This window comes from Mesoplodon bidens, assembly GCF_964165515.1.
Source record: "Mesoplodon bidens genome assembly, chromosome: 8".
Lineage (NCBI taxonomy): Eukaryota > Metazoa > Chordata > Mammalia > Artiodactyla > Ziphiidae > Mesoplodon > Mesoplodon bidens.
In genome coordinates, this window is record NC_138165.1 from 32077294 (window position 1) to 32221472 (window position 144179).

The 144179-nt window shown below is 35.7% G+C and overlaps 1 protein-coding gene across 1 annotated transcript; it reads left to right on the plus strand.

Moving 5' to 3' along the window:
* Positions 1 to 39631: 39631 nt before the first annotated feature.
* SCN7A (sodium voltage-gated channel alpha subunit 7) lies at positions 39632 to 95670 on the plus strand. The gene is made up of 24 exons (XM_081242227.1): positions 39632 to 39865; positions 42888 to 43000; positions 43498 to 43587; positions 43971 to 44099; positions 45504 to 45595; positions 51529 to 51735; positions 53932 to 54001; positions 56647 to 56788; positions 60358 to 60564; positions 66545 to 66641; positions 67728 to 67966; positions 69001 to 69174; positions 71195 to 71551; positions 74881 to 75318; positions 77838 to 77943; positions 79493 to 79647; positions 81980 to 82153; positions 85384 to 85491; positions 87554 to 87832; positions 88600 to 88653; positions 89413 to 89554; positions 91091 to 91188; positions 91508 to 91778; positions 94455 to 95670. Exons 1-24 carry the CDS (start codon positions 39641 to 39643, stop codon positions 95507 to 95509), a joined length of 5022 nt encoding a protein of 1673 aa, XP_081098353.1. The 5' UTR covers positions 39632 to 39640; the 3' UTR covers positions 95510 to 95670.
* The last annotated feature ends 48509 nt before the right edge of the window (positions 95671 to 144179 follow it).

A 144179-nucleotide genomic window follows, 5' to 3' on the forward strand; every position in this document is an offset into this window, starting at 1 on the left:
GTAATAAAGTTTATATATAAAAATGATATATGCTTGGATTTATATCATTAGTTCTCAGGAGCTATTGTTTTTTTTTCCTCTGATAATCTTAAACAATGGAATAAAAAATTGGTACTTTATAGATTAAGCACATAACATGTTTTTACATCTACATTGCCTCTCTCCCTTCTCTCACTATCAATCTTTTACTCCTCCAGGGGTAATCCAGTTTCGAAAAACTAAGATACTATATTGAAGCCACTTAAAGCATCTCTGAAAACAAAACAAAACTGAATGACGTTAACTTTATAATGTTCCAAGAATTAACTTTAATTGTCTCTGTCCTCAGCAATAGCAAAATAATTGACCCTTTGAGGTGAATCAATACTAGTCCTTTTGCTCCTTTGCCAACCTTGAAATAAAAATAATAATAATAAGTTATGGGTATACTGTAGGGGTATTACATTCCTATTGCTGTTGTAGCAAATTATCACAAACATAGTGGCTTAAAACAACACAAGTTCATTACCTTATAGTATGGAAGGTCAGAAACCTTAAAATCCAGGTGTCATAGGGGCTACATGTTTTCTGGAGGCTATAGAGAGGAATCTGTTTCCTTGCCTTTTCCAGCCTCTAGAGCCCTCCTGCACTCTTTGGCTCATGGCCCCTCATTCCATCTTCAAAACTCTCTCTGACTCTGATATCCCTGCCGCCCTCTTATTAGGACCCTTGTGATTACACTGGACCCACTCAGGTAATCCAGGATAGTCTCCCTAATCAGAGGATCCTTAACTTAATCACATTTTCAAAGTCTCTTTTGCCAGGTAAGTTAACATTGATATTCTGAGTATTGGGATATGGACATCTTTGGCAGGAGAGGAGGAAGGTAGTGTTCTATCTACTTCAGTAGCATTTACAAACCTGAGTCTAAATTTAATGTGGTCTAGGGAAGAGAAAGAAAGTAATACAGATGAAAAAAGAAAAAGACCTCTTTGGAAACAGTTTAAGTTCCTTCCTTATCACTAAAACTATAATACAATGAAAGAGGTTAATATAATCCCTATGGGATATTAAATAGGAAATAAGTTCTGTTAAGGCAGAAGCTGGTCTTTTTTTGGAGAGTAATTTTTAAAATTTGGACCATAATGTATTTAAACAATTTATAGATGTGAATTGCCTTCCCTCCCCCATTATCTGCCTTATCTGTCCTTCTGCAGATATGTAAATGGAAGTCAGAGAAAAAATAGAAAAAGAACTTCACATTCAAGAAATTTTATAAAAAGTATCTATCTGACCAGCTTCATGATTATATTCTAGTCCAACTCCTACCATTTCCTATGTAAATTATTATAAGTGTCTAGTTACTGGTGTTTCTTCAAGGCTGTTTCCTACAATCTATCCTACAGATTATTCTTCTTAACACAAGCTGCTTGTACATCATTTTGTTGCTTCAACACCTTAAGTCATACCACTTGACAGACTGATTCATTGGTTAATCATTCTTTCATTCATTAGTTCATTCTACTGATATTTTATTGGCCATTTTCTAGAGTTTATGCTAGACACTGGATGGGGGTGTGTGTGTGTGACAAGCACAAAACAATGTAAATGCGTGAGTTTTTACAGCCTTTTCCAAGCTCACCACCACTGAGAATTATTTTGTTACTTGAGGGAGACAGTAGCCTACTGCTTACTGATAGACAGTGGTCTCAGATTTTCTAAGTTCAGACAGGGCTCAACCATTTATCATTCCTCTGATCTTGATAGATTACTAACTCCTTTGTGCCTCATATCTTTCCTCAATAAAATGAGAATTGTTTTAGCGTTTACATAATGGGGTTTTTGAACCAATCCATGTAAAGTACTGAAATCAGCACCTGACACATAAAGAAGCCCTTAGTAGATGTTAACCATTAATATTTCCCAGTCCTCACTTATTTCTTTAAGGATTTCCTACTAACCAGAGATCCCCATACTTATCCTAATAGTGAGTAAAAGGAAAAGCTGGAGAAGAAGAGAGGCTAGTGGGATTTGCTTTGGCTAAACCACAGGATTTTTCTTGGGAGAGAAAACAGGAAAGAGAAAAGAAACAGAGATGACTAGGAGGTATAAGAAATATTGAAAGTGAAAAAAAATGGGGAAATGATTTTTAAGAACATGCCTTAGTAAGATACTGAGACTTGAGAATTTCTAAGATAATATAGTAGAGACTAAAATTGCTTTTATTTAAGGTTGCCAGATCATTTTTTCATTCATTTTCATTCAGCAAATTATTAATGAGCCAACACTATGTGTCATATCCTGTGCTAGATGGTCATGATAGTCATGAAGAGAAAAACCAAACTAGGTTTCTGTCTGCATTTAGTTTTTGTAGAAGCAGGATGACAAACATTGAATAATCAGACATGCAGATGTTAAATTATTAATGTTGTAATTGCTACAATTGTAAAAGTAGAGGAGTTTAATATACTCAGGATTGTCAATGAAGCTTTCCCTGGAATCTGAAGGATGAGTAAGTGAAGTAGTATAGCCTTTTCTAGGAACTAAAGGAAGAAGTGCAGCTGAGGTACATTCAGTTAGGTGGTGCTTGGAGTGAAAGGAGACTGAATGGGTAGAAAGATGTCAGACCATGTGGGGTTCTGAGGATCTTAATAATGATTTTGATCTTGTCTTTAGGAGAAATGGATTGATATAATCACTTTTACATTGTGAGAGGGTTTTTCTTCAGAGACTGCTTGGAATAGAAGAGGATATGTGAATGGACCAGTAGGTGGCTATTGCATTAGTACTGGTGAGAGCTGATAGTGGCTAGGAACAGCGTAGTGATGTCATAAATGTGGAGAGTATATGGATTTAAAAGCTGTTTAAAAGTGTATCAACAGGTTTCACTAATAATGATGGAGTGGGTGGAGGATCAGTAAGAAAGCACCACGGATGACTCCTAATTTCTGGCTTGAGAAACTAGCTGGACAGACAGCAGCTGTTTCCTGGGAAGACTGGAGGGGACTAGAAACTGTGTAAGATTTATTTTTGACTCATTGAAAACTCTCTCCTCAAAATGAAAACAGAGTTTATCTAGAATTAAAATCATCACCCTACATCACCCTAGGGTTTTCCTGGTGGTGCAGTTGTTGAGAGTCCACCTGCCGATGCAGGGGACACGGGTTCATGCCCCAGTCTGGGAAGATCCCACATGCCATGGAGCAGCTAGGCCCGTGAGCCATGGCCGATGGGCCTGCGTGTACAGAGCCTGTGCTCCACAACAGGAGAGGCCACAACAGTGAGAGGCCCGCATACCACAAAAAAAATAAATAAATAAATAAAATTAAAAAATAAATAAGAGGGAAAATAGAAATATTAAAAATGCATTTGATTAATTCATAATAAGTCAAGAAAGAAGAAAAAGGAAATAAGCAAAAGGGAAAAATGGAAAAGAGTAAGCTGATAGATCTAGATCCAAATATACCAGTGATACCATTTGAAGATGTGGGCTTCCCTGGTGGTGCAGTGGTTGAGAATCCGCCTGCCAATGCAGGGGACGCGGGTTCGTGCCCCGGTCTGGGAGGACCCCACATGCCGTGGAGCGGCTGGGCCCGTGAGCCATGGCCGCTGAGCCTGCGTGTCCAGAGCCTGTGCTCCGCAAGGGAGAGGCCACAGCGGTGAGAGGCCCGTGTATGGCAAAAAAAAAAAAAGAATTGGAGAATCCATCTAAAGAAGCTAGAAAATAACAGCAAATCAAACCAAAATACAAGAGAAGAAAATAAATAATAAAGATAAGATGCACAAGCAATGAAATAGAAAAATTAACGATAGAGGACTCAACAGAACTAAATTTAGTTCTTTAAAAACACTAAGAAAAAAATGTTTTAAATAACAAAACTGATCAAGAAAAAATGAAATTACCAAATCAAGAATTTTAAAAATGGAACATCATTACATATTCTAGTATACAAAGATAAGAGAGAGTATAATGGACAACTCTATTCCAGTAAGTTAAACATTTAGATGAAGTAAACAAATTTCTTAAAAATGTAATTTTCCAAATTTGTCTTGGGTAGAAATGGAAAATGTGAATAATTTTATACTTATTTAAAAATTTGAATACGGCATAAAAGCCATGGTTTCACATGTGAACTTTTCTAGACGTATACATAAACTCTTTCAGAAAATAGAAAAGTGATTGCTGGTATAAGGTCAGCATAACCATGGATCCAATATCTGACAAGGATTTTATAAGAAGGACAAATTGTATACTAATGTCTCTCATGATCATAGATGCAAAAACCCTAAACAAAATATTAGCGTATCAAATCCAATAATAAGTAAAAATGATAATATACCATGATCATACTGATATATCTTCAAGAATGGAAAGCTGGTGGGACATTAGTAAAACATTTTATTCTAGACTCCCTTTTCCAAGCCAGGGCTCCTTCTCAGCTGAATTCTGAATGATTTGCCTCTTTTGCTTCTTGATTTTTCCAATTTCCTTTTTTTATATTATCATATTTCCTTTCCCTTGCCTTTCAGAAGTCTTCTTAATCTTAAAGTCTGTAACTGTGCCTACCAACCACAATTCCAAATCTCCTTTAACAATACTCAGGCAGCCTTGAGTAAACAGTTTCGGGCATACAACTCTCCCTGTTGGAGCAATTTCTGAGTTCCCTAACTCAGCCTGTTCTAGTGAAGTATATTTCTGTATGGCTTCCTATGTTCCCTCCAACTGGAGCTGAACAAACTCATAAACCTTTTGAAACTTGCATTAGGATGGAAATTATGTTATAAACACTGCCCAGCCAGCTACATTGTCTTCAATAGGGTTACACAGAAAACAGAATCTGAAGTAAAAGTTTATGTGCCTGCTTTTTTATTGGTGATTGCAACACCACAGGAGCTGAGGTCTGAGGGACCACAGTCACCCTAAAGCAACTATACTCTGATAAATTTTTTTTTTAAAAAGCATAAGCAAATAGCTTTTGCTTCAGGTTCTGAGTTTTTAAAGGGGGAGAACAGATATACATGAGTGAGGCAGCCACAGCTTTGTAACAAGGATAAGTTTTTGCTTTGGCTTGCTGGATGTTTTCATAGAAGCAGTATGGAGCTGCTGCATCTCAAATAGTCCAAACCAGGAGGACATTGAGAGAGAATTTATTCTGGTTCCCTCTGACCCCTTATCTCTCACTGGTCAAAGTTTTCCCCATGGGGGATTAATTTGCCTTCACTTCTAGGTGTCTCACCTGACTGTCTCAGCTCCCATCAGGAAGCCAAATTCCTCCACCTGTTGCATGGAACTTTTTTTGAGTCGGAGGTAGTGGGATGATTAAGCCTCACAAAATTTAGCATTAGATTGTTCTGCTATAGTTGGGACAAGATCCACCTAAAGTCAGTGGATTTACAGTAGCTGGGACCAAAGAATTGGTCTAGGAACTGTAGGTGAGCTTGAGATCTGTGGTGACAGTAAGCAGTGCCCCATATATGCATATAGCCTGACTCTGCCTGTTAAACTCCAGAAGTACATTCCATGCTTCCAGTGTTGCCTTTCTAATGAACAAAATTATTTGCTGATGTATAATTTGATGCTCAAGAACACTGTTAGATAGACTCTGTTTTTTTGCCTATTCCATACTACTACATTTTTAAAATCTGGAACATACCTCCTAGCAGAGCACCTTCAAGTTAATATCCCTAAGTAATTTATCATTCAAAAAATAAATCACATATTGAAATTCAGAATATATTAGTAAGACCAATGCTAACAGCAAGATTTATCAAAACCAGAAATTCTACCCCAACACATTTTGTTTCATATTTTATAGCACTTCTTAGAGTACACTGGCTAGTTGTGTTAACCTATCTTGAGTGCCCTATGCACTTCTCAGACACTGTAAAACTTGGTGTGGTGACTAAAACTGGATAAAGTTTATATGATTATAAATAATAGTCTCTGTAAAATGAAATACCTTTAAAAAAGAGTGGAAGCAGAGAATCGGTAGTTAGAAGTAAGGAATAAAAATGACCAATATGCTAGTTGGTTTTCATGTTGTTTAACACTTCTCTTTTACAGACAAGTTACAATGGAACTGGAAATTATGTTATTACATAAGACATGGCTACTTCTGTTCCTTTTAGCATCTCCATTAACTGTGTTTAGAAAATGGATTAGAATTTAACTTGTCACTGATGGCTCTTAGTAAAGCTGGGAAAGAGTTGCTTTACGCTTTCCATGCAGCAGTCCCAGTGGGCCTGTGAAGAGTATTATGTTTTTCCAACTCTTGGCATAATATTCTAAGAAGATGCCAATGCTTAGCCAAAACAGTTACATTAGAAAAATTGAATGTTTGAAAGAAGCCAGTGCCACTTTTCTTGGGTAAACAGAGCATCCCTAGAAGGGAGCTTGCCTGGTGCTGGGCAGTGATGTGTGTGGGCAGCTGATGGTGAGTGAAGGGTACTGAGTAAAGAAGCTGGCTCCTCCAACTTGTACAAACCAAATACCTGATGCTCACATATACAAAATAACTCCATTGCTATATTCATGATCCCTGCCAAACTAGTATATCCCAGTACTTTAGTATATCTACACTTGTAATCTGGGCTGCAGTTAAAATGTTGATCCCTAGACCTCACTCCATATCTATTAAATTTGCAATAATTTCTTTAAGCTATTTTTTTTCATGTAAACCAAAGTTTGGAGACTATGAATTGGCTTAGAATATAGAGGTTAAGAGGTTATCCCCTAGGGGTTAAGAACATGGACCCTGGATTAAGTCTACCTGGACTCATTATGTATGTTGAGATGATAATCTTACTTCCTTTATGAGCCTTTAGCTCAGCATATAATGTGTGCTGAATGATGCCGGCTGTAACGACAATTGTCAAAGCATAGCTCCATACTGTCAATGCCTTTGCTCCTTGTGTGCTACCTTTTAATAAATTTGTTTCCACTTTACTAATACCCTGAATGACCATTTTAAATGGCTTTCAAACCTGCAGAGTTGGGAGTGTTTTTAATTGAAAAAAAATTAGTATTCTGCATTTTTTTGGAGTCAAGGGCCTATTTATTACGGTCTAGTTACATCTCTACACATGGGAAAGCATAGAATTACTTAAATAGTAACATCATTGTTCAGCTCTGTTAAATGTCAGAGGAACATAGACTGAGTTGCTCCCAAATAACTGGGACTCAGTAAGCAATTCAGGATTCTTTGAAGCTTCAAAACAAGTGAAGAATAACTTAGGTGGAAGGAAACTGGGTGAGGAATGAGGAGCCCCACTAAAAAGAGAATCTGAGCTATTTTCAAGCAAACAAATTATTGGAGAGTACAATATACTACATTATTCACATACTCCATTATGCCTCTGACTTCAATAAATAATTGACCCTCCATAAAATGAATACCTACCATAAGTTTCAGTCTGAGCTGAAGAATGTATTGTATATAATGTTCTCAATCAAATTTTCAACTCTAAATGATTTTAACTGATTTAAAGTAAAATGAAACCGTGGTGTTTTAGATGCAATTGTGAGTTCTCAGATAATCACAATATTCTTAGTCTCAAGGTCCCCAAAACTCCAAGAATTGCCTAAGCAGTAATATATTTCTTACTTATCTTCACACTCTAAATGCATTTTGTTTTCCTTCCCTGCTCTTGGACTATTGAAAATCATTACCATTGCAGCAAAACTAATTTTTGTGCCATTACAAATACTGACATTTATTCTTAATGACTACAAGGGTGGAAGCCAAAAAGCAATTGCAATAGATTATACACAGAAAGTTCTTTTAGTCACAATTATGGTATTTGTGTAAATTTTAAAATCCGTAATTGTGGATGTCTCAAAAGACAAATTCTCAGTTATCATTAAAATACAAATAATTTCCTAAAACAAATGTTTTTCTAAAACAAGATCTGGAACTTGCAACTAATTCTGGCCCTCAAAATGTTGTTCTTTTTTCCTAGATCCCAATGTAAATGGTCACCTTTTAGCAACTACCCTCCCCCAAAATGTAGCAAAAATTTCCTTGCATTCTGAGTCCTTGAAACAAATTATCTTATTAAAATAAAGTTTGATTTCATATAAACTCCCTATGGTCTACCTAGAATTTAAAATGTGGTTCTCTTCTGAAGCACTTTGGTGCTATTATGTTTTACTGAATTGATTGTAAAATCTTCTAATGGCCTTCCTGCCAGCTTACTTGTTTCTCTCTCTGCTTTCCTTACCTTTCCCTTTGCCTGGGTTATGGGAGACTCAGGTATTTAATCAGGAAGAGAATGGGTTCTGAGTTTGTTTTTGTTTTCTCTTTATAAATCAATTCCTATTTCTAAACAAACTTAGCCTGTAGAAAGATAAGCTCCTTGCTCTTATACCTCATGGCCAAATTTCTTATAGAAATGGACAAATTGACTACTATGGGGTTATTGGAATTGCAACATTGGTCAAAGCTTAGCCACCACTTCTGATGGGAAGTGTTTTTGATACTTGCCATCTAGATTTGGAATAATTTTTCTTGATCCTCCATAGTACCTTGTATTTTTTCTTTTAATGCAGTTGTATCACATTGTACTGTAAATCCTAACTATTTATCTGTAGTCTCTATTAGGCTACAATTTTCATAAGGGAAAGAAGGGTCTGCCTTGCACTTAGCACAAAATCTGGCACAAAATTTACCAATATTTGTGTATAAAATTAATAATGAAAAATCCCTGTCTGCTTGACTTTAAGTCAATTGAGAAGGAAATTAAGAAGGAAACTAAGAAGGAAACAGAAGGGAAAGTCCTGAGTGGTGGGCAGGACATTTAACATCATTATTTACACTGTTATCTTAAATGTACCTTGTGAAATACATCTTAACTTCTACAATGAGAGATTTGAACTAGAGATCATTGTCAGCTCTGAATGTCTAATAATAATTTTTCTGTTCCTTACAGTTAATTTGAACAGGAGGGGCAAAGGCAAGCTAAATGAATGTGCAGCCTTGCAAATGTGCATGGATGTATTATTAATGAGAGGAAGGGAGGAGGAAAGGAGCAGAGGAAGCAAGGAGAAGAGAGAGCAGACACACTCTGAAATTTTGATTTGGGGAAGGAATTATTTCATATATAGCAATTGAATCAGCTCAGACATGCCAGGTATAATTGTTAATCTCACAAAAATCACAGCTGAAATGAAAATAGATCTGAACCAATACCCTACCTCTGATAAGAAAAAGCTTGAATAAAACAATGGGAAAGTTGGGCAGGAGGTAGACTGTGTAGCATATAAGGCTTAATTTGACCACCAGGGGGCAATAGGGTATTTTCTTATTTAAAATATAATGTATCTAAAGGAAAAACTTAATTTAAAATTGTTTTTCAATAAGTCACTTTTATTCAATGCCCACTGTGTGCAGACCCTTGAAAAATATGTTGAGGAAATTCCTTAAGAAATAATGTACACAGTTCATAGGCATTTAAATTGGAATAATTATTAAATCCGTCGTCAGTTCTATGTTACCTCATTTAAGTCAGTGACTCCTAATTCAGTTTAAACCAATATGAATGCCTCTTATAACAGCAATCCATAATTTCTTTTTTTTTAATTGAGATATCATTGACATATAACATTATGTTAGTTCCAGGTATACAACAATGATTCAATATATGTATATATTGTGAAATGCTCAGCACAATAAATCTAGTTAACATCCATCACCACACACAGTCACAATTTTTTTTTCTTCATGACAACTTTCAGGATCTACTCTCTTAGCAACTAAACTATAATTCCTTAAGCGACATTCTACTTTCTTTGTGCAAATGCTCTCTGAATAAATGCCAATAACTAACCGAGGGCTAATTCTCTTCTCCAGTATTCAAACTACTTCTGCTTCAGATCATAAAAAGGAAAATCTTTGGGGTTTATGTTTACAGGAAATCATGATTTTTTTCATGTGGAGGAGCACAATCAAAATTTAGACCTGGAAGTATAAAGAATCATTGAAACCAGCTGTTCTGACCCCATTTTTTTCAAATAAAGCAACTGAGAAGAAAAATGTCTTCTCCAAGATCACACTATTTTCTAGTGCTGCACTGCCCGGTGTGGTAGCCACTAGCCACACATCATTTTTTTAATTTAAATCAATTTTAAGAGAATAAAAATTTGTAAAACCATTCCTCAATTCCACTAGCCATATTTCAAATGCTCAGTAGCTCCATATAGCTGATGACTATTGTATTAGGCAGATATGGAACATTTCTATCACTGCAGAGAATTCTTTTGGAGAGCCCTGGATTACAGAAAGAGCTGGAATAAAACCAGGTCTCTTGAGATGATGGGCCAGAGAAATTGAATTAGAAAAGTGTGGGGTGAGCAAACACAAAGAAAACTATAGTTTCAAGAAGGAAATAATACAACAGAGGTGTTAGACAAATGGAAACTGAAAAGGGTCCATTAATTCTGACATTTAGCAAATCATTTTTCACAGTTGTATACAGTGCCTGCTCACTTCCCAGAATCCTAACATAACATGATTTTCCAGAGAGGGAAGGCAATTGTAACAAAATGAACTTACTGAATTATAAGACATGATAATACATAATTTCAGTTAATCGGCATTGAAACGTACAATTTTAATTTTTGTAGTGTAAACTTTGCAAAATGGTTGTGAAAATATACACTGAAAGAAAGGTAAACTAATAGAGCAACTTATGGAGACAGCCACCACAGCCTGTGTGTCCTTTGCACAATACTTTATTCCTATAAGATACTCTAATAGTGACTCTGACAAGAGTATTTCAGTGGGAAATTCCAGAGTAGAATGAAAAAACGAATGGGGAGGAAGTGAGACATCACGTAGGAGCTGTTCTTTTAAGGTGGTAGAGAAAAGAAAGAAAGAACGGTAGCCTACGGAAGACCAGGAGTTTGTTGCCCTGCACTGTCTACTTTAAGATTAACAAATGACCTTCAGACTGGTTCACAAATCTTAAGAAACTAAATGCAAAACTTTCTAGGTTTGTGCATATGTACTTTTTTCTGTAAATGGAGTGTGTAGCATATCTACAGTTTAGTCTAATGAGAGAATTTGAGGATAAAGAAAAAGCAGAAAACTGAGCAAAGTTCCTGAGGAAAGAGGTAACAATAGGAATCAGGAAGAGAGGGGGAAAAGTAGATCTTAAGGAAGAGTAAAAAAGCCTCAATTTGGTCATCTTAGGGAAGAAAGGCTGTATATGCAGAGACAGTCTTAAATAATCATATTGAGAAGTCCTGCAAAACTGTTTACAGAGCTTTAAATTTCTTCTTGGTTTCACCTAGGGGTTCTCCAAATATTTTTGCCTCTACATAGAGAAATGTTTCTGTTAAACAATATATTACATTTCATGGCAAATGTCTAAAATCACTAATTGTAAACTAATTTATCAACAAATACTAATTAAGCCCTTAATATAAGCCGATTACACTCAGTACTATGTTTTAATTTCTTACACATGTTTACTTGTACCAAGGCCAGAACTATGCAAAGAAAGACCACATGCAGTATGACTTTAATAATTTATACATTTAGTACACTTGGGAATCTTACCTTTCTTTCCTACTCATCTTGCATAATTTATTTTCTGCCTTTATCTAGCGTGCCCAAAATCCTCATTATACTTTACATTAAATAGCCACAGTTCCTAGGAAGCCTGTCTACTTACAGTGTGGTACTATTCCCTTTAACCTCTCTATATTTATTCTATTCTAAAGTAGGTGTCTGGAAATTGCGTTCTTGTTCTTATTGTTCTGATTGTTCCTTAATAATCTGTAATAAAAAATCTAATAACAATAAAACATAACATTTATTAAGTAGTAACTATAAGTCAATGAGCTTTATATACATTGTATCGTTTAATCACCCCAATGACTTTAGACGTTGGTACATTATTATTTTGTTTTACAGATAACATATACAACAGTTCTTGAATCTCCAGAGCTCATACTGAGACACCGTGGTAAGAACAATACATTCACTGACCCCTTGGGTGTTACATTCTGAGAAGAAGATGTAAATTAAACAAGTAGTGACATAATTAATAACTAAATTAGAATAAGTAATATGAAACCCCATAGCTTGGGTGATTAACTTGATCTGGTAGAAGGCAGCAGAGAGTTTCCTAAGGATTTTTAAAATGAGGGATAAACCGTTGAAGGGAAAATAAAGCAAGAGGCAAAATGGCTTGACAAACATTGGAGAAGAATCTGACTCAGAAAGAAGAATGAAACAATAGTTAATTCTTTCAGTTTTCTATAACATGGTTGAAAGAAAAAAACCTGATTTATTTGCCATTCATGAACATTTGATTTAGATGATTAGCTATTTACCTTAGCTGATGTTTGTTATGCATTAGAAGAGATGGTGTTGGCAAGATATGAACCCTCCTGTACTGTTGGTTCATTCAAGATTTGCTCCCTCCATCACCTGTAATACTGGGGCATGGGGAGGTAGGGGTCCTGAAGGACAATTACATTCTGTTTCTGGAAGGGATACAGCTACTTCTGGAAGAGAGTTGTCTGCAGAGGGGATGTTGACTCAAAGTGAAACACACAACTTAAGAGTTGTGAGTTTAAGTTTTATTCAGGGATCTTAGGGAGGACGATAGCCCAGGAGACAACTACTCAGTAGCTCTGAGGAAATTGTTCCCAAGAGGTAGAGGAGAAGCCAGTTTACATATGATTTTTGGCTAGGGAATACATGCAGTCAAGCACACATTTTGGTAAAAGACTACTGCTAGTCACAAAGAACAGATATCTCAAGTTAATGATTTTAGTGCTTTTCAATGTATGGGAAGATGCAAGATTCTGGGTTCATTAAAATTCTTCCTGAGGTATACATCTAACTATCTGTGGGACCTGTTTACCCAAAGCACAGAGTGCCTCATCCTGTTTTTCACCCTGAATTCCTCTCAGGGTATGTTGTTGGTCAGAGACTGCAGTGGCTAACAACTTAATCCTTGTAGAACCTGGTGGTGAACAACACATTTTGTTTTTCTTGGTTTACAGGGGTTTACAAGATGGAGCCTGCAGGTAGACTTCCTTGAATGTGAGAATGGAGTTTGGAAGGATGTGTAGGTGAATTTCTCAGGCTATGGCTATAAATGCAGTATTCACTTAAGAGAAGAGCCAATTGAATATTGGGTGACTATGTGGAAATTTCTCTCATTTCAGGTGATGTGAAAAGATAGGGATGCCAGCCATCTCTTTGCAGAGTCATCTCTTGAATAGTTGTTTTGTGAAATCTCTGGCTCCAAGTCTGTCTTTTCTTCAGATGGGATAAAGGGATAAAGCAGCAGTCACGGGGAGAGGTGGGACATTATTTATATCTTCATATTGGTGTGATGACTTCCTGGGAAATTATGTATTAAATTTATTTTCAATTAATTTTATGTTTTATTAAAGTAAAACAAACATGGATTAAAAAGTTAAATATTCCTAAAAGGCATGTATCAAAACTCTCTCATTTTCTTGACTTTAGGCAGGCAACCCTTTAAATCGTTTTAGCTGTTTCATCTATAATCTTCTTCCAAATTTACAAATAGTATCTGGATACTGCTTTTTTTTTGATTCATCAATTTTAGATACTATGTATCACATTTCTACTATGGGAAATTAGCATTTTCCCCCTCTTTCACCCCCTGCCCATGCAAACATCCTGCCAATGTTGCTATATGACACTGATTAAACCCACATTGTTTGCTTTGATAATAAGATTCTGCTAAGTCAAGGAGAGTACCATAATCATATTTCCTTATATATATGTGATTTTGTTTTTTCTCGGGTTAATATTTAAATAACTTTTAAATTTTCTTATTTTTTTAACTGTTGACTAAGTGTTCTAGTACTCTTCAAAATTTCTGTAAACTACCACATGTACCTCCACCTCCAGTCTGAACTGGTTCTCTTGGGGCCTGCAGTGTATCTCTCATTCTGGCACTTTGTTCTATTTTGAAACCCTGTTTATTAGATCCCAGGAACATTTTTGTACTGTCCTCTCCTTGGAAAAATCACATTTTTCAATAATTTCTTAAGTAAGAATACATAGATGGAAAAGTACATGGAAAATAAAGTTTTGAGAACTCCCATGTCTGAAAATTATTTATATCCTTCTCATATTTACTGATGGCTTAGCTGTGTCTAAAATACTAGATTGGAGTTCATTCTTCTCTAGACATTTGAAACTTACCACTCATTGCCTTCTGGATTCCAATGCAGCAACTGATAAATCCCATATAATTTATAGCCCAATTCTTTGTTGTGTTGTGGTTTTAATCTACAGATTTTATTAGAATTTCACTAGTTTTTCCACCAATGTCACATTTCTGATTCAGGATACAATCCAGAATTCCACATTATACATACTTGTCAAGCCTCCTTGGTCTCTATATTCTATGACAATCCCTTGGTCTTTCTTTGCCTTTAGTGACTTTGACAACTTTAATGAGTATGGACCAGTTATCTTGTAGATTATCCCTCTATTTGAGTTTTGTGTGTTCTCCTGACTAAATTGAATTTATGAATTTGGGGGCAAAATATTGCATGTCTTATTATTGGTGATGTTAATTTTGATCATTTCATTATGTTGGCCTCTGTCAGGATACTCCACTGTAAAGTTGCTAGTTTTTCTTTTGTAATTAATGCCTATTTTGTGACTAGATTCTTTGAGAATATGGGAATATCCTGTTTCTCATTATAATAATACTTTATTTCTTATACAGCACTTTGGGATTTATAAACAATTTTTTGAAAAGATAATACAGAGAGTCCTATATACCTTCCCTCAGCCCCACAAACACACACACACACACACACAGTTGCCCCTACTATTTACATCTTACATTAGTATGGCACATTTGTTATCATTAATGAACCAATGTTGATATAATTATTAACTAAAGTCCATAGTTAATTCAAATGTCTTTAGTTTTCAACTTAATGTCCTTTTTTTCTGTTCCAGGATCTCATCCAACTTACCATATTTACGTTTAGTTGTCATATCTTTAGGCTTCTTTTGGATGTGACAGTTCCTTAGACTTTTCCTTGTTTTGATGTCCTAAACAGTTTTGAGGAGTAGTGGTCAGGTAAATTGTAGGTTGTTCCTCTATTGGAATTTGTCTGATGTTTATCTCTTAGTCTGCAGGTATGAGATTTGGGAGGCAGATCACAGAGATAAAGTGCTATTTCCATCAAGTCATTTCAAGAGTGCCTACTATCAGCATGATTTATGACTGTTGATGTTGACCTTGATCACCTGGCTGAGGTAGGATTGTCAGGTTTCTACACTGTAAAGTTACTCTTTTTCCCCTTTTCCATACTGTACACTTTGTTAAATTTTTTTTTTTTTTTTGCTGTATGCAGGCCTCTCACTGCTGTGGCCTCTACCATTGCGGAGCACAGGCTCCGCACAGGCTGGCCGCCATGGCTCACGGGCCCAGCCACTCCGCGGCATGTGGGATCTTCCCGGACCGGGGCACGAATCCGCGTCCCCTGAATTGGCAGGCGGACTCTCAACCTCTGCGCCACCAGGGAAGCCCCATACTGTACACTTTGGAAGGAAGTATCTATGTGTAACCCATACTTAAGTGGTAAGGAATTATGCTCCCTCTCTTTCAATATGGAGATCTATATAAATTATTTAAAATTCTTCTGCATGGGAGATTTTTCTCTTCTCCCACATTTATTAATTTATTCAATCATTTATTTATATCACTATGGACTCATGGATATTTTATACTTTGGGTTATAATTCAACACTACTTTACTTATTTTGTTGCTCAGATTGTTCCAGCTTCAGTCATTATTAGCTTTCAGTTGGCTCTCATGTCCCTTTGTTTTGACATACCCCCATTACTGTGAAGTTTTTTGAGCTTTATTACTTTCTGGCACTGCAAGATGCTCCAGACTCATCTTATATTTTTCCTGCCCCAGACCTACAATCAACCATCTCTCAAAGGAACCCTGGTTGATTTTATTGGAGAATGATATTACACCCAAGATTTGGGCAAAAGGTATGTAACTCAATTTTTTTCTGTCTGGGAGCTTTAAAATCTTATCTTTATCTAAAAATTCTAGTATTTCATGGTGATTTTCTTTGTTGAGGAACTATTTCCACTTAAACTGATTGGCCCTTTCTGGGCCCATTCACTTGGGAGACTTGGGCCCTTCAATTCTGAGAAATTTTCTTGTATTATTTATTTGATGATTTACTCTCACTTGCTCTCTATTCTCTCTTTCTGGAAACTGAAGTTTAGACCTTTGGAATTTAGTCTCTTATTTTATCTTTAATATGCTGTTGTCTCTTTCTTTGTGTATACTTGGTCATTTCCACAATTTTATTATACAGACTCTTCCATTATCATCATCATCATCTATCATAGATTAAGATTCCAAGAGCTCTTTCATATATTGTTCCTTTAAAAGAGTACATCCTATCTTTGTTCCATGGATATATCACTCACTCTTGTTTCCCACGTTAATTATATTTTCTTTGAATTTTCTTCTGTGCCTTACTCTGTCTCTACCTTCACAAAGTTACTCTGTTCAAAAGACTTGTTTCAGTTCCTCTCTGCCATGATGAAATCATTCCTCAAATGTCCAGTGATTCTTGTTTAGTGATCACTAAGTAAATAACCAGATACACTATACATTTATACATGTGTTTGAGGGTTAGGGAAGTAAATCTTGTGGACTAGAAGACTTTATTCTAGGATGATCCAGTAATCAGTTAACTATTTTGTTGAAGACATGAATATACCAGTATCAATGGGTATGTCCTGGGATAGGTCAGATTTTCCAGGAGAAGATCCTAGAATCTCCCTTCTGAAATATAAAATCTGACTACCAGAATACTGGGTGTTGATTAAGGGAAATTACCTGGAGCAAAGGGGAGAGAGTCTCATCGTTTAGAATACAAACTTTTATTAAAGGTCTTCTTTTCAGTCTAGCACCTCTCTGTATTCTTCTCTGTGTTTAATATTCCAGATTTCAAGACTTTACAATCCAAATTTTCTAGAGAATGTACTTCCTACCATGAGTTGAGGAAGGGGCAGTTAGCAGGGTGGGCTAGATTTAGACCTCTGGTGGCCTACAGATTTTCAAACAACTTCCTGTTTTCAGCACACAACCTAGCCCAGTTGCAAGATAACCAGGTCTCCCTAATTCCTGAGATTTTCCTAGTTGCCTGCAGTGATGATTATCTTGACTTTCACCAGTATTACTCTTGATAGACAAGAAATCTAATGCATTTGAGGAAACAAATTAGAATTTAATACTGTAACTGTTCAAATGGTTGTTCTTCAATCTGAATTTCTTGCCTGATAATTCTAACTTAGATGGGGAGAAATGTTTATTGATAAATTTAGTTTTGCTTTTGTACGTTCTTAAATCTTTAGAGGTTACACATTTTTCTTCTAATTTGCTGTGTAGTGAGGGCATCCAGTCTAATTAAAATGTCAATTGCAGATGTGGACATGGCATGGCAGAAGTTGCTGATCATCCCCCAATATTTATTCTTACTTTTCTACATTAGTAGAAACCTCAACTTTTGGCTCACGGAATAGACATCAGAATAAACTCTACATTCCTCAGCCTTCCTTGCAGCCAGTTGTGTCTATGGGGTTAAGTTTTGGCCAACATGTTATGAACTCAAGAATGTGTAAAGTAAAACTTTTGGATTGTAACCTTTAGTGGAATGGTCATGAACTCCATTTTCTCTATTCCCTTTTACTGCTATCTGGAATACAAATGTGTTGGTGAGCCATCTTGAATCATGCAAACAATTGTATAATACAGTAGAGATGGCAGATCAACAAAATTGAAAGAGCCTGATTTGGTGATATTTTGTAGCCCTGAACTCCTTATGCCTAGGTTATTAGGTTTGAGAGAAATAAATTTCTACCATGCTTAAGCTACAATTTTTTTAGCTTTTTGTTACAGCAGTCAAATCCTATTTTTATATATGGCCTGCGTATATTCAACTGTTTCACATATGGGCACACAAATTATAATGGAACATTCAGATAAGTGACAACAAATTGTGATTTTTGTATTTTTCTCTGTTTTGTGTTTTATTATCTCACTTGAAAATATTCTGGATTTCTGCCAAGACTGGTTAGAAATTACTTGATAGATGAATGTTGGATTCAAAATTGCAAAATGGAATGCATTGTGATCAGGAACATTTTGCACACAAACTCCAGATGTGTCTATGATTTGTCTAATATGACTCTTGGTACCACAGAAAACTATTAAATAAATATAGGCACAAAAGAGTCCACCTTATACTATATGAATGTGTTTTCCAAATGAGAAGTTTGACATATGTTTCCTTGCTGATTTCCTATATTTAATTTGGCTTTTCTGATAGTCTTTGTTGACTATGCCTACCTTTGCAACATTTTGGGGAAGAGTCAAACTGGGACACTGTGTACATATGCATATATTCCAAGGAATCTGAGAAATTGGAACTGGTTTAGTAATTTATCAACTGATAATTAAAGCTCTAAAAGAATTTTTGTCCACTTTTTTATAGAGGACCCCAATTGACTCTTACCATCTATGGCCTGTTCCTTCAATTCTGAGAACCCTTAAGAATCAAGACATTTATTTGGTTCCTCTGCAACTGTTTAAACAACTTTTTACAGTTTTATTCACTGTCCAAATTCTTATAGTTCTGGAACTTGGGACAGAATTGAAGACTGTGGCAAGGTTTTCTTGGAACAGTTCTAGGTAATTCAAACATATAGTCAGAACCATAAGTAGAATACTATACAAATAAAAATAATGATAAGAAACTGATTTTGGCTTTGCAGCACTGTCTTTTTTTTTCTGGCTGCATTGGTCTTCGTTGCTGCTCATGGGCTTTCTCTAGTTGCGGTGAGTGGGGGCTTCTCTTCTTTGTGGTGCACAGGCTTCTCATTACGGTGGCTTCTCTTGTTTCAGAGCACGGGCTCTAGGCTCACAGGCTTCAGTAGTTGCAGCACGCGGGCTCAGTAGTTACAGCACGTGGGCTCTAGGGCGTGTGGGCTTCAGTAGTTTTGGTGTGCAGGCTCAGTAGTTGTGGCTCACGGGCTCTAGAGCACAGGCTCAGTAGCTGTGGAGCACAGGCTTAGTTGCTCCACGGTATGTGGGATCTTCCCGGACCAGGGAGCAAACCCATGTCCCCTGCATTGGCAGGTGGGTTCTTAACCACTGCGCCACCAGGGAAGTCCCTGCAGTACTGTTTTGATGTAGGTAGGTGAGGATGATAAAAACTGAAAAGAAAGTATTATTGATGGAATGTTTGTGTCCTCCTCCCCCCCAAAAAAAATTATATGTTGAAACCCTACTCCCCAATGTGATGGCATTAGGAGACAGGACCTTTGGGAAGTGATTAGGATTAGATGAGGTCATAAGGGTGGAGCCCTCATGAATGGGTTTAGTGACTTTATAAGAATCATAAGAGAGTTTTCTTCTTCTCTCAGTTCTTCACCATGGGAAGATACAATGATAAACCTGCAATCTGCAGTCCAGAAGAGGGCTCTCACCACAACCTGACTATGCTGTCACCTTCCAGCCACCAAAATTGTGAGAAATAATTTTCTGTTATTTATAAGCCACCAAGTTTCTGTTATTTATAAGCCACCAGTTAGCAGCCCTAACTGACTAAGACAAAAAGGATCATAGGCATTTGCTTGTGATATTATACATGACATGTGGAAAGTTAACTAGCATTTGCTAAAGAAAATATGGTCTTTTTAAAAAAATTTTTTTTCCTTGTGATGAGAACTCTTAGGATTTACTCTCTTTAAAATTTATTTATTTAGTTAGTTTCGGCTGTGTTCGGTCCTCGTTGCTGTGCGTGGGCTTTCTCTAGTTGCAGCGAGCAGGGGCTACTCTTTGCTGCGGTGCACGGGCTTCTCACTGCAGTGGCTTCTCGTTGCAGAGCATGGGCTCTAGGAGTTTATTAATTAATTAATTTATTTTTGCTGTGTTGGGTCTTCGTTTCTGTGCGAGGTCTTTCTCTAGTTGTGGTAAGCGGGGTCCACTCTTCATCGCAGTGCGCGGGCCTCACTATCCCGGCCTCTCTTGTTGCAGAGCACAGGCTCAGTAGTTTCTACTTTCCTCCCCAATAGATGATTTTTTTCCACTCTACCTCAGCTACTAATTCCCACACTCACATTTTGTATCTTGTCATAGCTAGCAATTGTTTGTTTTTCTCTGTAACGTTTATCTGACCTGCTAAACGTCAGTTGCTTTTTTTTTTTTTTTTCTGTCTTGTACCACCAGAATGCATGCTACATGACAAGGGAGACTTGTTTATCCCCTGTTATAAGGTGCTTAGAACAGAGGTTGTAATATAGTAGCTACCCAGTAAATTTGTTAAAGGAATGAACACCAAGCATGCCCCCAGTCTACTGTGTGCTTCTTGGAAGAATGTGGTGATTCACCATAGAAACAGATCATAGGGGGCTTCTCTGGTAGCACAGTAGTTAAGAGTCTGCTTGCCAATGCAGGGGACACAGGTTCGAGCCCTGGTCTGGGAAGATCCCACATGCTGCGGAGTAACTAAGCCCGTGCTCCACAGCTACTGAGCCTGTGCTCTAGAGCCTGTGAGCCACAACTACTGAGCCTGCATGCCACAGCTACTGAAGGCCGTGCGCCTAGAGCCCATGCTCTGCAACAAAGAGAAGCCACCGCAATGAGAAGCCCGCACACCACAACAAAGAGTAGCCCCCGCTCACCGCAACTAGACAAAGCCCGCGCACAGCAATGAAGACAACACAGCCAAAAATAAAAATAAATAAAATAAATTTATTAAAAAATAGATCAAGTGGATGTTTGACTACAAAATAACGATTATTAATTTTTAGGTATGATAATTGTATTGGGTTGTATTTTTTAGAAGTTCTTATCATTCAGAGACACATATGCCAATTTTTTTTGGATAAAATGATATGATATCTGGACTAGTTTTAAATTAACCCAAGGTGAGAGGGTGGGTATAGACAAACTAAAATTGGCTACTAGGCTGAGTGATGAGTACATAGGAGTTTATTAAAGTTTCTTTGTATTTTTGTATATATTTGAAAATTTTCATAACAAATGTTATGATTTAAACAAACAAACAAAATACATGTAACAAGACCTTTTCTGTGAATCATGGATGAAACATGCTGTTTCTGACATGGTTTGCACAGAACTAGTGTTAACTTAGTTCTACTTTATTCTTCTGTCCAATGCCTTGGAATGTAAAATTTGAGCCTCTTATAAATATACATGATTTCTTTTCCCTTTTCCTCATTTTTATTGTCCTTCTGACATGTGTTGTAGGGATCCTTTTTTTTTTAAAGGAAAAGTCACTATTTTTGAACAAGATCGGGTTATAAAATGAATGTTCTCTGATGTAACAAAATTTTCCAAACTCCCTTTGGGAAAGAAGGTCAAACACTTCCTTCTTTCACCCACAAACCACCCTGCCGTGCACTAGTTTTCCAAGATATGCATAACTGTTCCTCTGTCTTTGTGTCTCAAATTGCCAGAGTTGGACAGAAATCTCGAGTGAGAAGGTATAGTGGCTCCAATCCATTCTTTCCTAAACATCAGCACACACACACACACACACACCCCTACAGCACTGTCCAAATTTGAATGCTGCAGGCTAATAATTGCCTCGCACGGCCTCCATGGGGGCAACTAGGCAAGGAGGGAGAACAAGCTCCTAGACCTAAAGACCTGTTTGCTGCCTTCTCTTCCTCTCCCGCTCCTGTCCCTCCTGTTTACGACTCTTCCCCCACCCCCAGCTGCATCCCAGCTGCATCCCCGCTCTTCCTCTATTCTCCATTCCTTCCCGCTCCTGCAGTCCTCTCCCCGCTCCCCTCCTCACCCATCCCGCTCCTCTCGCCCCCTCCCTTCCCAGGCAGCTAGTAGAGGGGACACCGCAGCCGCCGCTGTCTCTGTCCACATCACCCCGCCCGGTCTGGAGGCCGAAGTCGAGCACCATCCTGGGGAGGAGGGCGGGGGACAGGGTGGCGTGGCTGGGAGAGGGGAGGGAGGAGTGAGAACTCAAAAACAGCTTCCAGGCGGCGGGCAGAGCTCCACTGCGCACCTGGGCGGGAGGGGTCTTTGGGTCAGCGGCTGGGCAGCCGCCCCAGAAACTCTTTCCAGCCGACATTTCGGTGGGGTCCGTTTACTGCTGAGCTGTCGTGGCCTGGGTGGCATCCGCTGGTGAGGGCCGACGCCAGCCTAGCAACACCTGCTGAGCAACCAGAGCTCAGGAGACCAGAGATCCTGGAGGAAAGAGAAGCCCAGGAGGAGAAAGGGGCTCCAAGGAAGCCCAGCTTCCCTTTAGGTGCTGGTGGAGACCCCGTCACACGGTAGCAAGTAAGTGCCTTTTTCTTGCTGAGTTCCCAGTCCCGGGATGGTGATAGTTGCCATCTGCTGCCAGCCTTTCCCACCCACCCTTCCTGCCTCACCCCATACACACCCTTAGGGTCCCCAGTAGGAGATTCTGGACTTGAATTAAGAGAGCTATTTCAGGAGCAGCAACTGTCTGTGAATGTTTGCTCTGCACTGTATGTATGTGTGGTCGGTTTTCTCATCCCACCAGGTAAGCTTCTGAAACCAAGATGCTCTGTTAGTGTAAAATTTCTAAAAACTCTATATGGCAGTGACTTTTAGGTTACATGACACAATGATATAACAGAAGGAATAAAAGCTTATGCAAGATGGAGTATACTTCTTCTAAGGAATCTTATCTTCTACGCCAAGTAACTTAGTGATTTCAAGATTGATGCTTTTCATGTAAGAATCCACAGATAAAATTAGCGGCACAGATGTGATGGGAGATGGTTTGCCAGTTAAACAGTTGGGCATTTTGGTATTGCTTGGATCAACAGGTTTTTGTTTTTGTTTTTCCATTGTTTAGTTCTGTAATATGCATAACTTCTGAAGGTTTTCTTTTAAAAGTGATGATGATGTGTTCATTGTGACTATGGTTATATGTTGCTTCCAATACTTAGGATATCGGTCTAAGAAGGACAAATGATGAACACATGTGGAATGACACACTGATGGGTTCCTTTCATTAATGGAAATGATGGAGTCAAGTTTGGATATTGGCCGGAAAAATCTCTTGAAATGAGGAGGAGTTTGGGTGGTGCTTTCTGTGGATATTTTTCTTCCTGGCTATTGGGTACTCTATAGCAAAATATAAGGAAGCTGGGTCCTATAATAAACAGAGTCCTGAGCACCATACCTGCTATAACCAGCCCTAATTAAAGTTTCTATAATCCAGTCTCTAGTTTTACAAGTAAAGAAGATAAGGCCCACGAGGGATAATTTGATGATGGTACCTGGCTAATCAATGATGAGCTGGAATTCCAATGAAGAAAATTTTGAATTTTATATGATAAAATGATTTCTGTTTTTGTGAAATTGAAGTTATTTAACTTTTGATTAAGCTTTATTTTTCTTATCTGTAAATGACATAAAAAACTTACAGATCCTGACAAGGACCAAATGACAGAGATTACGTGAAGGGTTTTGTAAAGGTAATACCATGTGTAACTATTGCTTATATAAGGAATTGTTCTGTATTTTTATCCACTTCACTCTCTAGCTCTCAGTTAAAGTCCAGTTCATTATAAGAATAAAAGAGGTTTTGACAGACCTCACTAGAATGCACTAGAGGAAGTGAAATTCAAATCCATGTCATGATCTACTGCCACCAGTACAGTTTAAAGTATTTTCTAACCTGTGAGCCTCCATCCTCACAAAATTGTGTACTTTGGCTAACAATTCATATTTAAACCTTTTGAATATTCTCAAAATATACTCTCTTTCTCTTTTTAGTTTAAAATTTTTTTTTAGGTATATGCTCTTACTTCCTTGAGATGAAACTATCAGAATATTGGATATTGCTGAATTTATTTGATCTACTAATTAACATAGGAGAAATCAAAGTTTAGGCATAAATATGCTACTCCTGACTGCTGGGATCTATTAAAATTCTGCACTGAGAGGAGAGGTACTGTGAGCTCCCTTTTTACCATCAACGTATATAAAACAATAAGAGAAGAACCTAAAATTGGATGTAGCCTCAGGAAAAGGAACAAACAGATTCCAAAGGACATGGATACACATGTTGCTGTGTGTCAGTCTCTACTGAAGAGAGGGCCAAAGAGCTAAGCACCTAGGAATTGGGCATTCTGTCTCACAGCCTCCTGTGGGAAAGGCTCTGGGAGGGTAGTTGATTTACACTCCCACTAATTTTGCACAGGTAGGATGAATATAGGTCTAAAGCACACTGAAAATGGAAACAACAGTATTTTGCTCAATCCCTCACTTAGGGAAGAAGTATCCCAATATGCCCCAGGCCTAGATCTCATTATGACAGTATCTGTAACAAAACTGGGGTATTCAGAGACTGACCCACAACCCTAAACCTACCACCATAGACTGTTTCTTGAAAGTTTATGGTAGAGGCATTAGCATAAGAGAGACAGTCTTGATACCTGGAAGTCTGGTCCCATTATTTCCACTAACCCATATCGCGACTGGTCCATTGTGAGAGGACATCTGTGAACTCTGCCCACCCTGACTAGCTATCAGCAATGCACAGTCACCCGCCATCATATGACACTAACTTGTACGGACAGATCTCATTTTTCCCTGAATTGGTCCCCTTCTCTCTATTAATGTGGGCTAACCAAGGCCATGCAAGCAAGGTCTCACCTCTGCAACACTGAAAAAGGGAAACTTTAAGGCTGAAGAGAAAGTTTTCATTGGAGAGCTTCTAGGGATGTTTCTTTAGCTGGTCTGTATCTCTTTGCCCTGCTGGGGTCATGATTTCCATGTGTTTGTTCATTATTGTTATTTATAAACCAGGCTTATTCTGGTTATGCTCTATGCTGATAGGGGAACCCCCGTGTCTGGCTAACAGATATCCCTGTTGTATACACAGCCTTTCTGACTGGATTGACTCAGCTTTTGCTGACTGAGGATAGCCAACTTTGTTGACAGTTTTGATTGTGGTGACAGCCAGGTGCCAGACTGACTGTATCGGCATCAAACAGGAGCTTGATGAAAATGTTGAAGCCCCACCCAAGGAAATTCTGATTTTTAAAGTCAGAGATTGGTCCAGGGCACTTGGTTTTAAACTGGAACGTAAGAGGATACTGATTTGAGGGCCATAGTCCCTGGTTGAATATACAGTGTTGAATGGAATATTCCTTCCCTTCTGCTTTAAATGCCAGAGTGAGGCTCCCCATCCACCAGCTTCTCATTCTCTGAGTTCTCCCAGTGGCTGCATGGTCTAAGAACCTAATTATAGGCTATAATTTTGGCACTGGTCCATATCCTGCCTCACCCTAATATGTTTAAAGGCTCCTCTCTAGTTGCTCTTACTCTCCAATTTGAGAAAAACTTGGTGTCTATATATTTAGTTCCACATTTGAAAAGCTAGAGTAGTTTTGGGGGTGGTACAAGTAGATCCTGGAAAAACAGACCAGCTGTTTCAGATGATCAGGAGCAGAGGTAAATAGCCAATTCTAAGAGGCGTCTAGGGTTCCAGTGAATATGCCAGTCCTGGAATTTTTTTAAATTTAACATTCCACAGATTCAGTGTCGTCTAAAGCCATAGGCCAGAAGGTCTCAGGATTGCTGATGAGTATAGAAGTTACATGCATAACAAGCTCCCTTTTGTATTATTCTAGCAGAGGCAAGAATACATTCCTCCCTCTTGAGCTCTTAAATGGCTTCTGGCCAGATTCCTCTGGTCAAGGGTCTGATTGACTAAGGTCACAAGAATAGTTAGTTCTGAAAAGATTCTGGCCTTTCCCCAACATGCTTATTTTGGTGGGCTGGACAGGCACAGCTTGGAAGTTATTATCATATCCATAGAAACAAGGGACCCTGCTTGTGAACCATGAGGTTGCCATAGAGAAGCTCAAGTGGGCATACTTAAAACCCAGGCAACTTTCCTTCATGTTCTAGAACCCTTCTCTGCCTACATTGCCAGTCATAATGGTTCACCCTAGTGAGACTTCGTCTCCCATAGACACTTACCATCCTGCATCCTGTCAAGGCATTCAAACATGCACTGACCTTTCCTTGGGCTCATTCTTCGAAATGAATGTGAAAAGAAATGAGGTGCTAAGACTTTGTCACATGACACTCTTGTCCAGATTTCTTCTCCTCAGTATAAGTCATCCTACTCTGAATGTGTGACCTGAACTCCTCCTCCCTAGAAATATGACACAAAGACCTCAGATCCTGATTATGTTAATGAACCATCACTAGAATTTGAGTTTACCAGATTTGGGGGGAATTCAGTTCTCAAAGGATAACTTTTTACTTGGGGAAAGATAGCACCTGTCCCTTTGGATTTTTGCTGGTACTTGTTTATTTCAAAGGCTGCATTCTGAGGTTTTGAATATAGAAGAATGCCTGGAATAAAAAAAATATTAAAGAATAAAATCAAAGTAAAATGGCAATGCATACTTATGTTTTTGAGAAAATTATTTATTTACAGTTTTCTTCTGCAGAATGACATATTCTAGGAACGTGTTGGCTGAAATTGTCATAGTGAGGGAGTTGAGTCCAGAATTAAGTGGATATATGGAAGCCAAAATTGGCTGACCTGGTTGCAGAACACAACTGCAGGCAGAATCCGGGTCCAGGGACAAAGGAGAAAAAGTCAATTAAGCCAGGTGAGATAAACTGTATACCAGAGAGAAGTAAAAGTGTAGGAGTCAGATAATCAAAGCTAAACAGGAAATAAGCAGTTGAAGTGAAAAAATAATCCAGAAGCAGAAAACCAGTTAGGTTGAAGTCGAGGGGAACAGACACTGCAAAATTCCAGGTGGATTGGCATTATTCTGGTCAATCTGTCCTTTATTCCCAAGGCTTCAGTATGTAAATTTTCCATTTTTGGATTTTAGTAATACAGATACATGGTAAATTATGTTCAAGTAGTATAGAAATACTAACCAGAAAGCAACAGAGTCCGCTGACACCTTTTCAGTCCCTCTGTCTAGATATAGCAGTTTACTTCCTTTCAGAGGGAAAACACCATGCATGTGCTAGCGTATAGCCACTGTGTGTATAATCCTCATAAAACATTTTATTCAAAGCCGCTCTTTGAATGCAGTGCAAGCTGTTTTCAACATTTTGTTTTTCACTAAACAATTTATTTGGAGAATCATTCCATATGAACACAGAACTCAAACTTTAGCAAAATATTCATAGGGCAGTTTAATTGCAGGGTGAAAGAGTTCATGCAACTTTATTTTAGGAAGTATTGCCAAGCAGTCCTTCAGAAAAAATGCACTTATTTACACTCTTTCCTGAACTATGAGAGAGGGCGCATTACTTCCATATCCTAGCCTGCCAAAGACTGCATCCATTGAGAAGAGTCTGAAGTATGTCTCTAGAGATTTACTGTTAAGATTATTGATTGTTTTAATCTTATTTATATCTTTCAAAATTTCGTGAGACATCTTTCCTTATGCTTCCTAAAAGAAAATGATAATATTTTTGTATCCTTCATAAGAGAAAAGCAATACATCTACTATCATTTGAGTTCTAAACCCTGGAGAAGAAAAAATTATAGAGAACTCTTGGTGAAAAGGCTTTGCATCAGAGAATTTAGCTGTGAGTCATTACAGAATTGGGAAAGATGAAATATAAGCCATAATATATCTATGTAGTGCAGTCAAGAGGCTCCAATGAACAAAAATATAATCTAAGTTGGTTACTTCACTAAAGCAGGTATGGTTCCTACATTCTCAACAATATAGATTCCAGTTAATCATCACATTAACTCTGTCTCTGTCAGTTATGCATGCAGTACCTTCTAGTCTCCAAATGTTTATCAGCCTTATTATTACTATCATTACTTTTTTTTTTTTTGCAATTATCTGAATGTAATTGGTACAAGAGGCTTGTTGCATTGTTCATGTCCGATAGAGAGCATAATTGTTTCAAAATAGCTTGGAAACTAAGGGAGAAGTCATTTTACCCTTTATTTCCCATTTCCTGTCAGAGTGACATTGACATTTGCTAAGTTATCCTTACTCTATGGATCTACTGTCCTAATTTTTGCTTCATTTTTCTTAATTTATATTATCTTGCTCTATGGCCTACACCTTTGTATACTATCCCAAATCTTTTGGTAAATGTATTAAGAGAATAACTAAATATTTATTATCTGTTATAATAAGTGAACATTTCATAATTCTCTTTGGCAAAGCTACTCTAGCATCTGTTTCTCACACCTAAGATCAACTCCAGCTTTTCAGAAAGCATATAGGTTGATTATTTAGATGCTGTAGTTTTAATTCCCTAAGGTGGGAAAAATGAAAGTGAGAAGGCTGTGACTGCTCTGGGCAGTCACCTCCTACATGTGCAGAATCTATCTGCACAGCTTGACTGCATTACTGGCAGGCTGTGCTCTGGGAATCAAACTGAGGGACAAGGGAAGGAATAAGGCGTGGGAGAAGGAGGGAGAGGAAAAACATCGACTTCCGGCATCCCCTTTCTTCCCTCACCTTCATTATCTCTAAGAAATACAGCTGCAGTTGCTGATAGAGAATGCTATCTATACACACAGCCTCTTCCCGGGAACTAAACTACAGAGAGGCTCAGCACTGGCCCACTGATTGAGTGGCTGTGTCATTCATCATCTAACTCAGAGGCTTTTGAAAAGGAAAGAGAATGCCGTTAATAATTAATTCTCAGCAACAGGCATAAACCCAAACTGTCCCCAGAATGCTGTGACTTATGGTCATGCTACTTAACTATGAGATTGAGTGGGTTGGAAACAAAAGGAAAGGGTGGAAGGAAAAAGCTAGATTCATTATCTTGAGGGAACTGGGAGCAATAGGATAAGGTGGATATCCCAGCTGCATTTTTCATTTCAAACTTTAGACCTGTTTTGCACCAGAATCTCTGTGGCAGAATGGCAACATCTGGTAAGGTCAAGGCACCCACGGAATAAGGAAAATTCTAGAGCTGAGGGAGATAAGGTGCTCAGAGAGGTGAAAAGCATGTGATCTTTTGGAGAAGTGATATTCTAAAGCGAGTATTTGCCTCAGCAATTCTGGTATAAGCTTCGTCTCTCATACTTAGGATATCAGATAAGAAAAACAACCAAAGAAAATGTAATGATGTCTCTGCTTGCTTTTTGAAGGTGGTTGAGTGAAACATGGCTATCAGCCAAAGGAATCTTTCTGTCTAGCAGGCTGCATTAGATTTATCCCAAGGGACCCCAGCCCAAGATACTCTGAAATTGTCTGTCTGGGTTGGGCTGCTGACTCCTAGATATTCAACATTAGCGCCAGGAGATTTCTAATATGCAGTCAAGAGCTGGTATAATTCAAATCAGGTGTACTGAGAGGGCTTTCTTTCCCTACAACTCTCAGTACCAGGATATTGATCAGGGGCCATATCCTCTTCCCTTCTCCCTCCTCTCAGAGGCCCCAGGATTCATAAACTGCAGATTTGACACTATCACATCTAGTCAGCCGCCCAAGGTCTAGTACAATGTTGAAGGTTTTGTGCCCATCTCAAGCTAACCCAGAGCCAGAGTAGGTGCCAATGGTTGGCCTTTTATGACAACTGGTTCAGAGCTCTTCCATCTGACTGAAGATTTAGGAAATGGTTTGTGGTTCTATGAGCTTAGCTCCACTGCTCAGAAGCTGGGCAACAGTGAAGGTCTGAGAAAATTCACAGTCTCTCTGCAGATTAAGAGGATGCTTAAGGAGGTCACCTCTTTGTGAATGGTCCCCGAGAGCTCCAAGATATAGTTCCAGTTCTGGATTTTTTAAACAGATGTTGAGATCAGGTCTTACATCTCAGGGAAACCAGTTGCATCAAGGACATTAGGACTGAAGATAACTTGTAGAATCTCGTTGGGTGACAGAGCCCCTTTGCATTCCTCTGGGAAGTGGCAAAGAGTACTTTTCTTTCACTTGTTAACCCCGAATGAGGCCACTGGCCAGATATTTTTGGCCAAAGATCTGACAGATTCTTGGGTTCACGAGAAATACAATTCTAGGAAGATCCTGGCTCCTTTAAAACTTGTTCATTTTTTTCGGAGTAACAGGGATAATTCAGAAGTCCTAGAGGCCAGTTTCACAAAGCAGTAGAAGTTTTGAGAACATCTAGAGAAACTGGGAACATTGAGATGTTTGGAATGTTGAGTTAGACCACTTTCCCAGACTCACCAGTAGGGAATCAACACATTTGTTGTCTTAGAAGATTCAAGTAGGACTATTTAAGGCAGAATCAGCTTTACCTTTTGTGTTCCTGGCAACCTGGCTTTCTACTGCCTTTATCACTGTCATAGCGGCATTTGTTAGTCAGGTGGGAGACCCTCATTGGGATCCTATCCCCAGTGATCTGCATCCCTTCCTAATATTTCAACTGCCACTAAGCTTCCTGTTCACTGTTCTTAGAAAATTTGCAATCAGATGCAGATAGACTTTGTTATCTGACACTGGTTATGATCTTCTAATCCTATTGTGTATGTTGACTGTGTCATTCTGAATCTTAATGTCCTGACTGCTCCCTCCCTCAAGAAGAGGAGGGAAAATTTGAGTAACACCGTAGAATCCAGGCCCACCAGTGTTGGAAATTATTTTAATTTCAGTCTCTGTTGCTCTTGAAACTTAATAATTTTCAGAGATGACCAAGACAACTTGGTTCTTATTTGTTTACAAGTCTGTCTCCCATTGTCCTTAAATCCAGTGACTATATTTTATTAATATTTCCAGCACTGATAGCTAGCACAGTGCTTGACACTTAATATATGCTCCACAAGTGATTGCTAAATAAATGAATGTCAAAAGCAAAAACCATGGTTAAACTTATTGCCCTATATTATATATCAAACTGCAATATTTATATACATTTAAAAATATATCTGAAATTAAAATGCTAAAATATAGAATTATAAATAAAAACAAGAGTATATGATTATAAATATATTTCTGAGAGACTCACTTATTTTATAACCACTTTCTGCAAGATAGCATATTCCAGTAATGTGTTCCAAGGGGTCTCAGATGGGTTAGGACATCTCAGGAAGGATAGAGTTGAGCAATCAGGAAATCTGAAGCCACCAGAAAGTCCAGAACTGGGACCCAAAGTAGGTCAATCCTAAGTTAAGCACACATAGTGAGGAGTGTTAGCCAAAACTGGCTAAACCCTGGGCAGAATACAATTGCAGAGAATGTAAAGACAAGAGCCAAAAATCAAAAGTCATTTAAGTCAGGAAAGAGTAAAACAATCTCAGGGGCAAGAAAAAGAGTTGGAATAAAAGTACATTCTGCCTATTAACCCGGGAGTCATCATTCATCAATCTCAACCCTTTAAGATATATCTCAGGACAAGAAAATAATGGTTGATTTTTTTTTTCATTGGAGGTCTTGGACTGCCACTCATGGCCTATTATTATGGTGTTTACACTTAGCAAGGTAGAGGCAGTTGTTAGAAGAAGAAGCAGATAGAAGCAAGAAACTTGAAAGCAGTAAAAATAAAATCTAAAAGTCTGATGATATCATGGACATTTTACAAATGTGACAATCATTAAAAGCTTCTCAAGGAGGGTATAGATCCCTTTGTGGAATGAACTTGCACTTTGGCTCAGAAGGTCTCTGGGTCCTGCAATGCCTGTCCAGGACTCCTGTGCCCATGAGAAAACTATGCCAGGCATTTTCTCAAAGCATCAGGCCTCTGCATGCTCTTCTCAGCAAGTTTCATGGCAATCACTGCAGTCCTTACCAAGTATCTCTGATATGACATTGTAAATTATAAGAAATCAATATACTGGGTACATGTAAAATTTTTTTTTTCTCGGAAATCAAGGTAGATGTGTGGGACAAAAATTGAGGCAATGCAAAGGTGGGTTTCACTGTAATTATTGCAGTAATGATTTTAATATTATTCAATTTCAATAAACTATCCTGTTTTGGGTAGTGGAAAAATAAATAAATAAAAGTCTGATGATAAATGAGATGCAAATAAATAAAGCAGAAGAAAATGTAAAAAGCAGAACTCTTTGAGTTTTAAAAATTATTTAAGTATATCACAGTATTGCAGCTGATTATTGTAATCAAATACTACTATTACTTTGATTTATCAGTAAGAAATTAAATTATATTTTGCATATTCCTGTTATAAATTCTGAGAAATAATTTTAATTAAAAAGATTGTTAAACAAAAAATATTATGCTTTAAAGGATTAAAAATAACAACTAGTACTTACTGAGTATGTAATACCTGGCAGGCACTGTTTTAGGTGCTTTATATTTATTAACTCATTCAGTGCTCATATTACCTTATGAAGTAAGTACTCTTATTATTCCCATTTTACAGTTGAGGAAAATGAGGCATGGAGAGGTTAAGTGCCTTGCTCAAGGTCACAGTTAGAAAGTTCTAAAGCCCAGATTTGAATCCAGACAAGAGCTCCAAAACCAAACTTTTTTTTCAAATATTTATTATAAAGTATTTCAAACATGTAGAAAAATTGACAGAACTGTACAATGGACACCCATACACTCAACACCTAGAATCTTCAATTGTAATTTTATAATATTTATTTTATCACATGTCTGTGCATTACTCAAACCATCAATTAATTCTTATTTTTTGATGCCTTTCAAAATAAGTTGCAAATACCATTAGGCCTCACCCATAAACACTTAATAGTTCATATAGTTAACTAGAATTCAGTATTTGTTTGTGGGCTTTTTAAAGGTAAAGCCAAGTAAAATCCACAAACCTTAAGGGTATCATTTTATCAGTTTTGACAAACATATATACCTGTGTGCTCCAAACCCTCAGGATGTTGAACATTACTGTCACCTGAGAAAGTTCCATCATTCCTCCAATCTCCCAGTCAGTTCCTACTTCACTCCTAGAAATTAATTTTGTCTGTTCTAGCATTTCATATTAAATGGATCATGTAGTTTGTAATCTTTAGTGTAAGGCTTCTTTCACTTGGCATAATGTTTTTGGACTCTCATTTTTATGTGCATCTGTAGTTCATTCATTTTTATCACAGGATTGTGTTCTGTTGTATAAATATACCACAGTTTTAATTTTTCTATCTAGTCTATGGATGGACAACTGGGCTGCTTCCAATTTTTGGTAATTATGCTTTATATTTTTTATACTCTCCTACATGTTTATCATTTCTCTTTCTCTTCATTCCTTCCTAGAGATCTAAATTTCCATCTGAAACATTTGAAAATATATTTTGCCTTCATTCTTGAAGGGTAATTTTGGTGTATGTGTAATCCCAGCCTTACATTTTTTTTACTTTCAACACTTTAAAGATCGTTACATTGTCTTCTGGTTTCTGTTCTTTTAAGACTAGAAGAATAGTGATTATTGTTACCATTGTTTCCTAATATAAAATATATAATATATTATATATATAATATATTATTTTTTAAAGTGCTTTTACTATTTTGACTATGATATCCCTTGTTAATATTTAACTGATATGATTTAAAACATTAATTAGTAGTGATATATAAAATAATTTGCTTTCTAAACTATTTTTTTCCATCAAAAAGGTTGTTTTAGGTAGATCCTTTTCAATAGGCTGTCATTGAAATCAGTCTATAAAGAGTTCCACACATTTTGCAAATGCACATAATCGTTTTTCTTCTTTTCAGCTATTTATATATCATATAACTATATAACCATATATAGTATGTATATATACACACACTCATATATACACATATATTTAGGTATATATATAAAACATATACACATATATACAGTTTAATTTTCTTTATTAAGCTCCAGGTCCAAATTTCCAATTAATCTCTGAATTTTTACTTTTGGATATTTCAGATGGACCTCAAATCCCCAAAATACAAAACATTATCTCTCCCTCCTATAATCTCTAAACTGGTACTTCTCCATATTCCATATTCTCTATATGATATGGTAGTAAGTCCTAAAATCCAGATGTTATAGACCTCACTGTCAGAACCTGTGATCTATGTACATAGTTAGAAATCAACTATTAGTTTTTTTTTAATTTATAAAGATATTAAGAATCACATCATTTTCTAGTTAACACTTGTTTCTATTTTAAAAATAATTCTATGTGCATATACTTTAAAATATATATTTTTTAGCAGCTGTACCTGAAATACATGTTAATTGCTTCTATTCTTAGCTATCAAAATACTACTCTGAACAGTGTTGTGCATATAAATTGGTTTGAAATGTACCTGTGAGGTAAGTTCCTGTTGCTCAAATTGCAAGGGTAAGGTATATACATTTTAATTTAGAGAACTAGTATCAGATTACCTTCTAAGAAATTTGTACGAATTTAACTCTACCAAAAAAGTTTATTAGAGTGCTTTATTTCCTCACATCCTAGGCAGGACTTTGCTTTATTAAACTAGGGCTTCCATTTTAAATTATTATAAACATGTTTACTTATGATTTCTTTTATAAGTTTCATTGTTTGGTGTTTTTATAAATTTTATTTTGATTTGAATCATTGAGCCATCTAACTTTTATTTGGATATAAGTGGATGGAGCCAAGGATAATGGGAACTGCCTAATTCTGATCCTTCATATATATACTACACAAGGAATACAGTCCAAAAAAAGAAAAACAAATAAAACCACACAAAACCCACACCATCAGCATAACTAGAAGGCAGAGAATGCCCAAACTTCAAAATGCCTGTAAAGGAAAAGTAAAACCAAGTTCATTTGCATTCTCTCTGTCATACTTCAAGTCTTTATAGAAAATTGAGTATCAATTTTATTTTAAATGACTGACAGAAAGAGAATGCTCCCCCTAATTGTGAAAATGCTGGGAAAAAAGCATTTCCACATACTTCCTTACATAAGCTATTTAATAACCTCTATTTTCCCATTCTGATTTGAAACTACAGTTTTTATGTAGATTCTATATTATACTAATGATTCAAATTATACTTAATGACAGTAACAAAATCAGTCTCAGGGGAATGAAATCACGTGATAGATTAAAACTCAACTCTCAATAATCTTAAATCTGGGCATCCACAGAAAAAATGGGGAAGGGGTAATGGGGGGGAGAACTAAGTCACAGCCAAGATCAAAGCCAATATCATATGGCAGAATCAGTTCACTTGACATTAATAATACCTCAGCTAAAACCACCAAAAATATAGCTCTAGGCACTGCTACTGACTCCATTGCTACTATTGCTCCCTAAACTGCTGAAAAGTTGAAGCTTCTGACTCTCTTGCAAATAGGGATTCTCCACTGACTCTCTTATTTTGTGTCATTAAATTCAAAGTAGAAATCTTGAGCTAATATATTTGATTGGCTCAGCCAAGGTCATGTGGTCACTTCCTAGATCCATAAGATCCTGGAAAAGTCATTATCTGGTCTTTTTCACTTGTATTGCAGGAGGTCTCCCACCATGATTCATACAGTAATAAATTCCCTAAATCTACGTACAGGGTCACCATGCTAGGCAGCACCTCCTCCTTCCAAATTAATGTCCACTATGCTTGCTCACCTTCTATTTTACAAAATTTTACAAAATGTTTGATTTTGACAACACTTACACAAAGAAAATTTCTAGACAGTCCTATCTGACATCAACCTGTTAGCTACTCAGTGAAGCAAGTTATCCTAGTAAGCCCATTGGCTTTTGGATATCTCTAAAGTAGCCATACATAGGAATCAATTGCTTACACTTGTCTTAAAATTTTACAGCTTGTAAGCACTTTTGTGGTATAGTTTAGAGGTACCCAAATTTAGATTTGGACACAACTGCACTAGCATCTATCTTCACTACTTATCTAGTTGTACAATGATAAAGTCATGAAACTCATCAATCTCTCTCTCCTCATTTGTAAAATGGTGATCACAAGGGTAATACATGAAAATATGAGGTAATAGAGTTAGAAACATCTAGTCGAGTGCCTTGAAATTGTACTCACTCAGCAAGTGTAACTATAATTATAATTGCCATATTTATTACAGTAAATATTGTCTCATACTCAAATGCTTAAAGTCTGTTTTAGGGAGAATTTTTTTTTTCTGAGAATGCACCTCTTAATAGCACTTCTGAATGCTTCAGAGAGGAAGACTGCAGAATTCTGTCTGGTGAGAGCCATGTGGCTGACAAGGTCTTGGTGCTCTGGCCAGGTGTCAGGCCTGAGCCTCGGAGGTGGGAGAGCCGAGTTCAGGACATTGGACCACCAGAGACCTCCCAACCCATGTAATATCAATCAGTGAGAGCTCTTCCAGAGATCTCTGTCTCAACGTTAAGACCCAGCTCCACTCAATGACCAGCAAGCTCCACTACTGGACACCCCATGCCAAACAACTAGCAAGACAGGGGCATAACCCCACCCATTAGCAGAGAGTCTGCCTAAAATCATAATAAGTTCACAAACACCCCCAAACACACGACTGGGCTCAGTCCTGCCCACCAGAAAGAAAAGATCCAGCCTCATCCACCAGAATGCAGGCACCAGTCCCCTCCACCAGGAAGCCTACACAAGCCACTGAACCAACCTTACTGACTGGGGGAAGACACCAAAAACAACAGGAACTACAAACCTGCAGCCTGAAAAAAGGAGACCCCAAACACAGTAAATTAATCAAAATAAGTTAAATAAGTTAACAGCAGATCTTTCAGCAGAAACTCTGCAAGCCAGAAGGGAGTGGCAGGACATGTTTAAAGTGATTAAAAGGACATGATTAAAGGGAAAGACCTACAACCAAGATTACTCTCCCAGCAAGGATCTCATTCAGATTTCATGGAGAAATTGAAACCTTTACAGACAAGCAAAAGCTAAAAGAATTCAGCACCACGAAACCAGTTTTACAACAAATGCTAAAGGAACTTCTCTAGGCAGGAAACACAAGAGAAGGAAAAGACCTACAATAACAAACCCCCCAAAATTAAGAAAATGGTAATAGGAACACACATATCTATAACTACCTTAAATGTAAATGTAAATGGATTAAATGCTCCAACCAAAAGACATAGACTGACTGAATGGTTACAGAAACAAGACCCATATATATGCTATCTACAAAAGGCCCACTGCAGACCTAGGGACACATACAGACTGAAAGTGAAGGGACGGAAAAAGATATTCCATGCAAATAGAAATCAAAAGAAAGCTGGAGTAGCAATTGTCATATCAGACAGAATAGATTTAAAATAAAGACTATTACAAGAGACCAAGAAGAACACTACATAATGATCAAGGGATCATTCCAAGAAGAAGATGTAACAATTGTAAATATTTATGCACCCAACATAGGAGCACCTCAATACACAAGGCAAATGCTAACAGCCATAAAAGGGGAAATCAACAGTAACACAAACATAGTAGGGGCTTTAACACCCCACTTTCATCAATGGACAGATCAACCAAAATGAAAATAAATAAGGAAACACAAGCTTTAAATGCCACATTAAACAAGATGGACTTAATTGATATTTATAGGACATTCCATCCAAAAACAACAGAATACACTTTCTTCTCAAGTGCTCATGGAACATTCTCCAGGATAGATCATATCTTGGATCACAAATCAAGCCTTGGTAAATTTAATAAAATTGAAATCGTATCAAGTATCTTTTCTGACCAGAATGCTATGAGACTAGATATAAATTACAGGAAAAAAACTCCAAAAAATACACATGGAGACTAAACAATATGCTACTAAATAACCGAGAGATCACTGAAGAAATCAAAGAGGAAATCAAAAAATACCTAGAAGAAATTACAATGAAAACACGACAGCCCCAAACCTATGGGATGCAGCAAAAGCAGCTCTAAGAGGGAAGTTTATAGCAAAACAATCCTACCTCAAGAAACAAGAAAAATCTCAAATAAACAACCTAACCTTACACCTAAAGCAATTGAAGAAAGAAGACCAAAAAATACCCCATAGTTAGCAGAAGGAAAGAAAACATAAATTGAGAGCAGAAATAAATGAAAAAGAAATGAAGAAAACAATAGCAAATATCAATACAACTTAAAGCTGGTTCTTTGAGAAGATAAACAAAATTGATAAACCATTAGCCAGACTCTAAGAAAAAAAGTGAAAACTCTCAAATCAACAGAATTAGAAATGAAAAAGGAGAAGTAACAAATGACACTGCAGAAATACAAAGGATCATGAGAGATTACTATAAGCAACTATATGCTAATAAAATGGGCAACCTGGAAGAAATGGACAAACACTGAGAAAAGCACAACCTTCTGAGACTGAACCAGGAAGAAATAGAAAATATAAGCAGACAAATCATAAGCACTGAAATTGAGACAGTGATTAAAAATCTTCCAACAAACCAAAGTCCAGGACCAGATGGATTCACAGGAGAATTCTATCAAACATTTAGAGAAGAGCTGACACCTATCCTTCTCAAACACTTCCAAAATATAGCAAGTACAAAATTTCTTATCCTTATTTGCAATAATAAAATTACAAAGGGGGTTAAGGAGAATGTATAAAGTATGTATAATGTATAATCAGTCAGTTGTCACTGAGCAGGATCATTTGAAGGGTAGGTTTTGACAGAAATTTGGCTGAGAAAAATCAGCAAAAGAACATAATTTTATATGAGAGGAAAGAACCAGGTTCATAAATGGAGAATTGATGCATGAAATTGTATTTAATGAAGACTAATTGAGTGACCCATAGGACGACTTGAAGTAGATAAAGACTAGAATTGAGAGAGACCTGTAAAGACTACTAGAACAATCCAGAGATAGAATTACAAAGATGACTATCTTGATGTAGGTATATGAACAGTCGATAATATTTAAATACCTAATGGAAAATAATTGTAAGAAAACTATTTTTTTCAGAGGAATTAATGACAAAGAAAAACATTTCATGAGTAATTTTCAAGGTAATAAGTTTATATGTGTGTTTTTGTTTTTACAATGGCTAGAAGGTAAGAGTGATTCTAGTCTTGGGGAAAAACAACAAACTTTGTTTTTACTTGTTAAATTGCTATTATTGGTGGATTGCCACATAGATGACTGAGGGAAGGGAGTATTTTGGGAAATGTACTTGGTAAATACCCATGTACAGTGGTTAAAACTCTGTGTTTGCCTATGTATTTACCAAAAAGGTGGATATAACTAGGGGAAAAGCAGAACTTTAAAGGATATCAAAGTTAAAATTTCGGAGGAAAAAATAAGTCAAAGGAATTAATCAGAGCTATAGGAAGAGATAAAGAAGAGGGGGGCCCCAGAGCCAATGAAAACTGAGTTTAGAGAAGGAAAGTCTAGTCAGTAGTTAAATACACCTGAGAGTGAAATAATTGGATTTGGCCTTCCAACAATCTCTAGCCACTTTAGAACTCTTTCATTACAAGGGAGAAACTGAAAGGCAGATTTCAGGAAAAGAAAGAGGATTCAGTGGATGAATAAATGAAATAGAATGAGTTATTCATGAAATTACAAATTAAGTCTAATATTAAGTGAAACAAAACCAAGTTTAATGACTCAGATTTCTCTAAAACTCAGGAATTTTCTTTGAATGCTTTTATTCAGTTTACTCTTCTCTTTTATTCCTATCCTAGACTTCTAAAATTTTTAAATTTTCTTTATATACACAAATCTTATCTAGAACTGAAGAAAATACTTTTCAGGTGCAAAATTGGAAATGGCTTCCCCAGGACCTAAGGGCCTTGTCCCCTTCACCAGAGAGTCTCTTGAAGTTATGGAACAGCATAGTGCTAAAAAACACAGTGAGGAACACAAAGAAGATTTAAAGCCAAACACCGACTTGGAAGTTGGAAAACAGCTGCCATTTGTTTATGGAAATCTTCCTAGAGCAATGGTGTCAGAGCCATTGGAAGATGTGGACCCATACTACAAGAATAAAATGGTAAGGATTAATTAAACTTATTATGACTATATTTTTATTCATTTTCCAGACATGTGAAAAATGTAATTGAGATAGGATGAAAGAAGATGGAAAAATAAGTGAAGAGGTAATTTTAAGTTATAGAAAACTGTATAAGAAATTTCACACATATTTGAGGTTTTTATCAAAACTGAATATTTGCCTGGTAGGTTAGTTTGCTTAGGGTTACTTTACTTTGTATGTAACAGGCTATACTGTTATGCCTTGATGTAAATGATTTATTTTATGTGAGCATAATGATTAGCTCCTTAAGATTACTGACTTTAAAATAACTATCATATAAAATTTCCATACTACGTACAGCAATTTCAACTGTTCAACTTGATGAGCTTACTTGGTAGTTAGGAAAATAAAGCCAATCTATATTTCATTCATAAATTTTATTCATTCATACAGTCACAGCCTATCTATCCAGAGAATGATTTGAGGAACTTACTAAATATTTGAACAATCCAAAAAGAAGCACAAAATGATAAAAATAAAAATAATTATGCTTAGAAAAGACAGAGATCTGTGTAGACTGACAAAGCTGGACGAGTCTCTACTAAGAAAATAGAATTTAAGTTATAGCTTGGAGAACACTTCACATTTTTACAAGGCAAGGGGAAGCTCTTCAATGAACAGTCAGTCAATAGCAGATACTAATTCTTGAATAGGGAAGAGACAGGCTGATGATAGAACTAGAACCCTGTAGCTGTGTTGCAAATTGTGGGAAATAAGATGAGATAACAGAGATGGCAACATGGCTTTAATGTGGTGGCCAAAGTACTGGTGTAATGAATGCAGTGTTTAAGTAAGATTAATCTAGAGATTCCTAAATTACTATTGCATGGAAGAGATAGGGTCAGAAAGATGAAATTAGAGAGAAAACAACTGAGGCCTGAAGTCAAGAGGTCTGGATTGTAGGAGTGTCTTGGAGAGAGAGGTAACACACCTGAGAAGAAATAGCAGGATTTGAAGACTGATTAATAATGCCAAGGTTTCCAGCTTGAAAGAATAGAAGTGCTTCTGACAAAAATGAAGTAACTATAAAGAAAGATCAAATTTGGGAGAGATGAGGATTAGTCCCGTTGTAGACAAATGTAATTTGATATTCTTGTAGAGTGTTCAGTGATTTTACCAAATGGGTGAAATGGAAATGAATCACTTTCTGGACAGAAGGCAAAGTGAGCATTTTGTATAATCACAACTCTTTTGAATACTTTGCATGGTGGAAGCGTGTTGACAATTTACAGTATAAATGTATATATTAACAAAAGACTCCAGTATCTCTGGTAGCCTCCATGGGCATTATGCATCATTAGCTATAGAACACCTGTAAAACCTTAAGAACATTTTAGTGAAAATGTAAGTCCTCATCTCAATTATCTCCGCTTTCACTTTTGCTCTGCTTAAGTCATTAACAGTTGATATAACAGTAACCTTAAAGGTAACTCTATTATAGCAGAGTTCTGAGTTCTTTGTAGTGTTTACAGACATGGCAGACAAATCTAGGTGTGTTACTGAAGACAAAATCAAAGATTTTGAAAAACAACCAAAAACAGTAAGGATACCTTAGTATAAAAAGTATTGTTATTAGTGATAACACAGAGATATTAAAATTTAAATTATATTTAGTTTACTCTGTTAAAGATGGCATACAAATAAATAATTCTCAAATGAAATGAACAATTTCAGCACTTAAACATTAACTAGAAAATTTTTCTATCTGGAACTACTCATTCCTTCACAAAGACATAAGCTGGTTGGCTACATCCTGTGTGAAGTTTGAAATTGTTTTGGAAAATACATGGAAAGCGCATTTTAAACAATCAGTTTTATTTTATTTGGCCCTTTTAATTTCCTTTTTGCTTTTAAAATGGAAAGAGGGACAATAACTACAATCAGGCCAAAATACACACAAATTATATGTTGGAAAAGTGTTCCATTGAGGAGAATCAGAGCACGGTTTGTTTTCCATTTAGAATAGGTATTCATAAAATATCAATGAATATATATTTGTATATATAGACAAATATAAATACCAATGTATAGTCACATATACACCTCTGTATAATTATATATTAAATATAATATATATTTTAGTATATTATAATATATTTTATCACATTGCATTATACACTATACATTACTGTTACATTACTGTTACATTATACTCTATATAATGTTTACTATGTATAATATAGTTATGCACACACCACAACAAATGAATTTTCCAAATGGGTATGTATATATAATAAAAGTGCACATATGTATGTGTGTATATACTTATATGTGTGTGTATATATATATACAGACATACACATATACATATACACTTTTACTGTGTATCCATATTTTACACACGTATACATATACACACATATACATAAGTCCTTTTTTAAATGTTTCTGATTTTTCCCTTTTTTGGTTTAATGCTTCTATATGCCAACATATGTTTTACATGATATAAACTTCTGTTTTAAATATGTTTATGTCATTGATAACTTACAAGTGGGGTTTTATACCGTAGGTAATTACTAATGATTAATGTAATGTTTGAGTGCATTCGGTCACTTTTACTACTATAATCCCACACCTTATTTGCTTCAAAATAAAATTAACTTATTTTACATTCACTGAATTTTAGTATGCTTAAATGCATACCCACGAGCCATCTGGATATAGATTGCTTCCTATTACATTAGTTCTGCAGGAAGACTTGAGGATTGGTATATGGCAAACAGTTTTCTTAGGTAGAACACTGGTAAAAAAAAGTGGTAGATAAGGCTAACTATAAGTAAAAATAGTTTTAAAAAAACTTTCCATTTGATTTAGTCTGTAAAAGGACATCAAAATGTAAGGAGTGTAACTGTTAGACTTCATGACTGAAATGATCATTGGCAATGTGCTTCATAATTGATGAGATCATAATTCTCAGTTCTAATTTCAGTTGATGTTCTTTTTTTTCATTTCACATGATGTTCTTTTTTTCCTCTTACAGACTTTCATAGTATTAAATAAAAAGAGAACAATATTCAGATTCAGTGCCACCTGGTGTACATTGTCTCCTTTCAATTCAGTTAGAAGAACAACCATTAAGATTTTGGTACATCCATATCCTTTTCTGTTGGTTTTAGACTGTACTAATATCAAATGCAACTATTCTATTCAGATGTTGCTGCAGTCTTTTTCTCTTTTTAATTAATATTCATTTTAGGTCATACTGAAATCTTGATTATAACTGCACTGTGTTCCATATTTGAAAGTACATTTAAAATATATTTTCTAGGGACTTCCCTGGTGGTCCAGCAGTTAAGACTCCGCACTTCCACTGCAGGGTCTCGAGTTCGATCCCTGGTCGAGGAACTAAGATCCCACATGCCTCGTGGCCAAAAATATATATATACATTTTTTTTTCTTTTCTAGTACACACAACAGTAGTAAATGTTAACAAATCTTAGTAATCCTCATTGTTTTCAATATGAGTAGTATATTTTTTTGACATTTAAGAAACTATGTGATCTCATATGTGTAAATACATATAAACAGATTATAGAAACATGTATTTCCAATATTGTTTTTATTAACATTATTCCTTGACGATAACTTACCTTTTTCCGACTGTTAATTTTAATTAGCATCCTGATTGACTGCATATTTATGTCCATGACTGATTTGCCAAAATGGGGGCCAGCATTAGAGTAAGTTATATAATTTTATTATGTATAATTGCATATATGATTATATTTTATATTTAACACATTGTGTTACAGTACATTATATATTACATATTATAATATTTTAATATATAATATTAATATTTTAATATATAATATACATTGTACGTAATATAATATTTATACACATTCCACAATTAATTGATAGTCAAATTTCATGGTTAATGCTGTAAGACATAGCCCACTCTAGAAGCCCTAACTAAAGCCCTATCCTATGGTTGTCTGGTTGAGTTGTTGGTTGGTTGCTTGGTTGCCAGATAATTATCCTCGACATATTACTTCAGAGATGATGATGTATTAGTCTCACTTTTAATATGAAAAGTTATTATATGAAAACTTTTCTGCAGGAATACTTTGCTTGGGATTTATACATTTGAAATACTTGTAAAACTCATTGCAAGAGGCATCTGGGCAGGATCTTTTTATTTCTTTGGTGATCCATGGAACTGGCTCGATTTCAGTGTAACTTTGTTTGAGTGAGTATTTCTTTTAAGTTGCAAACATCTTAATACCTTGCTAAGAAAATGCTTTTCATAAAGAAATATTGAGGATGATAAAGTTTTCTGCCTGCAAAAATTCTATGAGTAAAGAATAATTCATAAATCATAGCCATAATGAGATCTCTTAGGCAGCTCCAACTGAACTAGTCCTCAGAATATGCATTCAAAATTAAAGGAGTGGGATATTATCTCTGTAATCTACCCGAAGCAAAAACAATAGAGATTGAATTTTTGCATTTGAAGTGATTATTTTCAGTGAACAGAAAATCTCCTGGGAGTTTAAGAGAGGATCCTGGCGTGTTTGATTCTTCTCTAATCTACATTGCTTAAAAACAGTAAATACTCTAGTTATCAGAATAAGATATTTTATACGCACACATTTTTCTAAAATGATACATTAAGTTCTAATAATTTACATGTGTATTGATTTATTTAATCCTTCTACTTAGTATACTCATTTTATGGCTAAAGAAATTGTCACTGGCATCAAACTTCTGTTAAAAATAATTTAAAATAATACTCTATTTGTGGACTTGGGGTCAATTTTTTAAAAAAAGAAATAACCTTTATAAAGAACTTAATTAGTTTCTGCCATGTTGTAAGCAGTCAAAAAATAGTAGCTAATATCATTGAAATTATTATCACTGCTACTTCTACTATTACTATTATTATTTCTGCTCTTGCCATTGCTATTAGCTAACACTTAGGTAATACAGCTAACATTTAGCCCTTAGTATGTGCCAGGTGCTTTGCTATGAACTTTACATATATTAACTTATTTAATCCCCCCAAATCCTCAGAATTAGGAAGTATTATTATCCTTACTTTACGTTTGAGGAAACTAACGCAAGAAAGATTAAGTAATTTAAATAGTGGAGCCTGTATTTCTACATGGTCAGTCTGGCTACAGTGTCTGTGTCCTTAACCACTATACACATTTACTTCTGCTGTCATCACCATCACCATTGTCATCATCATCATCACCTCATCACCATCATTATCATCACCAGAAGTTTAAATACTTAAATTTTATTCCTTTAAAAAACTATGGATTTCCTTATTTTTAACTATCTCTTCACCAATTAGATTCAAAATATTTATGAACATAATATAGAGTATTTGATGGAATTATGACTACTCAGAGTGTCAAGCTTTTATAAACTCTCATAATTTGTTTGTAGATTAATATTTACTTGGATACCTTGCACTATAGCAGTCTTTCCCTTCCAATCAATAATAAAACTGCAAAATGCAATAATAAAAGCAAGTGAAACATTTGGATATATGGTTTTAAAAATAAGTTTCAAACAGTATAAAGAGCCAAAGATAAGTAATATAAACTCAATATGACTTCTAAATGACTCCAATTTAATCCCACAGGCATATATCAAGATATTCACCTCCAAACTTCATTTCAATATTTCGAATTACAAGAAATTTGAGAATTTTGAAAATTATTCCTTTAAACCAAGGTAAGAAAAAGCATTGAGTTCTTCATTTTGTTTTATGTACTTCCGTGTATTCATCTGAACACCCCTATTATTGCTTGAAGAAATGTTAAATTGAACAGTGTTTCAGCTTTGGAATAAATGAATTACCTGATTTTCAAATTTATTTCAGTCACTCCTGGAACGGCAAGAAAGAAATATCACATTTTTTACTTATTTGAAGTGGGTTCAATTCTTTTGATAATAAAATATAGAGCTCAATCAAAATATATTATTTTTCTATTTTTTTGTTTTTTACTTATTCTTTTGTCTTAAATATGAACTTATAAAATTGTCCTTAGACTTCTGAGAGAGATAGCAGTTTAGACAGATATCTAATCTGGCCTCTTCTTTTCCTCACTGTGTCTAAAAACCAGTTGAAATGAACAAAGCAATATAAAATAAAATAAATTCCCTTTTGCTGTCAGTGCTTGGATAGGATGCATTCCACATGCCACAAAGTTTAAGAAGGTTCTGCTAAATAAAGTAGAGCTGTGACCACATTGATGGAAGAAGCTGACAAATAATTTACACCTCCCATTCCTGAAAGAATCTTAAAGAAGTCTACCAATACCTTCTGATTTGTTGTTCTGAATGAATAAAAACAATCAGCTAGGAAAACTTGACCCAGAGTTTTTTTGGCTGCTATGAGTCAGAGGTATTATGAAATAGTTGAACGAATAAACCCACAGGCAAGTGTGATAATACCAAAAGTAAGATCTACAGGCAACTTTCATCCACTGGAACATCATGAAAAAGGCCAGATATATTGCATACTCTGTACTTGGAGAACAGGCTGGGCAAAACAGCAAAAAAAGATTGGAGAAATATGGTAATGGATGCCTAACCTTATGGATATACTGAACCATTAAATAGTACACATTAAACAGGTGAATTGTATGGTTTATAAATTATATCTCAATAAAGCTGTTTGATAAAAATGGTATGTGGCATGGCAGCTTCACCAAACACAGTGAAGAAACCAGCAGTGAGAACTGCCCTGGCAGGAATTTTCACAGTCCTAACTCTCTTCTACTCTCCGTAAATTACTAGAACATAAAATTGTATCACCTTCATCTTCATCTTAGAATCAGAGGTAAAGATTGTAGAATAATTCAGGTAAATCCAAGTTAATACAAGAAGAATACAGTAACTAGAATTGGGAGCACACAGGCTGATAGGACCTGCTGTTTGTTTCAAAGGAGAAAATAAGGCACATACCAGCAATATAGAGTATATGAAAATATTTTGCAATACAGAAGGAAAAACATACTATTCAAGAGAATGAAAATAATCCTTTTTTTTTTCTTTTAAAAATATGCTCTAAGGAATAGATGCAAGCAAAAGAAATAATCTCTTTTGTAGTTTTGTAGTCCCAATAGAAAAAAACTTAGACTCTCAAGTAGAAGATGAAAATGAAATCATAAAATAGACAAATAAAAATACATTTAAGACAAAAAAAGTAAAAATTATAATATCCTTGGTGACCTTTTGATGGTAATAGAAGTAGTAAAATATATAGCATTATCTGTATAATATTATGGTGTAGTAAATAAACCACTCATGTGAAGAAAAACTAGAGACCCAGTAGAACCAAAAATGGGATGGATTAATGAAGGAAGACAAAACCAAGTTCCATTATATGGATAATTGGTGACCCTAAATAAAAGAGAACAGATTAAATATGAAAGACAAATTATTCAAAAATACATTAGAAATTTTCAAGTCCCTTAACCTGAGAAAGACCTTAGTCACAAATGGAAAGGACTCATCTTATACTAGATTTTAAAAAAAGTAACAGATACACTTACACATATTATAAAATTTTGTAAATTTAAAGTATTAAAGAGAAAAAGCATTATAAAACCTACAAGCAAAAGAGCGAAGAAAACGAGCCTATGGAAAGGTTATGCACACCTCTTGATAATATTAAACATGAGTAGGCAGTGGAGTTTCAGAGCTGAGGGGAAATGTAGATGGGGAGGTTGTGACACCAGAATTCTATACCTGTCTGCCATTCATATGGGAAATCTACAGAATAATATCCTCAGCCATCCAAGAATTCTGAAATTTTACACGGATCGTTCCTGAGTATCTGCTGAAAATTGAAACTATGAAAATAAAATATTCAACAATGGGAAGATTTAGTACCAAAGGAATGGAATGAACTCTGAAATCGTTTCAACAGAGAATGAATTCCAAATTACGGTTGTTAGTGGGTTGCAAAACAGAACGCAAATATTATAAATCAGAAGTTATAACATGGACGTCTGTGGTTTATTCTTCAACTAGAGACGTATTTTACTTTTTTAAGAAAAATTTGAAATAGATTATAAAAATCTGATGATTTTAACATTAAATTCTAAATTAACTTGGATGAATCATCAGCATTCTTGCGTGGCAACTACCAACTGTAGTTGAGGAGCAGCTGCCTCTTTAAGTCAGGCATATTCATTCAAGTATCCTCCACTCCCTATTTGCATGAATTTATGTTTCCTGACAAGTCTTTGTAATGATTTGAATGTTACCTTTCCTATAAATCATGAAAGATAAGTTATACTGCAAAATACATAAAATTCAACAATTATAACTAGGTTAAAAGTCCTAAATTATATAAATAAACAAAAACTGAGAAGTAGGAATAGAGAAATGTGAGAAAGTAAATATGGTTATTTCCTTATCTTATATGGTGAGACTATAGTAGATACAGTTTTATTTTTGATGTAGAGAGTACATGCTTTTCCAAAATAAGAACTTAAGTTTGATCAGGTTCTCAAAATAGATATACTTTATCTAAAATACTAGAGGGAAAAAAGAAATTAAAGTTTATTTAGAAAGAATAGGACACATAGTAAATCATAAGGGGAATATAAAAATCAAAAAGAAAGTAATGATAAAGGCCAATCCAACAATAAAGCCAATTTATAGAAATGAATATAATTGGGTAAAAATAGTCTGTCAAGATGTAGAGACTTTAAAATTAAATTAAAAATAAGTTAAAGTCCACAAAAGATATACCTAAACTAAAACAAAATGAAAGTTTAAAAGTAAAAAAAAGGAAAAAGTTATACCAGGAAATCAATATCAAAGTTGGCATATGGCTCAGAACTTTGAATGGTAGATAACAATGAATTGCAGATAACAATGAAAATTACTAATAAATTTGATTCTGTAAAATTTGATGCTGACTTTTTTTACCTTTAATCAAAATGTCACCACTAAAATTAAAGCTCCACAAGAGGCTTGGCTTTATGTATATTATATATAATATATTTATAAATTATGTTAGTATTAATATTTTATATTCATATATTTATAAGTATATTTTAATTTATATATTTGTAAAAATATTTTATATAATATTACTATCATTAATAAAATATATTTGCATGAATTTATACACACATATATATTCTTAAAGATAATTTCAACAAAACAATATGAAAAAATTTTTTCAGTAAAAAATATACAGAGGACTCATGACAGTTATCAAACAAAAATACACAGTGCAGCTATACGTATTTTAAAAGTTTATTATGGTGATCATGGAAATTACATCAAAGTAAAATGATCCTATTTTTCTTCTAATACATTGGCAATGATATTTTTAAAAATGTCCTAGCTTTAGTGAAGGCCTGACTATATATTTATAGTCTCTGGTTTATGCATTGGTTCAACACCTCAACAATTTGAACGTATGAATCGATACTTAAATATGGTCATACATTTTGATACAGAAATTCCATTTCTAATGTAATACTTTAAAAAGACTTGCATATGGCAAAAAAAAATTAATAGTATTATTCGGGGTAGCAAAAGTAGCTATAAATATGTATTTCGGTATGATAGCAATTAAAAGTGTGTATCTACTCCAGATATCACATTTCTGTAACCACAAGAATAACTTTATTTCAACCCTATTCTATTACACTCACGAAATCTAATCATCTGAGGAGGTCATTTAAAAAACAGATTTTCAATTCTCACAATGATATATGAAATAGGTATCATTATACCCATTTAAAAAATAATAAAACAAGCATGGAAATGTTGGTAACTTGCTCAACGTCACAGAGCTAGTATATTCTCATCCATTGTTGAGCTGAGCAGTTATTAGGATCATAAATTTAAACAGACCAACAAATAAAAAAGGAGCAAGGGAAAAAGAGAAGGAAGGAAGGAGGGAACTAACGAAGGAAGGATGGAAAGAAGAAGGAAGCAAGGGAGGAAGGAGGGCTTATAGTAGTTTCATCTATGAAATTTAATTATGAGGTTTTTGTTGTATCTTCTTGTTTTCTATGTTTTCAAAATTGAGCATGTATTATTTAATAATTAGAAAAATGAATGTTCTTAAATAAATCTAGCTTTAAAGTTGAATTCTTGATTAGTAAGTATTCTGATATAAATTCAGACACATATAATTACAGTTATGTGTTATTCTCATTTCTAATCATTAAAAGTTTTTCATGTTTTACTTAATCAGCTCCAAAAATTGAGTTCCTAAAAAGTTCTTAAAAAGACAGCCACTATGGAGAACAGTATGGAGGTTCCTTAAAAAACCACAAATAGAACTACCATAGGACCCAGCAATCCCACTACTGGGCATATACCCTGAGAAAACCATAATTCAAAAAGAATCATGTACCAAAATATTCATTGCAGCTCAATTTACAATAGCCAGGAGAGGGAAGCAACCTAAGTGTCCATCAACAGATGAATGGATAAAGAAGATGTGGCACATATATACAATGGAATATTACTCAGCCATAAAAAGAAACGCAATTGAGTTATTTGTCGTGAGGTGGATGGACCTAGAGTCTGTCATACAGAGTGAAGTAAGTCAGAAAGAGAAAAACAAATACCGTATGCTAACCGTATATATGGAATCTAAGAAAAAAAAATCGTCATGAAGAACCTAGGGGCAAGATGGGAATAAAGACACAGACCTAGTAGAGAATGGACTTGAGAATATGGGGAGGGGGAAGGGTAAGGTGTGACAAAGTGAGAGAGTGGCATGGACATATATACACTACCAAACGTAAAATAGATAGCTAGTGGAAAGCAGCCGCATAGCACAGGGAGATCAGCTCGCTGGTTTGTGACCACCTAGAGGGGTGGGATAGGGATGGTGGGAGGGAGGGAGATGCAAGAGGGAAGAGGTATGGGGATATATGTATATGTATAACTGATCACTCCTTTATAAAGCAGAAACTAACACACCATTGTAAAGCAATTATACTCTAATAAAGATGTTTAAAAAAAGTTAATGAAAGAATGTATAGAATACTGCTATTTCAAACTATTTCTTGTTTCAACATTTGCAACCCATGTTAATTTTTAACTCTACGCCTTTACCTATGCTTATAAATAATGGTGATTAGTATGAAAAGCAATAGCCAAGAGAGAAGGCCTGTTCTTTATGTAGTAAAGTGAAACAAACAAATAACTAATTTAAAAATACTAAGTTATGTCTAAATTATTGACAGGAGGGCTTCCCTGGTGGCGCAGTGGTTGAGAGTCCGCCTGCCGATGCAGGGGACACGGGTTCGTGCCCCGGTCCGGGAAGATCCCACATGCCACGGAACAGCTAGGCCCGTGAGCCATGGCCACTGAGCCTGCGTGTCCAGAGCCTGTGCTCCGCAACGGGAGAGGCCACAACAGTGAGAGGCCCGCATACCGCCAAAAAATAAAATAAATAAATAAATTATTGACAGGTGTAATAAATTAGCAATAATACAGAAACCTCAAAGTTAAGGGTTTTATTCATTTTAGTCATTGGACCTAGATCATGGTGGATTAAATTATAAAACACAAAGCTATTGATTTTGATGGCATCTGCATTTGCCATGGGAGAAGTTTGCTAATCCTGCTTTACTAAGATATTTTATTTTATCGAAAACAAACCTTTCTCTTTTCAGGTCTGAAGTCTTTTGTAGGGATCCTGATCCATTGTTTGAAGAAACTCACTGGGGTCATTATCCTAACTCTCTTCTTTCTGAGCATATTTTCTCTAATTGGGATGGGGCTCTTCATGGGCAACCTGAAGCATAAATGTTTGCGATGGCCCCAAGAAAATGAAACTGAAACACTGCACAACAGAACTGGAAACCCATATTATATTCGAGGTAAGAATCCCTTGCATCTATATCAAAAAAATTCAAACTTTTCTTACTGGCAAAATATTCTTCACAGAAATATTGGACATTCAATTTCAGAACAAATTTAACTTCAGAACAACCTTCATATAAATGCCATAACTATGCTCAAGTACTAATCTGGATCAGTTTCTTTTATCAGGATAATAAAGTTCCAAGTCTTCAGACAGTTAAATCAGGGAAACCTACGTTTGGAATTGCTAAAACTTGCAAATTTTATCCTTTCATAAATAAATAAATATGACCAGTCTTAACTGCAATTTTATCAGAGTACAATCCTCATGATACTACCTTTCTTCGATAAAGTTGTTTAAAATTTAAATGTAAGTGTACACATTAGAAACTTTGGCGTGATCATATAAATCAAAAAATGACCTACAATATAGAAATTCTTACTATTGTTGTATTTCAATTGCTGCTGCTCACTTTAAATGCTTTGAGTTATACTCTGATGAATAATGAAAATATTTTAGGCTAACAGAAATAATGTCAAACAAGTATTGCTTAGCCCTTATACATAAGTAAATCACATGCCTGATCACATATCTTCACTATAATCCTGCAGAGAAGACATGAATAACCCCTGTTACCAACAGAGAAACAGAAGTAAAGGGAAATTCTGTGAATGTTCTAGCATACTATAACCACATGGTGGCAAAACTAGGATTCTAGCCAAGCTCCATCTGGCTTTAAAACCCATTCCCTTTTCACCAGGCCATACTCTCTTATTAGATTTTTCCCTCATATTAAAATCATCAGCTCCTTTCTGACAGTATTTAGAAAAAACCAAAAGCATATTGTTCAACTTATAAAAATAAAATATTGATAAACCTCAAGTAGTGCTTCTACCTTAATTTTATTTATACTTTGGATTTAATAAGTTCTAAAACAAATCTTAATAAATTTTACTCTTTGGTTTACCTCATAATATGATTATGATTCAAGTAATGCAAAATTATTAGTACATATGTGAAATGTTTCCTTATTATGTAGGTCTATTTCATGGTCTTAATTCTAGTGATAAGAACAATAGGAGATGGATGTTAAATCTTAGATTCCAATTGAAATCCCCTTTTAGCTTCTTTGATGTTGTAATAAAAATATGCTAATTACTAAAAAATAAACAAATTTTGCTACTTCACTGGTTATTGCTAAGAAAATAGAGTCCAAGTTCTTTTCTTTGTTAAAGTATGTATATTATAATGAAATCATTTTAAAGATTATCACTTTAATATTTGTCCAATTCTAGTCATTCCATTTTCTCAAATAGCATGTTAGGAATTGCTAGAAATATATTTGCAAAACACTATTTAACCTAATTTCCATGTCATAGTCCTTGTATTTAGAAGAACACTTGGAACTGCCTAGTTTTAATGTCAAATTTCATTTGGTTTTTGACTGTCACTCAAAAGTTTTGATTAATGGTTCCTAACTATGATTTTTAAATTCTTCTAAAATTATTTTAGGTGACAAATTAAAGTGACATTTTCTGAGATTGGTGTAATTCAATTTTGTATACACACACACACACACACACTCACCAGGACTGATCTCATGGGTTTGATTTTTGTGATTTGAATTCAGAACCTAAAAATCAATGCTACTAACCGTGTATGTTCCCATCCCTGGTAACTGATATCTATAAATACACAATTTAAATTTTAATTGATAGCAGATAAAAATACCTGGATGAATTCTATGGGCTATGACTCAGATTATCTCAGATTATGATTGAAACTAGGTGATATCAGGACAAATAATTAGGCGGCACTGGACACTCATTGTAGAAAAATAAGCTGCAAAGTGGGAAGAGAATGGAAATTAAACCCAGAGACAGAAAACTCTGGTCTTCTGTTCAGGAAGATCATCAGGAATAAACCCTGGAAGGAATAATCCTCAGTTTTCAAGTAAATTAGTCTTGGGAATTTTTCTTTCAGGGTCTGGTCATACCTGGCTGGAGTAGGTGGATTGCCAGAGGTCTTTTGGCCTGTACACTGGATGCTAGGACAGCCTCCTAGATTTTAAAAAAAGGAGGGGGAGGCAGGCTGTATGCTCCTTCCTTCTTACTGTACAGAAGGATGTTCATCTGTACAGATTTAATTGGGTTTCAGATATGCTGTTTACTCAAGATTAGATATGGAATATCATTTCTTTCCTATTTTTCAGAAACAGAAAACTTTTATTATTTGGAAGGAGAAAGATATGCTCTTCTTTGTGGCAACAGAACAGATGCTGGGTAAGTGGTATTAATGTTTTCTTCTATTGTAACCAAAAGTGAGGTCTGGCTGTTCAACGCTCAAAAGCCGGTAAAGAGGCCAGGTTGGTGGAAAGGAAAGTTTGCTTTATTTTGGGTGCTGGCAACCGGGAGCAGGGGGTGGAGTGGGGAGAGGGTGGAAGCCTGTATCCAAAGGCTGACTCTGACCCCACCGCCCTGACAATCAGGGGGCAAGAGCTTTTATAGATGGAGGGAGGGGGTTACAGGCAAGAACAGCGCAGTCAGCTCTGACAGACATCTTGATATTGGTCATCGGTGGTCTGACCAGCATCATCTTGATTGTTTTAAGTACGGTTAATCTTCAGTTCCAGGGTCCGTTTGTTCCCATTTCCTTGAGGCCAATTCTCAGAATTATGACAACTTATGTCATGACTACAGTCTGGTCTTCATGTAGTTAACTTCTTCCACCTGGTGGGGATTTCAGCATCTACAGACAGCTCACAGGATATGGCTCAGAATATTATCTGTAGCCCTTAAGAAGGAACTAAAGGTCCTTGACTATGTTTAGTGACAAAACTATTATTATTTGGTCTCCTTTGACTGTTTTTCTTTGTTTCTACTTTTTCTCACTTCTCTGATTAAACTTATTCTTTGGTTAAAGTTTTTCCACAGACAAAAGGCAGGCTGAGGACATGGGAGAGCAAGGACCATAGGGTCCTGCTCTGTTTCAGTATCCCTGATCAATAGTATTTATTTAATGATTATTGCTTTTATTAATGGTTCCCATTTGATTACATAATCTCATTTTACCATCAAAACCATGCTGAGAAGTGTACAATATGGAATACTATTAATCTGATTTTACAGAAAAAAGTATAATGGATAGACTAGCTAAATGATTTATTCAAGCTCAAGAAGTTAGTAAATGGAAGAGCTGGGACTTAAGTAAGAATCTGATTTTCTGTTTTCAGTGTGCCCCAGAGCTAATAGGAATTATCAAGAAAGACAATATAATCTGTTCTTCAGCCCAAAGACTTTGAAGAAAAAATAATTAAAGATGTGATGTTATTTCACTTATATTATGGCTTGTATGTCTTTAATGAATATAATTTACGTTAATAACAAGCTGATTGCTCTTAAAAACAGTACTTATAAATAATTCTTCAGTGAGATGACAAAACTCTCAAGTTTTATTGTCCTATAATTTCAGATGAAGAGATAAGAAGGTAGAAATAAAGTGCTTCTCAGCAGTACTATGACTCAATTCCTTCTGTTACTTCCCTAAGCCAGGATGACTTGGCACCCATTTGTAAACTCAGCTCTTTCTTAGAGGCTCTGGGCACAGATTGACAAAAAAGCACACGGGAGAGGGGAACATGAGTTATGTAGTTTAGTTGTATTAAGGTGATTTAGACATATTGTTGCTTACTCAACTCTTTTTGCCACCCTACTGCTGGGCTTCCTTTCTGTTTTCAAGTCCAGATTATGATTTCATCTCATCGTGTCTGCCCCATCCCACTCAAGCTACCCCTTTCAGTGGACATTCCAAATTAAATTTTACCTGAAATGCATGTTGGAGATATCTGGTCATGGATAGACAGAATCGCAATGATATAGTATGTCAAGGCCAGAAGAGAAAGTCATACAGAGTTTCACCTGCAGCCATCATACTTTGCTGCATGGTAAACTATCCCAAAAGTTGGTGCTTTAAGACAAGAACAAAAATTCATTTGTTCAGATTCTGTAGGTCAGCAATTTAACAAGCCTCAACACACAAGTACTTTTTAAACCTCTGTTTGCATCACAATTGTTAACCATTAACAAGTATGCAAAACAAGTCACATGGCCAAAGTTCCAATAATGTAGGAGGAACTACAGAAAGGTGTGGATGGAGGAAGCATGATTTATTGGGCCACTACTGTCATAATGGACCACAACACCCAAGCCCCAGTAGGTAAAAGTATGAAGACTCCATGAAAGGAAATGAAATAAATATTTAATCATCTTTCTACCAAACTGCCAGTTCTGCTTATAAATTATTGATAATAAATTTTTTCTCACTCTTAAATAATGGGATGTAAGGGTTTGAGGTGAGATCATTTAAAAATTAAACCCTAAACTACTACAGTTTTATTTTTATCAGTGTTATTTTCCATCAGTTATACTTTCACTTTGATACTGGGTAGTAAAGAAATCTTTAACAAAAGGCTTGGTAAAAAGCATTTGTGAGGGGCTTCCCTGGTGGTGCAGTGGTTGAGAGTCCGCTTGCCGATGCAGGGGACACGGGTTCGTGCCCCGGTCCAGGAAGATCCCACATGCCGTGGAGCAGCTGGGCCCGTGAGCCATGGCCGCTGAGCCTGCGCGTCCGGAGCCTGTGCTCCGCAACGGAAGAGGCCACAACAGTGAGAGGCCCGTGTACCGCAATAAAGAAAAAAAAAATTTGTGAGGCCCTGTTGTCTTTTAGTTTAATTATATGTTCACTTATATCAACTTAAAATCTAACTCATATGCAGCTTTTTCTACCGGGAATTGTTTGGGAGAAGACTACTCCCTGTGGAAGAGGGAGCCCTTTATTATTCATGGGCAGATGTTCTATATTTACGATTTGACCATAATCTGAAAGTCACCTAAGAGTAAGCAGTTTTTCTTTTCTGTGTCTTAATTAGTCAGTGTCCTGAAGGATATGTGTGTGTAAAAGCTGGTGTAAATCCTGATTATGGCTACACAAATTTTGACAGTTTTGGCTGGACCTTATTAGCCCTATTTCGGTTAATGATGCAGGATTACCCTGAAGCACTTTATCACCAGGTAAGAACACAGAGAATCTGCACTGCTTGGAAAAATGGTGCCATGTTCCTCCTTTCTGAAATAATGATCAAATATAATGCACTGTATTAAATTTTTATGTGAAGAAGAATTTGAGGACAGAAGAAAAGAGGATGAGAATTACCTAATGTCAAACTGTTTGTTAAAACTGAGCCCAAATCTGTGTTCTTATGTATGGTGTTGATATCGTATTTAATCTTTGAAACAATCCTACAAGGATATAAATATGTATATGCGCTTTTCTATGAAGACCCTAAGATGAGAGCATTTAGGTAATCTCCCCAAAGTTAAAGCACATGTATCTGCCAGAGATCACTATACTGCTCTGTGGTCTCAGACATTTGGCATTAACTAAGTAAAGAGCATTTCTAAGTACTCATTCTTTAGACAAAAAAAATTGAACCTATGAGATAACCATGTATTAAGAAATTATTTGTTGAATGCCCACAATGTACTCTTTCTCTTTAATTCTCTATTTCTTCTCATTCTCCTTTAATATTCAGTAAGGCTGCAGTTGTAATAGCAGAAAGCCTGCTGTTATGAGACTTGAAATCAAAATGCTGAGAGTTCTCCTTTATAACTGATGATTTGTGTGCCATAGTGTCTCAGAAGTATATAATACGTGCTCATTAAAATAGAGATTCAATTTTTCTTTTAAGAAAAGTTCCAGCACAGTGGAATATGCAGTGTCATTTCAGCAGCATAGTTAATATCAAAGGATATTAGATAAAATAAATAAGTTACTTTAAATTCCAAAAGTATTTACAGTTGAAGAAGAACACTCTTTTTAAACACACACACCATACTTTTTATGATTGAGTAAATTATGGTGTGTGTGTGTATGTGTGTTTACAGGCCATTAATAATGATAAGGATAATATAATATACTTTTGGCACAAAGATTCATAATATATTATTAAATGAAAATCAAGTAAACCAAACATGCTTGTAGTATAATTATATTTCTAGTAGAAGTACATAAAAATATTACAAGTGATTTTTTCTTTATGCAAACTATATTTTTCTAATTTTGTAAGAGTAGTTATATTGTTATTTCCCAAAATTTTGAAAAGCATCAATGCCTCCTCCACAACACTATAAACTTCTTATTTCTAAAATAATCTCATCATGTTATTCTCCTTCTAACAATCCTTCAGTGATTTCCAAATTTCTGTGGGATGAAGTTCAAAGTCCATATGCATTGTCCATAGTGCCCTTTAAAATCTAGTCTCTGCATTTGTTGCCAGAATCATTTCCTAACAATATCCCAATATATACTCTCTGCTTTATTTGAGTCAAAAAGACTTGCTGTTTCCTAAATGACCTTTTCCCATAATTTCTTGTTTCAGTGTGTACAAATTCAAGTTTCTTCCGTCTTCAGTCTCATGCCTCAGATTTATGCCTCCAAGCTATATTTCTTTTTTGAGCCTTTCCCCAACCTCTTCTTTTAGAGCTGGACATATTCTACATCAGAATTCCATGGTACCCTGTAATTGCCTCAGGTAGTGGTTATTTTAATTGCTTGTTCAGCATTTCCTCCCACTAGGAGATACACTACCTAAGAAGAAGTATTTTGTTTTATTTTAATTTTTGTATTCTCAGCATCTAACACATATAAATGCTTGATGAAATTTTAATAAACAAAAATATAAGTGAATATTCATGGGCTATGTTACTTTATATAATAGTGAATGTCTTGCCTTTTTTTACAGCTTTCAAAGTGTGATTAGCTAATTTTCTTGGTAACATTGGTCTAAAGGAAATCCTCTCATACAACTAGTGAAGTGAGAAATCAGTCTGGGATTGCCCTGGTGCTGGAGTCTTACAGGACCTTCATCATTATTGTACTCTAAATTTTTATTGACTAGTGTAGATAAGGTTTGCTTTGATTTGGACTGGATTTTTACTCTGAGCATTGCCCTACTGAACTAAACTGACTATGGCTAGGGAAATTTGGTAATTATTCCCAAAGAGTACAGCTCATGTTTTAGAGAATATCATTCTCCGTTCATTCAACAACTATTTATTTGACCCAAGTACTCTTTGATACAACATCAGTACGGAAATGAACAAAGCAGATTGTCAATCCTCATAGAATGGAGTTATGTTTAGCAATAGTTAACATTTACTGCATACTTGCCATGAGCTACGATCTTCTCATAAATTGTTTCATTTGATTTTCATAACAAATCTATGACAAAGGGATATAATTAACCCCCTATTTCCTGCTAAAATATAATAGAACTAGAATTTGTATACTTTTCCATTCTAATAAGATTGTATACTTTTATTCTCCATCAGCTTCATATAGGGGAAAGAGCAAAAGTTTTGAATTCAGGCATTCCCCCACAGCTTTGAGATCTTTGCCTATCTAATTTTCATCTCTTTTCTATGTGGTAAATACCACACGAATGTTTTGCCCAGAATTAATAAAATAATAACCATAAAGTATTTATTAATGTACATGTCCTACAGTGTACTCCATGATATCTATTATGAACTCCTGAATATACTGTAAATGACAGCCATTTAGTAGGAAAAATATTTAACCACATCCTAAATAGCTGACTCATTGAGATAATCAAGTTTATTAAAAATACCTTTAAAGAAAAACATACTATAGATTAATAAGAAATTATTTCTGACTAAATGTTAGAAGGTCGTATTAATTTGTAAACATTCTTAACTCTGTTATATCAACACAGTATTTTCTGTAAATACCTGTCTATTGATTCAAATGAATACTTAAAAATTAAAACTATTCCCATTTGTTTTCTTGAAATTTGTTCATATACTTTTAATCAATGAAGATAAATCAGTGGACTATATTTTGGATTTGTCATATCTACTTATAAATTTAAAAATTTTCTGATATATCCTAGGTAATTATTATGAAATAAAAGCTAGTCAATGCGCAGTTTGGAAATGTACAGTTTTGTATTTTTCTATACACAAATGACTTCATATAAGAGAATGATATGACTTTTCTTTGTGATTTGTCTAGAGGTTCATCAACAAAGCAGGTATTCTGACAGATATAGAAATATTCCTGTTCCTCACCCCTTTGAATAGACCTGATTTTGTACCTCGTTGTGATGTTTCCATAAAGTAAAATTCAGAGGAAAGTAATCTCCAAACAGTCATTCTTTGACTTTATTACACTTCATATAGTTAAAGATTCTACTTCAAAGTAAATAATCTTTCATATTCAGACTATCCAGCTTTCTTTATTGAAAGATGACAGTTTTTTCCTTTCAACATGTTTATTTTGTTAATGAAGACATAAAAGTCAGATGTTCAGCCTGAATTAATTAAATTACTAAATTCTTCCCTGGTTTTGTACCATATATTTTGTACCTTACATATATGTCTAAATTGAAGAGCTTTCATTTATTTCTCCAGGTACAGCCAGTACTTAAACTGTCTTGTGATTACATTCCACTTATAACTAAATTATTTTCATAAAAAAATTTCATTTTTCATTTTAAAATAACAGATTGCAGGAAGACAAATAACGTTTCCCCTCTGTCCTGTTTTCCACCTCTCCTTAGATCCTTTATGCTTCTGGGAAGGTCTACATTATATTTTTTGTTGTGATAAGTTTTTGGTTTGCCTTTTATATGGCAAGTTTGTTCTTAGGCATACTTGCTATCTCTTGTGAAGAAGAAAAGCAGAGAGCTGCTGAAAAAGCTAAGAAGATAGAGCCGGAACTTCAGCAGGCTTTAACGGAACTTCAAGAAGGAAATAAAGCAGCAGAGGTATAGATTTTTTAAATGCTTTTTTGGAGTCAGAGTTTATCTTCTTGGAGCATATTGTCTTCTAATAGATGCTCAATATCTGTGTGTGGTACATAATAAGATCATAAGTGATTTTAATAGGAGGGTTCACTTTTGCTACATAACATTCTTTCCTGAGTGTGGTGTGGTAAGAGTGACCAACATGTTTAAGATTTTGCTTTTGCTCCAAAATGCATATTACTACTGCTGATAAACTATGGATATATTATATATATTTTTGGACTTGACTTCTCTTAATGCAGGTATAATTGATTAATTTAAACTTGCTTCAGACAGCACATCAGAATTAGCTTTGGAAAATTTCGGTGTTCAACTCAAAAGTGACAGTGCCTTCCATAATTTAGAAATCAGAAAGTACTAAAAGCATGGATCGAAGTATAGTACTGAAGTTGTAAAAAGAGGAAAAAATTTTACTTTACTTACTTTCTAACTCGTTCAAGAGGAAATGCACTGTGCATCCTGACCTAAGGAGTTATTTTACCTGTGGAATAATTAAATCCATGATCAGTAAAATTTAATACAGTCTTACTCTAATTTTCAATGACCTTAGTGTTGTGTTTGAATATATTTTCAGATGTTTAGCCTCATAGCAAAAGATTTGGCCCATGAATCTAAAAGTATTGACAGAAGTACATTAAAGAAGTTGTAGAAGATTATCTTTAAAAATCTAAATTGTGCCATAAGTGTGCAGAAAAGAAGAACAGGACCTAGGAAAGCAACCAGAAGTAGCTTTCTTATATTCCACAGGACCTAGCTATCTCACACTTCCTCTTAGGTTTAGAGAGGGATAGGTTTAGCTCAGTCTCCTAATATCCCTACCCAGAAGCTGTCAAGGTGTGCAGTGGGCAGAAGCCAAAGCAGCCTAAGGGGGACAGAACCCATGCCTCTTCTGAGGTGTTGCTCCCTTCCTCTGTGTTGTGAGGAGTCCCCCTGCCAAGAAGCTTGTTCTTTGGAGGGTGTTTGGCCCAAAGTGATCACAAGCAAGTCCAGTGCTCCCACCCCACTGGCCTAGTTACAGGACCCTCACTTGTAGGAGGGGAGCCGTGCCCTGCCTTCTTTTCCATCCTTCTGGAATATTTATTTTTGCACTCTTAACACTTGCTAATAAAGATTGTCTACATGGGAAAAATACTCGAACTATATTTTCTAGTAGATGTAAAAAGGACAGATTGAGGGAGCAAACAAAAGATAGAAAGGAGCTATATCCAGGATCCTCTCATATAAAAAAGATAAAAAGAGCTGAGGAAAAGTAAAGGGCAAAAGATTTACTCTGGCATGTGTAGTATGGCTGGCTAAGAAGTTCATTAATACCAAAGGCCCCTGCTGGGCCAAAAAGGGGAAATGTTAACTTCCCTGTTATATAGCCCTTTCATTAAGTTGTCATCAGTAAAGAAGCTCTAGAAAAGTCATTCCATTAAAAAGTGGGGTCTGAATGATATGATATAGGATCATACCAAACGACAAGTTATTGATAGATATGTGTATCTATGAGGTTTCAATGCATACAATTGAAAAATGAAGCAATTGCAGACCGTATGAAGAAAACATGTATAAAAAGAAGTTATCAAATATAGCCATCATATCACCCATGAGGAAGTCACAGAAAAACAAATTACAAAAGTTTTCTGTCTCTAGAAATGAGTCCGAGGTCCTTCAGATTGAATGATTGTAGTCTGAATGATATATTGAATGTGTAATTTGTTTTGAAGTTTTGAAATGTCAAGGGCTACACACAAATGCATTCAAGAGCACAATAATACTTCTCTTATTCCAGATGAGATGCCCTATTAGCTCTGCTTATGAAGAACTTAGATTATTTGCTAATTTCCCAATATCTCCATTCATTTGGCTATTTGGATCACATAAAGCCTTTCTGGTTTTAATTAATGTCTTTCAATTATAAAAGATTTCTGTTCCTGGAAGAGTACTAGAACATTTTGTCATGCAAAAGTTTTCTGGGAAAATGAGAATAAAAGTTATTTTCACAAGATGTATTTTCTTTTCCTTTTTTATTTATACATAAGAAAACACTGGACAGTGAAGAATTTAAAATGGAACATACTAAGGACCCTTTAGGTGACCAACCTGATTTAACCCTAGACAGATTCTAATTCCAATGTTGGAATTACTGGGAAATTACATATGTGTTTCATATTCTCACATTATAAGAAAACAGTAGATCATATTGGCTAAAATCAGAGTTTTGCAGTCAGATAAATATAGATTTAAGTCCATTTTACCCACTTAATAGATGTGATATTTGCCAAGTCTGTTAACCTTTCTAAACTTCAGCTTCTTCATCTGTAAGGTGTGTATTATAATATCTGTGTCATAGGTTGTTGTGAGATTCAAATTAAATAAATGTTTGTAAAGCACTTAACACTGCTTAGAATACACTAAGCAACTGAAAAAATGGCAATGGTAATTATAGGAAAGACAAGAAGACAACTGCAAGAAGGCACTGTCGTACATATGGAGAATAGTTGTCAATATAAAATTCTTTAAGTCTTTGACTATGTCCCCCTTTTAGGGATAATTAAAGTAATAATAATAATGATAATAATAGTATATAATGTTTATTGAGTGTCAACTATGTGCCAGACACATAATTAGTGTCTTCACAAATTCTCAAATTTAATCTTTATTGAGAAGTTCCAGTTACAAAGTTTGATCTATATTTATTGGTAATTGATTTCTCAACACTGAGAAAGAGAACCCATTTTTCATCACTTTACCATCATCGTTCTGGAAAATCAACACTGAAACAATATTATTTCATCAGTTACACAGTTTGTAGGTGAAACTTTGCTATGAATTGTCACTTATTGGCAAAACCTTAGAAAAGAATGATTTATACAACTGTATGAATATAAATATTAAAAAAAATATTTGCCCATCTAAACTGATATCCTTACAGTTCACCTGTATAATTAAACATTATTGACAATATTCTGTATGTTAGGCATTGTATTAAGCATTGAAGATTTTAAAATTAATAAATATAAATACAGTGTCTATCATCATGGAGCTAATGGTCTAATGGGGAGATAAACTATAAAAATAAATGGTAACTTTAGGACCACTAGACATTATGTTTCCTGATGTTATGAAATAGGAAACATAAAACACCACAATATATTCTTGCCAAAATCCACACTAAGTTTAATATGCCTCTAGATCTAACCATCTTTTTCCAGAGACTATAGGAGAGAGAAGAATGCATTAAATTAAACTAAAAAGACATAATCTGCCAAATTAAGAATGTGGAAAATTCTACAATATAAGTGATTCAGTGTCTTTAACAAATCACATAGGCTAAATAAATTTAAAATCATGATAATCAGTAGAACTGCAAACCAAAAAAAAATGTATAATCATTTTGTATTTTGATTGGGACAAATCAACTATAATAGAATGTTTCTGAGCAATGAAAGAAAATTGAGCATGGTCTGGGTCTTGGATAATATTAAGGAATTACTAATTTTGCTGAATGTGATAATGGTGTTGTGATTATCTTTTTAAAAAGCTTATTCTGAAATTTTATGATATCTGAAATTTGATTTAAAATACTTCAGGAAAAAAGTAGGGTGAGTAATACATGAAAAATGGAAAGTATAATGTCATTAATGGTTGAAGCAACCTATTGGGTACCTGGTAAGTATTATTCTCCACTAAAAAAATTAAATGAAAATATGGGAAGTGCTATAAAATTGAGAAACTTAGTGCTTTGAAAGCTTGTAATAAAGGATTTCTCTGAGTCAGAAAAGGTTTTTATTGAGGACTTGGCACTTGAACTGAGATCTGAAGAATGAGTCCGTTCTCTCTGGTGGGATGGAACAGGATGAGTCAGAGGATTAAAAAGGCCAGTGGGGTTGCAGTAGAGAGAGGAAGTCTGGGTCCAAGATGAACACTTCAGGTGTTCATTGCTAAATGCCAGGAGTATGACTGGGTTCTTCCTTTTTCATATCTCCCCTCCAGAGAAAATTGAAACCAACGGTGAGAAGAATCCTAGCCCCTTCTTCCAGTTTAATTTTAATGCTGGATTGTCTAAAATTCAGGCATATGTCCTTATTAGCTCTTAAACTTCCAAAAAAAGAGATTTTTGAGTCATAATCCTTTCAATTTACATTGTAAACTAGCTGTATCCTTAGGAGTTGGCCAATGTATGGGCACTTATTGAGAAGTTCAATTGAGATAAATATATTACTAGACTGATATGTGGTTTGTTCATTTTGTATCCTAAAACATATCCATAGTTCAAGCCAAATCAGTAATGAGCATTGACTGTCTCAACAATAACGTCACTCTGCCCGCTCCACTGCTCCCCCCATCACAGATGATGATCTTTACTGGATTGCTCTTTGTTGTAAATTCATCAAACACTGTCACCGTCACTACCAGAAGCAGCTCTATGAGAACTAATTCCTCGGTATTAAGAATATAGTGGAGGATATTGTTCACGATATGACAAAGTATCATCTTTATGAAGAAACACCTGGGAAATTCCTATCAGACTTTAATAACAAAAATTACAGTTCTGTTGGTTTTTAACTCATGGAAATTTGGAATTATATAAATTATCACATATTTTATGTAGCCTTGTAAGTCAGCTAAGAAAATACTTTCTGGAATAAGCATTGATTTAAATAAATAAATTAGCTTCACATCCTAAGCTTTTGCTTACTTTTTCAGTTAAAAAAAAAACAACTGAGGCAACAGAGATCTGTAGACCTAAAGAATCTGTCATTTTCCTGATGGAACTCAGTATGTAGTACAGTTGGTTTTTACCTCCTCTAGCTCTAGTATTTAAATTAGAAGGACTTAACTCCTACTGTGTGAGATGAATATGATGATTCCCTTGATATCTACTCTGGGATTTCAGATAGACCACAGCAGAACCTGCCAGCCAGGGTGTTCTGGGTATGGGTTATCAGTGAGCCTCAACCATGAATCCCCTCAGTGTTAGGGCAGCAGCAGGCCTATGCCAGTTATCTCTATTCAAAAGCTGCCTCACCTATTTAAAGTTATTTACTATTTATTTCACCTATTAGGCTCACCTATTTACCAAATTAACAAGCATACAAATATTATTATTCTTTGTGTGTGCCAAGTTCAAAAACTGTTGGGAGCTCTATGGTGCAATATCATCTACCCATTGCCAGTTTGTTACAGTTTAAATTCAAATACAAAATTTATACATGGTCACTAGAAACATCTGAGGCCATACTTGTGATAATCATGAATGTGTAGAACTTGTAACACCTGCATCGAAGCCGAGGAGTTTTGAGTGCCTTTCCAATGCAAGGGTTCTTTTTAACTCTGTAATCACATCAGCAAAACAGAGGATGTCTTAAAACCATTACTCAAGAGTCATGAGGGACAGAAAGAAGTGATTCGTTTTTGGAAGTATTAAATATGTTCTAACCAAAAATATCCTTTAAAATTCATTCTATTACCTGATATTACATGAGACATATTTCATCATCTCAACACCAAATAATTGATTTTATCAAGAGAGTTTACAAATTCATAATTAACATATCCTCAAGTAAAAAATGTAAGGTGTTAGAGAAATGTAAGGTGTTATTATTCAGTAACATGTTTGCCAACTGCATATTCCACAATAATTCTAAACTGTACACTGAATTCTTTGTCAAATATGGGTAATACCACTATCATTCTCTGATTTTCTCCTTTTATAGTTGACCTCATAATATAAAATGATTTTGTTCAGTTGCAAGTAATATACATTCATTTTCCAAATAATCCTAAATCAGTTTAATAATATCTATAGTGTAAAGAGTGACAAATTATGGAACACAGAAAGGCTTTTGGAAGTAAGAATCAGCATTTTAAAGAAGGTTATAAGCCTTCTTATAGTTATAGTCTTAGATATACAAAGGGGAGAAGCCAGTATTAGACTAATCAAATTTCTTTTTAGACCAAGACTACAGAAATGGAAATGAAGAAAAGATCATCAACTTCTATGATTACTTCTTTGGATATGTTGGATGATGCTACTATCAGACATAAAGAAGGTAAAGTAAAAAATATTTAGACACTATGGAAGGTACCATTCATATGATTCACTTTTGAAAATTTTTATTTATTTATTTATTTATTTATTGGCTTTGTTGGTTCTTTGTTGCTGCCCGCGGGCTTTCACTAGTTGCAACGAGCGGGGGCTACTCTTCGTTGTGGTGCACGAGCTTCTCATTGTGGTGGCTTCTCTTTGTTGCGGAGCATGGGCTCTAGGTGCATGGGCTTCAGTAGTTGTGGCACGCGGGCTCAGTCGTTGTGGCTCACGGGCTCTACGTGTGCAGGCTTCAGTAGTTGTGGCACGGAGGCTCAGTAGTTGTGGCACATGGGCTTAGTTGCTCCGCGGCATGTGGGATCTTCCCAGACCAGGGCTCAAACCCGTGTCCCCTGCATTGGCAGGTGGATTCTTAACCACTGCACCACCAGGGAAGTCCCCATCTGATTCACTTTTAAGGAAATCTTCCAATTTCGTCAGAATTTTAGATGATAATAACTAAAATTTAAGGAATAACATGAGACTATTAGGATAAACAATACTTTAAAATTTCATAAGCATAGTGTTTTAAACACTGGAAAAGGAACCAAAGAGTACCAAGGTATTTTCTTTGTTTAACACTGAAAACAACATGAAGTATTACCTTGTAACTAAAAATACAGTTTGGTGTATATAACATTAACCTATTAAGGTCCTTTTTATACTTATCTCTGCTTTTTAAATATATATAACTAGTAATCATTATTATAGACAATATTGAAAGACATTATTTTGTAAAGCATGTAAATCTAAAATTATAAATATACTCTCAATTATATTCCATATTTGTTTTTCTTGAGAGGTACTCCTATGTTTTGATTCTAATACATAATTTGTCTCATTTTCATTTGTCTAACTTGCAAGCATGAACAAAATAGAAGAAATTTACTTTGCTCTGATTTTTATTAATACAAAATATTTCTACTTGCTAATACAAAATGAGATGTCTAGTTTCAAACCTCCCTTTGCATGCAAAAGTCAAAAATTTCTACTAGTTAGAGCTTAAATAAACAATTAGCTAATGCATAACTTTTCTATTCTTTCATTTCAGGACTTAGAAAATCCAGGAAGAAATGCCCATGTTGTTGGTATAGATTTGCTAAAACTTTCCTGATCTGGAATTGTTCTCCGTGTTGGTTAAAGTTGAAAGAGTTTGTCCATATGATTATAATGGACCCATTTACCGATCTTTTCCTTACCATATGCATAATTTTAAATGTACATTTTTTGGCCTTAGAACACTACCCAATGAGTTTAGAAACCAACAATATTCTCAACATTGAAAACCAGGTAAGGCTCTCATTGTACATTATTTTCTTTTGCAATTTCAACTTTTCTTTAGTCATCATTATCCCTGCAATTTTGTTTTATAACTCCAAAATGTTGCAAATGCATTATATAAGTATTAGATGAAGTACTGTGTTCATGCTTTCTCACCTCACCTCCCCCAGCCCTGCTTTGTAACTATTCTTATCATTGAATAGATTTATAGCTAGAGTCCTTTTAAATTTAATACAGTCAGGTTAAGTAGAAATTATTTATTTCCTCTCCCATCTCAAATATCCCCTCTTTTGGTATGGTGGCCCCTAGATCAAGGTAGGGCAGAGGTGAAATAACAGACACAAGTCCTTCACTGACACCTGAATTTTGAATTCTGTTACAACTGCACCTAATCTTAGACTGGAGCTTATCCTTTTGGCAACGTATTTTTGAGATTCGCCCATCTTTTCTTTCCACATACAATACAAAAGACAAAGATTTCTATGAGTTTAAAAACAAGTCACATTCAAGCAAATATATATTGTTTAATTTTGTTTGCTTTTATTGTTGTTTAGTTGCTTGATACTAATACAAACAGCCAAATGCTGCCAATTTTGAACTATACATTTACTTGATACCAAAACAATAATTTAGTTATTTCTGCCAGTGTAGTTTTCAAAGGACAATTTCCATGGGTTTGCTTTTTTCCTGGATCATATATACTTTTGAAAAATTTCTTTTACAGTTTTTAAAATTATATGTCTTATATGTGCTCTTTATCCCAAAAGGAACTATTCAAGATGAAAAGATTTTCACTCTCAAATATTCTTTTGTTTTCTTCCAGGATGACTTTTATTAAAGTAATTGAAGATTACATGATGTTTGACATTAGATTGTCAAACAAAACCTATGAGCCTGTACTTGTAATACAGACTCTGAAACTAATCAGATCTTGACAGAGGAAATATGAAAAAGGTGGCAGTGAAATGTACAGTTTCTGCATGTGAGGGTTCTGATAGAGCTACTGGAATCATATTCTCATCTCTATGTTTTGTTTTATTTAGGTGTTTATTGGAATTTTCACAGCAGAAATGATTTTTAAAATAATTGCCATGCATCCATATGGGTATTTCCAAGTAGGCTGGAACATTTATGATAGCCTAATTGTGTTCCATGGTTTAGTAGAACTTTATGTAACACATTTTCATGGACTGGCTGTTTTTCGATCATTCAGGGTGGTAAGTATAATCCAAGACCTAAATTTTATTTTATTTTTTTTTTTTTATTATTTTTTTTTTTCTTTTTGCGGTATGCGGGCCTCTCACTGTTGTGGCCTCTCCCGTTGCGGAGCACAGGCTCCGGATGCGCAGGCCCAGCGGCCATGGCTCACGGGCCCAGCCGCTCCGCGGCATATGGGATCCTCCCGGACCGGGGCACGAACCCGTATCCCCTGCATCGGCAGGCGGACTCTCAACCACTGCGCCACCAGGGAGGCCCCTAAATTTTATTTTATAAAAATTCATCTCAGTTTCCTCAGACATGAAGTGGGAAGAATAGTAATACCTATCCTTTTGGTATATTGGAGGTAGTAAATGAATTAATTCATATATAACAAGCTTAGAAAGTAACCCAGAAAAGAGTAAGTCGTCTCCAATGCTGTTGTTTGGCTCAGGCATTAAAGGAAATACGCCATATATATGGCAAATTTGAGATACAATTTTAGAAAGCAGGGTCAGGAATACTGGGTCAGTTTTGAGAAGCAGGATAATAAAGAGTCCCAGAAGCTGAATGCCAGTGTGTAACTAAAGAATCAGGTGAGTATTTCTAAATGTAGGGTAGAAAACTTTGTAAAAGAAGAATGGTCAGGCCAATAAAATGTTATTAGAAAATTATCAAGTCAGTATCACTATATATGCCTGCAATGTAGGTGGTGGTAAAAGCATCAGAAAACTAGGCAAAGAAATAATGTTATTAGAATGATATTTATAGAAATGTTGGGCATTTGATAAATAATAGATTGTCTCATTCTTTATAACAAGTTGAAGGAATGTAGCAGATATCAAGAACAATTAAGTAGATTTGATCTTATCCAAATAATTCTTCAGAATCCTATCTTAAATCTTTATCCATAGGCTTGTCTAATGAGTAAGAGAAAAATATAAAAGCTGTATTTATCAAATTTATGGATGAAACAAGACTGGGAAATACAGACAAAGTAACAAAACGTAGTATCAAAATATGTGAAAGACTAGTAATGGACTGAATCTAAGATGATTACGTTTATTTATTTATTTTTTATTTTTTTGGCTGTGTTGGGTCTTCATTCCTGTGTGAGGGCTTTCTCTAGTTGTGGCAAGCGGGGGCCACTATTCATCGCGGTGCGTAAGCCTCTCTCTATCGCGGCCTCTCTAGTTGTGGAGCACAAGCTCCAGACGCGAAGGCTCATTAGTTGTGGCTCACAGGTCTAATTGCTCCGCGGCATGTGGGATCTTCCCAGACCAGGGCTCGAACCCGTGTCCCCTGCATTGACAGGCAGATTCTCAACCACTGCACCACCAAGGAAGCCCTAAGATGATTAGGTTTTACATGGATAAATGTTAAGTCCTACCCCTGAGTCCAGAAAGCCAACTATATACCAGAAAAAGTTGAGGAAGGTATAGCACATATAAAAATAATATAAGGATTTTAGATGACCCAAATATTAAGGTGATTTTGTGCCATATAAATAAAAAATTTTTAATCTGGTGAAAAGAAGTGAAATATTCAGACTAAACCTAGCATGTTTTGTTTGGTCTTCCATGTTATTTTTAAAGGTAAATACACAATAGAACTGTCAATGGAATTCAATGGAAACTGAAGACTTTTCCAGCATCATCTTTATGTCAAAATGTGGGAAAATATTCAATACACTGTGAAAAACAAAACAAAGAATGGATACTTGCTTTACCAAATATTAAAACATAAAACTAGAATAATTATAATAGTGTAATATTGAATGGGAATTGACAGATCAATAGAAGAAAATATACATGGATTTACAGTAATAAACTATAGAATATGTAAGATGTATTAAGAATTATACATAAACTGAATTTTCAGTGCTTAGTATTAATAATGCTCAAAACTGAATATTACATTAAAGGCTACATATGTATATGTGTATAATGCTGATAAAAATTTTTAATGTACATCGTAATGAATAGTGACCAGATTTTTTGTTGTTTTTTTCTTATTCTGGTTTTTACATTGCTCTATCAGTTGCGAATTTTCAAATTGGGGAGATATTGGCCAACTTTCAAGATTTTGATGCTGACTCTTGGTAACTCAATGATGGCCCTGAAAGACTTGGTCCTGCTGTTGTTCACATTCATATTCTTTTCTGCTGTGCTTGGCATGAAGCTGTTTGGTTCAAATTACAAAATATACGTCTGCAACATAGATGAAGACTGTCAACTTCCACGCTGGCACATGCATGATTTCTTCCACTCCTTCCTGAATGTATTCCGGATTCTCTGTGGAGAGTGGATAGAAACTTTATGGGATTGCTTTAAGGTAGCAGGCCAATTCAGTTGCATTCCTTTTTACATGATGGTGATTTTAGTTGGAAACTTATTGGTAAGTAATCCATGCTTTAAAATTTTCCTTGAAAAACTGATGTATTGTAGTCTGGCATTTTCACAATGTGGACTTATGGAAGCCAGTGGTCTATAACTGTGCTGTCTGATATGGTGGCCTCTAGCCCCATGTGGCCATTGATCAGTTAAAATATGAGTGGTCCACTTTGAGATGTGTCATAAGTGTAAAATACCCACTGAATTTGAAGTCTTACCTCCCAAAAAAGAATGTAAATGATTTCATTAATAATTTTTATATTGAATGTATTTTAATTATAATATTTTGATACATTTAGTTGAATAAAATATATTAGTAAAATTAATTTCACCTGTTTTTGTTTACACTTTTAGTGTGCCTACTGGAAAATTGCATATGTGATATGTATCATATCTCCATTGGATAGCACTAGTTATAACCTGCTACTCAAAGTAGCTTTGGCTTTATGGGAGATAGTTATTAATGAAGACTCTCAGATCCCATCCCAGACCTGTGGAATCAGAATCTCTATTTTAACAATATCCCCAAGTGATCTGTATGCACATTAAATTTTAAGAAGCACTTAAATGTAACACTGGTTGTCAAATTTGACTGCACATTGGAATTACCTGGGGAACTAATAAAAATAAACTAATGTCTTGGATTCATTCCCAGAGATTCTGATTTTATTGGTATGTGGACATAGCCTGGTCATCACGATTTTTTTTAAAAATCCTCATTTGATTAACTTGTGCAGCAAAATTGGAAAACCACTGATCTATAAAACTGTTATGCATTAACTAAGAGGAAATGCTTTCACTTTTAAATTTCCAGTAATTGGAGTGATATTACCTTTTACTTCTTCAAGAAAAAAAATGGCTTATAAGACAAAATTGTTCTTACGGGAAAAAAAAGAGACAATATTTACTTTTTATTCCTAAGTCATAGAGGTCAAGCACATCTCCCAAAAGGTGGGGGAAAAAATCACAGGTTAGACTCCATTGTATCAGCACATTTCCTCATTGCTTCTATTTACCCTGGGCATACTCCTGTCATATGCACACATTGACATTATGTTTAATTGTTCATGTACTTGTCTATCTTCCTTATTAAATTGTAAGCTCCATGAAGGAAGGGATCATGAGTCCTCCTATTAATCTTTTAGGAGATTAGGCTATTTTTAATTCAGAGCACACTTAAACAAAGCAGTAACATTTTACAGTGTTATAAAGTTCTTTCTTTAGATCACAGTTCCAGAGCATTTTGAACTTAATTTTCAGCCTTTTGACGCTCTTATTTTATATGTATATATGCATATATATATATATATATATATACATATATATATATATGGGGGGAAGTGTGTGTGTATCTAAGATATAAGAAATCTTACATTGTAAGCTCTTAAATGTACAGTTGCTGTAGCATAATTTTTCCTTCTCCAAATCCTGGCACAAAAATCTATTCTTTCATTCATTCCATAATTAATTAATTTTTCAACAAATATTTTTTATCATGTAGTTTGTGCCTAGCATTGTGCTGGTTGTCTATTTAAGAGAAAACATGGTTTCTATTCATTTGAAGCTTATAGTCATGAAATTCTTACTAAACACTCTTCATTTTTCTTACCGTGGACAATACTTAACCAAACAAAGGAAAAAGAACCAACCAACTACCTTAAATTATACTTGGTCTTTCCCTTTGTCCTTTGAGAATGATAGAGATGCTAATAGTCTAGGTCCTACAAGGGCCATGGAGCCCCTGCCCAGATTATCTGTCAATAAACCTTAATATCAAAATGGGACACTAGTGAGAGAAAATCAAACTATTCTGGGGGTATTGACATTCAATTACTGTCTTTTCACTTTTTTTTTTCCATTGAGATTCTGTCATTGTAGGTTATAGAAAATATATGTTAGTTGTTCAGATGATCTTACCTGCAAGAAATTTCCAATGCTGAGCCATCTTATACCCTCTGTTTTATTGCTACACCAAAACTATGGTTATGATTAAGATGATTTATTTGATGACTTTATTATCTGCAAAAATATTTTGATTTTTCCATGAGTGATTCTCATTTGAGCTTTCTCTATTCCTAAGTGTTAAAAATATCTGGGTATTGTGAAGTAAAAGTAATTCATTAGAAATGAACACGATTTGGTGGGTGTTTCATAATATTTTAGGTGTATATGTTCATGAGAAACAGTAATAATCAGAGTGCTTGAGAATTCACCTCTTCACATAGATCCAAAATTCTGAAAGATATTTTAACAAATGAATGCTGCAGATCTTCATATACTTAGCTATTTTATTTTATGTACACATAAATTGTCAGTATAATTATTTTTAAAAGTAGATCTTAATATATGAAGAAATACAAGCAGGAAAATGTTATATAAGTTATATACATACTATTACACATAATGTGTAACAGTTGAACCTTTCCCTTTAAAAATAAAAGGTAAAGCATAAAGTAAATTAAATCTTCAAAAACTCAAGTATCTGAAGAGAGGAGAGAAAACTGCCAGAATAGACAAAATGCTCAAATTACATCTTTAAGTCTAAGAGAATAATCAATATAAATCTCCAACACTAGAATCTAAAATTATAATCTATACCCTACAACAACAAACAAAATAAAAATCTGATTCTCTGGAAAATGTACATGCCTTGATCTTATTTCTCAGTGATAGTAAAGGTCAAAATACACACTATCCTCAAATTCAAAATAACTTGCAAATATTAGGAATGATTCTTCCATCACTCATCTCTTTCTTATTTGACCAAATTTATTATCACAGAGAATCAATTAACCTACCCAATCCTTGTGCTTGCACGTCACAAAGAAAGTTAGATGTGGGCTTCAGAACCAGGGATAGCTCTCTCCCCATGAGATTCCTCATGGGTTTGCAGACCCATGAAGATCTTGGGTTAGGGGTTAGGGCTAAAGTGAAGTCAGCCACCTGGAGTAGCAATTCATTTTCTCACTTTGGGAGAGTTAGCCTGGCTTAGTGAATAAAACAAACTTTGGAATAACACAGACTTATGTTCAACCTGTGTGATCTTTGATACTTAGCATCTGTAAGCTTTGTGGTTTTCATCTGTAAAAGAGAAACAAATGATATTTTAGAGAATATTGTGACCTTGAGATGAGTTCTGGTTATACAAACCACTAACACAGCACTTGGCCCACTGTAGATGAGCAAAAACTGAATAACCTAAATAGCATTGTAGTGTGTATACTGTTTTCAAATCTCAGGTCAGCTTTTTTAAAAGATTATTTTGTTGTTGTTGTTGTTTGAAAGGAAACAAAAAAATGAGATTCATTTAACCACATTTACTTCCTCATTCAGATACTTTACCTGTTTCTGGCATTGGTCAGCTCATTTAGTTCATACAAGTCTGCAACAACTGAAAAGAATGATGAAGCAAAAAATCTCCAGCGTGCAATGGCAAGGATTAAAAAAGGAATAAATTATGTGCTTTCTAAAATATTATGCAAAAAACAAAATGTTCCAGAGGAAACAATGGACAATGTAAGTGATATATATGTTAAAGAGAATATTTCTGACCATACTCTCTCTGAATTGAGCAACACCCAAGATTTCCTCAAGGATAAGGAAAAAAGCAGTGGCACAGAGAAAAACACAATGACCGAAAATGGGAGTCAGTCACTTATCCCCAGTCCCAGTGTCTCAGAAACTGTACCAATTGCATCAGAAGAATCTGATATAGAAAATCTGGACAATAAGGAGATAAAGAGCAAGTCAGGTGATGGAAGCAGCAAAGAAGTAAGTTGTTTTAATGTCATGATTTCTTATTTCTTTAATATTATGATTTCTTGTTTGATGGCATTGTTGATAAGGAAATGAAGCAGTGCTGAAGTTCCAGAGTTAGATTACCCATTCAATCCTAGCTATAGCGTTCCTTGCTCCTGATTTTCTGCTGCTGATCAAGTTTCTTAAACTTTCTAAGCTTCAGTTTCCTCGTCTGTAAATGAGGATAAACTGGTATCTATTTCTTAGAGGAGATAGAAAAGAAAGATAAAGAAAAATAGTTCAATAGTGCATAGAATATTGCCCATATATAGTAAGCACTTAGTAAACATCAGGTAATATAATTATAATAGTCTGTCCATTAATAAGCAAGCAACATGAGGTAATGAAAAGCATATTGAAGAAAACTACATTTTAAAAATCTATGTGTATTATTGGAGAAATCACCAAACTCTCCTGGGCTTTATCATGTTTAAAATATAAGATGGGACTAGAAGAGTGCTAAGTTACTTTCTTGCTTGCTAAAATTTTAAGATTCTTCTCAGTTCATTTCTGCAGTGTATTATAGCATATATAATTGAGTTGGACTGCAAGAACAAAGGAAAAAAACACCACTTTGAATTGTGAACATTTTGCAACTTTATAAACACAGGGTGGTGGGGGAGAAGTGTCATATTCAAAGAAGGGCAGATACTACTGTTCACTTAGCTTTTAAAATGTATACCCTACGGGATACGGTCTTACTGTCTTCATTTGCAAGCAGCATAATGTGTTAGTAGGAGCTGTCATTAAATACAAAGCTACATCTATAGAGATCACATCTGCACTGTGAGCCACTTGCATTGGACCTCACTAGAGAATCGTTCTAGTTCATTCACTGGCATGGGGAAGGGCAGAGAATATCTTTTTCCAGGTCCCCATAGTCTCTGACACCATCTTATCTCCCAGACCTCTTCTGGCTTGGCAGCTGCTCTCTGCAATAACTTATCAAACTGGCCTTCTAAAAGGAATTAAGTTTCAAATTTTCAAAGTCCTTCTAGTTTCTAGTGCAGGCATCTTTGTTTCCGAGAATCATTTTCACTCCTTATCACACCCCATGTTCTCAGGTTCATTTTCCTTTAATTAATACCATTATTAGAAAATGAAAAGTATTCTTCTCCAGCACACTTCTATATCTTCACTTAAATATTTATGAATATTTGTAGAGTGCTAGCTGATTTTATTTAAATTATAACAACACTATAAGGCATGTACTACCATCCATTTCTCAGTAAAATTACTATTTATCACAGCACATCATGTGGAAATGGGAAACTTCTTGCCAATCTCATTAGAAAGTTGGAGATATGAAATACATAGGAAAGATGGAACTTAATATAACTGTAAATGTTGAAGTTTCAGAAGTTGTTATTTAAGCTGCATAATTATTTGGTCTTGTTGATTGGTTAACTACTCAAAGCAGATTTATTCATTTATATATTTCGTTATATATTTATAACACTTTCCAGATTATGTAGCCCAAGAGTGCTTAGGATGTTGATCTACCAAAAGCCAAAGATGAAATATAAAAATTACATGTGATCTGATAATTCAGAGATTCATACTCTCTTTGGTATTTAAACTTTCATATTTTATTACAAATATATAACTATATAAATTTCATAAAAACGTAAAATTTAAATCAGATTCTGAAACTTGTTTTTTCATAATGTAGCAATATATATTGGCCATTAAATAGTCTTTTACTAAAATGGTTTATAATTTTGAATCTTAATTGATTTATTTATAAATTTAGAATAATAAGTACTCACACAGTTTTGGGAAAATGTCATCAAATAATTTATGTGCAAGGGTTTTAAAAACTCTAATAAAGCATTTAAATATAAAATGTATAATTTTCAATCATTGAATGCTCAAACATGATATAATATTAATTTATTTATTGTCTGCTCCCAAATCAGTGTGTTGCTATACCCTTATTTTATCAATAATAAAGAGAATACAACGGGAAATGAAATAATTTTTCAAAAGATTTGCTTATAAAAGAGTAATATCCTGCTGGATATTTTATTTTTTTAATTGAGCACCATGATGTCTTACAATTGACCGTATATGGTTTAAAGCAAACAAAACTTCTAATTTTATTTCCTTGACGCTTACTGTGCAAAAGACAAAGAGGTAGAACAAAATATTTATATATATATTTTATATAGACTCTACCTAGATCTTTCCTTTCAGAAATTTGAGATAGCCTGCACATCTTTTAGGAGAACAGTGTTGTTAACTATATGTTAATTTTAATCTAAAAATTATTTTATCTTAAATTAATTTTTTAAATATCTTTTAAAAACTTCAAGTCCCAGAGATATGTATGCATTTTAATATCAATTATGAAATTGGCCTGAAGTCTTTTACACCTGACAGTAGTCTTTCTGTACATAATTTTTCTTTTTTCTGAAAATAAAATAAATTTTAACTACAGTGAGTAAATGAAACTTTAACCACAACTTTCTTGGTGGGATTTTACTTTTCAGAAGGTAAAGCAATCTAGCTCATCTGAATGCAGTACGGTTGATATTGCTATCTCTGAAGAAGAAGAAATGGTCTATGAACGTGGAAAGCCAAAGCGTCTTAAAAACGGTAAGAAAAAAATTAATTCCTTTGAAAATTGTATTTAAATTAGACTAAATTTCTCTTAACCTAAATAATACTATTGAATATACTTTTAATTTTAAAGAGTTTATTAATTTGACTAAGGAATACACACACATGAACATGTCTGTGTGCATGTACATGTACACATGCCCATATGAATCCTCATAGAAACGTATAATAAATATCTAAGAAAAAGTCAGTATTTGGAAAAGAGAGGAAGGGCCTACTTCCTAGGGAGTCTAATAAAGTAGTTAAGAGTGTTGGTTCTGAAATCAGACAGCCTGAGTTCGTATGCCAGCCCACCATTTACTAGCTTTTACTTACCCTCTCTCTGGCTCATTTCCTAACATGTAAAATGAGAATAATAATAAGACTTCATGGGATTAGTAAAAAGATTAAATAAGTGTACATGTGTGTGTTTTTATAACTCATGGAATGGGGTCAATATTTAAAATACTCATAGGAAAACAAATCACGTAATGGTCATGTATTTTTATATACCACATGAATATTAAGAAATGTAAGGTTCTTCTGTCAGTTGACTGACTCACTAGATATGTAGCATTCAACCCTCAATGACTTATAATTCAAATTAGTTTCCTAACAAGATTAACAAATAACTGTAGTTTCTGAACATTTGAAATCACTGGAAATCTTCAAAATGGTAATTGCTAAATGTTCAAATTCCTATATTCAAAAATGAGAATCCACTCTTGGTAGCTTGAGTTATAGCACTTGTATCATACAAGACCAGGGAGGAAATATTTTCTATATTTTTCTGACCAAAGATGTATAAATTGACTCTAGGTAAAATTCTATAAAATTCTAAAATGTGTTGACTTTAAACTCCACCCACCTCCATTCTTCATTCTCTTACCTGTTAATCATACCCTTCTCAAGCCTCATGTTTTCCTTATGCTAACTCTCTTGATGAGAAGGTAGAATTCAACCTCATACACCAGTACCCTACCCACAAATTACTCCATAATCCAAGCTTAGCTCCTTAAATAGTCTCAATCAAAATTTCCATTCCCATGCCACCTAAGAGCTGGGATCAATTTAATTTACTTAACTGATATTATACCTCTTACTATGTCATAAATATTTGTATATTTAAATGGAAATGCTTGTTATGCCATGTGAATCTTCAGAGAATGACTTTTCAGGCATTATACAAAAATGTAGTGATCAGAAGATGGTGTGTGTGTGTCTTGTGTGTATGTGTGTGTGTGTTTTGTAGGAGTAGGGGTGAGTTCTATTCTCAGACTCTGCCCAGCAGGGTAAGAGGATGTTCTAAGTCATCTCTTCCTTTCACAATTTCTTTCCTCCTACCGTTACCAAACTCACAAGTTAAGTTTTTTCTTTTTTTCCTCAGTGATTGCACTGGTCACTACAATAGAGGTTAAACTCAAATATTTATGTCAGAAACCACCTATATTAGACTCTGTAAATAAATACTTGCCAAAACATTTGGAATGTTTACTTTTTCATGAGTTTTCTAGATTTCTGTTCTTAATAGTTTCATTCTTGACAGGTTATGGACGGAGATTTTCATCTGCTCAAATCAGCAGAGACTCCAAGAAAGGAAAAATTTGGCAGAACATAAGGAAAACTTCCTGCAAGATAGTAGAAAACAGTTGTTTTAAGTGTTTCATTGGCCTTGTCACTCTGCTCAGCACAGGTGCTCTGGTAAGTGAGAGTTCATATTTTTATGGAAAAAAAATGCATCATGAGTCTACATTCATGAAGTCACCATGCCAAATCATTTTGCCCCAAAATACTTATTATAGCACCAAATTTCATATTCTAGGATTTTAGTTTTAGAAGACATACATTACAGTTTCTTAGAAAGTCTGTATATGCCTCATTCGATATTAAATAATATAATTTCAAAATATATGAATGATAGCAGGAAAAAAGAATGTTAATAAATACCCAATTTTTCTTATTTTAATAAAGTTTAATAAAATGCACATATTGTGCTAGTACTTTGTTACCCGTTCCATTGGAAAGCGAAATATTGCATTTACTTTTTTGTATAATTAATTAATTAATTTTTGGCTGCGTTGGGTCTTCATTGCTGCACACGGGCTTTCTCTCTAGTTGCGGTGAGCGGGGGCTACTCTTCATTGCGGAGCGTGGGCTTCTCATTGCGGTGACTTCTCTTTGTTGCAGGCTCTAGGCGCATGGGCTCAGGAGTTGTGTCTCGAGGGCTCTAGAGCACAGGCTCAACAGTTGTGATGAATGGGCTTAGTCGCTCCGTGGGATGTGGGATCTTCCTGGACCAGGGCCCGAACCCGTGTCCCCTGCATTGGCAGGCGGATTCTTAACCACTGTGCCACAGGGAAGTCCCTGCACATACTTTTAAGAACCTTTGAACTACAAATATATTTACCCATTGACCCAAGAATCTTAATTCAGGGAAATTATCTTAAAATCTTCACACGTATTAAATGCATTTACAAGGCTATGCACTGAAGAATTTTTTGTAATAGCAAACGATTGAAAAACAAAAAAGAAACTATATTAGGTGACTGTTTAAATATGCTATGGTACAGTCATCCAATGGCATACTGTGCAGTTACCTAGAAAATACAAGAGCTGTCTGCATGCTGATATTGCAATTCCCCAAGATACAGTAATAAGTGAAAAAAAGAAAGAATAAAGTGCACAGCATGCTACATTTTATGTAAGAAAGGGAGAAAAATAGAATGTATATTGATATTTGCTTGTGTTTGATTAAAGAAGATCAAAGAATGATACACAAGAAATAGTTAATCATGAGATGCACAAAGCAGAGAAGATGGAGTCATGGTTGGGAACCAGACTTTGTACTGCAAATATTTTTAAAGTAAATTTTATACTGACATTTAGCACACTTACTGAAAAGCATGCAAATCATAAGTATATAGCATAAAAGATTTTCACCAAGTGAATGTACCTATGTAACCATCACTTGGCTTGAGAAATAGAATGCTACCAGGGCTCCAGAACCATACTCTGACCCGTAACAGTTACTTCTTCATTCCATGTGGATAGCCAGTATGTGGACTTCAACTGCCACAGATTGGTTTTGCCTATTTTTTAATGTTTTAATTGAAATAGAGACTTCTGTATATCTTTTTATATTATTTCACATTATATACCTATTCAGTAAGTAAATACATGTAATGAATAAAGTCCTTTAAAATAACTTTGGATGATATTTATAATCTGCTTTTATAAACACTTTTACTCCATAATTCGTTCGAGTCAGCAATTCTCTTATTTTATATTTACTTCTATTTAACAATAGGTTTTTAAGAATCACACCATTCTTTACTGAAGATTATTTTCATCCCTGTTTAATCTTTGACCTCAAATGCACTTTGAAACAAGTCTGCCTGAGGTTATTGATACTTTATTGCCTTTTTTACAGTGCTAAAAAAATACTATGAAATTGCTTTGAATGACATTATCAGAATTTGCTTCCTTCAGAGTAAAATTGAGGTTGATCTATTAAAACCAAGAAACTTTAGAAAAACATTATAGTTTTATTTCATATTCATGTGTTTCCAATGGTTTATCTGACAAGCTTTGTGACTTTTTCATGTAATAGCAGCATGGATTTCTGAAAATACAGGTTTGGGGGTTTTGTTTCTTTGTTTGTTTATCTCTGCTCCTTTAATCTCAATAGCATATATCTATGTGATGGCTATGTGGAATTAGAGACAAGAACCAGGTCAGATGTGACTAAAGATTCCATCTCTTAAGTTTGATTAACTGATTTGAGAGAGGATTTTCAGATCACTAATTAGAACACAATTTGGAGGTTCTGGAATCAATGAATGATGTCTGCTACAGGCATGGGATCAGAACACGGATGTGGATTGTGTGAATAAATCCAAACCAAGTGAACAAGCCCTTGAGACTACAACCTATGACAATGCTCACCATCTAGAGATGGGATTTCATTCCCCTCTATGCCAAAAGAGCTTATAGAAATTACATGTACACTAATCCTTAAATTTTTTACCCACAGGCTTTTGAAGATATATATATTGATCAGAGGAAGACTATTAAAATCTTATTAGAATATGCTGACATGATCTTCACTTACATCTTTATTCTGGAAATGCTTCTAAAGTGGATGGCATATGGTTTTAAAGCCTATTTCACTAATGGCTGGTACCAACTAGACTTCATGGTCGTTATTGTACGTATTTTAAAGAAAAAATTTAAAGGCTATTTGATTTACTCTTCCTTCTTTACTCTGACTTACTCTTCCATTTACTTATATCTTTCTTTTCCCTCTCTCTATACATTTTCAGATGTAATGCTTCACATCCATCCTTTTCTTTTCATTCTAAAATTTTAACAGTTCAGTACTTAACTCCTGATTCTTCTAATCATTGCCTATAAACCTGCTGCTAATTAGAATCGTCTTATTGCAGAATATCTTGAAAATATCAGCATTCTAAAATATTTAGATTGGCTCTACCTTTAAATCATACATTTAAAATTAGACTATTTATCATAACCTTCAACAGTACCACACTGATCCAAGCTACCAGAACTGCCCATTTGTATCACTGCAGTAGATTCCAAGCTGAGATCCTTGCTTCCACCACTGCACGCCTTTGTTCTACCCTCCACATAGCAGCCACATATGTTGTACTGTTGTAAAATGAAACTCAGCTCAAGTCACTTTTCTTGAAATCCTCCAATAAACACCCCTCACTCATAGTAAAAGCTACAGTCTTTGCAATCAAAGGCCTACAAGTCTCTACATGATCCAGTCTTATGTCCTGCTACTCTCCCTTTCCCCCATCCTGGTCTATATACTGCTCCACCAGCACTGGAATTCTTGCAGTTCAAAAACCATGCCAAAATTACTTCTATCTTAGTGCCTTTGCACTTATTCTTCCTTCCACCTGAAACTTTTGCTGGCTCACCTCATTTATGTCTGCTGAAAAGAAACTGTTGAAGTTAGGTCTCTCTGCACTACCATATTTAAAACTGCAACCACTACAATACTCCTTTGTGCTTTCTCTGCTTTCTTCATTTCCTATTAATATTATATGGGGTTGGCCAAAAAGTTCCTTCGGTTTTTAAGTAAAAATAAAAGACACATTTTTCATTTTCACCAAGAACTTTATTGAACAACATATTCACCCTTCTGTTCCACTACTTTCTGCCATTTTTCAGGCAACTTCATAATTCCATCTTCCCAAAACTTTTTATCTTTTTGAGCAAAGAACAGTTCTAGGTGCCTTTTACAGTCTTCCAGGGAACTGAAATATTTTCCATTAAGAGAATTTTGTAAAGACCAAAATAAATGGAAATCCAAAGGTTCAGTGTCTGGTGAATATAGCGGATGAATCAAAACTTCCCAGCCAAACCATAATAGTTTTTGTCTGGTCATCAAAGAAACACGTGGTCTTGCATTAAACTCATGGAAGATTATGCGTTTTTTGTTGACTAATTCTGGATGCTTTTCGCTGAGTGCTGCTTTCAGTTGGTCTAATTGGGAGGAGTACTTGTTGGAATTAATCGTTTGGTTTCCCAGAAGGAGCTCATAATAGAGGACTCCCTTCCAATCCCACCATATACACAACATCACCTTCTTTGGATGAAGACTGGCCTTTGGTGTGGTTGGTGGTGGTTCATTTCACTTGTCCCACGATCTCCTCCATTCCACGTTATTGTACAGTAGCCACTTTTCATCTCAGGTCACAATTTTTTTAAAAAAACAAAATGTCTTCATTACATTTAAGTAGAGAATCACATGCAGAAATACGGTCAAGAAGGTTTTTTCACTTAACTTATGTGGAACCCAAACATCAAAATGATTCACATAACCAAGCTGGTGCAAATGATTTTCAACATTTGATTTGGATATTTTGAATATGCCAGCTATCTCCCACATGGTATAATGGTGATTGTTCTCAATTAATGTCTCAATTTGATCACTATCAACTTCATCTGGTCTACCCAACCATGGAGCATCATCCAGCGAGAAATCTCCAGCACGCAAAACACTTTTGACACATTTGACCAGTCACAGCACCTTCTTCAAGACCTGCTAAATCTTTTTTTTTTTTTGCATTTCAGTTGCATTTTTATCTTTCTTGAAATAAGAAAGCATAATATGCTGAAAATGTTGCTTTTTTCCTTCCATCTTCAATATTAAAATGGTTACACAAAAATTCACCAATTTTGATGTCTTTTAAAATGCACACAGATATGACAGCTGTCACAATACAATCTAACAAAATTGTTTCAAATGAAGTTAAAGACACCTAAGTGCTACTAGAGCCATCTTACAGAAAAAACCAAACAAACCTTTTGGCCAGCCCAATATAATTTACTCACTGATTTTGCTTACTGAATGATAAGCTCCATTAAGGCAAAATAGTTTCTCAGTTTGGTTCTCTCCTTATCCTATATGCCTAGAACAATTCATGTCACATATTAGGTGCTCAATAATTTTTGTTGAATGCACAAATGTCTCCCTATTCTATAAACAATGATTGAAGCTTCTCAGTCTTTAAATAATGACTTACAATATCTGACCTTTGTCTTCTAAATTAATTCTTGCAATTAACCTTCTACTTCAACCAAACCATACTACACCTGCAATCCACCTTCCTGTTTCCTGGTTATTGTTCTTTTGAGTCCACATCCCTCCATGCTTATATAAATGATACCCTTACTTCAAAGTCCACTTCAAGATAATCTCTTTAGCATGGGGTAAAAGAGAGTAAATTTTTTCATTTATATTGCCTTGAAAATACAGAAAATATGAAGATACAACAAAAGTTAATCATAACTATACCACCTTGCTCAATCTCCATTAATTTTTTAAAATTTGAATCATATTTATACATATATGTTTAGTTTAAAAAATCACCTTAGAATCTTGCTATATTTTTTGGTAATTAGTACTTGGACTTAACAGTATTCATTTCCTTCTTTATGCCTCTTCTCTGAAATCCTATTTTTTATATCATCTTAACCATCTTCACATTTAGATTCATATGTAAATATATTCCAAATTTTGTTTTAATGAGTACAATGTGTACTATTACTATATTGCAAATAATCATGTAACTGATTCTTAATTTAATTTAAAAATAAAAAATGGATATAAATATTAAGCCTTGACCATAAAGAATCTCAAATATCCAAGCTTTTGTTTATCTTGATAGCATATATTCCTGTTACCAGAAAATAGTTTTATCTTTCTTTAAGTGATTTTAACACAGAATGATTTTCTTATATCTTTCTGTAGGTCATCATTAAGATATATTGAAATGTATATTAAAATATTTCATAAATTTCTTAGTAGGCTTTGACTGTATCTTTTCCATAATGAAAGTTTTTTTACACATTGTTTTGATTAAAGTTAAAATTAAATTCTATTCACTTTTTTGATATACCCAGGTGTTTTGTCTTAGCTTAATAGGCAAATCTCGGGAAGAATTAAAACCACTTATTTCCATTAAATTCCTTCGAGCACTCAGAGTTCTATCTCAATTTGAAAGAATGAAGGTAAGAGAAAAGTTTCTAATCTATAGGTTTTTATTTAGGATTAATAAATCACCATAAATTAAAAATCATTGTTGTCTTCACATTTGTATCTTTAACAATATTAATACAAAAGTCTTACATACTACTAATTAAAAATATAGAAGAAAGGTTTATTAGTTATGCTTATTAACAGTTTAGGCCTTTATTGCTCATAAGATATGAAAACTAATAAAGATAAGCAAAAAATTAATAGTTGAGAGAGAAAAAAGTAATAACCCACAGATACATAGAAGTATTAATGAAATTATGTCCATGTTAAAAATATAACTGATAGAAAATGAAATGTTGATCAGTTAGCTAACTTTTTTAAATTATAAGGACATCATACACACTTATTAATTTTCCAATATAGGACCCCTATAATTCAAATGTTGGTGCATTTAATTTTGCCCCAGAAGTCTCTGTGACTGTCCTCAATTCTTTTCATTCTTTTTTCTTTATTCTGCTCTGTAGTTATTTCCACTATTTTATATTCCAGGTTACTTATCCATTCTTCTGCCTCAGTGATTCTGCTGATTCCTTCTAGAGAATTTTTAATTTCATTTATTGTGTTGTTTATCATTGTTTCTTTGCTCTTTAGTTCTTCTAGGTCCTTGGTAAATGTTTCTTGTATTTTCTCCATTCTATTTCCAAGATTTTGGATTATCTTTACTATCTTGAGTACTCTGAATTCTTTTCAGTAGACTGCCTATTTCCTCTTCATTTGTTTTGTCTGGTGGGTTTTTACTTTGCTCCTTCATCTGCTGAGTATTTCTCTGTCTTCTCATTTTGCTTAACTTACTGTGTTTGGGGTCTCCTTTTCACAGGCTTCAGGTTCGTAAGTCCTGTTGTTTCTGATGTCTGCCCCAAGTGAGTGAGGTTGGTTCAGTGGATTGTGTAGGCTTCCTGGTGGAGGGGACTGGTGCCTGTGTTTTGGTGGATGAGGCTGGATCTTGTCTTTCTGGTGGGCAGAAACATGTGTGTTGTTGTGTTTTGGGGTGTCTGTGAGCTTATCATGATTTTAGGCAGCCTCTCTGCTAATGGGTGGGGTTGTGTTTTTGTCTTGCTAGTTGTTTGGCATGTGGTGTCAAGCAATGGAGCTTGCTGGTCGTTGAGTGGAGCTGGGTCTTAGCATTGAGATGGAGATCTCTGGGAGACATCTTGCCAACTGATATTATGTGAGGCCAGGAGGTCTCTGGTGGTCCATTGTCCTGAACTTGGCTCTCCCACCTCCAAGGCTCAGGCCTGACATCCGGCTGGAGCACCACGACCCTGTCAGCCACACGGTATTCAAAATGTGACCTTAAGACTAGCACATGGTTATCATGTGGCAGCTTGTTAAAACTTGAACATCTCAATCCTTCTTTTCTTTTCTTTTCTTTTCGTTTCGTTTCTTCTCTTCTCTTCTCTCTCTCTCTTTCTTTCGTCAACCACTCTCATTGTTTTAGTTCTACTGCAGGCATTTTACTCCTCACATTTAATAAACCAGGGCCTCGCTTCTTCCCTTCCAAGGGTTGTGTTGGGTGAAGCTGTGCTGGGCTGACCTGGTTGGGGTTCAGAAGCCCTCAGGACCTATTATATTCTTCCAGCCCCTCTCTACTTCTTAGAAATCCAGCCCACTCAATCTGTCTGCCACTCCCTCAAGGCAGGCCCATCTTCTAAAGCTAAGACATTTCCTTTCTCCTCCACAGTTAAAACTTTCCAGAAAGATCAGCAATCCGAGGCTGGTATCATCTGATTAGTCAGCACTGAAGTTGCTCAGGCAGGAGGCAACAGGACCGTCTGGGCAGGTGTGGGTGGTGAGGTAACTTGGGGTGCGCTGAGGTTGACACTAGAGCGCAGGCTCATGGCCTTTAATATATATTTTTAATTGAAATTTGTTTTTTAGGTTATTCAAATACCAGATGTGATCTATTTAATCTTTAAAGATGGCCTTTTTTGTTGTTATTTCAATATGACATTACATTAATAAATATTTCCAATTTAATTAAAACACTTTCACAGTTCTTACTTAAAGTTTACATGTTTGTTTTTTATATGCCAGGTGGTAGTGAGAGCTTTGGTAAAAACAACTTTACCCACATTGAATGTGTTACTGGTCTGCCTTATGATCTGGCTGGCTTTTAGCATCATAGGAGTACACTTATTTGCTGGCACATTCTATGAATGCATTGACCCAACAAGTGGAGAAAGGTTTCCTATATCTGAAGTCATGAATAGAAGTCAATGTGAAAGACTTGTGTTTAATGAATCCATGCCATGGGAGAATGCAAAACTGAACTTTGATAATGTTGGAATCAGTTTTCTTTCACTGCTTCAAGTAGTAAGTACATGTTTGAATTTGTGAATTACATGTTCATTCATATTGTATGTGAACATAAAGGACAAAATGTGGGTGCTTAATAAAGTTGGTTTTAAATTATTTTAGCAATTATTAGTTAGTAGATACATGTTATGGGACATACTATACTAAGCTCATTTAGAAAGACAAAAGTGAAATATAGTCCTTGCTCTGTTGGGAGAAGGAAGTGGAAATAAAGGAAGGACTAATGGAGGAAATGACAGGTACTGGCCAAAGCTATTTCCTCCACCACTGATGAGATAATAGGTTCACATTTTTTGATCTAACTCAGATTACTGCTATTTTGTTTCTACTTAGTGCTTTGAGGAATGGCTACTTGGTCCCCCAATATCTAGCAGATATAAGGTGGTGAATAACTCCTGTCTTACCTCTGTCATAGTAAAGCACATATACAGCAGTTACAACTAACTATGACACTTGGGCAGCGTGTATTTATTTACCATTTATCTATCTATCTAACCAGTGCCCTCTCTGTCTCTTTTTATTAATACTATCTTAAAACATTTTAAGTTATTAACTACAATTAAGCTAAGTAGTTTTAAAATAGTTGTTAATAGACAATATAAATGTAAAAATGAAAGTGGTAAAGATCTCAGTTACACAGTATATTGAAGTGTGGTCAGCCTTACTAATCAAATGCTTTACTGTATTAACAGATTGAGTTTTAATTTTTATTTGCCCCAAAGCATAAGATTTCCATAAAAATTAAATACATGCCATTTTTACAGGCCACATTTAATGGATGGATCACTATTATGAATTCAGCAGTTGATTCTATTGGTGTAAGTACAATATAATCCTAGAGCCACTGTTAAGGTTCACACAAAGTCATTTTTGCAATTCAAGGACAGGACACAAGTAATAATTGAGTAATTAACATGGTAAAAGCAAATGCTTATGCTAGATAGAAATTAAATACATTTCAGATTGAATATTTCATGAACAATGAACTCCTTCCAGGATTATATACAATGGTGGAGGTCAAATAGACCCATTTGAAGGATGATCATAACAATGATTAAACCAATGCAATAAACTTTAAAATTCAAATGAAAGCCATGATATCTCTTCACCAAAGAACAAGGAGGAAATATTGCCTCAAGTATCACTGTTGTATTTTTTTTGTCATAAATTATTTTCTAAATCTTAAAAGATCAGTATAAATATGTTGCTTATTTTCTCACTTTTTATTTTATTTTTAAAAACAATATTTTCAGAGAAATTTTAGATCTACAGCAAAATTGAGAGGGAGGTACAGAGATTTCCCATATACCCCTGCCCTCACACATGCACGCCTCCCCATTATTGACATTCCTCACCACAGTGCTACATTTTTGACCAAAGACGAACCTACATTGACATATCATATTCACCCAATGTTCATAGTTCATAGGGTTCACTCAGTGTTGTACATTCTATGGGTTTGGACAAATGTATAATAACATATACCCTTCATTATAATATCATACAGAGTATTTTCACTGCCCTAAAAATCCTCTGTGCTCTGCCTTATTTCGCTTATTTTTTAACTTAACTTTTAGGTAGATATGCAGCCTAATTTTGAAGACAACATCTACATGTATTGTTACTTTATTGACTTTATTATCATTGGATTATTTCTTCCTCTGAGTATGTTGATTGGTGCTATTATTGCTAATTTCAACAAACATAAAGTAAAGATAAGTATAAATATTCTTTGTTCATCAATGCCCGAGGGAAAAAAATGTCCTGCTTCAAATAATTGGTTTTGGATTCAGCTTAATATTGTTTTTATTTGGTACTTATCTTTAAAAAAATGATTGATGTTCCTGCAGATTGATGGATATTGCTGAAATGTTCACTTTTACATTGTTTTCTATATTCAAATAAGCACAGACAAGTTTAAAAGTTAAAAATTACAAATGTTTCTGTATATAGGTTTGTAAATAATGACATGCTGAAAAATAACATAGTTATGCATCTGCACAAATATCTGAAGATGTTCAAGAAAAATAAACCACACTTTTTTACTCTCTGATATACTCAAAGCTTTCAGAGTCATAAGCAGCAGAGACATCTTTGTCAGCTGAAATAGCTTTTTCTGCTAGAAGTAGAGGGAGTCATAAATCCTAACTACATGACATAAATAGGAGCCCTCGAAACAAATAAGAGAGAATTCAAAGGCAGAATTGAACAACACATGTTTGGTGCCATCTCCACACAAAGACTCCCTTCAGGGCTTCTATTAATACAAATACCTCAAAAGTCATATAAGTTCACTTATTTTAACCTCAGGGCCCTACTTTCTATTAGGTGTAGGAATGCCTTATGGTAAATCAAAGAAAAGAAGAGTTTAATCTTGAAATTCCAACTTTGGCCATGTCATCAAGTTTAACCACATGTAGAATCTGGTAAACAAACCACTCTGAGTCTGCACTAATTAGATGGGATTAGAAAGATCAGTGGTCAAATGAAATATTCATTGGATTGGATGCTTCATCTTCCTAGGGATTTCAACCTAATGGGATGATATCCTAGGATTTGCTTCTGGACTTCAAACTGATGACCCCTGTCAATTTTAAGTGAGCAAGTCCTGCCATGGGCAGTAACAATTCCTAATTCCTAGATTAACACATTAAATGTTCACCTCTTATTCACTTTGCATATTCTGTATAAGATACTGAAATTAGCACTAGAAACACAAAGATGAATAATCCCTAGGAGGTTCAATGAAGAGGTATGCACTGGTGCTTTTTGAATAATAGTGAAAAGCATCTTCTAATAGTATTTGGAAAATTAAGTAATGTATGAACATATAAAAACACATATATGACCAATTATATTTCTTCCTGATTATTAAAAGGTACAAACCAGCTTTACCTTTAGCTTTTTAGTTCAACTTTTCTTAGTCACCTTTCCAGATATCCTCTGCTGTTTCTCCTTTGTCTCTAACAAAAGGTAGGCCTCAGTAACTAAAAAGTTAAAATAGGATTGACTACCCACAGGAAAGTTCATCAAAAGATAATTATCAATCATTTCCAGTATATACTCTGTGTTTTGTATGAATTTTTGTGCAGAAGGTCAGACATGTTTAAACATGATTTAGTTCATTGCAGTTAAGCCTTTTTTAAAGGATTAAATCAATAATTGCCAAGCTTTCAAAAATGCATATTAATGTAAGATGAAATTTGGATTAAATATGATTTTAATATCTTTTTCTTTCATTTCTTTACCTGGGAGGCTCAAATATCTTTATAACAGTAAAACAGAAGAAACAATACCATGCACTGAAGAAGCTGATGTGTGAAGTCTCTCAAAAACCAGTACCTCGCCCAGCAGTAAGGAAATACCTAGATTTTTTTTTAAGTTCTGAAAAAGTTTCCTTTATATATTCGCTCTTAAAAATGAAGATGTGTTTTCAAAATTCTTAACAACAAATGCTTTTAACAAAATTTTTTAAATATAGTCTTTGAAAGAGCTTTTGATGGTCTTTCTGTTTCTTTGCTTTTACTCTGTGCTATAGTTATAGCTTGGTAAAAACTTAGTCTTCAGTTATTTTCCTATTTATGCTGGGAGGGAAGCTGTAAATCTAAAGACAATATGTCTGTATAAATATCTTATTAATAAAAATATTACACCTTTTTTCTTTACACACAGAACAAATTTCAAGGATTTGTCTTTGACTTGGTAACAAATCAAGTTTTTAATGTCATCATCATGGTTCTTATATTTTTCCAAGCAATAACCATTATGATACAAAGTGATGAACAGAACCCCAAAATTGACATTGCTGTCTACTGGATTAACTCAGTTTTTGTTACACTGTACACTGGAGAATGTGTACTAAAGCTCATCGTTTTCCATTATAACTATTTCACCAATGGATGGAACATTTTTGATTTTATGGTGGTTGTTTTCTCTATTACAGGTAAGATTTTGTTTAGTCAAATTTTCATTTGTAATAATATTAATTCAGGCAAGCTCTTAGAGTAAACATCTCCTGAGATATAGTCTCTTAATAAGCAAAACAGGTAGGGATCCTTTTTATTTCCAGCAGGAATGCCTTACATTTTTACATTCATACATGTACACATGCCTGACAGATATAAGATATTAAAAATACTTTCTGAATTAATACATAGACTTTACTTCACAGACCACCAGATAAACGCTTAATTACTCCTTCAGTATATCACATACATTATTTTTCTAAGATGACACTAGAAGGACCTTTATGTCTTAGCATGATATAACCTTTCAAACTCATTATTGTTCCCTTTCCTCTAATCTCTAAAACTGTTTGCTACTTTCACAACACTAGAGTTTTAGGGTTTAATGAATTTGTTACAAGTTTTCTCTTACTCTGGAGATCCCAGTCCTTTATTTAACAAATATACTTGATTACCCTCTTTGTGAATATATATTATGCTGTGTGCAAAGAATTCAGTTACAAACAAAGTAGGCATAATTCCTGTATATACATAGTTTATAATCTATCAAGGGATGCAGATAATTAAACAGTACATGTTAATGTTGTGCTATTAAGGTTATGATAAGGGAAGAAGCATGGAGTGCCACAGCAGCACAACAGAGCGAGGAGCGCCTAATCAGTAAGTAGAGATCAGAGAAAACTTCATGGAAGAAGCAAAAATCTAAATAGAGACCCATTGGATAAGGAGGTAGCCAAGAATCTAGGATAAAAGTGTTTTAGGCAAAGAAAAGTGTGTTTATTGTCTGCCTCCCATAAGACACATACTAGAATGTTATCTCCATAAGAGTAGAAACAATATTTAATGTTATTGTCAAGTACTATTCTATGCAGTCAGTAGTGAAAAATGTAGATAAACTGCTCAGTTGTGCTCCCAGAAAATTCATTCATCAGCTGGTAGTAGAGGCAGTGCAGCTAATATTGATAGACAAGTACAAGAAGCTTGCTAGAAAAGTCTGTAAAGTCAGGAAAGGGCTGATAGGAAGAAAACAGAGGAAAACAGAATTAAAGAGCCCCATGAGATTGAAATGAGAGTTACTGAATCAGACATCTAGAAGGAGAGAAAATTGCAGTCCGAGATAAAGATGTTCAAATTTGAGATCTCAGAAGGTCAGGTATCCTGGGTGCAGAATGTGGCCATAGATGGGTGTGTCTACAGTAAAATGATGGAGATTATTAAAATTTAAGAAAGCAAAATACTGGAGGGCTAGCCTTTCAATGGGTTGTTGATGGTAGGTGCTGGGGTGGAAAGGGTGACAGTGAGCCATGTACCAAAGTCTCCAGTGAATATGAATGAGGGAGAATGAATAGTTCATAGAACCAAGGAATGGTAGGAGATGGTATAGTTGAATGTCATGGTCCACAAACAGTCAAAAATTTCTTTTTTGTTTATAAAATTAATGTGAAGGAAATGTATCTGAAAATCACATTGGAAAGAGGGAAAGATGCTTGCTTGTTCCATCTTTCTACCCTGAGAAATATGGAATGGGAAAGAGTGAGTTATCTGTGCTTGAGAGTGTTGCAAGGGAAATAGCGTCCTCAAGATAGAGTCAGGTTTTAGATAAGAAAGGAAGTGAAGAAAATTTAGTGATGAAGAAGTAAAAATGTGTTTATAATTAAGTAGGGAAACCTCCTGCATAATGGAAGGGTTTGAGAGATTGAGGAGAAATGAAAATTTGAGTCAGAGTAGAAAGTTCACTAAAGCACTGTGGAAATGAGGGTATGTGTAAGATAGAATGTCAGTGAGAATGCCATCATTGACAGTGACCAAATTAACAGAAATGTGAGACATGATCCTTCCAGATTCAGCAAACATACCATCTCATTTAGAAGTTTCATGGGATTTTCCCCTTCTCCACCTTCTCAACTCAGAATGAACCACACCCTCTCCAGTACTTTCAGAGAGCATCCCTTATGTTTTTTATGGTAATTATAATTTCACCTTGCTTTATAGTTATATATCTCCCTCTCATAGTGCCATCATCCTCCCACCATTGCCAGAAAGAAAAGTTCTTGGCGAAGATTCATTTATTCAATTCACATTTAAAGCTCCTAAGGTTCCAGATACTATTTATGAAGTCAATAAATCAAATTATAATCTGTGATCACTGAATACAAAATATTTTTTAAACTATGTTTATCCACTAGGTCTTTCTGCCTTGCATTATAGTTAGCTTAAATATCTACCTCTACTCCCTAGATTATAGGGTCTTTGAGGACAGGAGTCATGTCACTCATCTTCGCATATTTTCTTGACACCTTTATTAGGTACCCAATAAAGGTTGGGTTGAATTAAATTTCTTGATCTAACTGTAATCAGGAAAACAAATATATGACTACTGTCCTATATTATGAATTCATGTCATCTGTGACTCCAGAAGTGCTTGATCTGTAATACTCTGAAAATGATGGTAGAAATAATTCTCTTCCAATTTTGTTAGACACTCTGAGCATTGCCACAATTAGTATTTGGCTAACCCAGACTTTCAACATGTGCTAAATGTTATACGGGAAGGATTAATTACCTTAACATATAGAAGAAAACCAAAGAAATGTAAAATAATTTATATTCCTCTAAATAATTGTATTGCCTGCTTTATCTTTTCCTACACCAAGGACTATTTCTGCCTCTGATGGTGGGATATTACCTTGTACCTCCTTCCCTTGTGCAACTGATACTTCTCTCACGGATCATCCACATCCTGCGTCCTGAGAAAGGACCAAAGGTGTTCCATGATCTGCTGCTTCCTTTGATGCTGTCCCTCCCCGCATTGTTGAACATCAGTCTCTTCATCTTCCTGATCATGTTCGTCTACGCCATATTTGGAATGTACAATTTTGCCTATGTTAAAAAGGAAGCTGGAATTAATGATGTGTCCAACTTTGAAACGTTTGGCAGCAGTATGCTCTGTCTTTTCCAAGTTACAATATTTGCTGGTTGGGACGGGATGCTCAATGCAATTTTCAACAGTAAATGGTCTGACTGTGATCCTGATAAAATTAACCCTGGGACTCAGGTTAGAGGAGACTGTGGTAACCCCTTTGTTGGGATTGTTTATTTTGTCAGTTACATCCTCATATCATGGCTGATCATTGTAAACATGTACATTGTTGTTGTCATGGAGTTTTTAAATATTGCTTCTAAAAAAAAAGCCAAGACATTGAGTGAAGATGATTTTAGGAAATTTTTTCAGGTATGGAAGAGGTTTGATCCTGATAGAACACAGTATATAGACTCTAGCAAGCTTTCCGACTTTGCAGCTGCTCTTCATCCTCCTCTTTTCATGGCAAAACCAAACAAGGGCCAGATTGTTGCCATGGATCTTCCCATGGCTGCCGGGGACAGAATTCATTGCCTTGACATCTTACTCGCTTTAACAAAGCGAGTTATGAGTAAAGATGTAAGCATGGAGAAAGTTCTTTCAGAGATGGAATCTGGATTTATGTTAGCCAACCCTTTTAAGATCACATATGAGCCAATTACAACTACTCTGAAACGAAAACAAGAGGTAGTCTCAGCAACCATCATTCAGCGTGCTTATAAAAGTTACCGTTTGAGGCAAAATGACAAAAAAACATCAGATATTCATATGATAGATGGGGACGTGGAAGTTCAGGCTATCAAAGAAGATTCATATTTTGACAAAATGGAGGGAAAGTCAACTATTTAAAGCCAGATCTAATCCCACTTACTACCTTTCTACCTTCTTTACATATTCCCCAGATGTTAAAAGTTTAGATCAGAAATAAAAGCAAAGATCAGAGAAACGAAAGATTTCACTTAAAAATCAATTGTTTAAAACCCATGGAAGATAAGTTTGTGCTCACAAGATCCCACGTCCAATTCACTTTTACCCCTGTATATTCAGTCTGACCAAGACAACCCCTTGATATTACTGCAGAGTTAAATTGGGTTAAAACTGTTGTTTAATAATCCAATATTTGTTTTCTCTATATGGCTTATATGGTGTGTGCTTCTTCTGGAGGGTTAGGAGAGGTAGTAGCAGAAATTAGTAGCCAAAGGAGCTTACTTATACATTTTATGTCTACTTTAACTTGATGGGATTCAAGTCACTACTAATGGGACATAATTACAAATAAACAAGTACTTTCTTAAAGTGGGATGGTATTTTAAAAAATAGTACAATGCTACAGGCCATTAAATCATAAACTTGCCTAGACTGATGCCAATCAGGGGAAGAGGAAAGGCAGTTCTTAGAAAGTGTCTTTGAGATTAATCAAAGAGACTCTTGGGCTGATTCAAACCACTTTTGAAAAAGATTGATTAGAGCCTAGGTTTTGTTTTTGATTGTTTTGGTTTTATTTACTTTTGGTTTGTGAATTAATGTTGTTTCATTGTTCTTGGATTCCTGGTTTCTCATCTTTTTGGCTAGTTCCAGCTAAGGACCATTCTCTCTTTAAGAGAATGAGTTCCTAGAACAATCAGCATAAAGGGAACTACAGTTATAGCCTACATTTTCTAATTTTTCTCATTTCTCATTGGGAAACAGTGGCCACTTTGTAGTACTTTTCACTGCACTTCATGGATTTTTATAACTTTGAGAAAGAAAATGATCACTAAAACTGTGTGGACTCTGAACTAGGAGATCAAAGTGTGAGTTTGTTGTTCGCGGTGTTTTATAACATTAGTGTATGCAGCTTAGTTTCCACTTTCTCATTTATCTTTCCAAGTTTTCTGTTTTGTTTTGTGTTTATTTCATCACATACATAATTACTATGTAAAATGTTTTATGTTTGAAAAACTTTAAAATCCTAAGCATTAATTTTCACTAGTAAGATAGGCACAAATAGTTGTTTTGATGTAATCATAAAATGCAGTCTCTTGCATCCCTGTAGTTTGAGATTCAGATATTTATTCTATTTGTAAGATGATTGATTTCAGTGTGCCTACAAAGTCCTGAAGGATTCAGAAGGAAAATAGGTATACTGATGACTTAATGAAAAGCTTTAAATATGTTGTATGACAGTCAATATCACTTAAATATCAGTAATTGTATTTTATTATGAATGCATGATCTTGATTGAGCCTTAACTATTATAATCTATTTCTGCTCCTCAGAAATGTATTAACCTGACCAAGATGCCTTTGGGGGATCCCCTAAGCAAATGTAATTTCAGGGTTCTGTTTCTTACTATAAGTGTTGCTTCCCTCTCTCCTCCTGTTCTCCATCATGTGATGGGGACCAGTGAGGAATCAGTGTTAATTTGGTGACATGGTGACAGCTGGTGCTTTATTTAAGCTTCTCAATTTTCTATTTCTTGGAAATGCTTTAATGTGGAAACAGCTTCAAATATTTAAACTGAATCTAAGCTTGCTTCTGTAAATTCCATAAAGACTATGAACTGATTTTAGTTCGAAAATGATATCTTTTAATTGTAAATCGTGTTTGCCACAAACCTTCCAAAAACTATGTGCCACTAACCTTCCAAAAACTATGTAAAGAATTATTTTTAACAAATCTTACAATATATTTTACTTTTTAGATACTAAAGAAAATAGTAAATACAACTTGTTAACCAAGGTAAGCTTTGGTTCTTTTTCTTTTGTAAATTAGGTTGGCAACTTTGTGTAATAAGAACTTTTTAAAATGAGCCTTACATTAAAGCTTATTCATTCAGGTTCAAAGTTCAAAACTGGAAATAATTTTGCTTCGTTTGGATTAACTTAATTTTGTAAAATAAATATTAGTAAGCTTACCAGAGATCCTTACAAACTGAAAAATGTAAAAAGCACTCCTCTTAGCAAAATCCGAAGTTTACTAGATATATCTCCATATTTTTAGAAGTTGCTATGTGGAAGATAATGCTGAAATTAAATTTATTGTTATGCTAATATTTACCAATACCTGCTTCTTTAATAAATATAATTCACTTTAAAATGGTTTTTAAAATGTTGGAAATAGCTACCATTTATTGAGCAGACTGTTAAGCCCAGCCTTGTGCTAAGTATTTATCATGCATGAACTCAGCATTCACAACTCATGAAGCAATGATAATTCTCATTTTATAGATGAAAAAACTCAGGCTTAGGAGGGTTATAAGGGCTTTTATATGACACAGAACTTGTAATTAACATGGCCAGGAATGCAAACCAGGGCTAGTTTAAGAGCCTGAATAGTTAACCACTCTGTTTGACAATTGTCTAGTAATAAATAACCTGGGTAAAGACAAAGGAAGTTTAAGATAAATTATATCTTTGTGCAGAGATAAGGAATCTTCTTCCTTCCCTCTCTTCTCGCCCTCTCCCCCACCCCTCTCTCTTCCTCTCTCTCTCCCTTTCTCCCTCTCTCCTTCTCTCCCCAACATCCAGCACCCCCCCACCACTGCCCACACCCCACCCCCGTGGAAGGAATTTTAAAAGTCATGACCACTTCTGGAAAAAGGAGAGGCACAAGGGATAAAACTATAGAAGTTTTTTTCATTCAACATTTATTGAATGCTAGATACTAGAGATAAACCCAGAGCCTGGATAGATATACATACATATACACATAGATACAGACAAAGATAAATATGAAACTAAAGAGTTTATTGGCTACCAGGGGAAACATAACTATTCAGCTGGATATATAATATATGGTAATTTTTATACTATTTCATATAACATGTAATGTATATATACAGGACGGAATGATGGATTCTACATTAAAAATTATAGGTGATGTTAATAAAATGAGCCCCTGAAGAAAAAGAAAGATTTTATCAATTAGAGAAAAAGGTAACTGTATTCAACACAGAGACACTTTTAAGGAGAGGAGTTCGTCATGGAGATGAGACCTAAGGTTCCAGCTACTAGTTCTTCAAGCTAGATAATATATAGAGAGAGGAATCAACAATAGGATAAAATTTTCACAGCAGAGATGGAATAGAAACTGGAGCAGAATTACTCTGGGCACTCTGAATCCCTTCCCAGACATGCTTTATTTTGCCCTTTGGCTCTTGAACCCTCTCCTCCTTTAACTGTTCCTTTCAATAAATTCCAGTTCCACATGCTCAACTCAACTCTAACACTCAATAACATGCCCCAGTGAATGACTGAGGCTTCACTCTACCGGTGGAGATTTTCCTTTTTATGTTAGGTAACCTAAAACGGTCAGGGTTAGACACTTACTCTTCTCCTCATCTTTAAGTGAACCTCTTATCTTCACTGACTTCAAAATTACAAATTAGCTCACAGGATTTTCTCTCAACGCCAGCTATCTACTCTGTTAAACCATCCAGGTGGCACAACACCCCTACTCCTGGATTCTAGTCTAAACCACATGAAGGTAACATCTTCAAATAACCCATAAGTTCAGGGTCCCCATTCATACAAAATTTCATCACCATTCTTCCCTTCTTTTCTTCTTACTATCTTTCATAAAAAACTGTTGAGCATCTCCTAGGCACAGTAATTTAGAGATAAAGTTGTCTTTATCCTTAAAAAGGTATTAGTCAAGGTTCTCCAGAGAAACAGAACTAGTAAGATACATAGAGATATATAAGAGGGGATTTATTATGAGGGGAATTGCCTCACACAATTATAGAATCTGAGATATGCCATGTGCAAGCTTGAGAACCAGGAAAGATGGCAGTACAGTTCTGTCCACATCCAAAGGCCTGAGAACGAGGAGAGCCATGGGGTAGCTCCCAGTCCAAGACCAAAGGCCTAAGAACTGGAGAGGGACACTGGTGTAAGTCCCAAAATCTGAATCTAAAGGCCCTGGAACCAGGAACTCCAATGTCCAAGAGCAGGAGAATATAGATGTCCCAGCTCAAGAACAGAGAGAGAGAATTCATCCTTCCTCTACCTTTTTGTTCTATTTGGACCTTAAATGAATTGGATGATGCCTGCCCATTGGTGAGGGAAATCTTCCTTGTTTTCATTCTTTTACTTCCAATAGACATATGTCACTGAATTTGAAGTGGGTTTCTTATAATCACTATATGGCTGGGTCACATTTTTTAATCTAGTTTTTACTGGTATATTTAGATCAATTACATTTAAGGTAATTATTGATATGTTAACATTTAAGGTTGTCATTTAGTATTTGTTTTCTATTTGTTTCCTCCAGTCTCATTTCTCTGGTTCTCTTTTCTTATATTCCTGCACAATTCTGAACATATTTTAGGATTCCATCTGGATTTATTCATAGTGCTTTTAAGTGTATCTCTTTGTATATTTTTGGCAGTGCTTGTTCTGAGTATTACTATATCTACTTATCTATATATCTATCAATCTACACATTATACAGTCTAATTTAAAGCATTTTACCACTTTTAGTGAAGTATGGAAACCTCACTCTCATTTGTCTCTTTTTCTTCCCTATTTGAAAATATTATTGTCTTGGGAATCAGAAGGCACTACAATTTTTGCTCCAGTCATCAAATATGGTTCTAAAACACATAAGGAAAAGAACAGTCCCTTGTATGAGTCCATATTTCTGCTCTTTACATTACTTCTTCTTTCTTCCTGACGCTCCATCATTCCTTCTTTTATCAATTATTTTCTGTTTGAAGAATTTTGCTTAGCCAATCTTTAAAAGTAAGAGAGTTTATTTCTCTTTAATATTTTTGTATTTAATATATATTTATTGCAAGTTGAAATGATAGCGTTTTGATATATTTGGTTAAACAGAATATATTACTAAAGTTTTAGAAAGACTGTCTGCTAGTAACAAATTCTTCTATCTTTTCTTCCTCTGAGAATGTTTTTATTTCTTTCATTCCTGAAGGATAAATTCATAGGATATAGAATTTGTGGTTGACAGTTTTTTGCCTGAAGAATATTGTGCCATTTCTGGCTTCCATAACCTCACATAAGAAATCCATTGTCATTTGCATGGGTATTCATTCCACTGTAGGTAAAATGTCATCTCCTTACAGCTGCTTTCAATAATTTTTAATTTTTAGTTTTCAAATTTTTTAATTAGGTGCAGCTTTGGCATGGATTTCTTTGTGTTTATCCTGTTTGGTATCTACTCAGCTTCTTGGAACTGTAGATTTGTGTCGTTAACCAAATTTATGATATCTTCAGCCAATACTTCTTCAAACAATTTTTCAGCCTCACTTTTTTCTGCTTTCCTTCTGAGATAGTAATGACATGATGGATGACTCTTTTGTTATTGTCTCACAGGTACCTGAGGCTCTGTTCATTTTTTGTTGTTGTTGTTGTTAACAATCTTTTTTCTGTCTGTTGTTCAGATTGGGTGAATTGTATTGTTCTCTGCTTAAGTTCACTGATTTTCTCCTTCATCATCTTCACTCTACTGTTGAACCCATCCATTGAGTTTTTTATTTCTGTTATTGTATTTTTCAGTTCTATAATTCCATTGATTTTTTTCTTATAGAATCTATTTCTTTGCAGTGATTTTCTGGTTTTTAATTTGTTTCAAGAGAATTTGCAATTCATTGTTGAAGCATTGTTATAGTGGATGTTTTAAAAATATTTCTCAGATAATTCCAGTATCTGACTCATCTCAGGATTAGTGTCAACTAATTGTCTTTTGTCCTTCAACTTGTGATTTTTCTTAGTTCTTGGTATGTTGGCTGTTCTTTTAAAATCATGCTCTGGATATTTTGTCTATATTAGGAGATACTGGACCCTACTTAAATCTTTTATTTTAACAGTTAATCACACTGTTTAGGTTTAGCATATAGGTCTTGGTCTATTTTTGCAGGCTGTGGTTCTCATAGTAGTTTAATTTTCAGAGCCTTGGAGGTGTTATTTTGGTTTTCCTTGTTTATCTGATGTGGCTTGGGCTGCCACTGGTCCCTGCTGGACTGAAAGAGGTTTCCACAGGCCAAGCAACCTGGCTTTTCTCAGAGGGAGGTCAGAGAATGAGGAAGGATCCCTCTACTAACAGCTCATGAGGACAAGGAGACTTTCTGGACCAGGCTACTTGTGCCTGCATCCTCCTTGCTGGCTCCTCCCATCCATTCAGGTGTCTCTGGGCAGAGAAGGAAAGTCTCTGCATCTCCCAGATTACTGGGTTTAATTTCCACTCTTTATGGCTGCAACTTCTGTAACTGACATTTTGTTATAGCTACATCTAGTCTCTAGGGAACTTTTTGTAACCATGCCTCCTGCACCCTGATCCCCAGCCCCCACCCCGCCTTCAGGCCTAGAAGCAAAATCCCTTGACTTCCCTTTAAACTCTGCGCATACATTTTATGAACTCAACTCTCCACAAATTATCCCTGATCCATACACCAGCTAAACTTTTGGCCTTTTATAGTTCTTGAAACTGAAAGAACTCAAATTCTACCTCCTGTAATAATTGACCTCAAAGTAAGCTTAAATCTTATTCTCTCTCTTTTTTAAAATTTTTTAAATTTAACTTTACTTTTTTGAAAAAGTAAAGGAAGGAAAAATGGAAGTAAGAAAAGAAGGAAAAGAGAGAGGGAGGGAGAGAGGAAGGAAAGAAGGAAGGAAGGAAGAGTACATCCTATGATACTTGTATTTTGCTGAATGTTAACAAGCTTGGAACCACAGCTGAACTGATTGCTCAGAACAATAGAGAAACTATATGGCTCTGAGAACATGGAAGGTAGGAAAGGAAACTTGGATATAGAAGAGCTGGGCAAGCAACGTTTGGGAAGAAGTGACCTGTGTGGTGAGGCTTGTAGAGTGAATTGTTTAGATCTTTTCACCTCCCTGGTGGCCCCACTTTGGAAGAAGCACTCCTGTTTTCAGTCTGGGAGAATCATTTTTTCTAGTCTGAAGAAAGGAAATTCACCTTTCCCCTGTGATTTTTCAAGATGTTTTGCTTCTATCTGAAACTTACCTAAAACCTATAAGTTTTCCTAAAGATCCAGGCTTTTCAAAAGCAAAGTCTAGAAGCTATTTGTCTTTTCTGCCTTGACATATAATTGGCTGGGTTTAGAAAGAACAAATCAGTTCTCTTCCTAAATGTGTGGAAATTGAGGGAGGGCAGAAGCAAAGGTTAAAAGGGTGAAAAAAAATCTGAACTGATATCAAATAATATCTGAAAATATGCAAAATAGTGTATTCCAACCCTACACTGACTTTCACTTTTTGCTTAGGATTCTCTCCAATAATCCTAAACAAGTGAATTGGAAGGAAACTATCATAAATTCATAAAATAGTGCTTTTCGATCATTGGGTACATCATACTGTTTCAGTACATGAAAGAGCTATCTTTTTTTTTTGGCTGAATAATTCTTTTTGTGTTAAAATTCTTATAGCATAGACTGTCTCATATATGCCAAAAAACCAGTCTGTTCTTATTTCCAAGTAGTATATTTAGGTACAAAAACCAAGTAAAATACAGACTCCCTGACCTCAAAAAGTTGACATCTAGGTGGAGCAACAGACCATTAATAAAATGACATAAAAATAATTAAAGGTGGTATATGCTGCAACTCAGATTACTAATGGAAGTAAATGTACCACAGCTACTAAATTGATTATCACCATAGGACTTGATCTGGCCTTTGATCACACACTAGCAGTATGAACACAATTAGGAAAAACAGTATTTTCACAAGTTTCAGCCCAATTCTTCTTCCTCTCTTGCTTCAACTCCCAATTATTTGAAGTTCTTCTGCTCAGGAAATCACATCTTTGCTTCCACAACCCAGCCTGAGCACTTGAAAATCCATCACCAAGAATACTGTCTTAATTCTCTCCAAGCTTCCAGTTCATCCAGCAGAAACAGAGATAGCAGCCTCCTTTCCAAATGGGCACCATACTCTCATCCCGATGAGAAAACTACAGAAAATTCAAGGCACAACAGTGAAAACTGTTCAATAAGTTCATTTTAATAAGTGTAAGATTTAGATAAAGGCTAATTTTCTAACTAGATCTCATCATTAAGCAGACTCTTAGTATGTTACAAAGACTCTTTGTTCCCCCAAATTTGTTCTCCCATCCTTACGTGGTAATAACATTCCTGATTCGTAGCTAGATAACATGGCCTTCTGGAATAAATACTATACTTTATAACCTTTTTTTTTTTTCAATTAAGGCTGTCCATGTAACTAAATTCTAGCCTTTTTAACTTTCTTTCCACTGACCAGAACATAGATGAAGAGGCAGGGCATCTGTTATGAAACAAGGGAGGCCAACAATCAGTGAATGCTAAGCAATAAGTTAGAAGGGTCTGGTTCAGATAATCATACTTTATGATTAAAGTATAATCATATTTTATGATTAAAGTAGGGAACAGTCAGATCACATTGTGTCTCCTTTACCTAAGCTATGAAGAAAAATATGAACCCTGAGGGATGACCCAAACCTCTTTCCAAAATTTCCGGGCAAAGGTCCAAATCTTTGAAAAAAAAATCACCCCATTATAGCAGAATCATATTCTCTAGAGCTTAAAACTGAAAAATTGTTATACAGCAGTGCAGTAGAGAGCATAGCACTCTAATATAATATCCCATTATAATTGTCTCTTTGTAAACTATATGGGTATTACGGGCAGTACTTTCCAACCCTACACTGACTTTCACTTTTTGCTTAGGATTCTCTCCAATAATCCTAAACAAGTGAATTGGAAGGAAACTATCATAAACTCATAAAATAGTGCTTTTCGATCATTGGGTACATCATACTGTTTCAGTACATGAAAGAGCTATCTTTTATTTTTTGCTGAATAATTATTTCTTTCGACTTGTTCTATCAACCATGCTTGACAGTTGTGGTGAAGGAAAGTATTCGTTCTCTCAACTGAGAGAAGCTTTTAGATCAAGGAGAAGCACTGACATATTTAGGAAAAGCAAGACTCTGCAGTAGTAGCATCAGTTCGATTAAAGGAGATGTGTTGATTTATTTTCTTTTACATCCCAAAGAGTGACTAAGAATAATCTCTAAGATGTCTGTTTTTCTCCTGAACGTTAAATTATTAAACGTATTTCCCTGTCCTCACCTTGCTTTCTGCAGAAGAAAGCACTGCATCCTTCCAGTGCACACAAAGATTCTACTGCAGTGCAACCCGAGAAAAACCAGCCAAGGTCTGCTGAGGATCTCTGCTGCTGCAGCATTTGATACACACAGGAAAAGTCTCATGAATAATGCACAGTTATAAACAGGTAGCCATATCAAAATCTCTTCACTTAATTCTATTCCCAAACACACTCCAAGGAAAGTAATTGGATACCTTCATTAACGATTGATCTGTACAGGAAGAAAGTATGATTAAAAGCTTTCAAGACATCGATTGCATGTGCATTAGCTTGCCCTGACCTGCATTATTTTCTACTGAAAACCCAAGCAAATTGTAGCAATAATCAGAATTGTAGTGCTAAACAGAAATATAAAATATTTTAAAACCACAAGTATGAAAATCCAGAACAGTTCATCCACTGCAGAATATGTAAGAAACAAAAGCAGCTTGTCATGAGGTCACATTATAACTGGGTAAGTGCTTGTGAGGCAGCATGAAGTGCTGATGTGCTACCAATGGAACAGCTTGTAAGATATGAATCCACTCTAGTCCATTTTCTTAACACCAATGACAAGAAATGTCAGGAGGCTCTAAACACCTTCCTGGAACAGCCATCATTAATCTCTAATATGATCGCATTACTTTTTTATTATTTTAGATGAAAAAAATAGTGGGCACTTTTTTGTTGTTTTTGTTGACCAATCAGAGACTATGTGTTACACCTACAATATAACAGCCTTTGTGCATTCACCTCAATTTGCCAGAATTATCAACACAATTGGCTGAAGTTGATTGCTGCTCTTGGTGGAGGGAGGGAGGATGGCCGCCATGACCAAGTCATACACTACAAATATAAGCCTCTCTACTCTTTTACACAAATCTTCTTTAACAAGATGGAAATGTGTTATACTATCCTAACTATACTATAAATTATCATTATTATAGTAAGCATTTATAGGTATTTGTAAGACAGCACTCAAATAATTTCTGTATGTTTTGTTTTGCTTTATATTGTTTTATCTCAGTGGTTCTTATATTATCAGCTGAGTCCTATATAAGGTTAACTGTATATGATTAACTTTTTCTCTTTGAAATTGTAAAGTAGAGTAATTCATCTAGGCGGTCCGGAGATTCTATGTTGCTGACTGTGGTAGTAAGTTTTGTTTATATCATTACTCTGTTATGGTTATGTTCTCCATATCTTAGTTACTTCAAGATATCTGTGTTGATTTAATGCATGAAAATTAAATATGCTAATATGGGAGAGAAAAAATCAAATTCTAAGCTGTCATTAATATGAGGTGCAACCACTGGGGAAGAGGGCTTTATTTAAGGTTACTTAAAATTAAAGTCAGGACCTTCTGCCTACATTTACAAAAGATTGATGTGGGGATTGCCATCTCACTGTAAATAACTAGAAAACTTGACAAAATGTATGAAACAAATATTTTTAGACATTGAACAATAGTCAGCACAAGATTATGAAATCTGACAGAATGGGTCCTGAGACAACTAAGTTTCAGGATCTCTGCCCTTTATCAAAGGCTGCTCCAGACCTGACTTAAATACACTTTAACACAAGCCTCAAAAAGGCTAAACAAATCTGAAAGGAATTTAAGTGCATGCCATACTTAAGGAATACAGTAAAATGCAGCACTCAGTACTATAAAATTCACAATGTCTAGTAACCAATCAAAACTTTCAGAAAATGGAATAAGCAGGAAATGTGGCTCTTAAGCAGAAGTAAAAAGAAACAGATTCAGTTATGATATTAATTATGAAATAAGCAGAACAGGATATTAAAATAGCTATTCTGAATATTATAACCATGGACAAGGTTATAAAGGAACACATGAAGTAATAAGGAGAGAAATTAAAATTATAAACAATTATCCTAATAGAAGTCCTAGGGATGAACAAAAATCATCTGGAATGAAAAATAAACAAGATGGGTTTAACTGCAGATTAGAAACTGCAGTAGAAAAGATCAGTGAACTTGAAAATGTGGAATAAAAATTATGTAAATTTAGAGAGAAAAAATATTACAGAGTCTCAGTAACCTATGGGCCAATATCTAACAATCTTATATATGTGTAATCTTGCCAAAACAAAGATAAATACTTTTTAACACAAACAAAAGATAAGAAAATTTATCAGCAGTGTTGCTGCACTACAAGGTCAAAGGAAGTTCTTCAGGTAGAAAGCAAATGATATCAGATTGAAATGTGGATTTAAACAATGGAGTGAAAAGCACTAGAAATTGTAAACATATGAATAAATATGAAAGACATTTTCTCATCATTAATATTTTTAATTTGACTGTATAAAGTAAGATAATAATGTATGTTTTTTTATAATTTGTTTGTAAACATGTATAAAAAATGCCTAACAACAAGGCAAAAAGGACAAGATTGAATAAATAGAAGTATTTTGGAATAGGTGTTATACTGTATACATGAAGTGGTATATTATTTGAAGTTAGACTGTGATAAGTTAAAGAAGCACATTCTAAATTATAGAATAACCATTTAAAAATATAAAACAAAGAGAAGGTTAATAAGCCAAAAGAGGGGACAAATGGAAACTTTCAAAGTGCTAAAATAATTTTTTAAAAGAATGAAAACTTGAAAAACAAACACAAATAAAAGATGGAACAAATAGAAAGTATAGTAAGATAGCAATATCATTGATATAAATTCAACCATATCAATAATTACATAAAGTGTAAATGATCTAAACACTCCACTTAAAAGACAAACATGTCAAATACAATTTAAAAATTACCAAACCCAATTTAAATATGGAGATACAAATAGATTAAAGTACAAAGATGGGATAAAATACACCATGCAATGCTAACCCAAAGAAAGCTGGACTGGTTATTGATATAAAAACATAAGTACAATATATTTAAGAGAGCTATTACTAGAGGTAAAGTCATATTTTTTCTTGCAGTAGAAGAGTAAGAACATCAAAAGTAAATATCAATCTTAAATGTATATGCACATAATAGCAAATCTTCAAAATACATGAAGCAAAACTAATGAAACTAAAAAGAAAATCGGCAATCCACAAGTATACTCAGATTGTAACACTCCTTTTTCAGTATTTGATAGAACATGCAGACAGATAATCAGAAATAATGTAGAAGATGTGAACAACCAACTTGACTTTATTGACATTTTAGAACACTCTGCCAACAAGAGCAGAAAACAGATTCTTTTGAAGTACAAATGAATTATCCACTCAGACAATATAGTCTGAGACGTAAAACACACCTCAACGAATGAAAAAGGACTGAAATTATATAAATATGTTCTCTGACCCCATCACAATTAAATGGAAATCATAAATGAATATATGGAAAATCCTCCAAATTTTTGAAAATTGAAAGCCACACCTAAATAATCCATGGATCAAAGAAAAAATCAAAAGAGGAGGATGAAGTAAATCTGCCTCTATTTGGAGACAAAAACATGTGTACATTAAAAAATCCCATGGATTTTTAAAAAAATAATTTTTAGAAAGCTATTACACCAGTAGAATTTAGAAAGATGCACAATATCAATAAAAAAAGTCAAATAGGGTTTCTCTGTAATATTAATTAATTTTCATATATTGCTTTTAAGTAAACAATACCATATGCAAAAGCATGAAAATCTGAAGTACTTAGGGATAAATTTAATAAAATATATGCAAGACCTATTTCTGAGAGAAGTTAACATTATAAATTAATTAAAATTTTGATATAATTTTAATAAATCACAGGATATCTCACTTTATTAGAGCAAATACTAGTCTTACTTTTAATTCTGATTATGACTTTCTTTTATTCAGTCTGTAGATATATACTATATTTAAAAGAGAGATATGCTAGAGACAGCTGATTCTTGAGGGTAACTTTTACCAACCAAATTAGCCACAGACAAATTGTAAGAAAAAATGTTTCAACTAATTCATACTGAACACTTAGTGCTTACAGTAATGTAGCATTTGTAAAAGCTATTTTATGCATTATGCTATAAGTTCCGCTCCTTCCCTCAAAGGTGATGAATAACAATAGCTAATAATAGTGGCAATCATTTATTGAATGCCGACGATAAGTCAAGTACCATGCTAAGCATTTTATATGTATTACCTCTTACAAAGATCCATTGGATGGGAATTATTATCGTCCCCATTTTACAGATGACTCTTAGGCTAGTAAATATATGGTAGAGATAAGATTCAAATCTATGTAATCAGACTCTACTACACTTTAGCACTTCTAAGTAAAAACAGTGAAATATCTATTTGGTTTTCTTAAATCAGGAAAAACTTATATTTGTATAGATATTGATTTGTAGCCCATCTTGTTCTAGAATGCAAGTAAGGTAACTTTCAAGATTACTTATGTGGTAGATTATATTTATGGTCCCAATTTTTCACTCTTCCCTATATCTGTGTTACAGTTTATCTCACTAAAGAGTGAGATAAGTTCATTTTTCCACCCTTGAATCTGAGCTTGGCCAGGTGACTTGCTTTGTCCTCTGCACACTAGTTCTGAGCATAGGCTTCAAGAGATCTTACACGTTTCCACTTACTGTCTTGTGCCTGAAAACATGGAAACATGGCTCAGCAAGCCTGCTGGTTGATGAGAGATCTATCCCGTTGAACTGAGCTGTCCAAAACGTCCCAGCTGAGGCCGTCTAGATCAGTCTAGTTTAGTTACATCCAGCCAACCTCCAGATGTGCGAGTAAGCCCAGCCCAGGTCTTCAGGACCACCCATTCTATCCCCAGTAAACTATTGACTGTGGCAATAAATGCCAATTATTGTATGCCAGTGAATTTTTTGTGACTTCAGGTTATGCATTATTGTCATGGCCATAAATAACTGAAAGAATACAAGTTTCAATGAGCTGAGACTTTGAGTGCTCACTCTATTCTAGATGCTAGAGCTACAGTGGTAATCAAAACAGACAAGGTCCTTGCTCTTTTCAGAGATTACATTCTATAGACGGACACAGATTTTTTTTTTTAATGTGTACAAGCTACTTTCAGAGAGTGAAAACTACATGAAGAAAATCAAGCCAGATAGTTTAATAAAGGCTGATTGGGAAACAGAAGATGTGAGGCATGAAGTATGCAGTCAGGGAAGGGAACATTTTGGTGTGGTATCACCACTGATTTCAGAAAGGGATATTTGGGCTGGTACTAGACTAACAAGAAGGAGTTAGCCATGCTAAGATCTGAAGGCAATCATTCTAAGCCGAGGAAATACCAGTGTAAAACTCCAGGCTGGTGTTGTGAGATGAATTTTGTCCTACAGAAAGATACGTTCTGACTCCTAACACCCAGTACCTGTGAATGTGACCGTACATAGAAAAAGGGTCTTTGCAGATGCCGTAAAGTTGAGATGAGATCATAATGGATTAGGGTGGGCTCTAATCCAATGACTGGTGCCCTTATAAAGAAGAGGGAAATTTGGAAATTTGGACAAAGACATAGACACACAAGGAAAATGCCATGTAAAAACAGAGACCAACTGAAGCATTTAGAGACCCCTCCCCCCAAAAAAAACTCCAGCACTGTCAACAACCACCAGAAACCAAGAGAAAGGCATGGAACAACTAGTTTCTTCCTCAAGAGCCTCCAGAAGGAATAAACCCTGCCCACACCTTGATTTTAGACTTTTGGTCTCCAGAACGGTAAAAGAACAAATTTCTGTTATTTTAAGGCTATCTGTTTGCGATACTTTATCATGGCAGCCCTAGGAAAGGAATATAGCTCAGAATAATTTTGGTGGATTATAAGACCTGAAAGAAGACTCGTGAGCTACAATGTGGTGAGTTGGGGGCCGGGGGAGTGTGGAAGTTGAATTGGAAGAGACCCAGGGGCCCCAATATTTAGGGAAATAAGCTATGGTTTAGTTTTTAAAGTAAGGAAAGAAGGAAATGAAACTAAAAGAAAAGAAGGGAAGGAAAGATATAATGAAACCAGGAATAAATTTAAGTAGTCAAATATCCATTTCATGGATGCCCTTGTAGTTGTTAGAAGTGGACCGTGAATATTGCCCTAAATTTTCTATTGTCCTGTGCAGAGATAAACTCATGAGTCAAAGTGCTCATAAGATAACAGCAATCTAGTTGCCCATCACAGACAAGATAAAGTCTAAGTTCCTTGGCATGTCATATAACTCACTCCATGATTTATTTCTGCTTATCTTTTCAACTTCATTTTCATTCACTCCCTGCCTCATACATAAAAGTCATCCAAGAGATCGTAATAATTTCAAGGCACCATTTTATTTTTGTTTTCCATGTTTGCACATGTTATTTGATGAAATATTTTACCACCATCAGCCCCATATTCACTTGTCAATTTCTTCTTCTTCTTCTTTGTTATTCCATTCATTCATTTAATAATTGAGCTTCTTCTCTGTACCAGGCATCCTTTAACATTAAGGTGTAATAATAAATAGAGTATATATATTCCCTTTTTTTCACAGAGCTTTGGTTTAGCAGACTAGGCTGAAAAATAATTAGACAATTAATTACAATTTTGTCAATGTACTGAAAGGAAAGTTCAAAGCATAAGGCAGGGAGAAACTGAGCCAGTCTTGGAAGTTGAGAATTGGCTTCAAACTGAGAAATAATGGATGAAAAAAAGTATCTATACAAAGAATGGGGGTGACTTTCCAATCAGAGAAAGCTGCATGGTCAAAGGCCCTTGAAATGAAAAGGAGTATTTCACGTTCCAACAATCTGAAAGAAACTGCTTCTCCTTTCTATCTCTTTCTTTCTCTGTTTCTGTTTCTCTGTCCCTCCCCACCCATTTCTTCCTCCCTCCCTCCCTTCCTCTCTCCCTCTTTTTCTCCCTTTTTCTCCTCTCTACCCCTTTGGTTGTCGAATTTTGTTTCCACTCAAAAGAGGTGGTATAACATCATTTATTATTTATGAAGAAAGTTACTTATGATATGCCTCCAGTATCCTTATCTGTTAAATAGGAATAATAAAAATCCTTAACCCTTGGATTGTAATGAGGATTTAGTGTGATTGTGTGCCAGTGCCTCACAAAAACTTAGCTATTATTCTATTTATTCATCTATTTTTCATTGAGCATTAACTATTTGTTTCATGTGGCAAGCCTAGTGTTAAGGTCTTTATATAGACATGGTTGTATGAAATCCTCACACTCATACAAGACAGGTGTTACTATTTACACAATGAGAGAACTAGGGCATAGAGTGTTTAAATAACTTTCTCATAATAACACAATTGACAAGCTTCACCTGCCCCTAAAGCCTAGGCTTTTAAACACTACAGTATGCTTTGTCCTTTCATGAGTTTCATGATTTAAACACAACAGTATCACCCTTTTTTTAAAAAAAGAAAATATATTCTTTAATACTGACACTGTTTAGCTTTGTTTAGACATAGAAATTTTGAACTCAAATGTAGGATAGAAACAAGATAAGATAGCATGATTCTTCAGCTCATAACTAGTTACTGCAAAGTTAAATCACTGGAATAAAAGAATAGAAAGCAAAGAGATTGTTAGAAGAATGTAAAAGGAAATAAGTCAATCAAAATGGAGTCATTATGTTTTTAATTCCTGAGAACTATAATGCCCTTGCCAACCCAGCTTAATGATACAGATCATTTTCCAAATATGTATAATATGGGAGGCTTCCAAAAAACTATAGGGTAGATCATTAAAAGCTACAATTAGCCAGTGGACATCATTTAAGCCTTCTGTCGCCATCTTCTTCCTTCCCCAATTCCCATGAGGCTGAGGCTTATGATAACATCCCTCAGAGTGGGCCAATGGGCTAAGAGATCTGGAAAAGTGTCAACTGGGTCTCAGTTTACAGTTCTCTGATGGTCTGTTTCAGATATATATTTTGGGGGTGTTCATAAATCACAAGCACATATGGATGGCTGAATTTTCAGACAGTATCCCCTTTCTTTCAACAATGCTATTGAAGCACAGAACGTAATACATACTCTGATAAGAACCTGAAGTGAAAATTATCTGTACTTATTAAGTCCAGATCTTTTGTGCATCATTTATTTGGGGTACACTCCATATTTTCAATCACACTACAAAGGCTATGGTAAGGAGTAATATAAATAGCAATAGACTCTCCAAACAAGAGGTTGTCATTGTTGGCCCATGATTGGTACCAATTCATGAGGAGTTTTCACCTGTCCTCAACTTCTGACTTCTCTATAATGGGGATCAGTACTTCCAGTCTACACTCTCATCATAAACAGACGTCTATCTGGCTTGGAGGGATCTGCTGTCTCCATAGCTCTTATGACTCTAACAATTAGCCAATTCACTCCCTGGCCTCCAACGTTTTTATTCTCAGACTTCCAAGGAAAAGTCAGAAATATTGCCAGATAATAGAGACTGGAAAATATTTTCTTCAGACTCTCACAGTTTCCCCAGAACAATATAACAGGGCAATTGACTCCACTTTCCTCAACATTTCTATGCAATACCGACTCTTGAGACAGAGGAATCAGACATAAAGAGTTGTATGGAAGTTCGTTGGGGAGTCATCTCAGGAATTATAGCTGAGCAGAAACAAAGGAAGAGGGTTGGACAAAAGAAATTGAACTTCAGTGCAGTTGCTACAGCAGCCTCAGTCAACTTAGGGGAAGTACTAACCTATATCCAGGCAAAGGGTTTTGGTACCCTTCCATTAGCCAGTCATTGGACGTGGGCTGCCTCTGGGGAGGGCCACACCTTGAGTTAGGCTTCTCCCTTCATTCAAGGATAACTCCCATATAGGATCACAGCTATAAGCCATCAGGAGCCATACACCCTCTAATTTTGGGAATGAGTTCATTTTTCCTGAAGGGGGATGGGAAACATGCCAAAGCATCCACAACATGTTACTAACTGTGAGACACTAGAGCCAGGGTATACCAGATATTTGTTCTCTTCTCTGCATTTGCTACCAAATGTGGATCCCTAAAGTGACAAGCCAAAGTCAAGAAAATAATTACGAGCCATGTGATACTGCCAAATAAAATTAAATTGTAACTTTCCAATTTAGAAATTTATATACATACACACACACAAATATATATATGTATATATGTAAACACAAAAGATTTTTTCCTGTCAAGAACATAACTTTATTCTGAGATTATGTTCTGTGTACTCCTTTGGTGTTAAAATATAGGTTTTAAATATCATATTTGGAATTTAAAAAAATGACACTGAGTCCACACATCCAGATTTCTTCCAAAACACTTCCACTTGGATGTCCCCCAGCATCTCAAACTCAATGTGTATAAATCCTTACTCATAAGCTTCCCATATTAGTCTATTTCTCTTATAATATTAACTCTTTTGGAAGCAGTGGAGGTTTGTTAATAAAATTGTCATTGTCATTTGTGGTCACCCAAGTCAAAAACTTTTCATTCATCCTAAATACCGCTATCCATTCTCCTACCTGAATTCAATAAATACATTAAAAAAATAATAAAACTCTACTTAAAGAAAAAAACAAAACAAAACCCTATCAGTTCTGACTATACTGCTCCACTTTTACTTCATTCATTTCTTTAGGTCTTTATTTTTTCTCTCCTCTATTATTGTTCAAGCCACCCTTCCCCGTGTTGCCAGAGTAATGTGTATTTTTATTTTTCAATAGAAATGATGCTGGTGAAAAGCAAATATGATGGTGGTAATTCATATTTTCAAAACATTTAAAATGTCACCCTTCTGGATTAAGTCCAGACAATTTATCTCTGTATATTCAAGACCTTTTGTGACCACATGCCTCCTTCTCTCTTGGCTTATGTTCTCTTATTTTCCCAAGTGCTTCCTAAACTTCATTCAAACTGAGACTGAAGTCATCTACAATTGTGCAGGGATATTCTCTCTTCCTGGAAGGTCTTTATTCTCAACCCCATCCACCTGACTAATTCATGAACAGCCTCCCAGGTCCAGCTAAAGCATCACTTTGTTGGGAAGCATTTGCTGGCATCCAAACAAACAATTACAATAAAATGTGATAAATGTTTTGATAAGGGAAGTTCAATGTGTAATGGAAGTAGGGAGGAGGGGAATTTAACCCATACTTAGCTGGCAAGCAGGGCTTAGAGAATGTGACTTCTAAGATCTGCAGAATGATAGGAGTGAGTTAAGCACAGGTGCTGGGGCAGGGTGCTCCATCAGAGGGAAGCACAAGAGCAAAAGCCTTCCTGCTAGAGGTAAAGCCTAATTTAAGGAATCTGACCTCCATCTTGAAGGCCACTCATTAAATAGGGAGTGTAGAGAATTGGTTAGAATTGGTGATGCTGAAGCTGACAAAGCAATGTGGACACTGTTTTTATAACCCAGATGAAAGTTCATGCCACTCAAGTTAAGAGACTGGGAATAGTAATGGAAGTAAATAAATTTTAGAGGATTTGGCATAAATTTTCCTCAAAAAAAGAAATGAAGGAAGGAAGGAAGAGAAAGAAAAAGAAAGGAAAGGAAAGGAAAGGAAGGAAGGAAGGACGGAAGGAAAGAAGGAAGGAAGGAAAGAAGGAAGGAAGGAAAGAAGGAAGGAAGGAAAGAAGGAAGGAAGGAAGGAAAGAAGGAAGGAATATCAGGATAAAAATGTTTGCTCTATGCTTCTTTCCTTTCTCCTTTGCTTAGATAGAACAAACAGCTCCTACTTTCCAAGAGGCCACCAAATCTCCAATATTTTTCATTGACTGCTTTTTCTGTCAGCATGTATTAGAATTTCTTTGATTATTTCTTTGTGAACAAAAGGCATTTAAAGCCAACCCAGAAGCAAAGATACGACATTCTGGAATAGTACTCTTGTTATTAATGTTTTTGCATTTCATCGAAAAAGGCAAAGATCATTGCCAGATGCCTCCCACCATCTGCCTTTACTTAGCATTACCTTTCTCTTTCTTTTCTCCTTTCCTTCAAGAGCATATACTAGTGAAAGTAGGAAAAATGAGAGGAGATATTAGGAGTAATATTCAAGTTTGAGATCTATTTAGAAGTCTATTAGGGATTATTCAAAGCCTTGCCACACTTGGGAGTAATCCAGTTTAAGATAGTTTCAGGGCTTAGAAGACAACCGAGGCCCTGGAATTAAACAGACTTTCCTGAAGAGACATAGGCACATCTCCTCTGAAGAGTATGTGTCCCCCACTGATACTATAACCTTTCCTTCTTCTCTCACCACTACACAAGCAGTGCTAAGAGGCCTTTCCCTGCTCTACTCCTTGGTTTCCTGTCCAGCCAGTGATTTTACCTGGTAACTCTAACCACCATACCTTGAATTTCCTCCAACCTATTTTATTATGATGAAAAAAGTAAAAATAGGTTGTTCATAAACTCAAATAATTTTTATTTGAGGTATATTTTTAAATTAAATTTTGCTTCATAAAAATTTTAATTACATTTACATTTTCAGAAAGAAAATTTTCTTAAATATCTTAATTTATATACCTATTTCTACTATCCCTCTGTTTTGTTTTAAATATACAATAGAATATTACTCAGCCATAAAAAGAAACGAAATTGAGTTAATTGTAGTGAGGTGGATGGATCTAGAGTCTGTCATACAGAGTGAAGTAAGTCAGAAAGAGAAAAACAAATACCATATGCTAACACATATACATGGAATCAAAAAAAAAAGGGTTCTGAAAAACCTAAGGGCAGGACAGGAATAAAAACGCAGACGTAGAGAATGGAGTTGAGGACACAAGGAGGGGTGAGGGTAAGCAGGGACGAAGTGAGAGAGTGGCATGGACATATATACACTACCAAATGTAAAATGGATAGCTAGTGGGAAGCAGCCACATAGCACAGGGAGATCAGCTCGGTGCTTTGTGACCACCTAGAGGGGTGGGATAGGGAGGGTGGGAAGGAGATACAAGAGGGAGGAGATATGGGGATATATGTATATGTATAGCTGATTCACTTTGTTATAAAGCAGAAACTAACACACCATTGTAAAACTACTATACTCCAATAAAGATGTTTAAAAAAAAAAGGTAATCTCTTCAACAAACAATACTGGAATAACAGATCATTCACAGGCAAAAAAATGAATCTAGACACAGACCTTACACCCTTCACAAAAATTAACTCAAAGTTGTTTACCGACTTAAATGTAAAATGCAAAATTATAAAACTTTTAGAAGATAACATAGGAGAAAACCCAGATGACCTTGGGTATGGTGATGCCTTTTTGGATACAACATCAAAGACACAGTCCATGAAGAAGAAGAATTGATAAGCTGGACTTCATTAAAAGTAAAAACTTCTACTCTGCCAAAGATAATATCAAGAGAATTAGAAGGTAAGTACAGAGTGGGAGAAAATATTTGCAAAAGACATATCTGATAAAGGACTGTTATCCAAAATATACAAAGAACTTTTAAAATGCAACAGTTAGAAAACAAACAACCCTATTTAAAAATGAGCCAAAGACCTTAACAGCTACCTCACTGAAGAAAATATACAGATGTCTAATAAGAATATGAAAAGATGCTCTACATAATATGGCACCAGGAAAATGTAAATTAAAATAACGAGATATCACTACACACTTATTAAGGCCAAAATCTGTAATACTGACCACACCAAATGCTAATGAGGATGTGGAACAACAGGAACTCTCATTCATTGCTGGTGGAAATGCAAAATGGTACAGCCACTTTGGAAGACAGTTTGGCAGTTTCTTACAAAACAACACTTACTCTTAGCATATGATTGAGCAATTGCCCTCCTTGATATTACCCAAAAGAGCTGAAAATTTATGTTCACACAAAAACCTGCACACAGATATTATAGCAGCTTTACTAATAATTGCCAAAACTTGGAAGCAACCAAGATATCTTTCAGCAGATGAATAAATAAACCAAGGTACATCCACACAATGGAATATTACTCAGTGCTGAAAAGAAATGAGCTATCAAGCCATGAAAAGACATGGAGAAAATTTAAATTCATATCATTAAGTGAAAGAACCAATCTGAAAAGGTACATAATACTGTATGATTCAAACTATATGACATTCTGGAAAAGGCAAAACTATGGAGACAATAAAAAGATCAATGGTTGCCAAGGGCGGAGGGGGAGAGGGAAGAGAAGAAAAGCAGAGCATAGAAAAATTTTAGGGCAGTGAAAATACTCTGTAAGATAGTTTAATGATGGACATATGTAATTATACAATTGTCCAATATCCCATAGAATGTACAACACCAAGAGTGAACTCTAAGGTAAACTATGGACTTTGAGCGATTATGATGCATTAATGTAGGTTCATCCTTGGTAAAAAATAAACCATTCGGATGAGTGATGTTAATAATGGGGGAGGCTGGGCATGCATGGTGGCAGGGGGTATATGAGAAAGCTCTGTACCTCCCTTTCAGATTTGTTGTAAACCCAGAACTTCCCTAAAAAAATAAAGTAAAACAAAAATAGAAGAAAAAGAAAACAGTGTAAAAGATTTTTATGACTTTCTAAAACATTTGACATATTTTGAACACCAGGTGGCAGTAGATATAGCATTTATCAAAATGAATGTGTGAGGAGGAAACAGTTTGTGTATGCAAATTAATAGTATATACAGAATGTCCACTGTATGCAGTGTGCTAGAATTTGACTGAGGTACCTCTGAAGGAATGAGTCATAATCCAGTGCTGTAAGGATAACTTCACATTTGAGTCTATCGCTTTTATTCAATTAATTCTCATTTGATTACTTCTCTTAACTTGTAACAATAGACACTAATTAGCCATTTTGATAACATCTCCCACGAGTGGCCATCATAGAGAAAATATGGATACTGAATACATGCTGCTTACAAACAACAATTCCCCAGTAGGTAACATGTTTCAATGAAAGAATATTCGATTTAAATTTGACTTAGAAAAACTACACATATTCATTTAAAAGAAACAAATCTAAAAGGTTAGCAAAGAAAGGATCTTAAAAATAATTTAGTACAAACCTTCCTATTTAGAGAGGAGAAAAGTGAAATACACAGAGATTAGGAGACTTGTGCAATGAACGACACAGTCATAATTGGTAGGTCAGGAAATGGCTTCTGTATTCTCTCCACTATAATACAATGCAATTGAACTTCTCTGACTTGTTTGATTTCAGTTAACATGTTATTTGTAAATAAATGAACTACTGAGATATTTATTTTACGTTTATATTGTTCTTCTACGTTACAATTACTTTATTTCCAATTCATAATTATAATGTAGCCTGGCCAATTTTTCTTAATTGTAATTATATGTTTCTTAATGTATATACTGTCTTTATAAGACATAGAATAGCCATTTCCCTGTGGGATTAGTATCTCTTGGTGCTTAAGCACAGACTCCAGAGCCTGATTACCTAGGCTGACACCTTGGCCCTTCCACATATTAGCTGGGTGAGCTTGGGAAAGTTAATTAACCTCTTACATTTAAATGTTCTTACCTGCAAAAATGGGGATGATAATACTACTTACTTCCAAGAGTTGTTGTATGGATTAAATGGGTTAAACAAGTAGAGTTTTAAAAACAATGTCTACTACATATTAAAAAGTAAACAAGTGTTATTAATCTCACTGGCAAGAACAAAAATAATTTGAAGCGTGAAACCTAACTACTTTCGTGAATTTTTTATAAAAATATACTGACCATTTTAAAAAACATAGTATTATTTACCATTCAGTCTATCTTCACTACATTTCACATAATGATGCACTCCCGAAATATTTTTGGAATAGGTAGCTATTTTAGACATTGCTAAAACAGGATTCAAATTTAAAATTTACCATATCCTGGCCATCATAACACAAATACATTCGGTTTTAAAGAAAATCTGGTTTCCTTTTTCTTTTTTTTTTTTGATCTTTCCTTACTGCTAGAAAATTTGAGTCTATTTACTGAATTGCTTAAAACACAACAAAGTAAACCTTTTTTCTAATTGTCAAAACTCCCCACTACAAAGATAATCTGATCATTTGAAAATCTGTGATTTCAAAGATAAACCTTAACTAATTAGTATTTACATGATAAAAAGTTGCAGTGTGGGAATCTTTAAACAACAAACTTAGTGCTTAGAACATGGGGTCTATAAATAGCAAACAAGTCCTTACAAATGTATCTCAGACCCTTTGAACGTTGGGCTCCTGGAGACCTCCCCAGGCTGACCGCTCTCTTAGGTCTTTCTAAATCACTCAGAACTTCTGATCCACGAACTGGGAACATTCATTCCATTGTTTCTTCTTTCTCAAATACACCATCCCATCTTTGCTTTAACATCTCTTACTCTGGCAAAATTCAGTTATTACCACATCCTAGACTACACATTCGAATTTGCCAACAGTCTACTTCTGACAACAATCAAAACAACCACCAAAAAAATGCCTATATAAACTCCAGTTACATAAACTCCATTTAATGTTGCATAATGGAAGTTTCAATTTAGTAAAGATACCGGAGGTAATGCATTTAAATAGCTGTTACCGCCTTTAAAGAAGCAGCTTGGGAAGTTACATCTTGATTTCACTAATGATAATTGCTGAAATATTTTTAAATTTTTCTTTTGGAACTATCTTCAAGGCCTGTTTTATATATCTTTAATGGACAAAAATGTCTAAACCTTGAGAGTGAACTTAATAAATATAAATATTAATATAATATGTTAGGTAAATCCAATATATTAAAATACTTATTGTGAAGTTAAATATGGTCACAACTTTGAATTATTATAATGGCAAAAAATTATGCATTACTATTTTATTGTTTCAAATAATATTATATTTGTTTACACAGACAAATAAAAGTCTGGAAAGACAGTGGTCAACCTGTTAAATAAAACAGTTCATACATGAAATTCAGGATTACAGGAGTCATTACTTTTCTGTTTTGTGTATACATATATATTCTTTAAATATTCTTCCAAGTGAGTATTACTTTTAAATACCATGGATTTTCAATTTCTTATATTGTATTTTTCACAACTAGAAGTTCAGTTTTGGGTTTTTTTTGTTTTTTTGTGTGTGTGTGTTTTTTTGCGGTACGCGGGCCTCTCACTGCCGCGGCCTCTCCCATTGCGGAGCACAGGCTCCGGACGCGCAGGCTCAGCGGCCATGGCTCACGGGCCCAGCCGCTCCGCGGCACGCGGGATCCTCCCGGACCGGGGCACGAACCCGTGTCCCCTGCATCGGCAGGCGGACTCTCAACCACTGCGCCACCAGGGAAGCCCTGGGGTTTTTTATATCTTCTATTTCCCTCTCTTCATCGTGCTCAGATTTTTCTCTACTGTCTTGGGCATTCAGAGCACACATAATATGCAATCTAATGTCCTAATCTGTTAATTCCACCATCTTTGCCATTTCTGGGTCTGTTCCCAGAAATGACTTTTAATCGACTTGTCTGCTGGCTATAGTTCATATTTTCCTTCTTCTTTGCAAGTGTGGTAATTTTTTTAAAATGGATGCCAATCAGTGATAATTTTATGTTGTCAGGTCCTTCAGAAATGTTGAATTTTATTCTGGTTAGCATTTAAGCAAGTTGAAACCGGTTGGATTCTTTTGTCTTGCTTTTAAGCTTTGTTGCTGTAAATCCAGAGCAACTTTAAAGTTAATTTAGCCCCATTACTAAAACAATATCCTTTTAAGGATTCTACCAATATCTCACATGTGACGAGATCTTTCCACTTTGGCTGGGGGGAATACAATTTCTAGTCCTGCGTGAGGTCCAGGAATTTTTTGACATGCTGCTTGCCATTAGTTCTTTCCCTGGCCTTAGGTATGTCTGTTCTCACACAATGGCACATCAGGATCAATCAAAAAAGGTGAGGGTCTCCTCTGCAGGTCCCTGGCATACTCTCTATGCAGCTCCCTTCTCTCTGGTTCTCTAGCCCACAGCTTCCAGCTGCCTCAGCCTCTTAAACTCTAGTTTCTGTCTTCTCAACTCAGGGAGGTTGTGGAGCTCTTTTGAGGTTTTCCTCTTTCTTTGCTTCAGTCTGAAAACCAATTTTATGTAGTAAGCTGGGATGATCACAAACTCACCTTGTTTATTTCCTTTCTCTCAGGGTTCACAGTTTTGCATATCATGTTGCCCCAATGTCTAAAAGCAAAGGTTTCATATATTGTGTAACCTTGTCTAGTTTAAGGCTTCTGCAAGAAGGAGACTTGAATAACAGTGGTTTTGATCAAGAACCATTCCAAAGAAAGCACATCATCAACAAAAGTGTTGCTCTGGTAAAGGACCCATCAGTGGGCTGTTTGACCTTGTGAGAGGAATTCTTCATGAATAATTGATCAATCAATATATTTACTGAGCATCTACTACATGCAAAACAAAACACATTTATTTTTCTTTACATGAGTTTACTGGCACAAAGGTCAAGACCATGTCAAATTAGATCAGCAAACACTCTGATGTTGATACATTTTTAGGAAACTGCTTTTCTTCTGTTGTTTCATTATGCATAATTTGTCCAACTTATCACTTCAGCTTATGTCTGATAATCTTCCTTGTTTATTACACCATGTATTAATTATAGTTTTAGTTCTTTTAAATCCTACTTTGAAACTCTACTTTTGAACCCTACTTTTCTTTTTTTTAAATTAATTAATTAATTTTTGGCTGCGTTGGGTCTGTTGCTGCACGCGGGCTTTCTCTAGTTGCGGGGAGCAGGGGCTGCTCTTCGTTGTGGTGCACAGGCTTCTCATTGTGGTGGCTTCTCTTGTTGTGGAGCATGGGCTGTAGGGCGCACAGGCTTCAGTAGTTGTGGCACACGGGCTCAGTAGTTGTGGCTCGCGGGCTCAGTAGTTGTGGCTCGCGGGCTCTAGAGCACAGGCTCAGTAGTTGTGATTCACGGGCTTAGTTGTTCTGCGGCATGTGGGATCTTCCTGGACCAGGGCTCGAACCCGTATCCCCCACATTGGCAGGTGGATTCTTAACCACTGCACCACCAGTGAAGTCCCTGAACCCTACTTTTTAAAAAAATATTTATTTATTTATTTGGTTGTACCAGGTCTTAGTTGTGGCAGGTGGGTTCCTTAGTTGTGGCTCACAGGCTCCTTAGTTACAGCTCCAGGGCTCCTTAGTTGCAGCACATGGGCTCCTTAGTAGTGGCATGTGGACTCTTAGTTGTGGCATACATGTGGGAGCTAGTTCCCTGACCAGGGATCGAACCCAGGACCCCTGCATTGGGAGCATGGAGTCTTATCCACTGTGCCACCAGGGAAGTCCTGAACCCTACATTTTAGCTATGTATACACAAAAAATTATAGCTCTATTCTTCCATTTTCACAACAGTGTAATTGTTTTTCCTCAAATTAGAATATTGCCATGTAGCAGATGTTAGAAGATAAATATATATTTCTAATCCTATTTAATGAGAAAAACTCTGCCAGTACTGTACTGCTTAGTTTATTGTCTCATATTACTGCCTATCTACCTCTTTTCCAGAAACTTCTGTAGTTTTGAAAATTGGAGTGGCAATTGTGGAAAAGATAGATGTGTGGGTTTCCATGTTACTACCAAGTAAAACAAAATTCTTCATTCTTGTTCTGGTTTTGAAGTATAATATTAGTCAATTTCAAAGTATAAACATCCCTACTTTTTTCTACCCAAATTATAGAATATCAGTTGTGAATAGTCCAAGAATTTATTGGTTCTTGGCTGGCTCAATTGGGTTCTTCTCTGCCTCCCATAACTCAAGCCTACCCTTTAGCCTTCTCAATGGCACTATCTACTTATGTCTACATGTGACACCATCACTTAGTGTTTGGTGATTTCTTAGGGGTATTTAGTGTAATATTCAATAGGAGACTCAGATAGTCTTTTTCTGAATTTAAAAGGAGACAAAAAATCCCAGCACTGCCAAAAGAGCAATAAAAACACAGACAGCATAGACTAAAGGCAACAGATTACAAATTCTTGCAAGACAGAAAATGGTACATAAACTAAATAGATGGATGGTAACTAAATAGTTGGGAGATGAAAGAGAATTAGAAAAATAATGAATAGCATACACCATGCTTTGCCAATGAATTCACAGGTAAAATCCCACCAGGGACCCCTCAGACAGAACAAGGAGGCTTTATTTTTGAAGACCCCTAATAAGAACCTAGGTATATTGAACAGATTTTTAGAGTGGCAAAGCATGGTGTATATTATTTATTATTTTCTTAGTGGCAGGGGGAAAGAGATACCAAATCCCTTTCCTACCACACAGGTGGGAAAAAATTTTGGTCATTAAGAAAACCTGCTACACTTCATCAAACCAATGGATCACCCAGCCTAGTATCTCATCACTATCCCAAGTGAAGTTTTCTGGGTAGTCCTACATGATATTAACCACCAAAAGTGACTCTAATTTCCTATAATTCCATATGGTGCCATCATTTATCAATTCATCTTGACTCTATTTTTGTCTCCATTTTTCATCATCTCTAGGAATAACAAATCCAATAAACTCACTCTATACTGTATTTTATAATATGGTACTTTGGTTTATTCTTGATTGCTTCTTTAAAGCTTTGAGTATTTTGGAATTTGATCAAATCTGTGTTAATCATATTAATAAATTTTATAATTTCAGAGGCATTGAACATTTTTTCTTTGTCTTTATCAGCTAGAACTTTATTGTTCTAATTTATCTTCTTAAGGAAAAAATAACATGGATTTGAAATTCTGTGGGTTCTAATTATTCTGAACGTCATATGGATTATTCCCTAATGAAATGGAGATTAGATGTCAGAGAGCTGTAAGAGAAAATGTTGATTGAGCTCATCTTACATCTCAGTGACTGTGCATCAGAGAATTTAGTTGAAGGGATACTCCACTTCAGGGTGGTAAGAAAAGACAGTGGCTTTACTGCATCTAATAAAAAAGGCTGTCTCTCCTAGTACAGTTAATTCTTCTTCCTATGTCTGCAAACAATGAAGGAAGAGAAAGTGACTTGGCCATGACATGGTATTGAGAATTAGGCCCCAGTGACCCAGTTCACTCTTCAGTGGAAAGCCTCAGAAACTGACAGTTTCCTTCCTTCAATAGCACATCTTACAAATCAAGAATGTAAGGTCCAAAGCCCCAGGGCAAATCTCAGGAGCTCAGTAAGCGGCCCAGAAAGGTAAACCCTGGGACCTGGAATCCTGTGTGTTTACCACTAAGTATCATTTCCATAATAGGAGTGGAAGCAAATTACACTACAGCTGCAAATGCCCATCATTCATATTTATACAGCTAAGTGATCTGTCCATTTTATAAGGCCGGGATCCGGAAATCTACCCTGCCTCAACGTCTTAATCTTTCGATTTTTCCCCTTGGTGGAAACTTCCTGTTTCTCTTTGAGAAAGATAATTCTATCCTGTTTTCATCGCTTTCCTCCCTGCAGGCTGCTGTAGAAAACAAGCGCGCGCACACACATCGCACAAAATGATTTATAAAGATTTCTTTTCACAGTCGCTCCTACCCAGCTCTGAAAGTCAGAACCTATATGACTGATGGTGTAACCAGATGAGCGGGTCCCAGATCCGGGAAGGCAGGTCCCCTCTGCCCCAGGTCCCCCTCTCCACCCACGGCGACTTGGGCTTCTCTCTCCGCCTTTGAAAGAAAATGCATTCTTTGCTTCCCTGTAAGACTTGGCAACCCGATCGATCTATCATAAAAAAAGAAAAGAAAAATCGCAGCCTAGAGACAGGTCTTGCGCGCCACCAACCCAGCCTCCGTGGGCAAAGTCCCAGGGAAGGAACCGATTCCCAGTATTGAATCCTCGGAGCCCAGGGCCCAGGAGGCAATGGCTGGGCCTTTGCCATCGGTCCCCACCTCCTCTGCCCGTAGTTCTCTCCAGCTCCCCGTCAAGCCGCAGTAAGTGACTTCTCGGAAATCTCAGCAGATTCTGCTGAGCAGGAAGGGAGGAAGGGGTGATGGGGGCGGAGTGAGGTAAGGGAAGGGCTCTTCTGGCTCCTGGACACACACACGCACACACACACGCGCGCGCGCGCGCCCCACCCAATGGGGTAGGTGAGGGTGCGCGGTCTTGCCATCCCCTCCTCTGCCTTCTACTAGCGCACAGTAGAGAGACTGCAGCATCTCCAATACCTCGCCGGCTGGGTCCCCGCCCCGCGCCCCCTGCGGGAGTGGAGGGCGGCGGGGAGCTAGGGTGGGGAAAGGGCGGGGAACGAGGAGGGGCCGGAGAACCGGGGCGGGGCCGCTGCTTCCCTGGGCGCGCCCCGGAAGGAGGGGCGCAGTCTCCGGGCTGGCCCTCGCCCGCACTGCTGTGTCGGGTGTCTGGTTTCCAATTCCGCGGGCTCGGCCGGCTGGGGCTGGGTGCCAGCGGCGGGTAGTGGCAGGCGCCCCCTGAGCAACAGGAGCCCAGAGAAAGAGGGAGCGGCAGCGGCAGCGGCAGCGGAGAGGACGCCGCGGGAGAGAGGCCGGGAGCGAGGAAGGGTCCCTGAAGCCCGCCCCCTACCCGGCGCCAGACTCTGCGTGCGCACTGGGTGAGCATGGTCGGCGGGCAAGGTTGCAAGTAAGTGCCTTTTCTCTTGCTCCTCCGGTATGGCGGGGAGGGAAGCCGCCAGTCTCTCGCCAGTGCTCGCCTCGACCGCCACACCCACCTGTGCCTGATTTCACATCTCTCGGGTTTTGGCCGCCCGGTGTTAACGCCACCTGGAAAGTAGAGAGGGGAGAAGTTAGGCGAGGAGGTGCCCGCGACTGGACAAAGAGGAGCTGGAAAGGCAGCCGGTCCTTTGCCAGTTTTGACGGTGTGGATTTCAGGTTCTGAAAATGTGGAAAGGCAAGGCAGCTAGCTGTACCTCATGGTTTACTATTATTTCTTTCTGTCTACGCTAGCTGAGTCGTTGGATGGATTTCGGTTCCAGGGGTAGGTCGTATTCTTTACGAGCAAAAAGCATGTGTTCTTTTTCCCATCTGCAAAGGTGAGCGTGCAGAACCAACAGAGCTGACACTACCTGTGGAGGCGGCGAGGATGCGCCGGACCCCTTCGGAGCACACAAACACAAATGATTGACGGGACTGCTTAGCCCCATTTCTCGACGCAGTTTTTTTTTTTTTTTTCAAACGAATGTGCATTTTATAGTGAAATTCAGATGAGATTCAGAATCATTTTAACTTTTTATCGACTTCAGCTGAAACCGTCATTTAGTTTTAGAAGGAAATAGTTGTTTTCGTCACTTCTATTAAAGACAAAATATTAAAGCGAGATTAACATACTAGAAACTTCAGTGCCAACTTTTGTGATTACAGCAAACATATTTCTCATTATTTTAGTGTTTTTTATTACAGTTGCAGCATTCAAAATAATTTATATCTCCTCTGAAGCTAAGAGCAATTTTTATGTGAGAGAAGCTTAGGGGAGGTTTTAAAAAGCTCACTTCAATAAGATAAAGACCAAAAAAACATAGGCTTTTAAAAGAATGATGGATTTTCAGTTGTTGAGTGTGAAGTCAATGCTAGAAGGTTCAGCTTTTTTTCAGAAACACAATGTTCTTTTCTATTTCTCCTGCTTCTCTATGGGCAGGAGAAAGGTATTGTCTTTCTTTGGTAATTTAAAATATATATTCATGATTTTTGCTTTAATGTCAATAAAACCTATCTATATATAATACGCAAATCAAGTCCAATTATTAAACAGTCCATTTTATTGAAAAGTCTTTAACTTATTTTTCCATCATTGAAAACAATTTAAACTAGAATTCACTTTTTTAGAAACTATGTTAAGTAGGATCTTTAACAAATTTTATTAATTATTTGAAAGCTAGCCTTATCTGAGCCCTACGTGTGGAATGATCATGATTGCTAGAACAGCTTATTTACAACAAAATGCTAGACAAAATATGGCATTTGATATAATGAAGGATGTGCCCTGTATCAGGCAACCGACAGTAGTTTTGCTTAAGGTATGTTTTTGTATTTTGTAGATGTTTAAAGTACCTCTTTATTTAGAGGTCCCCTTTTGAATGTGAACCATTGTGCAATCATGGGACACCATGACATATTCTTATAAAAGCCGGGTATATGGTTTGCCATGATTCCTATGGTGCAGGGCAGGGCTTACAGGGTACCTGATGCTTCTATGGAAGAAAGATGAGTCAGGTCTGGCTCTCTGCCAAGAGCATCCTCCTGCCTCTGTGACTCTTAGGACCAGGAGATAATCATGGGAGCCCTGCTGTGGTAGTGCTTCTGTGATTTTGCTACCTGTTGCTGAGGAGACTTTTGGCAGCAAAGAAAAAGTAAGAAATTCAGAGGTGGAATCATTGGGGTCCTATTCACGTTATTTAATGTGACCAACCAACTTTCTCTGTGGCAAGGAAAAAGAATAGAATCTTGCATTTTTCATGAATAATAAAAATTAATATTTACCTAATGTCTATTCCTGTTAGATATGTGAAAGAGTGTGAAGTACTGGGAAGAATTATATGTTATTTTTCTAACCCTGTAAAGGAACTTAAATTTATTAATATGAATGGGTCATTCTTAACGTCATAGTTGTAATAATTTATGATTTTCCCTAAAACTCTTGTCTCAGATCCTTTTCCCCAGTCTTTGTCATCTGGATTAATGGTTCCACCATCCACCAAGTGCTGATTCCTTTCTGTTCCTCATCATGGCATCTTATCCCTAATCAGTCCATATTTAGATCTCTCAATCTTATCTCCCAAACGCATCTCTATTCAATTATATTTCTCAGCTGTACCTCTTCCACTCTGTTTTCTATATCTACCCTGCCGCCAAATTAGTGGCATCATCATAATTTTCCTGGATTCCTGCTACAGACTTCACATTAACCTACCTCCATAGTTCGCTCCCTTGTGATTCACTCTCCATACAAAGCAATGCCATTATGTCTCTCCTTGAGAACATTCAGTGGCTCATAACTACATAGAAAAAAGGAATAAATGCAGAAACACAAAACAATTAATAACAAATTCCTTCTGATAGCCTACAGCTCACTCTCTGATCTGGCCCTCCGCTACAATCTCCCTGAGCGCAGCTCCCACTCATTTATATGCTCCAGCCACCCTGGTCTTTTTTTTAAATTTATTTTTGGCTGCTTTGGGTCTTCATTGCTGTGCGTGGGCTTTCTCTAGTTGTGAAGAGCGGGGGTTGCTCTTCATTGCAGTGCATGGGCTTCTCATTGCAGGGGCTTCTCTTGCTGCAGAGCACGGGCTCTAGGCACGCAGGCTTCAGTAGTTGTGGCACATGGGCTCAGTAGTTGCGGCTCGTGGGCTCTAGAGCGCAGGCTCGGTAGTTGTGGTGCACAGGCTTAGTTGCTGCGCGGCATGTGGGATCTTCCAGGACCAGGGCTCGAACCCGTGTCCTCTGCATTGGCAGGCGGAGTTTTAACCACTGTGCTACCCGGAAAGTCCCCACCCTGGTCTTTTAGTACCTGAAACACATGAAACAATTTCACTCCCTAAGGCCTTTTCAAGTGTTCCCAGTGCCTGGACTATTCCTTCCTCTCTTTAAATGCCTAGCTCCTTTGCAAACTTTAAACTTCAGCTCAAAGGTCTCTGCCTCACAGAGATCATTCTTGATCACCTTGTCAAAAGTAAGCTGTTATCTGTTAGTTTCTGTCTTACTTCCTTGTTTTTTTCCTCCATCATGCTTATTACAGCATGTGGGTATTTTGTGGATTTGTGGATTTTGTGGATTTGTGTATTGAGTGCTCCAAATGAATGGGCACCATGTCTTTATTCTTGACCCCGCTTCCGTAACAGTACCTACAGTGAAGCAGTAGGGGTTTCCTAGATATTTATGTAAATAATAAAGTACAAAGATAAGACTTATTTCACCATAGAGTGCACTAACCCTGCAAACTTACGCATTTTAGGATTCAATTTCTTTTTTATTTGTTGAGCATTGGGTATATTTACACTCAGTACTATGATTGTGAGGAGGTAAAATTAAAATATCCTGAGATGCATTCCCATCTCTCAGCAGTGTAGGCATTAAGGTATTCAAAGGGAAGTAGACTATAACACACCCTTAGAAAGGCAGTGACCACAACTGGATTAAAATGTATTTTGAAGAAACATTGGAGTGCATAAGCCAATGACTTTATGACTTTAATGTGAGTGATTCCTAACATACAATGATGACCTTATTAGGTTTAAATCTGTATGTTTTACCAAAATTTGAGGGTCGCTTAGTAATCACTAAATTTAAAATCTTGTTTTGTAATAAATATGGCCATTTGAGTAGGCTCATTTGATGGAAGTATGGTCAAATGAGGCTGAGTCCATAGATCAGGTGCCAACATGATCCAAATTGGTGTTTACTCCAGACTCAAGGGGCAAATTATCTCACAAATGCAAAGGGTTCACTAGGGGAGGCTCAGAGAGACACTGTGGACTAATACAGGAAAATCCATCGCTATTATTGGGGAAGGGGAGTGGGCTTCAAAATTCACGCTGGTGAATGATAGCATCCTACTTATACTAGAATGTATACACACACACACACTCTTTTTTTAAAATTTAATTTTATTTATCTTTTTATACAGCAGGTTCTTATTAGTCATCCACTTTATACACATCAGTGTATACGTGTCAATCCCAAACTCCCAATTCATCACACACGCACACACACCCCACCACTTTCCCCCCTTGGTGTCCATACGTTTGTTCTCTACATCTGTGTCTCAACTTCTGCCCTGCAAACCAGTTCATCTGTACCATTTTTCTAGCTACCACATATATGCGTTAATATATGATATTTGTTTTTCTCTTTCTGACTTACTTCACTCTGCATGACAGTCTCTAGATCCATCCACATCTCTACAAATGACCCAATTTCGTTCCTTTTTATGACTGAGTAATATTCTATTGTATATATGTACCACATCTTCTTTATCTATTCGTCTGTCGATGGGCATTTAGGTTGCTTCCATGACCTGGCTATTGTAAATAGTGCTGCAATGAACATTGGGGTGCATGTGTCTTTTTGAATTATGGTTTTCTCTGGGTATATGCCCAGTAGTGGGATTGCTGGGTCATATGGTAATTCTATTTTTAGTTTTTTAAGGAACCTCCAGACTGTTCTCCATAGTGGCTGTATCAATTTACATTCCCACAAACAGTGCAAGAGGGTTCCCTTTTCTCCACACCCTCTCCAGCATTTGTAGATTTTCTGATGATGCCCATTCTAACTGGTGTGAGGTGATACCTCATGGTAGTTTTGATTTGCATTTCTCTAATAATTAATGATGTTGAGCAGCTTTTCATGTGCTTCTTGGCCATCTGTATGTCTTCTTTGGAGAAATGTCTATTTAATTCTGCCCATTTTTGGATTGGGTTGTTTGTTTCTTTAATATTGAGCTGCATGAGCTGTTTATATACTTTGGAGATTAATCCTTTGTCCATTGATTCATTTGCAAATATTTTCTCCCATTCTGAGGGTTGTCTTTTCATCTTCTTTATGGTTTCCTTTGCTGTTCAAAAGCTTTTAAGTTTCATTAGGTCCCATTTTTTTTTCTTTTTATTTCCATTTCTGTAGGAGGTGGATCAAAAAATATCTTGCTGTGATTTATGTCAAAGAGTGTTCTTCCTATGTTTTCCTCTAGGAGTTTTATAGTGTCCAGCCTTACGTTTAGGTCTCCAATCCATTTTGAGTTTATTTTTGTGTATGGTGTTAGGGAGTGTTCTAATTTCATTCTTTTACATGTAGCTCTCCAGTTTTCCAAGCACCACTTATTGAAGAGACTATCTTTTCTCCATTGTATATCCTTACCTCCTTTGTCATAGATTAGTTGACCATAGGTGCGTGGGTTTATCTCTGGGCTTTCTATCTTGTTCCGTTGATCTGTGTTTCTGTTTTTGTGCCAGTACCATATTGTCTTGATTACTGTAGCTTTGTAGTATAGTCTGAAGTCAGGGAGTCTGATTCCTCCAGCTTCGGTTTTTTCCTTCAAGACTGCTTTGGCTGTTCGGGGTCTTTCGTGTCTCCATACAAATTTTAAGATTTTTTGTTCTAGTTCCGTAAAAAATGCCATTGGTAATTTGATAGGGATTGCATTGAATCTGTAGATTGCTTTGGGTAGTATAGTCATTTTCACAATATTGATTCTTCCAATCCAAGAACATGGTATATCTCTCCATCTGCTGATATCATCTTTAATTTCTTTCATCAGTGTCTTATAGTTTTCTGCATACAGGTCTTTTGTCTCCCTAGGTAGGTTTATTCCTAGGTATTTTATTATTTTCATTGCAGTGGTAAATGGGAGTGTTTCCTTAATTTCTCTTTCAGATTTTTCCTCATTAGTGTATAGGAATGCAAGAGATTTCTGTGCATTAATTTTGTATCCTGCAACTTTACCAAATTCATTGATTAGCTCTAGTAGTTTTCTGGTGGCATCTTTAGGATTCTCTATGTATAGTATCATGTCACCTGCAAACAGTGACAGTTTTACTTCTTCTTTTCCAATTTCTGTTCCTTTTATTTCTTTTTCTTCTCTGATTGACATGGCTAGGACTTCCAAAACTATGTTGAATAATAGTGGTGAGAGTGTACCTCCTTGTCTTATTCCTGATCTTAGAGGAAATGCTTTCAGTTTTTCACCATTGAGAATGATGTTTGCTCTGGGTTTGTCATATATGGCCTTTATTATGTTGAGAGAAGTTCCCTCTATGCCCAGTTTCTGGAGAGTTTTTATCATAAATGGGTGTTGAATTTTGTCAAAAGCTTTTTCTGCATCTATTGAGATGATCTATGGTTTTTATTCTTCAATTTGTTAATATGGTGTACCACATTGATTGATTTGCGTATATTGAAGAATCCTTGCATTCCTGGGATAAACCCCACTTGATCATGGTGTATGATCCTTTTAATGTGTTGTTGGATTCTGTTTGCCAGTATTTTGTTGAGGAGTTTTGCATCTATATTCATCAGTGATATTGGTCTGTAATTTTCTTTTTTTGTAGTATCTTTGTCTGGTTTTGGTATCCTCATAGGGTGATGGTGGCCTCATAGAATGAGTTTGGGAGTGTTCCTTCCTCTGCAATTTTTTGGAAGAGTTTGAGAAGGATGGGTGTTAGCTCTTCTCTAATTGTTTGACAGAATTCACCTGGGAAGCCATCTGGTCCTGGGCTTTTGTTTCTTGGAAGATTTTAAATCACAGTTTCAATTTCATTACTTGTGATTGGTCTGTTCATATTTTCTATTTCTCCCTGGTTCAGTCTTGGAAGGTTATACCTTTCTAAGAATTTGTCCATTTCTTCCAGGTTGTCCATTTTATTGGCATAGGTTGCTTGTAGTAGTCTCTTAGGGTGCTTTGTATTTCTGTGGTGTCTGTTGTAACTTCTCCTTTTTCATTTCTAATTTTATTTCTTTGAGTCCTCTCCCTCTTTTTCTTGATGAGTCTGGCTAATGGTTTATCAATTATGTTTATCTTCTCAAAGAACCATCTTTTAGTTTTATTAATCTTTGCTCTTGTTTTCTTTGTTTCTATTTTATTTATTTCTGCTCTGATCTTTATGATTTCTTTCCTGCTGCTAACTTTGGGTTTTGTTTGTTCTACTTTCTCTAGTTTCTTTAGGTGTAAGGTTAGATTGTTTATTTGAGATTTTTCTTGTTTCTTGAGGTAGGCTTGTATAGCTATAAACTTCCCTCTTTGAACTGCTTTTGCTGCATCCCATAGGTTTTGCATCTTCGTGTTTTCATTGTCATTTGTCTCTAGTTATTTTTTGATTTCCTCTTTGAATTCTTCAGTGATTGCTTGGTTATTTAGTAACGTATTGTTTAGCCTCCATGTGTTTGTGTTTTTTACATTTTTTTCCCTGTAATTGATTTCTAATCTCATAGTGTTGTGGTCAGAAAAGATGCTTGATATGATTTCAATTTTCTTAAATTTACTGAGGCTTGATTTGTGACCCAAGATGTGATCTATCCTGGAGAATGTTCTGTGCGCACTTGAGAAGCAAGTGTAATCTGCTGTTTTGGGATGGAATGTCGTATAAATATCAGTTAAATCTATCTGGTCTATTGTGTCATTTAAAGCTTGTGTTTCCTTATTAATTTTCTATTTGGATGATCTGTCCATTGGTGTAAGTGAGGTGTTAAAAAGTCCCCCACCATTATTGTGTCACTGTCGATTTCCTCTTTTATAGCTGTTAGCAGTTGCCTTATGTATTGAGGTGGTCCTATGTTGGGTGCATATATATTTATAATTGTTATATCTTCTTCTTGGATTGATCCCTTGCTCATTGTGTAGTGTCCTTCCTTGTCTCTTGTAACATTCTTTATTTTAAAGTCTACTTTATGTGATATGAGTATTGCTACTCCAGTTTTGTTTTGATTTCTACTTTCATGCAATATCTTTTTCCATCCCCTCACTTTCAGTCTGTATGTGTCCCTAGGTCTGAAGTGGGTCTCTTATAGACAGCATATATATGGGTCTTGTTTTTGTATCTATTCAGCAAGCCTGTGTCTTTTGGTTGGAGCATTTAATCCATTCATGTTTAAGGTAATTATTGATATGTATTTTCCTATTACCATTTTGTTAATCGTTTTGGGTTTGTCTTGGTAGGTCCTTTTCTTCTCTTATGTTTCCCACTTAGAGAAGTTCCTTTAGCATTTGTTGTAGAGCTGGTTTGGTGGTGCTGAATCCTCTTAGCTTTTGCTTGCCTGTAAAGCTTTTGATTTCTCCATCGAATCTGAATGAGATCCTTGCTGGGTAGAGTAATCTTGGTTGTAGGTTTTTCCCTTTCATCACTTTAAGTATATCATGCCACTCCCTTCTGGCTTGTAGAGTTTCTGCTGAGAAATCAGCTGGTAAGCTTTCGAGAGTTCCCTTGTATGTTATTCGTCATTTTTCCCTTGCTGCTTTCAATAATTTTTCTTTGTCTTTAATTTTTGCCAATTTAATTACTATATGTCTTGGCATGTTTCTCCTTGGGTTTATCCTGTATAGGACTCTCTGTGCTTCCTGGACTTGGGTGGCTATTTCCTTTCCCATGTTTGGGAAGTTTTCGACTATAATCTCTTCAAATATTTTCTCGGGTCCTTTCTCTCTCTCTTCTCCTTCTGGGACCCCTATAATGAGAATGTTGTTGCGTTTAATGTTGTCCCAGAGGTCTCTTAGGCTGTCTTCATTTCTTTTCATTCTTTTTTTTTTTTTATTCTCTCCTGCAGCAGTGAATTCCACCATTCTGTCTTCCAGGTCACTTATCCGTTCTTCTGCCTCAGTTATTCTGCTATTGATTCCTTCTAGTGTATTTTTCATTTCAATTATTGTATTGTTCATCTCTGTTTGTTTGTTCTTTAATTCTTCTAGGTCTTTGTTAAACATTTCTTGCATCTTCTCAGTCTTTGCCTCCATTCCTTTTCCGAGGTCCTGGATCACCTTCACTATCATTATTCTGAATTCTTTTTCTGGAAGGTTGCTGATCTCCACTTCATTTAGTTGTTTTTCTGGGGTTTTATCTTGTTCCTTCATCTGGTACATAGCCTTCTGCCTTTTCATCTTGTCTATCTTTCTATGAATGTGGTTTTTGTTCCACAGGCTGCAGGATTGTAGTTCTCCTTGCTTCTGCTGTCTGCCCTCTGGCGGATGTGGCTATCTAAGAGGCTTGTGGAAGTTTCCTGATGGGAGGGACTGGTGCTGGGAGAGCTGGCTGTTGCTCTGGTGGGCAGAGCTCAGTAAAACTTTAATCAGCTTGCCTGCTGATGGGTGGAGCTGGGTCCCCTCCCTGTTGGTTGTTTGGCTTGAGGAGACCCAACACTGGAGCCTACCCGGGCTCTTTGGTGGGACTAATGGCAGACTCTGGGAGGGCTCATGCCAAGAAGTAGTTCCCAGAACTTCTGTTGCCAGTGTCCTTGTCCTCCTGGTGAGTCAGAGCCACCCCGTGCTTCTGCAGGAGACCCCCCAACACTAGCAGGCAGGTCTGGTTCAGTCTCTGTGGTGTCAGTGCTCCTTCCCCTGGGTCCCGATGTGCACACTACTTTGTGTGTGCCCTCCAAGAGTGGAGTCTCTGTTTCCCCCAGTCCTGTCAAAGTCCTGCAAACAAATCCCACTAGCCTTCAAAGTCTGATTCTCTAGGAATTCCTCCTCCCATTGCCGGACCCCCAGGTTGGGAAGCCTGACATGGGGCTCAGAACCTTCACTCCAGTGGGTAGACTTCTGTGGTATAAGTGTTCTCCAGTTTGTGGGTCACCCACCCAGCAGTTATGGGATTTGATTTTATTGTGATTGCGCCCCTCCTGCTGTTTCATTGTGACTTCTACTTTGTCTTTGGATGTGGAGTACCTTTTTTGGTGAGTTCCAACTGTCTTCCTATCGATGATTGTTCAGCAGTTGGTTGTGATTCCAGTGTTCTTGCAAGAGGGAATGAGAGCACGTCCTTCTACTCCGCCATCTTGAACCAATCTCCTCACACACTGTTTGTATGACAATAAGTCCCCTCTTTTTTTGAGACTGTACTTAAAGATATGAAACAAATAAGTAGTTTTGCTATTACCATTTGGTTGAAAATTTAGCTTTTGGTTAAGCAGTCAGCTTTGATTAATGATATTTTTATCTAGCAAGTGTCTAACCATATTTGTTTGTTTGTTTTTGGTAAAGAATTTGGCAATCATGTTTCTTCTCGAAGGACTAAACTATTTCACGAATTGTCACCAGGGATTTGGTTAAATTTTGCAATTATGGTGGCACAGCGTGGTTGTTGTAATCTGTTGGAATGCATCTGTGCACTAACTGAAGTTGGGCCTCCATTTTACACATCTCACATTAGCTAATTCATTCTCACATGGAGGTATTAGGGCTTCCTTCTTCAGAACTATGTAGGATTAGATTACTGTTTAAGTTGGCAAGGTCATAATGAAATGGATAGTCTAAGATTGTATGAAAATGATTTTCATATGAGAATTTTTAGGAGAGCATTCACACATGTTGGGTAGATTACTTTTGTGGAATATGAGAGAACAGTTTTGGTGTCTTTTGCTTTCTGCAAAATGAAATTTCTTCATTGAAGATTTAACTTTCTCTTCTCTGTGTAGCTAGAAGGAAGCGGCTTTAGGCAACAGGGAAAGCCATCAGTTCTTGGCAGCTAAAGGTAGAATGAAGTTTGGAGGAATGAAGCCCTTGAGTGGTGAGGAAAAATGCCAGACCATGAAAGAGGGAAAGGAGGAAGGAATGCCTTGAACAGTGCCAATAAACATCATCGGCCACAGACAAATTTGAGTTGACGTTGTATATAGAATTGGATGATCTTATATCTTTTTAGCCCCACTGAGAAAATAATTCTTTCTTTTCTCTTTAAAATAACAACTATATTTTAAATGAAAAATTCTGTCATTGCTTCTTTAATACAGGAAATTGAATACCTTTGGATTTTTAAACTGATATAACTGGGAGCCAAAAATACCATATATTATTATTGTTAAAATATACCATGACTTTAATTGTAATTTCATTGCTGTTCATTTTATGACTTCCTTTTGCTGCATCAGGTGTTTGAGAGACTGCCATTATTGATCACAACTTTCTTTAAAATGTCTCTTTGGATTTTTTACAAAGCTGTCTGAATCATTTATTAAAATATGATAAAACTTTAATTGCACCTATGATTGTTCACTTGGAAATTGTTCAGTCTTACAGGGAGTGAGTACACTTACAGTATCATTAACCTACCATCTCTGCCCTGCAATGAATGCCTTTTTCTTGCCCTTTCTCTCTTATATCTCATCTTTGAAAACATTTGATCTATATACCAGTAATACAAATTTTGCCCCACAAGTAGGTCAAAGTATTAACACAAATGGAAAATTGAGCCTCTAAAGAAGAATTAGTAAGATTAGATAGATGCTTTAAAATATAAGTACAAAGACATTTCTGTGTAGATGTTTAATGAAATCTTCTTTGTGTTATATGCCAAACAAAACTCCCGTGTCATCTGATTGTTTTTTAAAAATAGGGGTGATTTCACTAGATGTAATGTTTGCCAACTATATTCGTCACTCATACAATATATATCTTAGAATCTAATGTAATTAAAAATATGTCATCTTCTTCAGGGCCTGTTATTTAGAAGTTCAAAAAAGGAGTAAATAGAAGTTAACAGTAGATATACAAATCCATACATCAAAATAAAATGGGAAAGTGAGAGAAATGTTATATGGTAATGAAATATTCCCTTATATATTGACTTAAACTCCACTAAATGATTATTCTTTCAAGTCCAATGGACAAGTGCTTCCTTTAGGGCTTAGAGTATGGATAACTTACTACCTCTGTGTACATTTTAAATAGAATAAATAGAATATTTTATTGGTAAATTATGCTTTCACTTTCTCTGGGTGATGATATAAAGTTAACATTCCTTCTAGATAAATTTTATGGGACCAATCTTCATAGGTGATCCTTTCATGGAACAAGTATTACAAAGTTGAAGTGATGATTTCCCCACAAATGGAAATACATATATATTCTTATTACCCTGGACAAACTTGGCTCAAGGTAATTCAAGTAGGGAGAAAAGAAATGGCATCCTCAGGGGTCAACTAGGAGCAAGCTTCTTATAATCCCATGAGATCGTCTGACTTTCAGACTTTCAGGAATGAATGTTTGTGGCATGGCTATGCAGAGAAACTCTTTTGAAAATTCATATTATGTCCCTCCTATAGTTCAGAATCATTGTAAAATATTGTTATAACATGTTAAAAGCACAGAGGAATAAATTTGTGTTCACATTAGGGTAGTGAAAAGTGTCTAGTTATCTCTCTTGCTGAACATGTGATCTTAGTCAAATACTTTCACTTCTCAAATGCAACTTTGTTATAAAATTGGTAGTGTCTACTTCTCAGGATTGCTGTACAAATTAGATTAAAAAATATATATCCACAGCAGCCATTTTAGTGTCTCACACATGATACGGAGGTGTTCAATTATGTTGGCTAGACATTTGGTAACAGTATATAGACAGCACAGTTTCCATTTTGTTAATATTACTGATACTAACATTAATTTAACAGCTTCATATGTGAGGGTCTCATTTATGCCGAGTAGTGCATTAAGGGATTTGCAAATGCTCCTTTTAAATCCCCACAACTGCCCTCTGAGGTGAGTAAACACTAAGGCTCAGGAGTTACCTAACCTTCACAAAGACTCACCGTGTTTACTAAACTTGAATAACATATATATTCCTTTTAATGGAAATAAAATCTTATTTATCCCAAGATTACACTTGCAAATATCCCACAGAGGTACGCCTGGTTACCAGGTATGCCACAAAAGCCTTTTTAACCCATAATGGAGCTGAAAGAATCTACATTTGCAATTAAACATAGCAAACTATGTAATTACAATACTATAGAACAAGAAAAGGAAAGGTTGAATATTGGTTAAATGTTTCCCTTGAATACTGATTCTTGGGCAGTGCATTTGTATTAAACTGAAATTGAGATTTAGGTAGAAGTTTGAAGACAGTATGATATTATGAAATGTATCTATACATTTAAAGTGTTCCTGAGGTTGTTTTAGACATTGAATAGCTTTGCTTTCTTGATCCAGGGGTGTCGCTGTATTACTCTGACTTGACTTGGCCACAATTAGAGTATTGGTTTTTTTTGGTTTTATTATGAGAGAATCAAGACAGGAAAGGGGACTTTCCCAAGGTGGACAAAAATTGACAGAAGAGGAGTAGTGTCATTGAAAAGGGTATGTGTGTGAAATGTCTCAGGAAGGTTCATCCAGCTATGAGCTATGAAATGGAGTAGAAACAGGGAGTGGAGTAGTACCTATGAGATCCTGGGTGTTAGAGGATGGAGAAGGAGAGAAAGCAAAGTGATCTTGTGCAGGGTAAGGAAAGAAGACAGTGTTCATCTAAAGTGTTCTTATGTCCTAACCTAAAGCTCAGTACTTATTGTAACAAAGAATCAATGATTTATATCAATAACAGTGATCCTTTAACATCAATGATTCAGGGTGCTTATTCTTAAGGGTTTTAAAACATTTGGGGAAAAATAATTTATTTTACATGATACTTATAATAATTTTCTAAGGCAGATGATTTTCTTTTAATACCTGTTATCTACTTAGATACTGTTCTTTGAGTGAGATATGAAAATCATGAGAAATTGGACCCCTGAGTTCTGTGATATGTCTGAGTCTGTTCTAATGGTTGTGGATTGGCAGCTTATCCACTAGACTGTTAAGGTTTTAAGGGTAGAGACCATAACTTGTTCATATTGGCACCCCTAAAGGGTGCCATACATGCAGTCATTCTTGATACATATTTCATGAATAAATGATACATACTACATAATCAGGTGCTTGACTTTTATGAAAAATAGATTTTTCACTGAAACTGAATGCTTTCTAAGAATATAGGAGGAATAAGTTAACAAGAATTTAATATGTATGCTTCTCTTGCCTAGCTTTTTACCATTACTAGGTAAATTCATATTTCTTATTTCTTAGGGAAGGAATAGCATTCCTGCTTATTTTCTGCCCCAGTTTGGGTTCATCAATTCTAGGTGACAATGTTTAGTCTCCTTTGCATAAAAGAGCCAAAATATTTTGACATGTACTCAAGTTGATGCGTTAAAAAGGCTGAAGCCCAGGGCTTCCCTGGTGGCGCAGTGGTTGAGAGTCCGCTTGCTGATGCAGGGGACACGGGTTCATGGCCCGGTTCGGGAGGATCCCACATGCCGCGGAGCAGCTGGGCCCGTGAGCCATGGCCACTGAGCCCGCGCGTCCGGAGCCTGTGCTCCGCAACGGGAGAGGCCACAACAGTGAAAAGCCCGTGTACCGCAAAAAAAAAAAAAAAAAAAAAAAAGGCTGAAGACCAAATCCTTTTCTAAAGATTTGCTTAAGAGGTGGACTGGTAATCAGATAGTAAAAAAAGGTTCGAACTACAATTTCCAACTGATTTGTCTTGAGCTCATGATCAATCATTAAGTCCTATCTGGTTGGCCTCCAAAATGTGTAGGTCAGGAGTTCGAATCCAAGTTTGTATCAGTGCCATTGAGGTTTGTGGGGAGGGAGGACCTGGCAGAGATCCCAAGGGTAGTGGTAAAGAGATGCTGAGTTGCTCCAGGTCTGTTCCTAGAACTCTCAGCCTCACTATTCTTGGCATTTATATGTTTTCTGAAATTAAATGGTAATTCCTTCTTTCCTTCCCTCTTCCTTTGTTCACTCCCTTCAGCAAGTATTTATTGAGTAGCTATTCAGGGCACTGCTGTAGACACTGTACATGCAGCATTGAACAAAACATAGAGGTTTCCTGCTAGTTTTGAGACAGATAATGAATAAGTAAACAAATGTTCACCACTTCCTGACCTTGTATTATACTATACACTGTGAAGAAAAATAAAGCAGGACAGAGAAAATTGAGGGAAGGAGGCATTGTTTATTAAGGGTGGTTAGAAATGCCTTTCAGAGGTGCTATTTGAGCAGAGACCTGAAGGAGGTAAGGAAGTGAGGGAGCCAGCTACTAAGCGACAGGAAAATTATTCTAGTCACAAGAAGCAGCGATTGCAACAGCCCTAAGGCATATTTGATGTGTTCATGGAACATCAAGGAGGTCAGTGTGACTGAAGTGCAGAGAGCAAGGTGGAAAGTGGTAGAAGATGGGGACCTTTCTTAATTTGGAGAAGATTACTAAGTTTGCCTAGAGGTCTGTGTGATGTCAACATTACAGTAACTGGCAGGGGACAGACTTTGGGATGGAATGAAGTGTGCTTTCTTTAAAAACTGGATCCCATTCTGGACGTGGGTACCACACAATCCAAATATATGATTGGAAAGCTCCTAATTTCCATACAAAATTAATCTTTCAGTCATTTTTTGTGATTTATATGTAAATGTTTTATGTTCTTTTCTCATCTGCAATAGATTAGATTCTTGGAAGCCATTTGAGAAAAGAAGGGCTAATATGACAGAGGTTACAATTGAGAGTGTCTTTAAATGTTTAAATTCTGGAAATTAAAACGTGGCAAGAGTACAGTAATATTTTGCATATTTTGATTAATTTTTCTATCTATTGTACAAATTATTTCTCGAGAAATAATGATACTGCATATATATAAAGGAGTCCTGCCTGGCAAAATAGATACCAGAGAAGCACATCAGAATCCCATTGAGGTTGACCCACTGTTAACTGCCATGACTTTGGTATCTTCCTGACTCTCCTCCTTACAGTTCTCAGCAAATTTTTGCAAATTAAAAAAAAATTTTTTGCAGTAAAATATATGTGGCATAAAATTTACCATTTCAGCCATTGTTAAGTGTACAACTCAGGGGCATTAAGTCTATTCACATTGTTTGCGACCATCACCACCATCCGTCTCCGGAACTTTTTCATCATTCCACACTGAAACTCTGTACCCATTGGATAATAATTCCTCATGCTTTCGACTCCCCCCAGTCCCTGGTAACCACCATTCTACTTTCTTTCTTTATGAATTTGACTATTCCAGGTACCACATGTAAGTAGAAATATTCAATATTTGTCCTTTTTTGTCTGGCTTATTTTACCTCGCATAATATTTTTAAGGCTTATTGATGTTATAGCATGTATCAGAATTTCCTTCCTTTTTAAGGCTGTATAGTAATCTATTGTATGTACATGCCACATTTTATTTATCCATTCCTCCACTGCTGGATGTTTGAGTTGCTTGTATGTTATGGATAATGCAGTGATGAACACCATTGTACAAATATCTCATTGAGTCCCTGCTTTTAATTCTTTTGGGTGTATGCCCACAAGTGGAGTTGCTAGATCATAAGATAATTCTATAATTAATTCTTTGAAGAACTGCCATACTCTTTTGCACAGTGGCTGCACTATTTTATATTCCCACCGGCACTGCATAATGGTTCCAATTTCTCTACACCCTCACTAACATTTATTTTCTCTCTTTTTAAATAATGGTCATCCTGCTGGGTGTGAAGTTGGCTCTCCCTGTGGTTTTGACTTGTATTTCCTAATGATTAGTGAAGTTAAATATTTTTTCATGTGCATATTGACCATTTGTATATTTTCTTTGCAGAAATGTGTATTCAAGTCCTTTGCTTATTTTAGAATAGGGCTGTTTGTTTTTGTTGTTGAGTTTAAGAGTCCTTAATATATTGTGGATATTAATCCCTTATCAGATACATGATTTGCAAATATTTTGTCTGTTCTTGGGTTGTCTTTTTACTCTCCAACAGTGTCCTTTGACACACAAAAGTTTTAATTTTTATGAAATCCAATTTTCTTTTTCTTTTGCTGCCTGTACTTTTGGTGCCATATCCAAGAAATCATTGCCAAATCCAATGTCTTAAAGGTTTTCCCCAAGTTTTCTTACTTTAGTTTTATAGTCTTATAGTTTTATAGTCTTAGCTCTTAAGTTTAGGTCTGTGATCCATCGCTGATTATTTTTTTCCATTCCTATAGACATTATAGAGTCTAAGAGTCTCCAGCTTCCCTTCACCCATCACTCCCAGGGGTTTGGTTTTTAGTTCAGTATTCCTTACTGAACATTTACCTTTCTTTTCAGTAACCCCCATCTCATTTGTTCTTTCTTGTATGCTAGGATTAAAATGCTTTAATTATTGAAAGAGTATAGTAGTGACAAATAGGGATCCCTGGTGCAGAAAGAATATTATATACTCACATGCTCCTAGTCTCTGATTGGGTTCATTCATCCTTTTGACCAATCTTATTATTGAAAAATGTTTGGGTTTAGGAATTCTGATTCCTTACTCACTAGATAATAGATTCAGGAGCTCTTTATATTCTGATCCTAGGTATTAGATGATATGATTAAATAGAGCAAGAATTTTATCCTGCTACAGTTATAACCCCTCCAATCATAGCACAATATTTTACACAGAGTGGGTTCTCAATACTACTTGATTGAATAAACAGACGAGTAAATGAATGGGAAAAAAGACTATCTTGTTTCCTTAGGTGTTTGGTAAATCAATGGCTTCTACTATTTAGAATTTTAGATTCATTTTAATAAAGAGCAAGTTCGAAAATCTCCTTTCCCCTTTCCCTTAATTCTTAGTGAAGACACTAATTTTTCAATCAATTTTGTTAGAAGTGTTTTTAGAAGAGTTTGCTGCTGAGAACTGAGGTTTGAAGATTAGAGTTTGTACCACAAATATTTCTATTCCATTAGACAGTCCTTGTGGAGGTTAAGTCCTATAAGCAGCACCTTTCCCCTTGGGTAGCTACCAGCAAATGAAAAATGGTGACTATTTATAGAAACTTAAGATCACTGTGTACAGTTTATATTGTCATGAAAATATGACATATGAACATCTTTTTGTTTATAAACAGTTAAATGCATTAATTAGAACAATAGCTGAAAGAAGTAAAACCCATAAGTAAAAGTTAAGCCCCTTTGCCATTGAATTGTTATATACTGTTTTTGCCAAAACACTCACCTTATCTCAGAATACAAGTTTTCTGGTCAGATATCTACTGGAATGTAAATTTGAAGAAGGATGGGAATT

What these genes read in the sequence shown, in the direction of transcription:
- SCN7A (XM_081242227.1), top strand. Translation starts at nt 39,641, where the DNA reads ATGGCTTCCCCAGGACCTAAGGGCCTTGTCCCCTTCACCAGAGAGTCT. An exon ending in AAATGGGGGCCAGCATTAGA is followed by an intron (nt 43,588 to 43,970) that starts GTAAGTTATATA and finishes ACTTTTCTGCAG; the next exon opens with GAATACTTTGCTTGGGATTT. An exon ending in CTCAATTTGAAAGAATGAAG is followed by an intron (nt 85,492 to 87,553) that starts GTAAGAGAAAAG and finishes TTTATATGCCAG; the next exon opens with GTGGTAGTGAGAGCTTTGGT.